Source organism: Aethalodelphis obliquidens, unplaced genomic scaffold (assembly GCF_003676395.1).
Source record: "Aethalodelphis obliquidens isolate GAN/ISIS:26980383/991018 unplaced genomic scaffold, ASM367639v1 scaffold122, whole genome shotgun sequence".
Lineage (NCBI taxonomy): Eukaryota > Metazoa > Chordata > Mammalia > Artiodactyla > Delphinidae > Aethalodelphis > Aethalodelphis obliquidens.
In genome coordinates, this window is record NW_020838066.1 from 1,777,289 (window position 1) to 1,921,467 (window position 144,179).

A 144,179-nucleotide genomic window follows, 5' to 3' on the forward strand; every position below is an offset into this window, starting at 1 on the left:
GAGATGCTGTGGAGCAAAGGGAAACCTCTTGCACTGTTGGTGGGAATGTAAACTAATACAGCCACTATGGAAAACAGTATGGAGATTCCTTAGAAAACTAAAAATAGAATTACCATATGATCCAGCAATCCCACTCCTGGGCATATACCTAGAGAAAACCACAATTCAAAAAGACACATGCACCCCAATGTTCATTCCAGCACTATTTACAATAGCCAAGTCATGGAAGCAACCTAAATGCCCATTGACAGATGAATGGATAAAGAAGATGTGGTACATATATACAATGGAATATTACTCAGTCATAAAAAGGAACAAAATTGGGTCATTTGTTGAGATGTGGATGGATCTAGAGACTGTCATACAGAGTGAGGTAAGTCAGAAAGAGAAAAACAAATATCATATATTAACGCATATATGTGGAACCTAGAAAAATGGTACAGATGAACCAGTTTTCAGGGCAGAAATTGAGACACATATATAGAGACCAAATGTATGGACAGCAAGGGGGGAAAGCTGCGGGGTGGTGGGGGTGGTGCTGCGATGAACTGGGCGATTGGGATTGACATGTATACACTGATGTGTATAAAATTGATGACTAATAAGAACATGCTGTATATATAAAAAAAAATACTCTAGAAGGAACCAATACCTGAATAACTGAGGCAGAAGAACTGATAAGTGTCCTGGAAGAGAAAATGGTGGAAATAACTGCCAGGGAGCAGAATAAAGAAAAAAGAATATAAAGAATTGAGGACAGGTTCAGAAACCTCTGGGAAAACATTAAATGCACCAACATTTGAATTATAGGGGTCCCAGAAGAAGAGGAGAAAAAGAAATGGTTTGAGAAAATATTTTAAGAGATTATAGACAAAAACTTCCCTAACATGGGAAAGGAAATAGTCAATCAAGTCCAGGAAGCACAGAGAGTACCATACAGGATAAACCCACAGAGAAACACACCAAGACACATATTAATATAACTATCAAAAATTAAATACAAAGAAAAAATGTTAAAAGCAGCAAGGGAAAAGCAAAAAATAATGTACAGGGACTCACCATAAGGTTAAGAGCTGATTTTTCAGCATAAACTCTGCAAACCAGAAGGGAGTGGCTGAACGTATTTAAAGTGATGAAAGGGAAAAAATTACAAAAAAGATTACTCTACCCAGCAAGGATCTCATTCAGATTCGATGGAGAAATTAAAAACTTTACAGATAACCAAAAGTTAAAATAATTCAGCACCACGAAAAAGCTTTACAGCAAATCCTACAGGAACTTCTCCAGGCAGGAAACACAAGAGAAGGAAAAGAATTACAAACTCAAAACAATTAAGAAAATGATAATAGCAACATACATATTGATAATTACTTAAATGTAAATGCATTAAATGCTCCAACCAAAAGACATAGACTGGCTGAATGGATAAAAAAACAAGACCTGTACATATACTGTCTAGAAGAGACCCACTTCAGACCTAGGAAAACATACAGACTGAAAGTGAGGGGATGGAAAAATATATTCCATGCAGGTGGAAATCAAAAGAAAGCTGGAGTAGCAATTCTCATATCAGACAAAATAGACTTTAAAATAAAGACTATTACAAGAGACAAACAAGGACACTGCATATGATCAAGGGATCAATCCAAGAAGAAGATATAACAATTGTAAATATTTATACACCCAACAGAGGAGCATATCATTACATAAGGCAAATGCTAACAGTCATAAAAGGGGAAATTGACAGTTAAACAATAATAGTAGGGGACTATAACAACCCACCTCAACAATGGACAGATCATCCAAAATGAAAATAAATAAGGAAACACAAGCTTTAAATGACAGAGTAAACAAGATGGACTTAATTTATATTTATAGGACATTCCATCCCAAAACAGCAGAATACACTTTCTCTCAAGTGCTCATGGAATATTCTCCAGGATAGACCATACCTTGGGTCACAAATCAAGCCTTGGTAAATTTAAGAAAATTGAAATCAGATCAAGTATCTTTTCTTACCAGAACGCTATAAGACTAGATATCAATTACAGGAAAAAAACTGTAAAAAATACAAACACATAGAGGCTAAACAGTATGATACTAAATAACCAAGAGTTCTCTGAAGAAAACAAAGGGGAAATAAAGAACACTTACTAACAAATCACAATGAAAACATGAAGACCCAAAACCTATGGGATGCAGCAAAAGAGTTCTAAGAGGGAAGTTTATAGCAATATAATCCTACCTGAAGAAACAAGAAAAATCTCAAATAAACAGCCTAACATTACACCTAAACAAATTAGAGAAAGAAGAACAACAGCATAAAAAACAAAAACCCAAAGTTAGCATAAGGAAAGAAATCATAAAGATCAGATCAGAAACAAATGAAAAAGAAGTGAAGGAAACAATAGCAAAGATCAATAAAACTAAAAGCTGGTTCTTTGAAAAGATAAACAAAACGGATAAACCATTAGCCAGACTCATCAAGAAAAATAGGGAAAAGACTCAAATCAACAGAATTAGAAATGAAGAAGTAGAAGAAACAACTGACACTGCAGAAATACAAAGGATCATGAGAGACTCCTACACACAACTAAATGCCAGTAAATGGACAACCTGGAAGAAATGAACAAATTCTCAGAAAAGTACAACCTTCAGAGACTGGACCAAGAAGAAATAGAGAATATAAACAGACCAGTCACAAGCACTGAAACTGAAACTGTGATTAAAAATCTTCCAACAAACAAAAACCCAGGACCAGATGGCTTCCCAGGTGAATTCTATCAAACATTTAGAGAAGAGCTAACACCCATCCTTCTCCAACTCTTGCAAAATATAGCAGAAGGAGGAACACTCCCAAACTCATTCTATGAGGCCACAATCATCCTGATACCAAAACCAGACAAAGATGTCAAAAAAAGAGAAAACTGCTGGCCAAGATCTCTGGTGAACATAGATGCAAAAATCCCCAACAAAATACTAGCAAACAGAATCCAAAAGCACATTAAAAGGATCATACACCATGATCAAGTGGGGTTTATCCCAGGAATGCAAGGATTCTTCAAAATACGCAAATCATTCAATGTGACACACCATATTAACAAATTGAAGGATAAAAACCATATGACAATCTCAATAGATGCAGAAAAAGCTTTTGACAAAATTCAACACCAATTTATGATAAAACACCCCTCAGAAAGTAAGCATAGAGGGAACTTACCTCAGCATAATAAAGGCTGTATATGGCAAACCTGCAGCCAATATCATTCTCAATGGTGAAAAACTGAAACCATTTCCTCTAGGATCAGGAAAAAGACAAGGTCGACCACTCTCACCACTATTATTCAATATAGTTTTGGAGGTTTTAGCCACAGCAATCAGAGAAGAAAAAGAATTAAAAGGAATCCAAATCAGAAAAGAAGAAGTAAAATTGTCACTGTTTGCAGATGACATGATAATATACATAGAGAATCCTAAAGATGCTACCAGAAAACTACTAGAACCAATCAATGAATTTGGTAGAGTAGCAGGATACAAAATTAATGTACAGAAATCTCTTGCATTCCTATACACTAATGATGAAAAATCTAAAGAAAAATTAAGGAAAGATTCCCCTTTACCATTGCAACAAAAAGAGTAAAATACCGAGGAATAAACCTACATAAGGAGATAAAAGACCTGTGCGCAGAAAACTATAAGACACTGATGAAAGAAATTAAAGATGATACAAATAGATGGAGAGATATATCATGTTCTTGGATTGGAAGAATCAACATTGTGAAAATGACTCTACTACCCAAAGCAAGCTACAGATTCAATGCAATCCCTATCAAACTACTAATGGCATTTCTCACAGTACTAGAACAAAAAATTTCACAATTTGTATGGAAACACAAAAGACCCCAAATAGCCAAAGCAATCCTGAGAAAGAAAAATGCAGCTAGAGGAATCAGGTTCCTGGACTTCAGACTATACTACAAAGCTACAGTAATCAAGACAGTATGGTACTGGCACAAAAACAGACATATAGATGAATGGAACAGGATAGAAAGCCCAGAGATTAATCCACGTGCATCTGGTCACCTTATCTTTGATAAAGGTGGCAAGAGAATGGAGAAAAGACAGCTTCTTCAATAAGTGATGCTGAGAAAACTGGACAGCTACATGTAAATGAATGAAATTAAATCACTTAACACCATACCCCAAAATAAACTCAAAATGGATTAAAGACCTAAATGTAAGGCCAGACAGTATAAAACTCTTAGAGGAAAACATAGGCAGAACACTCTATGACATAAATCACAGCAAGATCCTTTTTGACCTACCTCCTAGAAAAATGGAAATAAAAACAAAAATAAACAAATGGGACCTAATGAAACTTAAAAGGTCTTGCACGTCAAATGAAACCATAAACAAGACGGAAAGTCAACCATCAGAATGGGAGAAAATATTTGCAAACAACGTAACAGACAAAGGATTAATCTCCAAAATATACAAGCAGCTTATGCAGCTCAATATCAAAGAAAAGAATTACTGAATCCAAAAATGGGCAGAAGACATAAATAGACATTTCTCCAAAGAAGATATACAGATTGCCAACAAACACGTGAAAAGATGCTTAACATCACTAATCATTAGAGAAATGCAAATCAAAACCACAATGAGGTATCACCCTCACACTGGTCAGAATGGCCATCATCAAAAAATCTACAAACAATGAAAGCTGGAAAGGGTGTGGAGAAACGGAAACACTCTTGCATTGTTGGTGGGAATGTAACTTGATACAGCCACTGTGGAGGACAGTATGGAGGTTCCTTTAAACACTAAAAGTAGAAGTACCATATGAACCAGCATTCCCACTACTGGGCATATACCCTGAGAAAACCATAGTTCAAAAGGACACATGTACCCCAATATTCATTGCAGTACTATTTACAATAGCCAGGACATGGAATCAACCTACTTGTCCATCAACAGATGAATGGATAAAGAAGATATGGCACATATATATAATGGAATATTACTCAGCCATAAAAATAAATGAAATTAAGGAGCTTCCCTGGTGGTGCAGTGGTTAAGGATACGCCTGCCAATGCAGGGGACATGGGTTCGAGCCCTGATCTGGGAAGATCCTCTGAACAACTAAGCCTGTGCACCACAACTACTGAGCCTGCACTCTAGAGCCTGTGCTCCACAACAAGAGAAGCCATCATCGCAATGAGAGAAGACTGCACACCACAACAAAGAGTAACCCCCACTAGCCGTAACTAAAGAAAGCCCACACGCAGCAATGAAGACCCAACACAGCCAAAAGTAAATGGAAAGATAGATAAGTAGATAGATAGATAAAATCTATTAAAAAATAGAAATGAAATTGAGTTATATGTAGTGAGGTGGATGGACCTAGAGTCTGTCCTAGAGAATGAAGTAAGTCAGAAAGAGAAAAACAAATACCGTATGCTAACACATATATATGGAATCTAAAAAAAAAAAAAAAAAAGGTTCTGATGAACCTAGGGGCAGGACAGGAATAAAAACAGAGATGTTGAGAATGGACTTGAGGACACGGGGAGGGGGAAGGGTAAGCTGGGACGAAGTGAGAGAGTAACACTGGTGTATATACACTACCAAATGTAAAACAGATAGCTAGTGGAAAGCAGCTGCATAGCACAGGGAGATCAGCTCGGTGGTTTGCGACCACCTAGAGGGGTGAGATGAGGGTGGGAGGGAGACGCAAGAGGGAGAGGATATGGGGATATATGTGTGCATATAGCTGATTCACTTTGTTATAAAGCAGAAACTAACACAATATTGTAAAGCAATTATATTCCAATAAAGATGTTTTAAAAAATAAAGATAATGTAATACATTTTTGTTCATTAAGGTAATCTGTGTATATGACTAAACATGGATTCCCATCTTATACTAAGGGATAAAATGAAAAAACACAATCAGAGCTTTTGCATTGCTAAAAGCAGCTAACATTAAATTGAGACAATTGCATTATGGCTTACTCCAAGCACAACTGCAAGTGATTATAAGGAAACAAAATCACAACTTGAATAACTGCTATGCCAGAACATTCATTCTACCCAATAATGGAATATTTGAGCTAAACTAACAGGGCAAGTTCTTCTGTAAGAGCAACAACTTACTGTTCAAGAATGATTGTCCATTTATCTCCCTTACAGTAGGTGGATTCAGAGATGGTCAAGGAGTGGCTAAGGTATATTATTGAGGAGAACATAATAGGAGATGGTGTCATGGAATAAACTGTTTTGATATTAATTAGAGAATGCATTTGGTGGAAGTTTGGAAATATGGCTTACAGATTTATGTTTATATCAGGATTTTCTTTTTAATGCTCTAATTCATAAAGCAATCTACTTAGTTAGGTCTAATCAATCATTAATTTTCAGAGATTCAAATCTGGGAAGCAAAAAAGAAAGAGTAAGGATTAAAATACACAGAAATGCTTTAAAAACTATCATTTTAATGTACTGTAACTTGTAACCTTTTTTTTTTTTTTTTTTTTTGTGGTACGTGGGCCTCTCACTGTTGTGGCGTCTCCCGTTGTGGAGCACAGGGTCCAGATGCGCAGGCTCAGCGGCCATGGCTCACGGGCCCAGCCACTCCACAGCATGTAGCATCTTCCCGGACCGGGAAACGAACCCATATCCCCTGCATCAGCAGGCGGACTCTCAACTACTGCGCCACCAGGGAAGCCCATAACCTTTTTATTCCTTAAGAAAAAACATTATTTTGAAAGTGTCACCAGAAACTTCATCACTTATCAAAAATAAGTTAGAAAGAGTTTGCTTGCAAAGCTGAGAGAGTTCAGCACCTCCAAACCAGCTTTACAACAAATGCTAAAGGAACTTCTCTAGGCAAGAAACACAAGAGAAGGAAAAGACCTACAATAACAAACCCAAAACAATTAAGAAAATGGGAATAGGAACATATATATTGATAATTACCTTAAATGTAAATGGATTAAATGCTCCCACCAAAAGACACAGACTGGTTGAATGGATACAAAAACAAGACCCATATATATGCTGTCTACAAGAGACCCACTTCAGACCTAGGGACACATCCAGACTGAAAGTGAGGGGAGGGAAAAAGACGTTCCATGCAAATGGAAACCAAAAGAAATCTGCAGTAGCAATTCTCATATCAGAAAAAATAGACTTTAAAATAAAGACTATTACAAGAGACAAAGAAGGACACTACATAATGATCAAGGGATCAATCCAAGAAGAAGATATAACAATTGTAAATATTTATGCACGCAACATAGGAGCACCTCAATATACAAGACAAATACTAACAGCCATAAAAGGGGAAATTGACAGTAACACAATCATAGTAGGGAAATTTAACATCCCACTTTCACCAATGGACAGATCATCCAAAATGAAAATAAATAAGGACACACAAGCTTTAAATGATACATTAAACAAGATGGACTTAATTGATATTTATAGGATATTCCATCCAAAGACAACAGAATACGCATTTTTCTCATGTGCTCTGGAACATTCTCCAGGATAGATCATACCTTGGGTCACAAATCAAGCCTTGGTAAATTTAAGAAAATTGAAATAGTATCAAGTATCCTTTCTGACCACAATGCTATGAGACTAGATATCAATTACAGGAAAAGATCTGTAAAAAATGCAAACACATGGAGGCTAAACAATACACTACTTAATAATGAAGTGATCATTGAAAAAATCAAAGAGGAAATCAAAATATACCTAGAAACAAATGACAATGGAGACACGATGACCCAAAACCTATGGGATGGAGAAAAAGCAGTTCTAAGAGGGAACTATACAGCAATACAATCCTACCTTAAGAAACAGGAAACATCTCGAATAAACAACCTAACCTTGCACCTAAAGCAATTAGAGAAAGACCATAAAAAACCCCAAAGTTAGCAGAAGGAAACAAATCATAAAGATCAAATCAGAAATAAATGAAAAAGAAATGAAGGAAACGATAGCAAAGGTCAATGAAACTAAATGCTGGTTCTTTGAGAAGATAAACAAAATTGATAAACCATTAGCCAGACTCACCAAGAAAGAAAAGGGAGAAGACTCAAATCATTAGAATTAGAAATGAAAAAGGAGAAGTAACAACTGACACTGCAGAAATACCAAACATCTTGAGAGATTACTACAAGCAACTCTATGCCAATAAAATGGACAATCTGGATGAAATGGACAAATTCTTAGAAATGCACAACCTGCCAAGACTGAAACAGGAAGAAATAGAAAATATGAACAGACCAATCACAAGCACTGAATTTGAAACTGTGATTAAAATCTTCCAACAAACAAAAGCCCAGGCCCAATGGCTTCACAGGCGAATTCTATTAAACATTTAGAGAAGAGCTAACACCTATCCTTCTCAAATGCTTCCAAAATATAGCAGAGGGAGGAACACTCCCAAACTCATTCTACAAGGCCAACATCACCCTGATACCAAAACCAGACAAGGATGTCACAAAGAAAGAAAACTACAGGCCAATATCACTAATGAACATAGATGCAAAAATCCTCAACAGAATACTAGCAAACAGAATCCAACAGCACATTAAAAGAATCATACACCATGATCAAGTGGGGCTTATTCCAGGAATGCAAGGATTCTTCAATATATGCAAATCAATCAATGTGATACACCATATTAACAAATTGAAGGAGAATAACCATATGATCATCTCAATGCAGTGAAAGCTTTCGACAAAATTCAACACCCATTTATGTTAAAAACTCCGCAGAAAGTAGGCATAGAGGGAACTTTCCTCAACATAATAAAGGCCATATATGACAAACACACAGCCAACATCGTCCTCAATGGTGAAAAACTGAAAGCATTTCCACTAAGATCAGGAACAAGACAAGGTTGCCCACTCTCACCACTCTTATTCAACATAGTTTTGGAAGTTTTAGTCACAGCAATCAGAGAAGAAAAGGAAATAAAAGGAATCCAAATCGGAAAAGAAGTAAAGCTGTCACTGTTTGCAGATGACATGATAATATACATAGAGAATCCTAAAGATGCTACCAGAAAACTACTAGAGCTAATCAATGAATTTGGTAAAGTAGCAGGATACAAAATTAGTGCACAGAAATCTCTGGCATTCCTATACACTAATGATGAAAAATGTGAAAGTGAAATCAAGAAAACACTCCTATTTACCACTGCCACAAAAAGAATAAAATATCTAGGAATAAACCTACCTAAGGAGACAAAAGACCTGTATGCAGAAAATTATAAGACACAGATGAAAGAAATTAAAGATGATACAAACAGATGGAGAGATGTATCATGTTCTTGGATTGGAAGAATCAACATTGTGAAAATGACTCTACTACCCAAAGCAATCTACAGATTCAATGCAATCCCTATCAAACTACCACTGGCATTTTTCACAGAACTAGAACAAAAAATTTCACAATTTGTATGGAAACACAAAAGACCTCGAATAGCCAAAGCAATCTTGAGAACAAAAAGTGGAGCTGGAGGAATCAGGCTCCCTGACTTCAAACTATACTACAAAGATACAGTAATCAAGACAGTATGGTACTGGCACAAAAACAGAAAGATAGATAAATGGAACAAGGTAGAAAGCCCAGAGAAAACCCACGCACATATGGTCACCTTATCTTTGATAAAGGAGGCAGGAATGTACAGTGGAGAAAGGACAGCCTCTTCAATAAGTGGTGCTGGGAAAACTGGACAGGTACATTTAAAAATATGACATTAGAACACTCCCTAATACCATACAAAAAATAAGCTCAAAATGGATTAAAGACCTAAATGTAAGGCCAGAAATTATGAAACTCTTAGAGGAAAACATAGGCAGAGCACTCTATGACATAAGTCACAGCAGGATCCTTTTGACCCACCTCCTAGAGAAATGGAAATAAAAACAAAAATAAACAAAAGGGACCTAATGAAACTTCAAAGCTTTTGCACAGCAAAGGAAACCATAAACAAGACCGAAAGACAACCCTCAGAATGGGAGAAAGTATTTGCAAATGAAGCAACTGACAAAGGATTAATCTGAAAAATTTACAAGCAGCTCATGCAGCTCAATAACAAAAAAACAAACAACCCAATCCAAAACTGGGCAGAAGACCTAAATAGACATTTCTCCAAAGAAGATATACAGATTGCCAACAAACACATGAAAGAATGCTCAACATCATTAATCATTAGAGAATTGCAAATCAAAAGTACAATGAGATATGATCTCACACCAGTCAGAATGGCCATCATCAAAAAAATCTAGAAACAATAAATGCTGGAGAGGGTGTGGAGAAAAGGGAACACTCTTGCACTGCTGGTGGGAATGTGAATTGGTAGAGCCACTATGGAGAACAGTATGGAGGTTCCTTATAAAACTACAAATAGAACTACCATATGACCCAGCAATCCCACTACTGGGCTTATACCCTGAGAAAACCATAATTCAAAAAGAGTCATGTACCAAAATGTTCATTGCAGCTCTATTTACAATAGCCAGGAGATGGAATCAAACTAATTGTCCATCATCGGATGAATGGATAAAGAAGATGTGGCACATATATACAATGGAATATTACTCAGCCATAAAAAGAAATGAAATTGAGTTATTTTTAGTGAGGTGGATGGACCTAGAGTCTGTCATACAGAGTGAAGTAAGTCAGAAGGAGAAAACCAAATACCATACGCTAACACATATATATGGAATCCAAGAAAAAAAATGTCATGAAGAGCCTAGGGATAAGACGGGAATAAAGACACAGACCTACTAGAGAATGGACTTGAGGATATGGGGAGTGGGAAGAGTAAGCTGTGACAAAGTGAGAGAGTGGCATGGACATATATACACTACCAAACGTAAAATAGATAGCTAGTGGGAAGCAGCCGCATAGCACAGGGAGATCAGCTCGGTGCTTTGTGATCGCCTGGAGGGGTGGGATAGGGAGAGTGGGAGGGAGAGAGACGCAAGAAGGAAGACATATGGGAACATATGTATATGTATAACTGATTCACTTTGTTATAAAGCAGAAACTAACACACCATTATAAAGCAAATATACTCCAATAAAGATGTAAAAAAAAAAAAAAAAGAAAATAAGAGTTTGCTTGCAAGTAGCTCTAACTAGTGGGCCTCCAGGAACTTAAGAACAAAACTCTGGTTTTATTCCACACCTCCCACAAAGTTGTCTTTTCTCAACACTATTGTTCTTTATCATGAGAACGATGAAACTTTTACTCTAGGGTGGCAGTGAAAGGGGAGAAATTATATATTAGCATATGAGTTCTATTTGACTTTCACCATCAGAAAACCTTCTGCTTTAAAATTCACACCTTTATTCACTAAGATAAAATGACTCAGACTCACAGGAATGAATTTAATTCTAATTCTCCAATCATTCTTTCTTCCTTCATCAGTATTTTGATGAAAGCCAGTTCTATTTGGTGAGAGATGTAAAACTGCTTAAAATTAGCGTTTATATGTAATTACATTCTTTCATTTTTTTTAAAATCATGCACCTTTGATTTCAAGAGATCAAAAATGAAGTGCACCACTCCAGTCTAGTTTCCTCATACACATCAGAGTATCCCTGGGGAGGATGGAGGACAAAAGTAAGATCTGATTATCCGTCCTTGAACAGGCAATTTAATGACATCTCTACATGGTGGATAATGTGAATTGGTATTCACTATTTCCATTCCATATGCCTTTGGCTGGAGATGTGATAACTATACTTCCCACATTCTCTTGAAGCTATGTTCTTGTATAAATTAGGATTTTGAGATTTGGAGGTGGAAGTGAGACATAGGTTCTCTGCCTCCGCCTTCAGCTCTTTCTACTAGGAAACAAAGTCTTGGATATGTTAAGGTTTTCCTGTCCAGTTCACCAGTATCCCTTCTCCATCCTAGGGGACTAGAGGTTATTACAGCAGCTGCAACAGCAGCACCTACTATTAATTCTGGCTTCCTATCTCTGGATCACAGCTACTGGCTGTGTCTTGAAATCATAATACTGGTAGAGGTCTTGAAAGTAGAAGTTTTCCTAGGCAGTCAGTTCTGTCTCGTTTCGGGCAAGAGGATGCAATGGTTTTAAGCTCTTAGAAATTTCGAAACCTAAAGAATTCATGTGTAATGCCAGAGTAATCATTTTTCCACTGGGGAACCTTGTTATTATTGAGTTGAAACTCCAGGAAGGTTGTTAGGTGAACATGGAATGAGAGTAAAATTGGGTAGGGTTTTTGCACACATTACTGAAAAAAATTTTGTGTGGAACACCCCACACAAGTTGCCATAGTGAAATGATTTCCACATAGTCCAGATTTTCCATAACAGTGCTGATTAAATATGAAGTATTTAACTTTTGGTTAGAAAGTATGATCACTATATATATATATATATATATATATATATATATATATAAGTATATCTTTTCAGTAACTAAAATACAGTATTTTTTTTATTGGAGTATAACTGCTTTACATTGTTGTGTTGGATTCTGCTGTACAATGAAGTGAATCAGCTATATGTATACTTATATTCCCCTCCCTCTTGGACCTCCCTCCCATCAGCCCCCCATCCCACACATCTAGGTTGTCCCAGGGCACCGAGCTGAGCTTCCTGCCCTTTATAGCATGTTCCCGCTAGTTATCTATTTTACACGTGGTAGTGTATATATGTCAATCCTAATCTCGCAATTCCTCCCACCCTCCCCTTCCCCCCTGTGTCCACATGTCCATTCTCTATGTCTATGTCTGTATTCCTGCCCCGCAAATAGGTTCATCTGTACCATTTTTCTAGAGTCCACATATATGTGTTAATATACGATATTTGTTTTTCCCTTTCTGGCTTACTTCACTCTGTATGACAGACTCTAGGTCCATCCACATCTCTACAAATAACCCAATTTTGTCCCTTTTTATGGACGAGAAATATTCCATTGTATATATATGTACCTCAGCTTCTTTATCCATTCATCTGACGTTGGACGTTTAGGTTGTTTCCATGTCCTGGCTGTTGTAAATAGTGCTGCAATGAACATTGGGGTACATGCGTCCTTTTGAATTATGATTTTCTCAGGGTATATGCCCAGTAGTGGGATTGCTGGGTCATATGGTAGTTCTATTTTTAGTTTTTTAAGGAACCTTCATACTGTTCTCCATAGTGGCTGTATCAATTTACATTCCCACCAACAATGCAAGCGGTTTCCTTTTCCTCCACACCCTCTCCAGCTTTTATTGTTAGTAGATTTTCTGATGATGGCCATTCCGACCGGTGTGTGGTTATACCTCATTGTAGCTTTGATTTGCATTTCTCTAATAATTAGTATGTTGAGCCTCTTTTCATACGCCTCTTGCCCATCTGTATGTCTTCTTTGGTGAAATGTCTATTTAGGTCTTCTGCCCATTTTTTTTGTTTTAACATCTTTATTGGGGTATAATTGCTTTACAATGGTGTGTTAGTTTCTGCTTTATAACAAAGTGAATCAGTCATACATAAACATATGTTCCCATATGTCTTCCCTCTTGGGTCTCCCTCCCTCCCACCCTCCCTATCCCACCCCTCCAGGCTGTCACAAAGCACCGAGCCAATATCCCTGTGCCATGCGGCTGCTTCCCACTAGCTATCTACCTTACTACGTTTGTTAGTGTGTATATTCTGCCCATTTTTTAATTGCGTTATTTGTTTTTTTGATATTGAGCTCCATGAGCTGTTTGTATATTTTGGAGATTAATCTTCTGTCTGTTGATTCATTTGCAAATATAAAATACAGTATTTATATCCAGTTGTGAGATGTGAAAATGTAGTAATGGGACTCTAGGTTATTGGGTTTGCTAAAGAAAATACCATACATATAACCTCTATGATCAGTTGTGCTCTCCATCCAAACTTGGAATCTTTTCATGGATCCAAGAGCAACTCCCTCACCCTCTTTCTAGTGAGGATGTGTAAACACTCAACTCCCCATCCCACAACTTTCCCTCTCACTCTTGGTAGATGATCTGATTGGCTTTGCTTGAGTCAACTGCCCATCCATTGGCTGGGGAAGCAGAGGGTGTCTAAATTAAGAATGTAACTCCCCCCAAAGCAAGGAGGGAATGGATTCTAGTGGCCATAGTATACAAACTCCTTGGCATGCATACATGATCCATCATAATAAGGCACTGCCTAACTCTTCAGTATGCTCTCCTATCCCTCTCTCTTCATACCCAGTAGTCACATATAACTCACACTCTTTGCCATCTACATACTTTTGTACTACCATTCCCTACACTTAGCTGGTGGTCTCCTGTTCAATTTTCAAGACCCTGTTCAGTCATTAGCTCTTTATTTTGTATTTTTATTTTTTAAGTTATCAGCTCTTTAGAAATTCTTCTCTGACAACTCCCTTTTTCTCCCTCGCCTCCCCTCCAGGTTGGATGCCCTTCTCACGTGTTCCCATACCACCCACAGCATCATGATGTATTCAAACTGTCTGTTTTCTTGTCTTTTTCCCGTTTGCCTGATGCACAGTGAGGCCAAATAATACCAAAACGTCACAGTTTGGAACAGAGAAAGGTTTATTGGAAGGCCATGCAAGGAAATGGGTGGCTCACACCTTAAAAGCCCCAAACTCCCCGAAAGTTTTTAGCAAAGCCCTTTTACAGGAAAGGTGGGGGAGGGACATGATTAGTTGTTGCAGACTTCTTGGTGTCAGATCCTTTGTTCTTGAGGTCAGGTCATGGTCAGGTAACTACGTTTCTGTAAATCTCCACCAAACAAACGTTAGTCTCTGTTCTGACAAGAAAAGGGCAAGGTCCCTAAGCAAAACTTTCACCCTCCGAGGTCCAGGTCCTGGCTAAGAGGAGGGGGTGCCTGCAGGGGCCGGTTACCCTGCCCCAGAGCATTTGTCCAGCACCCAGTCTGGGTCCTCCCGCCAGCGCCCAGGCCTGGCTGAAGAGGCAGCTCCCTCAGGGCCAGGTCCCCAGACCCTACCCAGCTGTCATCACTGAGGGAGCCTGGCTCTTAGGCCGCTCAGATGGCGGGGGCCAGGTCCTGCAGACTGCGACCCAGACAGACTGAAGATGCAGAGGTTGCAGAAGGGGCCAAAGGGGCAGGGATGGGGGAGAGGTTCACCACTGCCTTAAGGCCTGGGTGCAGCCAGTGGGCGGCCTTGGAGAAGGCTCTAGAGTCCTGCAGGACACAGCCCCCAGCCTGTTTCCTGGGCCTCCCAGCTCACCCGAGGCTGCGCAATAACGGTGCCCAGTAACTGGCCAAGTGCTAATGGCTGTACGTTGCCCCGCTCTATTACAAGCTCACAACTCAAATGGTATTTGATTAGAACAAACGGCAATGTCATATCATATCATTCAACCTAATAGACCAAATGCCTTTCCAGACAATCATCATAGAATGTTAAAGATATGTAAATTTCAAGGGTCAAGTTTTAATATAGTTAATAATTGTTACTGTTTCATCTATGACTTTCTTAAATGAAACTGGCTTTTTATTTTCTTTTTCTGCAAAGAGTAGTGGTGAAGAATACAATGACTACAGTTTAATACAAAATAAAGTAAAATAAAATGAAAGACGTGATGTCTGGAGCTCCAACAAAAATTTTGGCCCAAATTTGGGGATAGAAGCCAAGCAGTAAGTATAGAGTAGAGTTTGGATCCCTGGGGTACCTACTTAACACTTTCTGAGAGAGAAGACAAAAGCCATATGTGTTTAAGATGTTGGAATTTGGGGATGCAGGCGAACCCATCAGTCCATCTGTTAACAGCTAGTGTGAGATTGACTGCTGGGCTTTGCTCTAATCCCAGTATTCCCATCCCTTGCAGTGTCCTTGGGAACATCCTGGGACTAGCTGGAGGCCAGGTGGCCAGTAAGAGTGGGGCTGGACCAGGATGACAATAGAGGGAGAAGAGGCGGGTAACAGACTCCAGGTCCAGGGCGGAGAGGCTGGCCAAGCCCCATACTCTGTCAGCCCTCGTCCGTACTCCTTTCCCTTCCTTCTCCCACCGAACTCCGGTGTCCTCCGGGGAGAGCAGAGGGAGTCAGAGCCGGACTTCGGCTACCCGCAGCCGTGCAGAACCGAGCCCGAGACCACCCACGTTATCAGGACCCCTCTCGCGGCCCTGTTGCCAGCTAGTGCCACGCCGCCCCCTCAGCCCGCCGCCCGCTTTGAAAGCGCCCGGAGCTTCCAGCTGCGTCATGGGCTGTGTCGAGCTGCCATTCGCCAGCGCGCGTCACGTGCGGCAGCGCGCGGCGGCGATTGGTGCGGTACGAGGAGGCGGGGGCGGGCCGGGGACCGCAGAGGCAGAGTTGACTCAGCCCCGAGCGCCCGGCGGCGGTGAGCGGTCTGCTAGGCGGGCGGCCTGGTAGAGCAAGGCCGTGAGGGGCGGTGGTGTTGCCTATTCTGCTGCGGGGGGCGGCGGGGCCTCTGGGACATCCCGGCGAAGCGCGGCCTGTGGGGTTCGGTTGAGGCTGCGGCCGGCGGGAGGGGAGCGAGTGGGGCGGGGCCGGCGGGGGAAGCTGCGAAGCTGACCCGCCAGCCGCTGCTAGGACTCTGGATGAGGAGTCGGGGAAGAGGTGCGCGACTTGCAGCTAACGTAGCTGCGCCTGCGACTCCAACACCGTCCTAAACGTCTGGATCAGCACGTGGTGAGTGCTGGAGGGCACCTCAGTGAGGGGGACTGGCCTGGGTCTCGGGGCTGCAGGGCCGGGGCGCGAGGGGCCGTCCTCAGCCCCCGCCCAGGACCCGACCTGGATCTCGAGAAGCTGAATGTCGCCATTCTCCTGTAGAAGCTCCTGATTTTTAAATGTTAGTAACTAATTAAAAGTAAATAAGTAAACACGGGGGGAACCAAACAAGTTGTTGACGGGCCGATTCCAGACCATCAGTTTGTGACCTATGTAGACCAGATTCTCTTCCTGATTTGTGGTGTGACCTTGACCAAGTCACGTCTCTCTGGGATGGGCATTCTCAACATGGGTAATAGTGCTCATATACCTGGGGGTCAGAAAGGTCTTAGAAAATACAATGGCTTGTGGCTTTGCAAAGGGCCACAGAATATAAGCAGATGTACATGTGGCGTTAAAATGTTAATAGGGGCTGGGGGAATTAGAAGAGAAAATGCCTAGAAAGGCTTCTGGGGGAGAGAGTGGGGAAATGAGAAAAAGGTGAGAAAAGGCTTCAACCTCACTGCTTTAAGGGAAGAGGTAAACAGACGTTCCTGTGATACTTGTATATATTAAAGGATTAAAACAAACTAGCATTTATAGACAGAGTTGGAAGAACCTGAGAGGTCATCTAACTATTAGAAAAGTTTTGTGACACCATACATGTACACACACATAATTTTACTTGGTCTCCAAAACAAACTGTCATTCCACTTTCTATAATGAGAAAATTGAGAGTCAAAGCATTTGGGTGATGTGCTGCAGTCAGAGCTATTAAATGGAAGAACTGGAATTTAAACCCAAGTCTCTATGGCTCCAAACCCGCCTGCACAACATGTTGCCTCTCAGCCTGTGGTCCAATTATGTCACAACCAAGAATTCTACTTTGTGACTTTTTAAAAATGAAGATTCCCAGTACCCTCCACTCCAGAAATGTGAATTCAGTATCTGGGACCGGGACCGGGAATCTGCATTTTAATAACTTTACTAGGTGATTCCATTTTGGTGATCCAGGGACCATTTGGAGAACAACTACTCTAGTCTAATTTCCCACCCAGTCCCCATGTCCTCATGGGATTGTACCCTAGGGATTCAAAATTCCCCTTCCAGAGCAGAGATTCCATCTCCTCTTCCAGATAGGTGACCAACCAAGCTTTGGGAGGAAGTCCTTTGTTGGGAGAAGCCAAAGTTTATGAGACAGCACGTTGCACAGCTCTGTTTGAGAAAGTGCTGACAATTTTGCTTTTTTTTTCTTTCTTTCTTTCCTCCTCCCTCCCTTCCTTCCTTACCTCCCTCCCTCCCTTCCTTCCTTCTTTCTTTCCCTTCCTTCCTTCCTCCCTCCCTTGCTTCCTTCCTTTTTTTGTAGAGCTTCCTTCAGTGCTATTCTGACCCTCCTGAAAAACCAGGCTCAAGGCATTTCTTTTAAAGTTAATATTAAACTTTAATACACCATGAAAAAAAGTTTGAAAGCCACAATTCACTCATAATGCTACCAGTCTAACAATGTTCATGTTCCGTTGTATTGTTCTACTGTTAATTAATGATCTCCCTCTTGTTAATCATTGAACAATCATAGATTGTTCAAGTTCACAAAATTTAGAAAATTCTTCCAAGAGATAGGCTTGAACTTCACAATTCCTATTGGAAATCAGAAAATTATGCTGAAGATAAACTTTAAATCACAGTTTTCTTGAAAGCATGTCTCATTCTTCTTCCAAATTCCTCAAAATCTGAAGGTTTTTCTTTAGTTCTAAAATAAATGGTATAGTGGGAATGAAAATGTATACACTGAAATATTTCTTCTCTAGTAACTTTATCTGTTCTTTCCCATATCACTTCAGCCTCACCAAAATATATGTTTAATTACTTAGTTTGCTTATAGATTTCCTGTTCTAAAAAATATAAGTTGAATAATCAAAACATTTCTTTGCAATTATTATCATTTAATGCACTTTGTTGCTGAAAAGGTTTTAGTTTTCTGGCTCTTGTGGAGGCAGTATGGGATAGAGAAAATAAAGTGGGTTTTGGTTTAAGGAAAACTTCATGTTCCAATCCCAATTCCAACACTTTAACCTTGGGCCATTGACTTCCTCTGTTTTTCTCACTTAGCTCATCTTTAAGATGGGGACAGTGCCACCAGGGTTTTATCTGAGACAGCATTTATAAAGCCACCAGAGTACTAAGCACAACTCTTTTTCTACTATTAGTTCTCTTTCTCCTTCACTCTTTTTAGAGCAAATTTGTGAGTTCCAATCCTGCTGTATAATATTTGAGGTTATTTTCATTTCCAAAAGAGATGCAGAGGGTTTTTTGGGGGATCTTCTATGTGTGGCGTAAACAAAATCCATAAAAATAATAGTGAACCACCTTTTAAATTTTTCTTTGAGAAATCTAAGGGCATAGACTATCTAGCTCTTTATCACATTTTGCTATGACCAAAATCATCCATTTGTTAATTCGGTAAACATTTATGAACACTTATTAGTGCCAGGCATCTAAATGTAGGGGATATACCAGTGAAGAAGACAAACAACGTCCCTTATCTTACAAAAATTATATAAGAAAAGGACAATAAATGAATAAAACAAGGTAATTACAGATTGTGATAAATGCCAGGACAATAAGACTATAAAGTGTCTCAGTGTTAACATGATAAGGAACTGTGTTCCTCACTGAGTTTAATTTGTAACAAATATTGGTTAGAAAATTCTCTAAAAAGTCTCAGTTAAGATTGTGAACGTAGATTGTGTGTCAGAAAATGGAGAACTTAAGGAAAATAAATGATCACAGTTAAAGATTACCGAGATCTGAAATACTGTAATTTTTACAATTGATGCAAGAGATGTGATTTACAGTGGTTCCATAGAACTGTCAATGTTGATAGTTCTTTACCTTGACTTTAAATAAGTTATAATATTTTTCTTGGAAATTATTCCCTTTAATAGAAATTAACATGGGTACCTAGCTTGGTAGAAAATTGTGTCCAAAAAACATCTTCCTCTATGGTTTCTGTAAAATTTATTGATTCTTAAGCCCATGGGAATTTTAACACACAGTGAGTATGGACTGACCATTATAAAACAGGTGTCTAAGAAACTTTAGATATAAGTCCAGTAATTTTAGATATAATTTAGAAGTTACATATCTTTATTTTTCTAGTTTATCAGTGATCAATCTGATCACAGTAAATTGAGCAAATTGGATTTTTAAAAAAACTGAATTTTGCAAGTGGCTAGTTACAATGATGAAAATTTGAAACTCCCTATCTACATACACTTGCCTGAAAAAAATAACTTAAGAATATTAATAGGGATTCAGCTTTAGCATTTTCTCAGTTTGTTATTGATCATGTTTTCTGGGCTATGTAGTTAAGTATTTGGACATGCTTTTTTTGTCTTGGTTTAAAACCTAACATTCGTTCTCTTGGGTAATAAACCTTTATGATTTTAATCCATAACTTTTTGAGTAGTAGGTTCTACCTCAAGATCATCACCCAGCCTCATTCTAACTGCTATGAAAGAATACTTCCTCTCTTTGCTCTTTCTCTTGGGTGTGAATAAGTATCAGTCTTTGGATCATACTTTCCTGTCTGGATGCTGCTGTGTTTATAACACAAGGAGTTGACCATTGCAGGTGGAGAATGGTTTGGAGAAAGCCCACAAATAGTACTTGAGGGAAACAAAGGCATGCCTTTTTGATCTCTGAGTCATTTCTATTCACTACAGTTCAAGCAGCACCATTTCTTCTGCACACTTGATGTAATAATTTGTGACACTCTCCCCTTCAAAAGCAAGGTTGTCTGGCTGCATAAATGAACTCAGGACTTTATTTCATCAAAAAAATTTGAATACTTACTATGTGCTAGACATTATAGTAGTTTAAATGGATCTGTTATTATGGATTCAGTGACAAATTTCTGTAAGTTTAAGAAGGGCCAAGTGATCTTAGCTACTCATGGAAACATTTTCTCATTTAGAAACATGCCTTTGCAAAGTCAATCTTGATTATGTTACTTTTATAGCTTTATAAAGACTAATTCAGCTCTAGGTGGAAAATGTTCTAGAGAATTTATATTTTCTCCGTTTTAAAATATCTTCTGTTCTAGGAATTAAATAGCCCAGTAGTTTAATTTAGTGTTGTGACTGTGGATTTTTTTTTTACATCTTTATTGAGTATAATTGCTTTACAATGTTGTTTTAAGTTTCTGCTGTACAACAGAGTCAATCAGCTATATGTATACATATATCCCCATATCCCCTGCCTCTTGAGCCTCCCTCCCACCCTCCCTATCTCACCCCTCAGGTGGTCACAGAGCATCAAGCTGATCTCCCTGTGCTATGCAGCAGCTTCCCACTAGTTATCTGTTTTACATTTGGTAGTGTATATATGTCAGTGCTACTCTCTGTGACTGTGTTTTTATTTTATTCTATTCACAATACTGTTTCCCAAGAAGTTTTCATATAATATATATTGACTTTTAAAAATAATGTTTTCTAGGAAGAAAATAAAGGTATAAAGGTAATATATATTTGGTATCAAACTTAGAAAATATTAATAATCAGAAAATAAAATAAAATACACCCTGTTAATATTTTGATATATATTCTTTTGGTCTTTCTCTGTGTACCTATTTTATTTATATATTTCTTTGATAAAAATGAGATCATACTCTGCATTCTATTTCACAGCTTGTATTTTTTAATCTAGTATTACATGGCAAATAAGTATGCTTTTTTATTCACATGATTCCCGTTCTTTGTAAGCAGATGTTTTATTGCTAGAATAGGGACTACAAGAATCTATTTATTAAATTATTCTGCAGGATAAATTCAGAAACCCAATCTACCAACAAAATCCACTTCTCTGCTCCTTTCCATCCTTAATTCTGTCCCCGTTACTCCCCACTGCCCATTCTCCCACCCCCAGGAGGGTTCTGTTGGGGGAATCTCTGAAGGAAGGTTTATCTAGTCAGTTACATACTAACGCTTAAGATCACATCTTTTCAAACCTTTTCAGCCAATCCTTCAGCATTTTTAGTTTTTACTTTATTTGCTAGAGAACCTGTTTTGTGAATGGATGGGCTTATTCCTATTCTAAGGTCGAAATCTTTTATCCACCCTTTTTATAAACCATAACAGATTTCAACTTCCCATCAAGAGTGGAGCTGGGAGGGTTTGGAGTAATGTGGGAAAATAAAAATCATATGCTGGAATTCTTGCTCAGAATTGTAGGGGCAGGGGAGATATCTGAATAAAAATATGTTTAGGGTTGAGTAATAGACATTCAAATTTAAGTTTTTTGTGTTCCAAAGAAAATGGCTCAGTTTTTAAATTCCATCTTGCCTTTTGTGTATTACTTCAAACTCTCTAGCAATTTTGTTTTATCTGTTGCTAATGTGCAAATATATTTGACTATTAAATATCCCTGTTTTGAAATATACAGTATTTTTTATTTTCATTCTCAATGTCTTTATACTCTATGAGAAATTATATATAAATGACTCAAGCCACAGATTAAGTTTATATTGGATTTTAAAAACAATGGTAGAATGGGTTTTAAATTGTAGTATGAAAGTAAATACCCAGAAGTGTACATAATTGTAACCAGTGCAACTATAGAATCTTTTGAAGACAAATTTATTTCTATAAAAGGAGAAAATTTTTAAAATTAAATGTTTAAAAATTTAGAAAATACCAATAGGCCAAACAGAAAAAAACACTTAGCATCCCACCACTGTTAATATTCCATTAGTTTACTAATCTAATTTGCCTTTCTCTTTCCTAATCTATAGTGAATTCTATTCATAATGGTCATATCAAATGATAGCTTTCCCGTGAGTGCTTTAACTCTATTTGAATTGAATATGTATACATTATCTTTTTTGAACCTGTTTTGTGAATGGATGGGCTTATTCCTATTCCAAGGTTGAAATCTTTTATCCACCCTTTTTATAAACCATAACAGATTTCAACTTCCCTTGCGCATCTATAGATATCTGGCCCATCATGTGTCTTTAGGGAAAAGCGTGAGCATACTAACTTTTTAAGTTTGTTTTAATAATCTGAGTGATAACAAAATAAAAAATAAGTAATAATGGAAAATATAGAAATGTGTAAAGGAAGAAAACAATCACACTCCCATTTTTGGTCAATTTCTTTCAAGTCCTTTTTCTCTGCCTATTTATTTTTACAAAGTATGTGTACAGTTTTTGTATTTGACTTCCTTAATAGAAGTGTTTTACCACTTTAAATCAATTTTTAATATTTTAATATGCACCTGATATAATGTACTGCAGCTAATGCTAGCCCCTGTCTTTCCCAGCTCCTCCATCTGAATCCTCCTGCAGGCTAGGTTCTTCCCAGATGTTGATCATCCTGACATGGATGCTTTATAATATTCATTGTCATCATTGCTGTCATTTCTTGAACACTTCTTATGTTTCTGTACTTTATATTGGTGGCTTATCTGAACAAGCTTACTTTATCATGTCCTGGTGAATGCTATTATTGGACTGCTATGTCTTCCTTTCTTCCCCATAGCTGAGTTCATTTTCTCAGCCCCTGTAATCTCCACATTTCCTCCATTCTATAAGTCTGTTTTGCACAGGTCCTACCATGCATCTAATTTAGCCTGCCTAATTTTGTCAGTAAAAGGCTGTAAAGAATCAACTGACTCTAGTTCACTGTTTTCTTTCCTTTGAGCAAAAGCTCATTGAAAACAAAGATGATAAGCAGGACCACAGGGGAGGTTTTCTTCTCTCTGTGACTATTTGTGTGTGGTTCCTGGTGCACATGGGAAAAGTATTCTCATTTAGATAATTTTCTTCTCTTCTGTCTTATGCAAATGATTAGATATTTCAAAACAGCGAAAACACAGTTCTGATTATTTGTGTATTTTTAAAGTGTGAATGCCATTAATGGTCTAAATTGCTATAAAAAGATTGTAGAATAATTGTGCTTTTAGCTTGTACCTTTCAAAGTCTTGTTGTCTAATTGATTATTACTTGGATCAGTGGTAGACCTCCTAGATAGACAAATCAAACTTCAAAATTCCTCACATTGGTGAAGATGGAAATAAAATTGAACTATTTTTCTTTATATTAAATTTTGGACTTAAATTTTATACTTTTTTAAAACTAACTTTTCTAGGTGACTATAACAATATAGACTAGAAGTAATATCCTTTTGTCACGTAAGCGGTGAAATTTATTGGTTTCAGCAGAGTGAATCTTGTCCTGTGGGCATTTGGGGAAGAGATTTTAACATATAGCAATCATTCACTTTGTGCTAGACATTGAGACCAAGGGAGCCTGGTACAATATCCACCCTTCTTTCCTAAGCCTATCCCTCAGGTCATAGTGAACAACTCTGACTCCTTTTCCACACTTCATTACTCCCTGAGTATATGTTTTCATCCTTTCTACCAGACAATTATGTTTTTAAAGGTCAGGGCCTATTTATTTATCCTTATATTCCCCATTACTCTCATAGTTCTTGGCATCTAGTAGCAGCTCAAATATTTATTATATTGAATTGGACTGTTGTTCATGTGAGTCCCTAACTATCCTGGCCTCTTCCCCTCTAAACATATTCCAGTTTATCTGTCTTTTTTCAGTTATGTTCCTTGTATGTTCTGTCTTCTGACTTTGAAAAAAATATATTTGCACAAAGACACAATTTTACATGATTGAAAGTTGGAAAAATATCAAAGATGACCTAATTTTATTATTATTGAGGATGTCAAAGTTTTCTCTTACCAGACAGTTATAACTGAAAACTGTATTATTTATTTTGTTGCTCAAATTATTCCAGCATTTGCCATTGGGAGTTCTTCCAGTTGGCTGAAAGAACGTTGGCATAGTCCCAGCAGTTTGTTTTTTGAGCACTTTCCTACTTTCTGGCACTGTAGGATGCTCCAGGATCATCTTGTATATTCCTTGCTCCACCCCTGAAATCAGCCATTTCTTTTTGTTTGGTTTTGTTGTTGTTTATTTTTTTTCTTTTCCATTATGATTTATTACAAGATACTGAATATAGTTCCCTGTGCTATATAGTAGGACCTTGCTGTTTATGCATTCTATATATAATAGATTGCATCTGCTAATCCCAAACTCCCAATCCATCCCTCCCGCAGTCCCCTTCCCCTTGGCAACCACAAGTCTGTTCACTATGTCTGTGAGTCTGTTTCTGTTTTGTAAATAAGTTCATTTGTGTCATATTTTAGATTGCACATGTAAGTGATATCATGTGGTATTTGTCTTTCTTTTTCTGACTTAACTTCACTTAATATGATAATCTCTAGGTCCATCGATGTTGCTGCAAAGGGCATTATTTCATTCTTTTTTATATAAAATCAGCCATTTCAACAAGGATCCCCAGATCCTTTTATTGTAGAATGGTATTAGAAACCAGGCATTGATCTAATCTGCTCATCATTGAAACTGGGGTGTCACTGCCTTTAGGCCCTGTCAGTGTTAGAAAGTAAATGTATGTATATTAACCTGTGTATGTATACACATCTGTATTATTTCTACTATTACTCATCAGTTCCTAACTTAAGCTAAACAGGAGTTCCCACTGATGTCTCAGACTCTAGTTCAGAATTACATGGTTCATTTTAGCCTCTTCCCCTTACTTATCTGTAAACTCCCATTCCAACAGTGAGAAATCTAGCTTCTACCATTCCCCATCTTTTTACTTATTTTATCAGTCGCAGTGTACAAGTACAGCAGTATCAGAATTGTTAACCAGTACCTCGAGAAACAACATTACCAACTACAGTATAGTGTTTATATACAGTTCCTTTTGTTTTGTCCTGCAGTCTCCCGTCATTTCCGAAGATACTTAGAGCCGTTTCTCCCCATCCCCTCCAGTGGGGTTATGACATACATTTGTAATACAATTAAGTTCTTTTGTCATAGTCTGCATTCCATGCTGGAATTCCCCCCCTCCGCCCTCTTAGTTGAGTTTTGTTTTAATTTTCATTTTAAAATATTACATTGATTCCTTGTGCTGTGAAGTTCCGTGGGTTTTGACAAGTGGATAACATCATGTATCCATCACTGTAGTGCAAGACAAAATAGTTTAATGGCTCTAAAAAATTGTGCTTTACCTGGCCACTCCTCTGCCCTTTCCAGACCACTTACAAAAACTGATCTGTTTTCTGTCTTTTCTAGAAAGTCATATAAATGAAATCATACAGGATGTAGGCTTCTCAGACTGGATTCTTTCACTTGGCATAATGCATTTAGGATTTATCCATGATTTATCCATGTTGTTGCATAGATTAATGGCTCTTTCTGTTTGATCACAGAATGGTGTTCGTAGCATTATTGTAACATTTTGGTTGTTCTCAGGTATTGGCAGTTGGTAACTACGAATAGATCTTTTGCCCATTTTTTTTTTTTATTTCAGTAGGAACTAAAAAATAGAATATCAAGGTTTAATTTTTAATTTCAAAGCAAAGTTCAGACAATACAGAAGTGTATAAAGGAAATAAAATAGGATAAATGCTCCCTTTTTGCTCCAAACCTAAATCTTTTAAAATAACTGGTGTTAACAAATTGACACATATGCTGCAGGTTTTTCCCCTATGCTTCTAGTAACAGAAATGCATTTTTTTCTATAATTTTGAAATGTTTTACATATAAACCTAACTAGACTAAAATTATTACTCTGCAACTTGCTTTTATTTTTTAACTTATCACTGTATTATAGTCAGTGTTCCAGGTCAGTACATTTAAATCTAACTTGTTCCAGCTGGTTTTCATTCCATAAGAAATATGTGCTATAATTTGCTCAACCATTTCTTACTCAAAAGTATTCAAATTAATACCAGTTTCTTGTCTACAAGAAAAATACTACAGTAACCACACTTTTATACACACTGATGGCCTTTTAGTTTTTTTCTTAAATAAAAATACACTATATGGATATCTATAATTTTATAATTTACCAATATATAAACAGAAAAAAAGCAGGCTTCTTGGGAATGGTAATCATATTCTATCCTGAAACCTATCCTTCCTGTCAGTCTTGCTCTCACTCTCACTCCTGCCCTCTCTCCTCACCATTTCCCTCTCTCATTTTGCTCATTAAAAAAAAATTAGGTTGTTTTCTTATTCAACCTTAAAAGTTTCTTTGTATATGCTGGAAACATGTCCTTTGTCAGTATGTGATTTGCAGATATTTTCTCCCAGTATGTCTTTTCATTCTTTTTCTTTCTTTCTTCCTTTCTTTCTTTCTTTCTTTTTCTCTTTCTTTCTTTCATTCTTTCATTCTTTCTCTTCCTTCCTTCCTTCCTTCCTTCCTTCCCTCCTTCCTTCCTTCCCTTTCTTCCCTTTCTTCTTTCTTTCTCTTTCTTTCTCTCTCTTTCTCTCTCTCTCTTTCTTTTCTTTCTTTCTTTCCTTATTTATTTATTATTTTTGGCTATGTTGGGTCTTTGTTGCTGCGCGCAGGCTTTCTCTAGTTGTGGTGAGCAGAGGCTACTCTTCGTTGTGGTGCGCAGGCTGCTTATTTTGGTGGCTTCTCTTGTTGCGGAGCACGGGCTCTAGGCATGTGGGCTTCAGTAGTTGTGGCTCATGGGCTCAGTAGTTGTGGCTCACAGGCTCAGTAGTTGTGGCTTGTGGGCTCTAGAGCACAGGCTCAGTAGTTGTGGCACACGGGCTTAGTTGCTCCATGGCACGTGGGATCTTCCCGGACAAGGGCTTGAACCCGTTTCCCCTGCATTGGCAGGTGGATTCTTAACCACTGTGCCACCAGGGAAGCCCCCAGTATGTCTTTTCATTCTCCTAACAGTGTCTTTCACAAAGCAAGGGGTTTTGATTTTAATTAAGTCCAACTTAAATTTTTTTCTTTTATGAATTTTGCTTTTGGTATTGTACTTAAAAACTCATCGCCAAACCCAAAGTCATACAGATGTTCCCCTACATTTTCTTCTAGAAATTTTATAGTTTCTGCATTTTACATTTAGGTCTGTGATCCGTTTCAAGTTAATTTTTGTGTAAGATGTGAGGTTCAATTTGTTGCATATGGACTTCCAATGTGTAGCATCATTTGTTGAAAAGACTGTTCTTTCTCCATTGGATTGCTTTTGTACCTTTGTCAAAAAATTGACAGTATTTTTGTAGGTCTGTTTCCATACTCTCTATTGTTTCCATACTCTCTATTCTATCCCATTGATTGATGTGTCTATCCTTACCCTGTGTTCATTATTGTAACAGTGAGTCTTGAAATTAGGTAATATAAATCCTTCAACTTTTGTTCTTCTTTCTCAGAATTGAATTAGTTATTCTAGTACCTTTACCTTTTCATAAAATTTTAGAATATGCTTATGTATGTCTATAAAAAACCTGGCTGGAATTTCAGTAGGGATTTCATTAGGCCACAGAGAATTGACATCTTTACTGTGTTGAGTCTTCCAGGGCAAGAACACAAAATATCTCCTCTATTTATTTAGATTTTCTTTCTTTCATCAGTGATTTCTAGTTTTCTATACTCAAATCCTGTACATATTTTGTTAGATTTACACCTAAGGACTTCATTTTGCGGGATGTTATTATAAATTTATTATTTTTAAAAATTCAAATTCTGAGTATTCGTTGCTGGTATATAGAAAAGCAGTTGACTTTTGTGTATTGACTATGTAACTTTTGACCTTGCTAAACTCATTTATTATGTACAGGAGTTATTTGGTAGATACTTTGGGGTTTTCTGCATAGCAGTTATGTTGTCTGTGATTAAAGCAGTTTTGCATATTTCTTCCTTTCTAGTCTGTATACCTTTCATTTCTTTATTTGAATACACTAGCTAGGACTTTTAGTATGAGGTTGAATTAGAAGTGGTGAGAAAGGACATCCTTGCCTTGTTCCTGATCTTAGGGGGAAACTTAACATCTTGCTATTGAGGATGATGCTAGCTGTGACTTTTAAAAAATAATCTTTATTAGGTTAGTGAAGTTCCCTTCTATTCTCAGTTTTTTGAGAGTTTTTATCATGAATGGATGTTGAACTGTTTCTGCTCATGTATTAATATGATTACATGATTTTTCTTGTTCAATGTATTAAAATGATGAATTACATTGATTAATTTACATATGTTAAACCAACCTTGCAATTTTGGTATGAACGCCCATGTGCTCATGATGTATTACCCTTTTTATATATTGCTGGATTCAGTTGACTAATATATTTACATCTAAATTCATGAAAGATACTCTTTTATAGTTTTCTTTTTTGTAATACCGTTGACCCTTGAACAACATGGGTTTGAACTGTGTGGATCCACTTATACACAGATTTTTTTCAATAAATACATACTACAGTACTGAACGAACCCTGTTTGGCTGACTCTGCAGATGTGGAACTGTGGATACCAAGGGCTGATTGTAAAGTTATACAAGTGGATTTTCAACTGCATGGAGGGTCAACATCCCTAACCCCAACACTGTTCATGGGTCAACTGTATATTTTAGTTTTGGAATAGGTTAATGCTGGCCTAATACAATGAGTAGGGAAGTGATCTCCCATGTTTTCTGGAAGAGACTGTAAATGTGGTATTATTTCTTCCTTAAATATGTAGTAAAATTCACCAGTGAAACCCAAGCCTTGTGTTCCTTTTGTGTGTGTGTGTGGGGGGGTGAAGGTTTTCTACTAATTTAATTTCTTTTTTAGATATAGGACTATTTATATTATCTATATTTCCTTAAGTAAGTTTCAGTAGTTTGTGCCCTTCAAGAACTGGTTCATTTTATCCAGATTATCAAATGTATGGGCACAGACTTGTTTGTAGTATTCCGTTATTATCTTTTCATGTCTTTGGTTTTAGTAGTGATGATACCTGTTTTATTCCTGATACTGTTAATTTGTAGTCTCCTCTTTTTTTTCTTGGTTACTTTGATTAGAGGTTTATCATCTCATTCCTTTAACTTTAGGTTTAATTCATTTTTCTTTATCTAGTTTCCTAAGTTGAAAGCTTAGGTTATTGATTTTAGAACTTTCTTCTTTTCTAAAATATATAATAACTAAACATTTCTCTCTAAGCACTACGTTAGCTGCATCCCATAAATTTTGATGTATTTTTAAAAGTTATTTTTAATTGTAGTAAAATATACCTAACATAAAATTTACCATCTTAACCATTTTAAGTGGTTAAATGGTATTAAGTATATTCATGCTGTGCAAGTTAAATTGTATTTTCATTTTTATTTTGTTCAAAATATTTTCAAATTTATCTTGAGACTTCTTAACTCATATATAATTTAGAACTATGTTGTTTAATTTCCAAATATTTGAGGCTTCCTTGGTGGTGCAGTGGGTAAGAATCCGCCTGCCAATGCGGGGGACATGGGTTCGAGCCCTGGTCCAGGAAGATCCCACATGCTGTGGAACAGCTAAGCCCATGTGCCCAACTACTGAGCCTGCACTCTAGAGCCCAGTGCTCTGAGCCAGTGCTCTGCAACAAGAGAAGCCACTGCAATGAGAAGCCCAGGCACCGCAATGAAGAGTAGCCCTTGCTCGCCTGTTACTAGAGAAAGCCCGTGTGCAGCAACGAAGACCCAACGCAGCCAAAAGTATATAAAAAATTGATTTCCAAATATTTTGAATTGTCTAGCTATCTTCTATTACTGATTTCTAGTTTTATTTTGGTATGCTTTGAGAATATACTTTGTAAGGTTTCTGTTCTATTTGTTAAATTGTGTTTTCTGTACCAGAATGTTGATGAATGTTCTGTGTGTGCTCCTGTTGTTAGATGGAATGTTCTATAAATATCAGTTGTATCAAGTTGATTGATAGTGCTGTTCAGGTCATCTATATTCTTACTGATTTTCTGCCTACCTGTTCTATCAATTACTTGGAAAAGGGTGTTGAAGCCTCCAATTGTAAATACAGTCATCCCACTTATCCACAGTGGATTGGTTCCAGTATCTGCCCCCAACCCCAGATTCCAAAATCCATCGATGCTCAAGTCCCTTATATAAAGTGGTGTTGTCTCTGTGTATAACCTATGCATATCCTCCCGTATACTTTAAAACATCTTTAGGTTACTTATAATACCTAATACAGTGTAAATGCTATGTAAATGGTTGTAAATACAAGCTGAAATCTATGTAACTAGTTACAGGTATGTAGCAAATTCAAGTTTTGCTTTTTGGAGCTTTCTGGAATTTTTTTTCCAAATATTTTCCATCCATGGTTGGTTGAATCCATGAGTAGGGAACCTGTGGGTAGAGGGCTAACTGTAGGCAATTTGTCTATTTCTCCTTTCAGTTTTATCAGTTTTTGCTTCATTTTTATAAAGTTTATGCTATCAATTTTCAAATTTGGGCATATTATCAATTTTGAGTCAATTTTTTTTTTTTTTTTTTTTTTTGCGGTACACGGGCCTCTCACTGCAGTGGCCTCTCCCGTTTCGGAGCACAGGCTCCGGACGCGCAGGCTCAGCGGCCATGGCTCACGGGCCCAGCCGCTCCACGGCATGTGGGATCTTCCCATACCGGGGCTCGAACCCGTGTCCCCTGCATCGGCAGGCGGACTCTCAACCACTGCGCCACCAGGGAAGCCCTTGAGTCAGTTTTTGTTTGTGGTATGAGAGGTCATTAGAGGTTCCTGCTTTTTGCATAGGGATATTCAGTTGTTTCAGCACACTTTGTTGAAAAGAGCATACTTTTTTCTACTTCACTGCCTTTATATCTTTGTCAAAAATCAGCTGTCCAGTAGGTGTGGGTATATTTCTGGACAGTGTTTTTTCTTGTTTCATTGCTCAATTTATCTGGCTTTATGCTACTACCTCACTGTTTTTATTGCTGTTGGAAGTATTAGACTGAAAACTTTTCTTGTTCAAGTTGTTTTGGCTACTGTATTTCCATATAAGTTGTGTAATTGGCTTGTCAATTTCTGCAAAAAAACCTCATGAAATTTTGGTTGAGATTGTGATGGATCTATAGGTCATTATGGAGAGAATTGATATCTTAGTCTTCTGAACTACTAACACAGTAGATCTTGCCCCTTTTTAAGGTCCTCTTTATTTTTTCTCAGTAGTGTTTTACAGTTTTCAGTATACAACCTTTTCACATCTTTTGTTAGATGTAGCCCTAAATATTTCATTATTTTTGATGCTATTGTAAATGTGCTTTCTAATTTTAATTTTATTATTTATGATTTATATAAAAATATGATTAATTTTTGTATGTTGATCATGTAACCTTGTTAAGTTGGCTTATTTCTAGTAGGTTTTTTGTGGATTACATCAGATTACATAGTTGATGTGTCATCTTTGAATAAACATAATTTTGCCTCCATACTGTATTGTGTAAAAGTGGTAAGAGTGGACATGCTTTTTTCAGTGGGGGGAAATATGTTAAACTGAATGAAATTTCGTCATATCAAAAACTTATGAGCTGCCTAAAACACTGCTGAAAGAGGATGCAAGCCTGCTTCAGTATTTGAAAATCAGTGTAACTGACCATATTAACAGGTTAAAGAGACAAAAGTCACACACTTATATCACTCGACGCAGAAAAAGCATTTGACACAATTCAACACTGACTCATTAAAAACTCTCAGAAAGTTAGGAATAGAGGGGAACTGCCTCAGCTTGATAAAGAGCATCTTTTTCTTACAGACCTTATAGAAGTAGAATTTATATTTAGTTTAAACTTACAGAAATACAGTTGTTTTTGTATATCAATCTTGTATCCTGACAACTTGCTGAACTTGTTTATTCTAATAGTTTTTTTTTTTTAGTGGATTCCTTAAACTCTTCTAATCATTACATCATCTGCAAATTGAAATTCTTTTATTTCTTCCTTTGCAATATGGAAGACTTTTATTTATTTTTCTTGCATTATTGCTCTGACTGGAACCCCCATTACAGTGTTGAACAGAAGTGATAAGAGTGTATGTCTGTCTGGTTCTGGATCTTAGGGGAAAGCTGTTTGTATGCCACCGTTACTTATGATGTTAGTTGTGGGTTTTTCATAGGTGTCCTTTGTCAGTATGAGGAAATTCCCTTGTAATGCTAGTTTATTGAGTGTTTTTATCTTGAGAGGATGTTGGTTTTTGTCAAATGCTTTTTTTTTTTTTTACATCTTGATTGGAGTATAATTGCTTTACAATGGTGTGTTAGTTTCTGCTTTATAACAAAGTGAATCAGTTATACATATACATATGTTCCCATATCTCTTCCCTCTTGCATCTCCCTCCCTCCCACCCTCCCTATCCCACCCCTCTAGGTGGTCACAAAGCACCGAGCTGATCTCCCTGTGCTATGCGGCTGCTTCCTACTAGCTATCTGTTTTACGTTTGGTAGTGTATATATGTCCATGCCACTCTCTCGCTTTGTCACAGCTTACCCTTCCCCGTCCACATATCCTCAAGTCCATTCTCTAGTAGGTCTGTGTCTTTATTCCTGTCTTATCCCTAGGTTCTTCATGACATTTTTTTCCCTTAAATTCCATATATATGTGTGAGCATACGGTATTTGTCTTTCTCTTTCTGACTTACTTCACTCTGTATGACAGACTCTAGGTCCATCCACCTCATTACATATAGCTCAATTTCGTTTCTTTTTATGGCTGAGTAATATTCCATGGTATATATGTGCCACATCTTCTTTATCCATTCATCCGATGATGGACATTTAGGTTGTTTCCATCTCCTGGCTATTATAAATAGAGCTGCAATGAACATTTTGGTACATGACCCTTTTTGAATTATGGTTTTCTCAGGGTATATGCCCAGTAGTGGGATTGCTAGGTCATATGGTAGTTGTATTTGTAGTTTTATAAAGAACCTCCATACTGTTCTCCATAGTGGCTGTACCAATTCACATTCCCACCAGCAGTGCAAGAGTGTTCCCTTTTCTCCATACCCTCTCCAGCATTTATTGTTTCTAGATTTTTTGATGATGGCCATTCTGACTGGTGTGAGATGATATGTCACTGTAGTTTTGATTTGCATTCCTCTAATGATTAATGATGTTGAGCATTCTTTCATGTGTTTTTTGGCAGTCTGTATATCTTCTTTGGAGAAATGTCTATTTAGGTCTTCTGCCCATTTTTGGATTCAGTAATTCTTTTCTTTGATATTGAGCTGCATGAGCTGCTTGTATATTTTGGAGATTAATCCTTTGTCTGTTGCGTTGTTTGCAAATATTTTCTCCCATTCTGAGGGTTGTCTTCCGGTCTTGTTTATGGTTTCCTTTGCTGTGCAAAAGCTTTGAAGTTTCATTAGGTCCCATTTGTTTATTTTTGTTTTTATTTCCATTTCTCTAGGAGCTGGGTGAAAAAGGATCTTGCTGTGATTTATGTCATAGAGTGCTCTGCCTATGTTGTCCTCTAAGAGTTTATTAGTTTCTGGCCTTACATTTAGGTCTTTAATCCATTTTGAGCTTATTTTTGTGTATGGTGTTAGGGAGGGATCTAATCTCATACTTTTACATGTACCTGTCCAGTTTTCCCAGCACCACTTATTGAAGAGGCTGTCCTTTTCCACTGTACATTCCTGCCTCCTTTATCAAAGATAAGGTGACCATATGTGTGTGGGTTTATCTCTGGGTTTTCTGTCCTGTTCCATTGATCTATCTTTCTGTTTTTGTGCCAGTACCATACTGTCTTGATTACTGTAGCTTTGTAGTATAGTCTGAAGTCAGGAAGCCTGATTCCTCCAGCTCCGTTTTTCGTTCTCAAGATTGCTTTGGCTATTCGGGGTCTTTTGTGTTTCCATACAAATTGTGAAATTTTTTGTTCCAGTTCTGTGAAAAATGCCAGTGGTAGTGATAGGGATTGCATTGAATCTGTAGATTGCTTTGGGTAGTAGAGTCATTTTCACAATGTTGTTTCTTCCAATCCAAGAACATGGTATATCTCTCCAATTATTTGTATCATCTTTAATTTCTTTCATGAGTGTCTTATAATTTTCTGCATACAGGTCTTTTGTCTCCTTAGGTAGGTTTATTCCTAGATATTTTATTCTTTTTGTGGCAGTGGTAAATGGGAGTGTTTTCTTGATTTCACTTTCACATTTTTCATCATTAGTGTATAGGAATGCCAGAGATTTCTGTGCATTAATTTTGTATCCTGCTACTTTACCAAATTCATTGATTAGCTCTAGTAGTTTTCTGGTAGCATCTTTATGATTCTCTGTGTATAGTATCATGTCATCTGCAAACAGTGACAGCTTTACTTCTTTTCTGATTTGGATTCCTCTTATTTCCTTTTCTTCTCTGATTGCTGTGGCTAAAACTTCCAAAACTATGTTGAATAAGAGTGGTGAGAGTGGGCAACCTTGTCTTGTTCCTGATCTTAGTGGAAATGCTTTCAGTTTTTCACTATTGAGGACAATGTTGGCTGTGGGTTTCTCATATATGGCCTGTCAAATGCTTTTTGTGTCTGTTGAGATGATCATGTGGTTTTTGTCATTTATTCCACTGATATGAGGTATTTCATTGATTTTGAGTGTTACACCAACCTCATGTTCCTGAGATAAATTTCATTTTATCATGGTGTATATACTTTTCTGTATGTTGTTGCATTTGGTTTGTTGCTAATATATTTTGAGGATTTTTTCCCTCCATATTCATAAGAGATACTGGTCTATAATTTTCTTGTGTTGTTTTTCTCATTTTAGTATCAGTGTAATTCTGTACTTGTAGAATGAATTGTGACATGTTCCTCTTCTGTTTTTTGAGGAGCTTGAAAAGGATTGGTGTTAATTCTTTAATGTTTGGTAGAACTCACCAGTAAAACCATCTAGGCTTGGTGCTTTTTTTGTGGCAAGTTTTTGGAATAATTAGTTTCTTTACTTGATATAGGTCTATTCAGATTTTCTATTTTTTCTTTGTTTTAATTATTTCTTTATTGAGGTAACATTGGTTTATAGCATTATATAAGCTTCATGTGTGCAATAATATACTTCTGCTTCTGTATACATTACAGCTCACCAAAAATTTAGTTTCTACCTGTCACCACATAGTTGACCCCCTTTACCCATTTCACCCCCCTGCCACAACACACCTTCCTCTCTGGTAACCACTACGCTCACTGTATCTATGTTTGGTTTAGTTTATTCAACTTTTTAAAATTTGTCTTTTATATTCCACATGAGTGAAATTATACGATATTTGTCTTTATTCATCTGACATATTTCACTTAGGATAATACTCTCAAAGTCCATCCATGTTGAAAGAAATGGCAAGATTTCTTTCTTTTTCTATGGCTGAGTAGTGCGTATTCTAGTATATACACATCTATCTATTTATCTATCTACACCTTCTTTCTCCACTCATCACAAGATCGGCAATTAGGTTATATTCATACCATGGCTATTGTACATAATGCCACAATTATCACAGGGGTCCGTGTATCTTTTGGAGCGAGTGTTTTTGTGTTCTTTGGATAAATAGCCAAAAGAGGGATAGCTGGACCTTATCGTAGTTCTATTAATTTTTTGAGGAATCTCCATACTGTTTTCCCTAGTGGCTACACCGATTTACATTCCCACCAATAGTGTATGAGCATTCCCTTTTCTTCACATACTTGCTAAAACTTGTTATTTCTTGCCTTTTTGTTAATAGCTTGTTAATTTTAACAAGCATGAGTTAGTATCTCATTGTGGTTTTGATTTGCATTTCTCTAATAAATAGTGTTGTTAACATCTTTTCATGTGCCTGTTGGCATTCTGTATGTCTTCTTTTGGAAGCTCCTTTGCCCACTTTTAAATAAGGTCATTTGGTTTTTCTGTTGTTAAGTTGTATGAATTCTTTATGTATTTTGGATATCAATCCCTTATTGGATATATGATTTACAGATATCTTCTCCCATTCAGTAGGTTGTCTTTTCGTTCTGTTGACATTTTCCTTTGCTGTGCAGAAGCTTTTAGTTTGATGGAGTCCTGTTTATTTTTGCTTTAGTTTCTCTTGCCTGAGGAGACATTATCTAGAAAAATAATAAGATCAGTGTCAAAGAGCATACAGCCTATGTTTTCTTCCAGGAGTTTTATGGTTTTAAATCTTACATTCAAGTCTTTAATCTACTTTGAGTTGATTTTTGTGTATGATGTGAGATAGTGGTCTAGTTTCATTTTTCTTTTTTTGCATGTGATTGTCCAGTTTTCCCATCACCATTTATTGAAAAGACTAGGCTTTCTCCATTGTATTTTCTTTGCTCCTTTGTCATAAATTAGTTATCCATATATGTGTGGGTTTATTTCTTGCTGTCAGTTCTGTTGCATAGATCTGTGTAACTTTTTCTGCCAATACCATGCTGTTTTGTTACTATGGCTTTGTAATATTTGAAATCGGGGTGTGTGATACCTCCAGCTTTGTTTGTTTTTTTTTCCATCAGGATTATTTTGGCTCTTCAGGGGTCTTTTGTGGTTCCATATAAGTCTTAGAAGTTTTTGTTCTGTTTCTGTGAAAAATGTCCTTGGAATTTTTGATAGGGATTACTTCAAACCTGAGATTGCTTTAGGACATTTGAGCAATGTTAATTCTTCCAGTCTGTGAGCACAGAGTATATTTCCATTTATTTATCTCTTCTTCAGTATTTTTCAACAGTGTGTTATAGTTTTCAATGTACAGATCTTTCACCTCCTTGGTTAACTTTATTCCTAGATATTTTATTCTTTTTGTTGTGATTGTAAGTGGGGTTATTTTCTTAATTTCTCTTTCTGTTAGCTCAATGTTAGTGTGTTAAAAACACCACAAATTTGTGTATGTTGATTTTGTATTCTGCAACTTTGCTGTGTTTGTTTATTACTTCTAATAATTTTGTGGTGGTGTCTTTAGGGTTTTTAACATATAATCATACCATCCACAAATAGTAACAGTGTTTTATTTCTTTTTCTTATCTAATTGCTCTACCTAGGATTTCCAATGCTATGTTGAACAGGAGTGGCAAGAGTGGGCATCTTTGTCTTATTCCTAATTTTATTTTAATTTTTAAAATTTTTTAAAGTTTTATTTGTTTTTTGGCTGCATTGGGTCTTCATTGCTGCGCACGGGCTTTCTCTATTTGTGGCGAGCAGAGGCTACTCTTCGTTGCAAGTGTGTAGGCTTCTCATTGTGGTGGCTTCTCTTGTTGCAGAGCACAGGCTCTAGGCATGCGGGCTTCAGTAGTTGCAGCACACAGGCTCAGTAGTTGTGGCACACCGTCTCTAGAGTGTGTGGGCTTCAGTAGTTGGTGGCGTGCAGGCTCAGTAGTTGTGGCACGTGGGCTCAGTAGTTGCAGTGCGCGGGCTCTAGCGTGCGCAGTCTCAGTAGTTGTGGCACGTGGGCTCAGTAGTTGTGGCTCACAGGCTCTAGAGCGCTGGCTCAGTAGTTGTGGCGCACGGGTGTAGTTGCTCTGTGACATGTGGGATCTTCCCGGACCAGGGATCGAACCCATGTCCCCTGCATCGGCAGGCAGATTCTTAACCACTGCACCACTGGAGAAGTCCTTATTCCTAATTTTAATGGGATAGTTTTCTGTTTTTCACCAATGAGGGTGATGTTAACTGTGCTTTTGTCATATATGGCCTTTATTATGTTGAGGTATGTTCTATACTCACTTTATTGAGTTTTTATCACAAATGGGTGTTAGAATCTTACCAAATGCTTTTTCTGCATGTATTCAGATGATCTTATGTTTTTATGCTTCATTTTATTAATGTGATGTATCATTGTGATTGGTTTCAGGATATTGAACCATCCTTGCCTCTCTGGAATAAATCCCACTTGATCATGGTGTGTGATCCTTTGAATATACTGTTGTATTTAGTTTGCCAATATTTTGTTGAGGATTTTTGCATGTGTGTTTATCAGAGATATTGGCTGTAATTTTCTCTTTTGTGTGTTGTCTTCATTTGGTTTTGGTATCAGAGTGACATTGGCTTCATGAAATGAGTTAGAAAGCATTCCTTCTTCTTTATTTTTCTGAAGACTTTGATAGGATAGATATTAAATCTTCTTTGAATGCTTGATAGAATTCACCTGTGAAGCTCTCTGGTCCTGGTCTTTTGTTTTGGGGGAGGTTTTTATATTACTGTTTCAATCTCTGTCTTTATGATTCAGTTTTGGAAGGTTATATTATTCTAAGAATTTGTTTCTTCTAGGTTGTCCAGTTTGTTGCTACATAGCTGTTCATAAGATTCTCTTATAATTCTTTGTATTTTTGTGGTATCTGGTTTGCTCTATTTCCAGTGCTTTCTAGTACATTCTTTATTTCATGTATTGAGTTCTTCAGCTCCAGAGTTTGTTGGGTTCTATTTTAGAGTTTCAGTCTCTTTGGTAAAGTGTTCTTTCTGTTCATTAATTTTATTCCTGAGCTAATTGAACTTGAGCCTTTCTGAGTTTTCTTGTAACTTGTGGAATTTCTTCATGACAGCTATTTTGAATTCTCTATTAGATCATAATGCTCCACAATTTTCTGTTGGTTTTTGGGGAATTGTCATGTTCTTTTTGTGATACAGTGTTACTGTGGTTCTTTAGGATGCCTGATGAGTTGTTCCTCTGCTGGTGCATTTGAAGAAGCAAATACTTCACGACTGGATTCTAATAACTCAACAAGTAAGAAATTAGAGGATTTTCTTTTGTTTTCCAGTATCAGAGGTATTGCCCCATACGCTCATTATCGCTTCTTGTGCCTTCAGGGTCAGTGGCATTGCCTCCTGGGGCACAGGGATGATGGGCTCTTCTGCCGCGTCCAGAATTCCCTGAATCACAGGCTTCACAACCAAGGGTGGGGATGGGGAGTTGGGGTCATGCAGGCACCTCTGCTTGTATCTGGTATTGTAAGGTTCACAGGCTCCACCACTGTGGGCACTGTAGCAGTTGGCCAGAGTTGTGGACACCTCAGTGACTTGGGGGATGGGATCCTGGGCCCTAGTACTGCTGCTGCCCAGTTACCAGTAGCCATGGGCGCCACTCCTGCTGGGAGGTCAGAGTCACGTATACCACCTCCTCTGTTGCTACCTGGTTTTCTAGGGCTGTGGGCTTAGCTGTTGTGGCTGGAGTGCTAGGATTGCAGGCACTGCCTCTATTGTTCCCTCAGTTCTGCCTCTATGTGTTACAGTCCACCCACCTTTTGGTGTACAGGTGTGTGGTATTCTTCAGCATTCTATTGTGTTGAGTAGAGGGGCCCTAGTTGAGTTATGGATGTTTTACTGGTTGTAGATTGAAAGGGAGTGTCTCATTTCACTGTGCTGCTGACATCACTCTCCCAGATTTTGTTTCTTCTCAAAGGTATTCTTGGTAGTTTGTGTCTTTCTAGGAACTTTTTAAATCTTTCTTACCTATTTGTTGGCATACTTTTCTTCATAGTATTCTCTTATAATCCTTTTTATTTCTGGTTATAATATTCCCTATTTATTATTATAATTTGAGTCTTCTCTTTTTTGCGGTGGGGGGGAAGTCTCGCTAAAAGTCTGTCTATTTTGTTGATTTTTTAAAGAACCAACTTTTGGGTTAGTTGATTTTTCTGCATGACTTTTCTCTATCTCTTTTTTTCCCATTCTAATCTTTTGCATTTCCTACTTTCTGCTTGCTTTGGGTTCATCTTGCTCTTCTTTTTTCCAGTTACTTAAGGTGGAAGGTTATTGAGTTGAATTCTTTCTCTTTCTAATATAGCATTTGCAGCTATAAATTTCTCTTTAGCACTGCTATGTATCAGCATAGCTGTGTATCATAAGGTTTGATTTTTTTGTTTGTTTTTTTCATTCATCCCAAAGTACTTTATGTTTTCCATTGTGTTTTCCTCTTTGACCCATTGGTTATTTAAGCATATGTTGCTTGACTTTTATATATTTGTCATTTTTCCACATTTTCTTTTGTTATTGATTTCAAATTTAATTTCATTGTGGTCAAAGAACATACTTTGCATGATTTAATTCTTTTTTAGTTTATTGAGGTTTGTTTTGTCACCTAGCACATGGTCTGTCATGGAGAATGTTTCATGTGCATTTGAGAAGGATGTGTATTCTGTTTTTTTGGATCTAGAGTATTCTGTAGATATCTGCTATGACAAGGTAGTTTATGGTATTCTTCAATAAATTAGCTCTTTTTTGTTGATCTGCCTTGCTTTCAACCCATTCTTACAAGAGAGGTATTGAAGTCTCCAACTATTTTTGTTGAATTGTCTATTTCTCCCTTCAGATTTTCAGTTTTACTTCATGTATTTTGGGGCTCTCTTTATAAGTGCAAGTATACTTATAGTCACTATATCTTCCTGATGAATCGATCCTCTTATCATTGTAAAATATCTTTCTTTTGTTTCTAGGAACAATTTTTGCCTTATAGAATTTTGTGTGATATTAGTATAGCCTTCTCAGTTCTATTTTGGTTATTGCTTGCATGGTCTATATTTTTCTATCTTTTATTTTTTAGCCTGTTTGTGTCATTGAATCTAACTTGTCTTTTGTAGATAGCATATAGTTGGATTTATTTTTTTGAATGGAATCCAATTTATGCCTTTTTGTTTTATGTTTTTTGGGTCCATGTTTTTAAGACTAATTTTTTTAGATCAGTTTTAAGTTCATAACAAAATTGTGAAGGTACAGAGAGAGGAAGGTACAGAGATTTCCCATATATCCCCTGCCCCTCAGGGAGAGATGCATTTCTCATTATCAGCATCACTCACCAGAATGGTACATTTGTTATAATCAATGAACCTACATTGATACATCATAGTCAGCCATAGTTTCCCTTAGGGTTCATTCTTGATGTACATTTTATGGATTTGGACAAATGTATAATGACATAGTCATCATTAGAACATCATACAGAGTATTTTCACTGCCCTAAAAATCCTCTTGCTCTGCCTATTCATCCCGTCTTATCTCTTTGCCTCCCCCATCCCCAGCAACAACTGATCTTTTTGTCTTCATAGTTTCGTTTTTTCCAGAATGTCATATAGTTGGAATCATATAGTGTGTAGCATTTTCAGATTGACTTCTTTTACTTAGTGATAATACATTTAAGATTCCTTCATGTCTTTTCATAGTTTGACAGCTCATTTCTTTTTAGTGCTGAATAATATTCTATTACCTGGATATACTGCAACTTGTTTATTCATTCACTTATTGAAGGGCATCTTGATGCTTCCAAGTATTATAAATCTGTTATAAACATTTGTGTGCAGGTTTTTGTGTGGACATAGTTTTCAACTCCTTTGGGAAAATACCAAGGAGCATAACTGCTGGATTATATACTAAGAGTATGTTTAGTTTTGTAAGAAACCACCAAACTCTTTCAAAGTGGCTGTACCATTTCACATTTCCACTAGTAATGTACAGAGTTGCTATTGCTCCACATTCTCACCAGCATTTGGTGTTATCAGTGTTCCAGGTTTTAGCCATTCTAATAGGTGTGTAATGGTATCTCATTGTTGTATTAATTTGCATTTCTCTGATGACATATGATGTGGAGCTCCTTTTCATATGATTATTTGCCATGTATTTTCTTTGGTGAGGTCTCTGTTAAGGTCTCTGGCTCAGTTTTTACTCAGGTGTTTGTTCTCTTATTGTTGAATTTTAAGAGTTGTTTGTATGTTTTGCATAACAGTCCATTACCAGATATCTCTTGTGCAAATGTTTTTTCCCAGTCCATGGTTTGTCTTCTCTTTCTTTTGACTTTGTCTTTCACAGAGCAGAAGTTTTTAATTTTAATTAAGTCCAGCTTATTAGTCATTTCTTTTATGGATTTTGTCTTTGGTGTTGTATCTCAAAAGGCATCACTGTTCCCAAGGTTTTCTCCTATATTATCTTATAGAAGTTTTATAGTTTTGTGTTTTACATTTTGGCCTATCATTGATTTTGAGTTAATTTTTGCGATGAGTCTAAGGTCTATGTCTAGATTAATGTTTTTTTCTTATGGACATCCTGTTGTTCCAGCACCATTTGTTGAAGAGACTGTATAGCTTTGCTCCTTTGTCAAAGATCAGTTGACTGTACTTATGTGGGTCTATTGCTGGGTTCTCTATTTGGTCCATTGATCTGTTATTTTGGCCAGTACCACATTGTCTTGATTACTGTAGCTTTATAGTAAGTCTTGGAGTCAGGTAGTGTAAGTACTCCAGCTTTGTTCTTCTCATTCAGTATTGTGTTGGCTATCCTACGTCTTTTGCCTTTCCATATAAACTTTAGAATCAGTTTGTTGATGTCCGTAAAATAACTTGCTGGGATTTTTCTGGCTGAGATTGCATTGAATCTATAGATCAAGTTGGGAAGAACTGACATCTTGACAATATTGAATCTTCCTGTCCATGAACATGGACTATTTTTCCATTTACTTAGTTCTTCTTTGATTTTGTTCATTAGTGTTTTGTAGTTTTCCTCATGTAGGTCTTATATATATATATTTTAGGTGGCTCATTTTCTAAATCCATTCTGCCAATCTCTGACTTTTGATTGGGGTATGTAATCCACTTACACTTAGTGTAATTACTGATAAATTTACACCTGCCCTTTTCTTGTTTTTATATGTCTTGCAGCTTTTGCATTCCTTTATTCCTTGATTCTTGCCTTCTGTTGTGTTAGATATTTTTGATTATGCCTTTCCAATTTCCTTTTTCTTTTCTGTTTATTTTCAGTTATTTTCTTAGCACTCACCTTAGGATTACAATTAGCTCTTAAAAGAGCCTCGTTCAGATTAATACTAGTTTAATTGAAGTATACAAAACCTTTCCTCCAGTATATCTGCATTGCCTTCTCCCTCTTTTGTACTATTACTGTCATCAAATTATACTTTTATATGCACTATATGCTTATCAACCTATTTTTATAATTATTGCTTTATGCAGGTGTCTTAAAACTGGTCAAGAAAAGTGTTATATTTAAAGAGTTATATTTATTCTCATAATACCCATTTAGTTAACTTTTTCTGGTGCTTTTTATTTCTTTGTGTGGATTCAAGTTACCCTATAATGTCATTCATTTCGGCCTGAAGGATTTCCTTTAGTATTTCTCATAGGGCAGGTCTGCTAGCAACAAATTCTCTCATACCTGTTTTATGGTTTTGGATTGTTTGTTTTTAAATCTGGAGGTGTCTTAATTTCGCTTTCATTTTTCAAGGAGAATTTGGCTGGTTATAGAATTCTTGGTTGACCATGTATTTCTTTCAGCACTTCGAAGGTGGTCATCTCACTGCCTTCCATCTTTTCTGATGAGACATAACCATCTGTTGTTACCCTCTTCATGGTCGTATTTTAGGCTACAACTTCCTCCACTCAGTTTTAGTTGCCTCTTTACTTTCATCTGCTTTCTTTCTTCCAAAATCCATTGAAGACTCTTGCTACTTGCTCTGTGAGCTTACTCTTTTTTTTTCAGTAGGCGGGCCTCTCACTGTTGTGGCCTCTCCCATTGTGGAGCACAGGCACCAGATGCGCAGGCTCAGCGGCCATGGCTCATGGGCCCAGCCGCTCTGCGGCATGTGGAATCCTCCCAGACCGGGGCACGAACCCGTGTCACCTGCATCGGCAGGCGGACTCTCAACCACTGCGCCACCAGGGAAGCCCCGAGCTTATTCTTTTTAAAATTTTTTCTCACCAGGGTCTTGGGAGGAAGGGGAAGCTAGTGTATGAGTTCAATCTACTACTTAAACCAGATATTCTCTATCTTGCTATAGAAGGTCTAATCTAAGCCTGTGGTGTCCCAGGAGCTACACACCTGCATATGTTTTAAGTCATCCAAGCTTGTCACCCAAGTATTTGAAATATGTTTCACAGGATGGCTTTTTCTTTGAGAAGTAGTTCAGGAATTTAAGAGGTGTAAAATCTTGTTATCCTTCCCAGTCTGTAAATAAATGGGGATAGTAAAGTGAATAGTAAATTCTGCTTCATCTAGTAGTTTAAGCTTTTCATGTTGAACTAGCTGCAATTTATTTAAAACATTCTAAACCGTGTCACAATATGTGTATTTAAAGGTGAATGTAATTATATGTCCGTAATACTTATATACCTACTAAAAGGAATATTCAGATAATAAACATCTGTTGGTTAGGAATCCTAATTATGGTCTCCAAAATGATGCGGTGTGTGGTGCTTGACTAAAAAGTGGCTGATGTGGAGAGTCTTTCTTCTTGCTGATACCACTTGCATAGCAATGCCCTGATTCCAGGTGATGTGTTTGGTTTAAAATAGAATTTTGGTAGGAACATTAGTGCCCAGGTCTCACCCAGGAACATGAGGCTTTTTCTAGGTCTGGTTGATGATGTAGGACTCCTTAATGTATTTCAAGACATTGCGAAGATTGGCTCAGAAAAAAGCAAGGTTTGCTTGTGTGACAGGTTTTAACAGAACCCAGGAGACACTCTTTGACAATAACCTATAGAATATGTGCTGTTAGGTAAATGCAGCTTGCTTACCTAATGCAGTAGTTCTCAAAGCATCAGCATCACTGGAAACTAGTTAAAAATGCAGATTCTCAGCCCCACTCAGACCTACTGAGTGGAAATTCTGGGGGTGGGGCCTAGCAGTCTGGGTTTTTAAGAAAGCCCTCCAAGTGATTCTGTTGAGTGTTGAATTAGGAATTGTTGACCTCCTTAGAAGTATCTGTGGTGGTGATGTTCACGTGAGGTTGGTTCAACCCTGTAGGAATAACCAGCCAGATGTGGTTGTTTGTGGGAAAAGGCTAGGGAGTATGGAAACCTTGCTTGTGAAAACCAGCTTCACCTATTGTTAATATCTTACCTATCTGCTTTATCATAATGTGTTTTCTGAAGAATCTGAAACAAACAGCATATTTCTTTAAATGATGAAATGGTGAGAATCCTACTGTAGTATTGTTTTTCCCTGATCTGTGATGAGTCTCCTGAGAGACAGGGACCCTGCCTAAGGTGTATTTAAGGTGTGAGATCACAGAAGCCAGTGAAGTTCATAGCAAACTGCTAGACATATCATATATTCAAAGCAGTCCTTAGTTCTTTCCCTGAGGACTTACATAGTTAGAAAGGCTGGAGGGATTTAAAAAAGAAAAGGTGTTTTTTAAGTGTTGCCTGCCTGCCCTCTGGAAGTGATTTGAGGAGAAAGGGGATTTTATATAGTTCTGGGGGTTTGGGGTTTTTTTTTGTTGTTTTTGGAGTTTTTTGTTTTGTTTTTTTGAGGTTGCAGATTCAGAGGTGAGGACTTACAGTTTAAAAGTAACCTGGTTTGGTTTTGTTTTACTACATAAAGAGTCATAAGGAGTGCTTTAATTCTTTTAAGAACAAAATACTACTGTGGTATTAGGAAGCTATGTTTTATAGCATCCGGGTCACTAGATAAATCTTCAGTCAGCCCTTCATGATAAGGGGATGTGAATAAACAGTGTAATTGGTATTACGAAGGCATCCTGAAGGAGAGAAAATTTGGCCTGAGGGTTGAATTTATTGTCATCATGTGTATTTGGCTGAAGAAAAACAGCTACACACCTCAGGGAATTAGAAGAAATACAAATTTGTCAGGTTGAAAATAGGTGAGCAGTTGGAGATATAACTGTGATCAGGAAAGCTAAGATAGTGAGAATGCCATTCCTTGCATTTGCATAGTGGTACTGTCATGTAATTAATAGGCTTTTAGCGATAATCTTGAGATAAGTAAAGCACTATTACTATGCCTCCTTTACAGATTAAAAAGCTGAGGTTCAAAGAGATTAAATGATGGTGATGTGGTGGCAGCTACTTTTTATTGAACGTATATTCATGTATTTGTTCAACAAATCTTTGAGCACCTACTAGTGACAGGCCCTTTTCTGGGCTTTTGAGGCATAACAGTTGACAAAGCAGACAAAAATCTGTGTCTTCATTGGGTAGAGAAAGGCAGATGATAAACAGGATAAATAAGTAAATTATGTAATGTGCTATTCATAAGTCCTGAAGAGAAAAGTGGAACACGGAAGGGGAGCTGGTTTAAATTGTAAATAGGGTGACTAGAAGGGTTTTGAAGAGAAGGGTGACATGAAGTTAACAAGATCACTCTGGCTGCTGTCTTGAGAACAGACTGAATTATGGATCAGACATGGAATTAGATCTGTGTACTGGCTCTCAGGTAATCTTTATAACTACTGCAGAGCAGATTGTGAGTCTCAGAGATGTTAGTAAGTGTGCTTAAGATCACAGAGCCAGTAAGTGCCAGCGACTCTATTGAAAATATGTTTAGATTTTATAACGTTATGTTCAGACCAGCTGCATTTCTTTTTCTGTTGGGAGGGAGGAACCTAAAATGTGTTAAACCTAAAAGGGGCTGTGTTGTTGATATTTGTCTTTGGTACAGCGGTGAATGGAGATTTGGAATGAAGAATCAGCAGGTTGCCTGCAAAGAGCAAAATAAATTTGAAAATTTTGCTGTGGAAAGGAGATCTGAAGAGTTTCTTGAAAGTGAAGAATTTATAAATGGTGCAGAATCCAGCGTAGCCAGGTTACAATGCATAGTGTAGCTGACTAACAGTGACGTTCCTTTTATTTAGTGTGAGGTCTTTATTAATAGTTGAGAAGCTGTATGTGTAGTGGTTAAGAGCACTAACTCTGGAGCTAAACTGTGTAAATTCAAATCCCAGCTCAAATCCCAATTCAAATAATAGATGTGACTTCAGGCAAATTATTTGGTTTCTCTTTGCCTTAGTTTCCTAATCTGTAAAATAGAAATAATGTACAAACTAAACACGTTCTTACCATATGATCCAGCAGTCATGCTCCATGGTGTTTACCCAAAGGAGCTGTAAAACCTATGCTCACACAAAAACCTGCGCACAGACGTTTATAGCCACTGTATTCATAATTACCAAAACTTGGAAGCAACCAAGTTCTTCAGTAGGTTAGTGAATAAACTGTGTTACATCTAGAGAATGGAATATTATTCAGCACTAAAAAGAAGTTAGCTATCAAGCCATGAAAAGACATGGAGAACCTTACTTGCATATTACTAAGTGAAAGTACCCAATATGAAAAGGCTGCATAATGTATGATTCCAACTGTATTATCAATACATTCTGGAAAAGCCAAAATACGGAGACAATAAAAAGATCAATGGTTGCTGGGGTGGGGTAGGGAGCATAACTAAGTGGAGCACAGAGGATTTTTAGGGTAGTGAAAATACTCTGTATGATACTATAATGGTGGATACATGCTATGCATTTGTCCAGTTCCACAGTGTCTAATACCAAGAGTGAACCCTAAGGTAAACTATGGACTCTGGGTGATTATGATGTGTCAATGTAGGTTCATCTGTTGCAACAGATGTACCACTTTGGTGGGGATTGTTGATAATGGGAAAAAGGCTGTGCATGTGCGAGGTAGGGTGGGGGTTTATGGGAAATCTCCATACCTTCTACTCAGTTTTGCTATGGACCTAAAACTGCTCTAAAAAATAAAGCTATTTTTTTGTTATAAAGCAGAAACTAAAACACCATTGTAAAGCAATTACACTCCAATAAAGATGTTAAAAAAATAAATAAAATTATTTTTTTTAAATGGGAATAATGGTAGTATTCACCTAATAGTGTTGTCATGGATATTGTATGAATTAGGATATATAAAGCATTTGGAACAGTGCCTGGCATCGAGTAAGCTTATGTGTTTTAGTTATTATTCATGAACATAAAAATATTTATATAGGTTTCATGGGTTCGCTTATAGACTTGGGCTTCCATCTCTGTTTTTCCCCCTACAAACTTAAGTTTTTCAGCCTCAAATTCTTCTGTCATGGTTGCTATGTAGAATCTAATCATATTGACTGTACTTCTTTAAGTGTGGGCAGAAGGCCTCTTACCAGAATGAGCTGGCGTGTAATAATAACAATAATAATAACAATAATAATAACAATTTGATAATACAAATTGTTACACCAAACTTACCAACTCAGACATTTTGAGGGTGGGCCAAGGAATTTGCATTTTCCAAAAGCACCCAAGGTGATTCTGATGCAAGTTAGAGTGGTAGTGCTTTAAGAATCTAGGAAGGATTATACCACACTTCTAACTTCCCAGGCACTTCTTAATATAATCCCCACAAATTTTCTCCCAAAAATACACATGTAGATTTTGGCAGATCACTGTGTATCTGGAAGATGGAAGGGAAAGTAGTGACCTAAGAACTCCTCAGTCCACCTCAGAACCCAGTCTCTGGTGTGAAATGACTTTTTTATGAAGTAGAACATACTTTGTATCGAACTCTTACTTTGTGATGATTCTTAACAGTATGAGTCATAGTCCATGCTGTTCTAACTTTTAAGTATTAGGTACTAAATAGCGTGTGATTAATCCTAACAATTGAGTCATTTTGAGGAACTTTTAGAATAAAAGCAAATTCTAGGATAGAGTGAGCAAAATATCTGTCATAAGGAGCAGAACATGAAGTTAAGTAATATATGATGGTGCAGTGAAATGATAGGATTACTATTCAAACCCTTTTTCTCCTGAATCTACAACCAGGCACATGAAATAAATTCAGTTGTGAATGGAGATAATGTTTTTATAAATCTTCTTGAAAAGCTCAACCATTACTAACTACTGGCAGGACTGTTTTACAGATAATGAAGGGAATCCTTTACAGATTCTTATAAAAAATCACAGGAAAATGAAGTGAGTATAGACAGAAGGGAGAGAAACAAAAAGATTACAGATACTGGCTTGCAAATGAAAATAAGCATTTATTGAATACCTATATACCGGACATTGTGCTAGAAACACACACTTACACAACCTCTCATCTTCACAGCATCCTAAGAAAGTAGATATAATAATCCTCATTTTACAGAAGATAAAATTGAAGCTCAAAATGGTTCATACAGAAGGCAATGAACTGAGTCAAGATTTAAACAGAGAACTTTTGACTATACCATATAGTTTAACTAACCTAGTTGAGCTGTATATAATTGGACAGTAAATTAATGTTTTTATGCAGAGTCAATGCACAATGAGCACTCTTGCAGAGTTCCCCTGAATTTGAGGTATTTGAAGAGGGCCAACGGAGATTTCTGCTTCCAACCAAGATGAAATAACAGAGACCAGAATCACCCTCCTGCCTGAAATAACTATAAAGCCAGGCAAAATATATAAAAAATGGGTTTTGGACATTGGAAAGCAGGCAGCTTGGAATTGTGATATCTGAGAGAAGAGAAATGTGATGAGCCTAAGGTTGCACCAGCTGCCTCTCTGGAAGCAATCTGTAGGCTGCAGTGCAGGGGTACCTAAACAGAGCCTTCTCAGAGATGTGTAGAGAGCCAGGGTGGCTAGAATTTGCAGCGTAGCGTACTGGAGAGAAGGGAGCAGTGTGAAGAGAGCCTTCAGAAACGTGCAGAGGGCCCTTAAGTCTTCGCTGGCCTAAAGTATTTGGCTGAGTACTGACCTGTGCAAATTACTCAAGACTAGGGAAAGATACAGGAAGGAGTAGACAGAACAGTTTTCAGGGCACTCAGGGGGCTGGAAATAGTTCGTGTTCCCACCAGCCAGAGAAGAAAGGCCTCATAATACCCAGAGAAGCAGGTGGAAGCCTTAGAAAGATATGGCCTTAAGCAATGGGCTAAATTAGCCTAAAATAAAGGCAGCTCTGGAGCTGCCATACTGATTTCAAATAACTAGTCTAATGAGAAAGGGAAAAAAAGTCAGCAATTGAGACCTATTGAATAAGTAATGAGGATTTCCTTGAGGAGAAAGAAGGATTAAGTAAAACAGGATGAAAGTTTGACTGGTTGTTCAGGAAAACAGGAAAGCTGTTTAATTTATAAAGCAGTGGAACTGAGGCTACTAGAGTTTAGATGAAGGCAAGTGATCAGCAACTGCGAGAAGAATGAAAAGGAATCTGCACTGGATGCTTTTGATGGCCTTACAGATACAAATAGAGCTGATTTTCTGTTTTAACTCTTAGATTTTGAATGGTCTTGAAATATTCTGTTTCTCAAACTAATGTTTATTATATATTTCAGATCTTTGAAAATTGGTAATTTAACTGTACACATGTATAGTAACTCTTGGGTTACTAACACCTTTAAAGAAAATTTTCCATTCTTCCACTGTTTTTCCTAGGTTAGAAGAATTACTTTTTCATATAAAGCATGTCGTGTTGTTTGGTAAAATATAGTATTTAAGCTTTACAATTGTAGATAATTTACAAATAAGAATATTTTATTTTACTACTTTTAAAGATGGCTTTTATAAAGTCATATTAGGATACATATGATATTCTTTAAAGATGGACTATCTTTAATTTTGTAGATTAACTTATGTTTTAGCAATAGTACTGTTAACCTGCAAAAAAGGGACAGCATTTATCACCCCCAAATGGGAGACATTAAATTGGGATTTACAGCTTATATTGGAGAAAGCTTTTTGTATTGTGTCACTGCAGCCAGAAAAGTCAATAGAAAAATCTTACAGTCTGGACTACAGGACAGAGTAAGACTGCTAGGCAAAACACACAACATATTTAAGACATGGTAAGCTATTTTTAAAAAGATGTACAGGGACTTCCCTGGTGGTCCAGTGGTTAAGACTTGACCTTCCAATGCAGGGGGTGCAGGTTCGTTCCCTGGTCAGGGAGCTAAGATACCATATGCCTTGAGGCCAAAAAACCAAAACATAAAGCAGAAGCTATATTGTAACAAGTTCAATAAAGACTTTAAAAATGGTCCACATCAAACATAAATAAATAAAAAGATGTGCAGCATATATGATGAAGAGTTGATATTAATATGGAAAGACATCTTGCAAGTCTGTAAGAAAGGGGCAAATGTCCCAGTAGGAAAAGGGCTAAATTCTGAAGCAGGCAGTTTATTTACAAGAAATTCACGTTTTTAAAAAAGCTTCTGAAAAACTACTTTGCCTCACTTAAGAAATGCAAAGTAAAACAATAATGAGATGATTCTGTTAAAAAGGTTTAAAATGGCTGGCATTGATGAGGACGAGAGAAAAGACTTGTCTTTTAATGAATTGTGTACATTGGTCAGATCTTTCTGTAGGGCACAGTGGATTGGTATTAGAAGCGTGCAGGCTGTATTCATGTCCCAGCTCTACCAGTGAAAATGTGTAATCTCAAGCAAGGTTTCCCACCTGAGAAAATGGAGCTAATAATAGTATATACTGCATAGAGTGATTCTGTAAGAATGATGTGGATTTTGTAAAGTAGAGCACTTAAAATATAGATCATGGTACTTGGTACACAGACAATTTTAGCTTCTGAAGGAGACTCAATCTACATATTGGAAGGAACTAATAATCAAGGTTAATGAAAAGGGCCTGTTTCTAATATACTGATTGACATCCAGACTTCTCATCAGCAATGTTGTTTGTTAAAACACAGTAGACATGACATAATATGGCTTTCAACGTAGAATTCTGTAAGTAGCCAAATTATCATCTAAGTATGAGGATAAAATAAATATTTTCAGAATGAGAGGACTTAGAAAGTTCGTCGTCCATTCACCTTTCATGAAAAAATTACTTGAGGATAGAGCAAAGCCAAAGCAGAATCTGAGGAACAGTGGCCTCAACTCAGGGGTGCAATTAAAAGAAATCCTACATTGGTAACTGTTTAGTGGGCCTAGGAAGCTTTTCATCCACATTAGAATTAGGAACCCAAAGGGCTTGGAAAAAATATTTTTAAAAAGCAAGTAGATAGTATGATTAAGAATTTGAGGGCTTCCCTGGTGGCGCAGTGGTTGAGAGTCCGCCTGCCGATGCAGGGGACGCTGGTTCGTGCTGGACCCTTGAGCCATGGCCGCTGAGCCTGCTCATCCAGAGCCTGTGCTCCGCAACGGGAGAGGCCACGGCAGGGAGAGGCACGTGTACCGCAAAACAAACAAACAAACGGGGAAGTCTGTATAAGAAATACATTGTCTAAATTTACAGCAGAACAAAATCTGCCCTTGTTTTAAGCAGCTAATGAAATAAAGGATAATCCACTTGACACTGATGCTTGGAATGTTTTACTTTGAGCAGCACAGGTTTTGTGATACACGATTGCACTTCTTTTTATATGAGTCCAAGCATAAGACTTGGTAAAAAATATTTTTAAGGTAAATATGTATGGATTATACATATGTGTATACAGATATATATATATATATAATATCTAATACACTCAATAATTATATTGTATTTCATCTTACATATTGGAATGAGCCTATAGACAAAGCATGGGAAACTTAATTACAGATATAGCTAAAGCTTAAAAATTAAAAATCTTTAAAAATAAGAAATGATATAGTTAGCAGAACGTGGAAGTGGAGGGGAAAGGTGAAATGGAATAATACAGATAAACTACTTTTCTTATTTTACAAGGTAAGGAGTCATGATACTGTTTAAAGTTGATAGAAGAAAAGATGGTTAAAGGATGTTATTTAAAATTACAAAGATAATCAGAAGAATTAAAAATATAATGATGTATTAAATGGGGAAAGGTTTGGCATGGTAGGAGGTTGGTAGAGTAAATGAGCCAATTTCCGCATCTTTTATACCAGGAATTCAATAGTCTGGTGAATCATTTTAAAGATGATAAAATAATAACCAGAGGTGTACATATAGTCACTACCCACCGGAAGAACTAAAGCCTATGTTTACATTGTTTACCTCTGGGGAGTAAAACTTGGGCTGGGAGATAGGAATGGAGACTTTACTTCTTCTTCTGTACCATTTATTTCACTTTAAACTTTTATATATGTTTAATTATCTGTACTGAATGTCCATTTTTTAACCTCAAAATGTACTATAGATCATTTTTTAGCCTTTTTTTTTTAACCATTGTATCCTGATGTGTCTTGAGACTGCTGAAAACTGCTTGAGACTGCTGAAATATGATGGTAAGCCCCATTCACTGCAGACAGAGGAGCTGATTGTTTTTGTTCTAATTTTTGATGATCACACCCCACCTGAGGGATACATCTCAGCTCTGAGTACTAGGATATGAATAACTATAGAGTGTAAATAGAAAACAGCATCCAGGTCTGTGAGGTCTAGAACCATTACATATGAAAAACGGTGAGGGGAGGAACTGCTGGTCCTTAGTCTGGGAAGATGTAATTTGGGATGATTGCCAGCCAGCTTTTGATATGAGGAAGAAAGGGTTTATTTATTGTTCTGTGTAGTCTCAAAGGGCAGAAATATTTCTCACCAATGGGCAGAAATTACAGAGTGGCCACGTTATAAAGAGCTTTCTAACTACCAGAGCTGTGTGATAATGTCAGTGTTACTGTTCAAAGACATTGTGGAGAGAATGCTCTTGTGGGTTAGGATTCTAATAGAGGACTTCTGAGGTTCCTTACAACTTTGAGTTTCTGAGGGGCTAGTTAAAAAGAAAGTTTTTAAAGACAGTCCACAATCATATTTGTACTTTTTGCTACCCAAAAGAGTAAAATTAATTCAACACTCTTTAAAGCCATGGAGTTTTTCTGTTTTTTTGTTTTTGTTTGTTATTTTGGCTGCGCGGCACGGTATGTGGGGTCTTAATTCCCCGACCAGGGATCGAACCCGCGCCCCCTGCATTGGAAGCGGGGAGTCTTAACCACAACATGAAAAGCCACGTTTTCAGTGAGCTCTAGGTCTTGGGGATACAGACATAAATAAGACATGAATAGATCCATGAAACTCAGTCTAGTATGCCCATTTCAGCTCAACAGATGTGCAGTGAATGTGTTCCTTACACCAGACTCTCCCCTTCTTTAGAGAGAGAGATGAGCAAATCATGGCTTCTCCTCTCGAGACCCCGTGGTGTGCAGGGGAGCCAGTCCAGTAGACGCATTTCATTACATTACAGCTGAAGAGCTTAGGGTGGCATCAGGGAAGCCTTCACAGAAAAAGTGACAACTGGTTCTACCTTGTTACCACATGCTGGATCACCTGGGATATGCTTTATAACTCCTCATCTACAAAACAGCCTGGGCTAGAACTCTGACTGCTCTAAAATTCCATGGTTCTAACATGGTGATAAATTGTTTTTTGGTCAAAACATGTTTTAAAAGTCCAAATTTTTGAAAAGTAATATGGTAAAAATGTTTACTGTAAATCTAATCATAATGTATATTCTTTCAAATTAAGTTTTTGCTAATGAGTTTCCTGGAACAACTTGTTCCATTAGTCCATTGACTTCTTGTCTTTATGTAACATTCATTTGAAATGTTATGCCCATTATAAAATTTTGTATTAATTAGTATGATACCAGATTTGTATATAAATATTGCAGGAATTTCTTTTTTCTTTCATGTTAGAGCACCTCTATGATTTTAATTCTTGTATTTCTTTTGAAGGGAGACAGTTTCATTGAGTAGGACTTTAGATTAAAAATTTTATACCTATTGAGCATATAAAACTTGATTTTAGAAATAAAATTTTAGTGAATTTGAAATTCTCGGAGGACCCCTGAAATTTGTGAAGTGATTTTTCTCACAAAAATAAATGCTCTAGGGAAAAATATTAAGGCTGTATTAATTGCCACTGTTAATTTATTGGTGCAAAAAATTTCAACAGATTTTTAGAGCATTTAAAAAAAATACATAACCATATAAAAATTATAGTTTGACCCCCCCAGTCATTGATGCCCGAACAATAAACGTGCTTTTTCAAAGAAAAATATTAAAATCATTATTTAGGAAAAAACGTTAATATTGTGTGTGACTTTCTGTTGTGTCACAGTCAACTCTCCCCTTCTAGAACATTCCAAGCTTCTAATCATGGCTTGGTCTTTCTGGTGACCAGTGCAATCCAGGAGCCATCCAGTAGCCCACCTAGAGTTAAAGTTGCCTCATTAGAATTGGAACAAAAGAGGCTCCTTGGGCTCCTATCACTTAGGAATTTACGATGGTCTAGTTGCTCTGTGTCAGGAACCAGGGAACAAAGATCAATGTGTTTTCCTTATTTCACAATCCAACACATAATAGGGGCTTCAGAAAGGTGGCAGTTTTTGCTTTTTGACACATAAAAAGATTTACTTCACTTTCCTCAGTGGAGAAACCATAGGAACACAGTGAACACTTAGCCATATAGCTTAGCATGAGCTAGATGAAGACTGTTAACTGTAAAGTCATAAACTCAGTAAACTCTTTTTTTTTTTTTTACATCTTTATTGGCGTATAATTGCTTTACAATGATGTGTTAGTTTCTGCTTTATAACAAAGTGAATCAGTTATACATATGTTCCCATATCTCCCTCCCACCCTCCATATCCCACCCCTCCAGGTGGTCACAAAACACCAAGCTGATCTCCCTGTGCTATGCGGCTGCTTCCCACTAGCTATCTACCTTACTTTTAGTAAAGAATGAGGGCTTCTGTTTAATTGCCTAGTGTACTGTCATGTCCACAATAAATGTTACTCCTTGAGCCCAGTTCAAGTACAAATTCCTTCTTCAAGCCTTGCACCTACCCTCAAATTGGACAGCCGTCTTGCTTGTCCAAGACTGCCTTGTGACACTTAGCACATATTAGCATTATTTGTGTCTACATCTTATCTTCCCAACAGACTATAAATGTATAGGAAGAGTATGTCTTATTTTTCTCTGTAATGTCCTTACTGTCTAGCACAGCACTGTCCAGTAGAATATCATGTGAGCCACATATTCAAATTTTGATTCGCCAGTAACAATAAAAAGAATCAGAAAAATAATTTTAAAAATGTATTTAACCCAATATATCAAAAATATTTCAATGCCAAATAAATGTAAAAAATTAGATATTTTACATTCTTTTTTTGTACAAGTCTCCAAAATCTTGTATTCTTTATCTACAACATATCTCAAATCTGTACTAGCCACATTTCAAGTGCTCAATAACCCCTTAGCTAATGACTGCTGTATAAGACAGTAGAAGTCTAGCACATTATACGTGATTAGCATATGAATATTCTATAGGCAAACCTTCAAAAAGTAATCTTTTCTCCCCCAACAGACTACCATGGCTGCGGGAGTCTTGCCTCAAAATGAACAACCATATTCTACTTTGGTGAATAACAGTGGGTATGCTGCAAACATGAAAGGTAATAGTTCTTTAATATGCTTTTTGTCTTTGTGTAAACTAGAGTTTAATAGTTATATGAATACACATGAAAGAAAAGGCTGATTCTTCATATTGGAATCTCAAGTTGCAGGTACTACTTACAGCCTTTTGTTTATTTCTGCCTTACTATTTTCACCTGTTAAAATTCCTTTTCAAAATCCTGATTAATGACCTTAGCCTTTTTTATTCCTTAATTTTTTATACAATTTTTGAAGGTTACTTTGCATTTACAGTTCTTACAAAATGTTGACTATATTCCCTGTGTTGTACAATATATCCTTGAGCTTATCTTACACCCAGTAGTTTGTACCTCCCAGTCCCCTACTCCTGTATTGCTCCCCCCACCACTGGTAACCATTAGTTTGTTCTCAATATCTGTGAGTCTTTTATGTTATATTCACTAGTTGTATTTTTTATGTTCCACATATAAGTGATATTGTACAGTACTTGTCTTTCTCTGACTTATTCACTTAGCATAGTGCCCTCCAAGTCCATCCATGTTACTGCAAATGGCAAGATTTTGTTCTTTTTTATGGCTGAATAAATTCCATTGTATATATATACGCCACATCTTCTTTAAACGTTCATTTGTTGATGGACACTTAGGTTGCATCCATATCTTGGCAATTGTAAATAACGCTGCTGTGAACATTGGGGTGCATGTATCTTTTCGAGTTAATGCTTTTCTTTCTTTTGGATATATACCCAAGAGTGGAAGTTCTATATGGTAGCTCTATTTTTAGTTTTTTGAGAAAACTCTATACTGTTTTCCACAGTGGCCACACCAATTTACATTCCCACGAACAGTGTACAAAGTTTCCCTTTTCTCCACATCCTCGCCAACATTTGTCATTTGTGTTCTTTTTAATGATAGCCATACTGACAGGTGTGAGGTGATATCTCATTGTGGTTCTAATTTGCAATTCCCTGTTGATTAGCTATATTGAGCATCTTTTCATGTGCCTGTTGGCCATCTGTATTTCCTCTTTGGAAAAATGTCTGTTCAGTTCTGTCCATTTTTTCATCAGGTGTATGACCTGTTTATATCAATATATGTTGGATATTAATCGCTTATTGGTCATATCATTTGCAGCTATCTTCTCCCATTCAGTAGGTTGTCTTTTCATTTTGTCGATGGTTTCCTTTGCTGTGCCAAAGCTTTTAGATTTAATTAGGTCTCATTTATTTATTTTTGCTTTTATTTCCTTTGCTTTAGGAGACAAATGCAAAAAACTGTTGCTACAATTTATGTCAAAGAGTGTTCTGCCTGTGTTTTCCTCTAGGAGTTGTACAGTACCAGTCTTAAATTTAGGTCTTTAATTCATTTTGAGTTCATTTTTGTATATTATGTTACAGAGTGTTCTAATTTCATTCTTTTACATGTAGCTGTCCAGTTTTCCCAGCACCACTTATTGAAGAGACTGTCTTTTCCCCATTGTATATTCTTGCCTCCTTTGTCATAGATTAAGTGACCATAAGTGCTTGAGTTTATACTAGGCTCTCTATCCCTATTGATCTATGTGTGTTTTTGTGCCACTATCATACTGTTTTGATCACTGTAGCTTTGTAGTGTAGTCTGAAGTCAGGGAGCATGATACCTCCAGCTCTGTTCTTCTTTCTCAAGATTGTTTTGGCTATTTGGGGTCTTTTGTTTCCATACAAATTTTTTAAATTATTTATTCTAGTTCTGTGAAAAATGGCATTGGTATTTTGATAGGGATTCCATTGAATCTGTAGATAGCCTTGGTCACTATGGTCATTTTAACAATATTGATTCTTCCAGTCCAAGAACATGGTATATCTTTCCATCTGTTTATGTCATCTTCAGTTTCTTTCATCAGTGTCTTACAGTTTTCTAAGTACAGGTCTTTTGTTTCCTTAGGTAGGTTTATTCCTAGGTATGTTATTCTTTTTGATGCAATGGTAAATGGGCTTGTTTCCTTATTTATCCTTCTGATAGTTCATTGTTAGTGTATGGAAATGAACAGATTTCTGTGTATCAAGTTTGTGTCCTTCAACTTTACCAAATTCATTAATCAGCTCTAGTAGTTTTCTGGTGACATCCTTAGGATTTTCTATGTGTAGCATCATGTCATCTGCAAACATTAACAGTTTTACTTCTTCCTTTCTAATTTAGATTCTTTTTATTTCTTTTTCTTGTCTGATTGCTGTGGCTAGGAATTCCAAAACTATGTTGAATTAAAGTGGCGAGAGTGGATATCCTTGTCTTATTCCTAATCTTAGAGGAAATGCTTTCAGCTTTTCACCATTGAGTATGATGTTAGCTGTGGGTTTGTCATATATGGCCTTTATTAAGATGAGGTATGTTACATCTACTCCCACTTTCTGGAGAGTTTTTATCATAACTCGATGTTTGATTTTATCAAAAGCTTTTTCTGCATCTATTGAGATGATGACATGGTTTTTATTCTTCAGTTTGTTAATGTGGTATATCATATTGATTGATTTGCAGATATTGCAAAATCCTTGCATTCTTGGAATAAATCCCATTTGATCATGGTATATGATCCTTTTAATATATTGTTGGATTTGGTTTGGATTTTGGTATTTTGTTGAGGATTTTTGCATCTATGTTCATCAGTGATATTGGCCTATAATTTTCTTTGATCTTGGTATCAGGGGATGCTGGCCTCATAGAATGAGTTGGAAGTACTCCTTCCTCTGCAAATTTTTGGAATAGTTTGAGGAGGATAGGTGTTAACTCTTCCCTAAATGTTTGATAGAATTCACCTGTGAAGCCATCTGGTCCTGGACTTTTACTTGTTGGGGAGTTTTTTTTTTTCATTACTGATTTAGTTTCATTACTGGTAATTGGGCTGTTCATAGTTTTTATTTCTTCCTGGTTCAGACTTGGGAGTTTGTACCTTTCTAAGAATTAGTCCATTTCTTCCAGGTTGTCCATTGTATCGGCATAGAGTTGCTTGTAGTAGTCTCTTATGATCCTTTATATTTCTGTGGTGTCAGTTATAACTTCTCCTTTTTCATTTCTACTTTTATTGGTTTTGAGTCCTGTCCCTCTTTTCCTTGATGATTCTGGCTAAAGGTTTATCAATTTTGTTTATCTTTTCAAAGAACCAGCTTTTAGTTTCACTGATCTTTGCTATTGTTTTTGTCATCCCTATTTTGTTTATTTCTGCTCTGATCTTTATGATTTCTTTCCTTCTACTAACGTCAGGTTTTGTTTGTTCTTCTTTCTCTAGTTCTTTGAGGTATAAGGTTAGGTTGTTTATTTGAGATTTTCTTGTTTCCACAGGTAAGCTTGTATTAGTGTAAACTTCCCTCTTAGAACTTTTTGCTGCATCCCATAGGTTTTGGATTGTCGTGTTTTGTTTTCATTTGTCTCTAGGTTTTCTTTTAATTTCCTCTTTGACTTCTTCTGTGATCCATTACTTGTTTAGTAGCATTTTGTTTAACCTCCATGTGTTTGTGTTTTTTGCAGTTTTTTTCTGGTTGATTTCGAGTCTCATAGTATTGTGGTCAAAAAAGATTCTTGAGGGCTTCCCTGGTGGTACAGTGGTTGGGAGTTTGCCTGGCAGTGCACGGGATGCAGGTTCGAGCCCTGGTCTCGGAGGATCTCATGTGGCACGGAGCGTCTGGGCCCATGTGCCACAGCTGCTAAGCCTGTGCTCTGCAGCCCTTGAGCCATAGCTGCTGACCCCATGTGCTGCAACTGCTGAGGCCTGTGTGCCTGGAGCCTGTGCTCAATGGTGGGAGAGGCTACCACAGTGAGAAGCCCGTGCACCGCAGCTAGGGGTGGCCTCCTCTCGCTGCAACTAGATGGAGCCCACGTGCAGCAATGAGGACCCAGTGCAGCCAGGAATGAATGAATTAATTAATAAATAAATAAATTTATTTTTTTTAAAAAAGATGCTTGATATGATTTCAATTTTCTTAAATTTACTGAGGCTTGTTTTGTGGCCTAGCATGTGATCTATCCTGGAGAAATATTCCATGTGCACTTAAAAAGAATGTGTATTCTGCTGCTTTCAAATGGAATGCTTTATATATATATATATATATATATATATATATATATATCTCAATACAATCCATCTGGTCTAATGTGTCATTTAAGGGCAGTGTTTCCTTATTAATTTTCTGTATGCATAATCTCTCCATTGATGCAAGTGAGGTTTTAAAGTCCCATACTGCTACTGTGGTACTGTAAATTTCTTCCTTTATGTCTGTTCATATTTGCTTTATGTATTTAGGTGCCTCCTATATTGGGTGCATATATATTTACAATCTGTATATCTTCTTCTTGGATTGATCCCTTGAACATTGTGTAGTGTTCTTCGTTGTCTGTTGTAACAGTCTTTATCTTAAAGTCTATTTTGTCTGGACTTCCCTGGTAGTCCAGTGGTTAAGACTCCATTCTTCCAGTGCAGGGGGTGTGGGTTCGATCCCTTTTGGGGAACTAAGATCCCACATGCCACATGGCTTGGCCAAGAAATATAAATCAATCAATAAATAAGAATGATAAAACAATTTTTTAAAAATAAAATAAAGTCTATTTTGTCTGATATAAGTATTGCTACTCTGGCTTTCTTTTGATTTCAATTTTTCTGGAATACCTTTTTCTATCCCCTGACTTTCAGTCTGTATGTGTCTCTAGATCTGAAGCAAGGCTCTTGTAGGCACCATATACACGGGTCTTGCTTTTGTATCCATTCAGCCACTCTGTGTCTTTTGGTTGGAGCATTTAGTCAGTTTACATTTAAGGTAATTGTCGATGTGTATGTTCTTATTGCCATTTTGTTGATTATTTTGGATTTGCTTTTATGGGTCTTTTATTCCCTTTCTTCCTTTGTTTTCTTCTCTTGTGATTTGATGAATGTCTTTAGTGTTATGTTGTATTCCTTTTTCTCTTTTAAGTGTATACTTATTATAGATTTTTGGTTTGTGGTTACCATGAGGTTTTTGTGTAGCAGTCTATGTATATACATGATTGTTTTAAGTTTTTGATCTCTTAATTTCAAATGCATTTAAAAAAACCTGCATTTGTACTCTTCTCATGATTACTGGTTTTTCCTTTTTTATTGAAGTATGGTTGCTTTACAATATTGTACAATTACTGTTTTTGAGGTCATATTTTACATCTAATCGTTTAGTGTATCATTTAACTGCTTATTGTGGATATAGATGATTTTACTACTTTTGTCTTTTAACCCCTCTACTAGCTTTGTGTGTGGATTATTTCCTACCTTTACTGTATGATTGCCTTTACCTATGAGCTTTTTCATTTTGTAATTTTCTTGTTTCTGGTTGTGGATTTTTCTTTTTTGCCTGGAGAAGTTCCTTTAACATTTGTTGTGAAGCTGGTTTGGTGGTGCTGAACTCCTTTTAGCTTTTGCTTGTCTGTAAAGCTTTTGATTTCTCCATCAAATCAGAACCAAGAGCTTTACTGGGTAGAGTATTCTTGGTTGTAAGTTATTGCCCTTCATCCCATTAAATATATCTTGCCACTCCCTTTTGTTTTTTATCTTAGTTTTTTTAACTTTTTATTTTACATTGGAGTATAGTTGTTTAACAATGTTCTGTTAGTTTCAGGTGTACAGCAAAGTGATTCATTTATACATATACGTGTATCTATTCTTTTTCAAATTCTTTTCCCATTTAGGTTATTACAGAATATTGAGCAGCATTCCCGTGCTACACAGTAGGTCCTTGTTGGTTATCCATTTTAAATACAGCATTGTGTGTACATGTCAGTCACAAACTGCCTAACTATCTCTTCACCCCACCATTCCCCCGGTAACCATAAGTTTGTTCTTTAAGTCTGTGAGTCTCTTTCTGTTTTGAAAATAAGTTCATTTGTATCTTTTTTTTTTAGATTCTGCATGTAAGTGGTATCATACAATATTTCACTTTCTCTGGTTTACTTCACTCATTATCTCTAGGACCTAGATAATCTCTAGGTCCATCCTTGTTGCTGCATATGGCATTATTTCGTTATTTTTAATGGCTGAGTAACATTCCATTGTATATATGTACCACGTCTTCTTTATCCATTCCTCTGTCGATGGACATTTAGGTTGCTGCCATGTCTTGGCTATTGTAAACAGTGCTGCAATGAACATTGGGGTGCATGTATCCTTTTGGACCACGTTTTTCTTTGGATATATGCCCAGGAATAGGATTGCAGGATCATATGATAGCTCTATTTTTAGTTTTTAAAGGAACTTTCATACTGTTATCCATAGTGACTGTACCAATTTACATTCCCACCAACAGTGTAGGAGGGTTCCCTTCTCTCCACACCCTCTCCAGCATTTATTGTTTGTGGATTTTCTGATAATAGCCATTCTGACTTGTGTGAGGTGATATCTCAGTGTAGTTTTGATTTGCATTTCTCTAATAATTAGCAATGTTGAACATCTTTTCATGTGCCTGTTGGCCATCTGTATGTCTTCTTTGGAAAAATGTGTATTTAGGTCTTCTGGGTTGTTCATTTTGATGATATTAAGCCACAGGAGCTGTTTGTAAATTTTGGAAACTGATCAGTCACATAATTTTCAAATATTTTCTGCCATTCTGTGGGTTGTCTTTTCGTTTTGTTTATGGTTTCCTTTGCTGTGCAAAAGCTTTTGAGTTTCATTAGGTCTCCTTTGTTTATTTTTGTTTTTATTTTCATTACTCTGGAAGACAGATGGAAAAAGATAATGCTGCAATTTATGTCCAAGAGTGTTCTGCCAGTGTTTTCCACTAAGAGTTTTATAGTGTCTGGTTTCACATTTAGGTCTTTAATCCATTTTGAGCCTATTTTTGTGTATGTTATGAAAGAATGTTCTAATTGCATTTTTTTTCCATGTAGCTGTCTAGTTTTCCCAGCACCACTTATTGAAGAGACTGTCTTTCTGTCATTGTATAGTCTTGCCTCCTTTTTCATAGATAAATTGACCATAGGTGCGTGGGTTTACTTCTGGGCTTTCTATCCTATTCCATTGATCTATATTTCTATTTTTGTGCCAGTACCATACTGTTTTGATGACTATCGCTTTGTAGTAGTCCGAAGTCAGGAAGCCTGATCCCTCCAGCTCTGTTTTTCTTTTTCAAGATTGCTTTGGCTATTCATTGTCTTTTGTGTCTCCATACAAATTTTAAGGTTTTTTTGTTCTAGTTCAGTGGAAAATGCCATTGGTAATTTTATAGGGATTGCATTGAATCTGTAGATTTCCTTGGGTAATGTAGTCATTTTGACAATACTCATTCTTCCAATCCAAGAACATGGTATATCTTTCCATCTGTTTGTGTTACCTTTGATTTCTTTCATCAGCATTTCATAGTTTTCGGAGTACAGGTTTTTTGTCTCCTTAAGTAAGTTTATTCCTAGGTATTTTGTTCTTTTTGATGAGATGGTAAATGGGATTGTTTCTTTTTTTGGGAGGGGATTGTTTCTTGAATTTCTCTTTCTGATTTTTCATTGCTAGTGTATAGAAATGCAACAGGTTTCTGTGTATTAATTTTGTATCCTGCAACTTTACCAAATTCATTAATCAGCTATAGTAGTTTTCTGGTAGCATCTTTAGGATTTTCTATGTGCAGTAACATGTAATCTGCAAAAGTGACAGTTTAATGTCTTCTTTTCCAGTTTAGATTCCTTTTATTTCTTTTTCTTCTCTGATTGCCACAGCTAGGACTTCCAAATCTATGTTGAATAAAAGTGGCGAGAGAGGACATCCTTGTCTTGTTCCTGATCTTAGATGAAATGCTTTCAGCTTTTCACCTTTGAGTAAGATGTTAACTGTAGGTTTGTCATATATGGCCTTTATTATGTTGAGGTATGCCCACTTTCTATGCCCACTCTCTATGCCCACTTTCTAGAGAGTTTTTATCATAAATGGGTGTTGAATTTTGTCAAAAGCTTTTTCTGCATCTATTGAGATGATCATATAGTTTTTATTCTTCAATTTGTAAGAAAAATGAAATCATATCAAACATATTTTCCATCTATAATGCTATAAGATTAGAAATAACCTACATGAAAAAAAACCTGTAAAAAACACAAACATGTGGAAGCTAAACAACATGCTACTAAACAACCAATGGATCACTGAAGAAATAAATCAAAGAGGAAATCAAAAAATACATACCGACGAACACAAAAGTACAACAATCCAAAACCTATGGGATGCAGCAAAAGAAGTTTTAAGAGGGAAGTTTAAAGCAATAGAGTCTTACCTCAGGAAACAAGAAAAATCTCAAGTAAACAACCTAACCTTACACCTAAAGCAACTAGGGAAAGAAGAACAAACAATTCCCAAAGTTAGTAGAAGGAAAGAAATCATAAAGATGAGAGCAGAAATAAATGAAATAGAGATGAAGAAAACAGTAACAAAGAACAGTGAAACTAAAAGCTTGTTCTTTGAAAAGATAAACAAAATTGATGAACCTTTAGTCAGAATCATCAAGAAATAAAGGGAGAGGACTCAAATCAATAAAAGTAGAAGTGAAAGTGGAGAAGTTACAACTGACACTGCAGAAATACAAAGGATCATAAGAGACTAGTATAAGCAACTATATGCCAATAAAATGGACAATCTGGAAGAAATGGACAAATTCTTATAGAGGTACAGTCTCCCAAGACTGAACCAGGAAGAAATAGAAAATATGAACAGACCAATCACAGCACTGAAATCAAAAAAAACTCCCAACAAGTAAAAGTCCAGGACCGGATGGCTTCACAGGTGAATTCTATCAAACATTTAGAGAAGAGCTAACACCTGTCCTTCTGAAACTGTTCCAAAAAATTGCAGAGGAAAGAAGACTCCCAAACTCTTTCTGTGAGGCCACCATCACCCTGATACCAAAACTAGGCAAAGATACCACAAAAAAAAGAAAATTATAGGCTAATATCACTAATCAACATAGACACAAAAGTCCTCAACAAAATACTAGCAATCCAAATCCAGCAGTACATTAAAAGGATAATACACCATGATCAAGTGGGATTTATCCCAGGGATGCAAGGATTTTTCAATATCCACAAATCAATCACTGTGATACACCACATCAACAAGTTGTCACTCCCTTTTGGCCTGCAGAATTTCTGCTAAGAAAAACAGCTGATAGCCTTATGAGAGTTCTCTTGTACGTAATTTGTTGCTTTTTCCTTGCTTCTTTTAATATTCTCTTTAACTTTTGTTATTTTGATTACCATGTGTCTTGGTGTGTTTCTCTTTGGGTTAATCCTACATGGGACTCTATGCTTCCTGGACTTGGGTGACTGTTTCCTTTCCCAGGTTAGGGAAGTTTTCAGCTGTTGTGTCTACGGATATCTTCTCAGGCCTTTTTTCTCTCTCTTCTACTTCAGGGACCTCTATAATGCCAAAATGAGTGCACTTGATATTATCCCAGCGGTCTCTTAAACTGTCCTCATTTCTTTTCTTTTTTCTGTTCAGAATCAGTGATTTCCACCACTCTGTCTTCTAGCTCGCTGATCCATTTCTCTTTATCTTTTAGTCTGCTATTGAGTCCTTCTGGTGTACTTTTCATTTCAATTATTGTATTCTTCATCTCTGATTGGTCATTCTTTATATTTTTTAAGACTTTGTTTAAAAACTTCTAACTTCTCGCTGTGTGCATCCATTCTCCCGAGTTCTTTCATCATCTTTAGGATTGTTACTCTGAACTCTTTCTTGGGTAAATTGCCTGTCTCCACTTTACTTAGTTTTTTTCTGGGGTTTTATCTTATTCCTGCTTCTGGAATATGTTCCTTTGCCACTTCACTTTGTCTAAGTTGTTATTTATTTTTTTATGTATGTGGTAGGTTAGTTACGTTTCTTGACCTTGGAGAAGTGGCCTTCTGTAGGAGATGTCCTGTGTTACAGCAGTGCACTCCTCTCTCATCATCCAAGCTATATGCTCTAGAGCTTCCCCCTAAAGGGAATATGTGGGTTCTTCTGTTATGGGGGCTATGTGGATGGTCATTTAAGCTTGGTTGACCCCTAGCCCATTTGGTTGCCAGGCCCTGCATTGTGCAGGTGCTGTTCGCTGCTGTTTAGCAGGGCCTGGTCACAAGGCGGCTGGCTACAGAATCCTAGGGAACCCCAGGGCTAGTGCTGGCTCACTGGTGGGCAGGGTCAGGGTCCTGAAGACTCCAGGGCTGTTGCCCGCCCACTGGTTGGTGAAGCCAGGTCCTGGGGTTAGTGCTGGCCTACTGGTAGGCAGAGCCAGTTGTTGGAGTCTCTCTGGGATCCCAGAGCTCCTTTCAGATAGTTGGTGGCAGGGGTGGGGAGTGGTTCCTGTCACAGTTGAGTATGGGGTCTGGGGTGTCCCGAAGATTGCGTTGGCCTGCTAGTGGACAGGGCCAGGACCCAGCTGGTCCCAGGGTAGGGTTTGGCCTGCTGTGAGCGGCCTGGATCCGCAGGCTGCAGGATTGTCATTTTCTTCCGTCTGGTGTCTGCCCCCTCTGGTGGGTGAGACTGTTCTAGAGGCTAGTGCAGGCTTCCTGGGGAGAAGGCCTGGTGCCCGCCCACTGGTGGGTGGAGCTGGGTCCTGGCCCTCTGGTGGGTAGGGCCATGTCTAGGGGCATGTCTTAGAGGTGGCTGTGGTCTCAGGAAGTCTTTGGGCAGCCTGTGTACTGATGGGTGGGGCTGTGTCCCTGCCTAGTTAGTTGTTTGGCTGGAGGCTGCCCAGCTCTAGTGCATATAGGCTGTTGGGTGAGACCAGGTCTTAGCGCTAGTCAGCCAAGATGGCAGCTGCCAGAAGCAGTATTCATCCAGCAGAATGTTCCCAAATGTGGCTACCACTAGTGTTTTTGTCCCCAGCTGCCCCCACCTCTCCGGGAGACTCGCCATGATAAGCAGGTAGGTCTGGCCCAGACTCCTGTCAAATTACTGCTTTTGCCCTGGGTCCTGGTGTGTGTGATTTTGTGTGTGTCCTTTAGGAGTAAAGTCTCTGTTTCCCCAGTTCTGTGGGGCTCCTGAAATTAAGCCCCACTGGAGTTCAAAACCAAATGCTCTGGAGGCTTGTCTTCCAGGGCTAGGGAGCCCGATGTGGGACTCAGAATTCTCACTCACTCTGCAATATAATTATTCTCCAGTTTGTGGAGAGTACGGGATTTGATTATATCGTTGAGTCCACCTGTTCTACCCATCTGTTGTTTCCTTCTTGGTCCTTAGTTGTAGGAGATCTTTTCTGGTAGGTTCCAGTCTTTTTCATCCATGGTTTTTCTGCATATAGTTGTGATTTTGGTGTGTTCATGAGAGGAGGTGGCCTCAGAGTCTTTCTACTCCACCATCTTGGCCACTCTCTCCTTAGCCTTTTAAGAAGGAATATTGAAAACAATGTTTGTCTCCTTCATTATCCTCTTAGACTTAAATTATCTGGTTGTTCCTCTCATCAAATGCCTACTTGCAATTCGACCTTTCAATTTTTTCTTCGTTATTCGCAAGTGTCACTTATAAAGCACATTCAGAAGCGTGCTAGCCCTCCTCCTCTTTTTTTTTCTCTCCTCTGTCATGGTCCTACAGTTCTGATTTTTACAAGGTGTCCCAGGAAAGGAAGGGTGCTGTGACTTGGACTCTTACTACCACACTCACCTTCACTGTTTCTTTCTGTTGAAAGTTCTAAGCTGGAAGTACACCCTGATTTCCTGCCACATTGGCACCACTAGTCTTGCTGCTACCACCAGCAGTTAGCCAAGAGACATGTTGAATAATTTTTCTTGGCAGTACCCTTTGCATGATTTTCTTATTGCCTACTCTGGATTTTGCCCAAGTTCACTTTAGTGGTCCTCTATAGGGTTTTTTCCCCTCTAAGTATGGATTAGATAATATAAGGAAAAGTAAAGGAGTAAAGGTCTAAAGGTACTGGAGTTAAATGCTTGCTGGGAATAATTGGTTCACAAAGTTGTTTATGCTTCTTATTGGAAACTAACCACTCCACCAGGGGGTGCTCTCTTTCATCAGGAAAACCAGTGTTTTATACTTGTGACCTTGTCTAAATTCCAGATCCTTGTGGATTCTCCTTCATCTGTCTGTGCTGTGTCTGACTCTAGAGGTACTCTAGAGGGACTAATACTTCTGATAATTACCATCTGTGGACAACTTCTATGTGCCAGATTTACAATACATTTTCATTTACCTGGTTTTAGAAAGCAGTGCTGTCTAAAACAAATGCAATAATGGTGTCTATTTGCTGCTTCTCTTGTAGAATAATGGGGTTTTTTTTCCCCTGAGTACTTTCCAGCCTAATGAATGTAAGAATCAGATGAGCCTTTTTCTCTATCCTTTCTTCTGTTGGAATGTTACCTCTTAGTTGGTGTTTCTCACCTGGGATTCTGTTGGCTTTTGAGGCAGAGCAACTGGTCACTGTACAGGAGAGCCCTGAGCATTGAAGACATTTAGTATCCCTGCCCCGCTCATCTAGTAATGTCCCTAGATTACAATGACAACCAAGAAAACCATATACATTTCCAAGTGCCCCCAGGAAGGTTGTAACCCCTATTGTAATCCACTAGGTAAGCTGATTTTCACCTTTCCAAAAACATTTTTTTAAATAAAATTTTCCTCATTTTATAAGTGTAGCTAATTTTTAATTAGGAAAAAAAATCTGGAAAAATAAAAAAACTTACTTTATATTTAACTTTCTTAAAGTGTATCTTCATTTAGTCAGTTATACTTTATTAGGTTAACATTGGGATGGGGTTAGTATATTTTTTAAACGTTGACTAATGGGTCATGGGAAATTTTAATTAGGGGATATATAAATAAAATACTAAGGAAAATAGAAAACTCAGGAAGAATTAGCTTTGGAATTAGACCCCAATTTAAATCTTGGTTCTACTACTTTTGAGGGAAAAAAACTTATTTTGGGAAATTTCAAACATTCACAGAAGTATACAAAATACAGTAAAGATTCCCATGTGGGTACCACCCCCCTGCCATGGAAGTACCATCCCCTATATAGGTACCATCACCCAACTTCAACAATTTCAGCTCACTCACTTCCTCCACTCATTTTCTCTACTTCCATATTACTTCATTTCATTCGTTAATCATATATCATCATTGCAATAACTTAAAAAAATTAACAATAATTGCTTAGATATCTAAACATTGCTCAGATTTCTAATTGTCTCATAGATGGATGTATCTTTGTTTGAATTGAGATCCGACAATATATATGGTTTCATATATCATACATGGTTGATATGTATCTTACATCTCTTTTAAATTTGGGTTTCCCCCTCTTTTTCCTTACACTTTATTTGTTGAAGAAACCAGAAATTTTACCTTGTAGATTTTGTCACAATCCGTATTTGCTGATTATACCCTCGTAGTGTTCCTATAAATTGGATTCATAGACTGTTGTAGAGTCTAGTCAGGTTTTTTTTATTGGCACAATATTTCATTGACTGTGCTATATTCTTCCATCAGGATTCCCATGTTGTCTGACTGTCTCTCTTTTTGTAATATTAGTTCTTTTATTTTTGAAATAATTTCCTAACTTACAGAAAAGCACACAAAAAATTTCTATGTATTTTCAACCGGAGACCCCCATTCAAGTTTTATCAACTGTGTCAATAATATCTTTTAATAACAAAAGGATACTTGTCATGTTTATTCAGTTTCTTTCAATGATCACAGTTAGTACTTTCTTGACCTTTGTGAACATTACAGCCCAGTTATTTTACAGTATGTTTCTCAATATGAGTTTATCTACTGTTTCATCATAAGACTGAGGTTACGCATTTTTGGCAGAAACATCACAGAAGTGACTCTACACTTCTTATACATCCTGTCAAGTGATGCAAGATATCATTTTGCCATAAAACTGGAAATGGTAAGTTTGATCACGTTAGTAAAGTGGTATCTGCCAAGATTTACCTATTATACATTATTTTTTCTCCCTTCATAATTAATATTTTATGGAGAGATGCTTTGAGACCTTATATATATATCCTGATCCTCGTCCAGCTTTTACCCAGTAGTTTCAGCTTTTAATTATTACTATGATAGATAACTAAATGGAGGTTTTCTAATTCCATCATTCCGTAGGCATTTCTTAGTTGGCATTCTTCTGTGAGGAAGAACTTTCCCTTTCCATTTATTTGCTCAGTTATTTATTTCGGTGTAGATTCCTCTTTTGTTCAGTGGAATATCATCTTTTACCATCATTTGTTTGATGCTCAAGTATGATACTTTAATCTTTGGCCCTTAGCTGTATCATTTTGACAAGTCCCCACCACTCCAGCATTCCTTGCTTTCTAGCACAGCAAGATCTTCCAGTCTCATGTTGCACTTTCCCTATCCTAGCCCTGAAATCAACCTTTTCTCCAAGGAGCCCTTTTAGTGGGGAATGGTATTTAGAAACCAAGATGTACTCACTACTGGATGTGCTAACTACCACTGAAATGTCACAGTTCCCAAGCTCCCTAGGGGACAAAGCTAGAAAATATATGTTAATATATATACATATATATATATGTCTACTTTTACATATATATTTATTTTTGTTTCTGTCTATACATATTGAAAACCATGACTTCATATTGGTACTTTCTATTCTAATCCAACACTTTACCATCATTCTAGGTTTTCCCATTTTTTGTTTATAATTCTGTTCTCTAAGAATGAGAAACCTGGCTCTTATTATCCCCAATATATTTCCTTATTTATTCAGCCCTCCTTTTCAGCCCTGCCCTCCCAGCCCTGCCCTCCCAGCCCTGCCCAGCCATCATCCATCTTAGCTCTTTTTTCCACACGGAGCCCACGCCCTGCCAGGTCACATACCATACACTGTTAGTTGTCTTCCCTGTGTTGGCCCTGACCTCTGCTAAATGACCCTCACTTAGGCCTGCCTTGTGACTGTTTTTTCTTTGATTATATATACATTTTTAATTAAAATATTGAAATAATTGTATACTAGTGTGCAATTGTAAGAAATAGTACAAAAAGATCTCATTTACCTTTTACTCAGTTTCCACCAATAGTTACATATTTGAAAACTAAAAAACTGCTGAAAGAAATTAAAGATCTAAATAAATGGAAAGACATCTTGTGTTCATGGATTGGAAGAATTGTTAAGATGTCAGTACAACCCAACAGGATCTACAGATTCAATGCGATCCCTGTCAAAATCCCAATGATGTTTTTTGCAGAAATAGAAAAACTCACCCTAAAATTCACATGGAATCTCAAAGGACCCCCAAATAGCCAAAATAATCTTGAAAAAGAAGAACAAAGTTTGAGGACTTGCTTCCTGATTTCAAAACTTACTACAAAGATACAGTAATCAAAACAGTGTGGTACTGGCATAAACAAAGACATATAAATGAATGGAACAGAAAAGAGATCCCAGGAGGAAAAAACCTTGCAAATGTGGTCAATGATTTTTGACAAGGGTGCCAAGACTATTCAGTGGGGAAAAGATAATCTTTTCATCAGTTGTTGTAGGGAAAACTGTATGCACATGGAAAAGAATGGTGTTGAACCCTTACCTTATGCCATATACCAAAATTAACTCAAAATCAAGAATCTGAGAGAGATCAAGATGGCAGAGTAGAAGGACGTGGAGCTTACCTCTTCCCACAAATATATAAAAAATACATCCGTATTTGGAATAATTCTCACTGAATACCTACTGAGTGCTGGCAGAAGATCTCATACAACCAAAACTGCAGGAAAGGTCACCATGTAACCTAGGAATAAACCTGACTAAGGAGGTGAAAGACTTGTATGCTGAGAACTATAAAACATTGATAAAGGAGATTGAAGATGATTCAACAAAATGGAAAGATATCCTATGCTCTTGGATTGGAAGAATTAATATTGTTAAAATGTCCGTACTACCCAAAGCATCTACTGATTTACTGCAATCCCTATCAGATTACCCATGACATTTTTTCAGAACTAAAACAAATAAACCTAAAATTTATATGGAATCATAAAAGGCTTAGAGTTGCCAAAGCAATCCTGAGGAAAAGGAACAAAGCTGGAGGCATAACCCTCCCAAACTTCAGACAATATTACAAAGCTACAGTAATCAAAACAGCAGAGTATTGGCACAAAATCAGACATATGAATCAATGGAACAGAAGAGACAGCCCAGAAATAAACCCATGCACCTACAGTCAATTAATCTTTGACAAAGGAGGCAAAAATATACAACGGAGAAAAGACAGTCTGTTCAGCAAGTGGTGTTGGGACAGCTGGGCAGCCATATGTAAATCAATGAAATGAGAACACTCCTTCACACCATGCACAAAAATAAATTCGAATGGTTTAAGGACTTAAATACAGCTCAGTATGAAATAAACAACCCAATCAAAAAAAAAAAAAAATGAGCAGAAGACCTAAATAGACATTTCTGCAAAGAAGATATACAGATGGTCAACAGGCACATGAAAAGATGCTCAACATCGCCAATTATTAGAGAGATGCAAATGAAAACTACAATGAGGTGCCACCTCATAAGCCCACAAAAAGTCCACAAATAATAAATTGCTGGAGAGGGTGTGGAGAAAAGGGAACCCTCCTGCACTGTTGGTGGGATTGTAAATTGGTGCAGCCACTGTGGAAAACAGTATGGAGATTCCTTAAAAAACTAAAAATAGAGTTCCCACATGATCCAGCAATCCCACTCCTGGGCATATATCAGGAAAAGATGAAACTCTAATTCAAAAAGATACATGCACCCCAATGTTCATTACAGCACTCTTTACAATAGCCAAAACATGGAAGCAACCTAAGTATCCATTCACAGATGAATAGGTAAAGAAGATGCAGTATATGTGTATACACACACACACACACACACACACACACACACACACACACACAGTGGAATATTACTCAACCATACAAACGAATGAAATATTGCCACTTGCAGCAATGAATGGACCTAGAGATTATCATGTAAGTGAAGTCAGACAATGAAAGACAAATATCACATGATACCACTTATATGTGGAATCTAAAGAAATGATACAAATAAACAATTACAATTTACAAAACAGAAACAGACTCACAGAAACAGACTCACATAGAAAATTAACTTGTTTGTGTACCAAAGGAGAAAGTGGGAAGTTATAAATTAGGAGTTTGGGCTTAACAAATACATACTACTATATATAAAATAGATAAACAACAAGGACCTGCTGTATAGCACAGGGAACTGTAATATCTTGTAATAACCTATTACAAATATCTTGTAATAACCTAATCTGAAAAAGAAAAAAATATATATATGTTAACATATAAATTTGAATAGTTATATATTAACATATATAAGTTTATATAAAATTGAATCAATTTGCTGTACATCTGAAATTAACACAAAATTGTAAATCAGCTGTACTTCAATTTTTAAAAAAGACCTAAACATAAGAGCTCAAGGTATAAACTCTTAGAATAAAATAAGGGGAAAATCTTCATAACATTGGATTTCGTAATGATTTCTTGATTATGACACCAAAGCACAGGTGACAGAAGAAAAACATAGATAAATTGGACTTCATCAAAACTTAAAACTTTTGTTCCTCAAAAGACACTATCAACAGAATGAAGAGTCATCCTACAGAATGGGTGAAACTATTTGCAAATCATGTATCTAACAAGGGACTAATCTCCAGAATTATACAGAACTCCTAAAACTCAACCACAAACAAACAACCCTATTCAGAAACAGACAAAGGACTTGAATAGACTGTTCTCATGAAAAGATACACAGATGTCCAATAACCATGAAAAGATGCTCAACATTATTAACTATTAGAAAATGCAAATCAAAACCACAGTGAGATACAACTACATATCCATTAGGATGGTTATTATCAAAAGCACAGAAATGATTGTGGTCAAGGATGTTGAGAAATTGGAACTCTAGTATATTACTGTATTACTGGTAGTGTAAGTGGTACAGCCACTATTGAAAACAGTATGGTAGTTCCTCAAAAAATTAAAAATAGAATTACCATATGATCCAGCAATTTCACTTCTGGGTATACACCAAAAGAATTGAAATCAGGGACTTGAGCAGATATTTGTACACCCATATTTATAGCAGCACTCACACTAACCAAAAGTTGGAAACAACCTGAACGTCCATGAATAGATTAATGGATAAAATATGGCATGTACATACAAAGGGATATTATTCAGCCTTAGAAAGGAAGGAAATTCTGCACATGCTACAATATGGATGAACTTTGAAGACATTAAGCTGTGTGAAATAAGCCAGTCACAAAAAGACAAAAGTAATTATTTGGTTCCACTTACATGAGGTACCTAGAATGTCAAGTTCTTAGAGACAGAAAGCGCAATGGTGGTTGCGAGGAACTAGGGCAAGAGAGAAATGGGGACTTAGTGTTTAGGGGGTATACAGTTTCAGTTTGGGAAAATGAAAAAATTCTGGAGGTGGTTGGTGGTGATGGTTGCACAACAATCTGAATGTATGTAATGCTACTGCACTGTACACTTAAAAATGGTTAAAATAGTAAATTTTATGTTACGTGTATTTTGCCACCATTAACAAGGGAAAAAAAGGAAGGAGCTTTCTCTTCCTCATCTTTTTCCTTCCCTTCCTGAATTGAACAGTCCAAAAGCCACTGGGCGGGACCATAAAAAGTAGGCATCCACACCAGAGGGTGAGTAAGGCTGCAACACTGGAAGCCAAACAGGGTGAGGCAGATCCATATAGGGGGGCAGCCTGGCAGTCATGATTCCTGAGCAGGATGATATCATGTGGGAGGCTGACCTGATTCCTGGGTGTTAGAATAGGTGTCAGAGCTCAAATGAGGTTAGGAGAGCTCCTCATGGCAGAGTGACCCCTCATAGTGTATCAGAACACAAGCAGAGTGAGGAGACATCCACACATGTGGGTGGCAACAGCAGGCTAGCTCAGGATCTTAGAGTTCAGTTGGAGGAAGGGAGGCATCCACTTAGGTAAGGGGGGCCATCAGCAGTGAGGGGAGATTGGTCACATAGAGGGGGACTAGTCAGAGAAGTAAAGGATAATAGCAGGGTTCTCACCATCAGAGAAGGGAGTTATAATTATGGAAAGGGGGATATTAGGAGGAAACCTGTGCTCTTGGATTGGAACTGGTAATGTCAGGGTGAACTCGAATAAGTTTTCAACATATATGCATGCATATGTAAATATTAATTTAAATGTGTGATGTGTGTGTGTATGCATGTATATAGTGCACATATTCTTTAGTTGTGTCCACTGAGAGGGCCTGCTAGCAACAACACTGTTAACAGTAATGAGCACACCTAGCATCTGGACTTGGTTTCTAAATATTATTCTTTACCAATAAACACCAGGACTTATTGGATCTAATTATGAGGAAGCGGACACACCCAAATTGAGAGATGTTGTACAAAATAACTGGCCTATACTCTTCAAAAGTCAAAGGCATCAACATCAAGGAAAGACTGAGGAACTTGTTCTAAAGTGAAATAAATGAGGGGACAACTAAAATTCAGTGTGTGATTCTGAACATTGTGTAGTATGATTTTACCATAAGGAACATTGAGATAATCAGTGAAGCTTGAGTGAGGTCTGAGGAATAGTGGGCAACTAATAATGTATCAATCAATTTTCTGATTTCGGGGAATTTTAGAGAATGTCTTTGTTTATGGGAAATATATACTAAGTTATTTAGAGTAATGGGGCAGTATGTCTGCAGGTTATTCTCAAATGGTTCAAGAAACAATAGTCTTGGTCTTATAACTTTTCTGTAAGTTTGATATTGCTCCAAAAAAAAAATCCTCTCCAAAATTTTTTAAAAATTAAAACTAAATCGTTGGCGGAGGGAGCTTCAAGATGGCAGAAGAGTAAGACATGGAGATCACCTTCCCTCCCACAAATACATCAGAAATACATCTACACGTGGAACAACCCCTACAGAACACCTACTGAATGCCGGCAAAATACCTCAGACCTCCCAAAAGGCAAGAAACTCCCCACGTACCTGGGTAGGGCAAAAGAAAAAACAGAGACAAAAGAATAGGGACGGGACCTACACCGGTGGGAGGGAGCTGTGAAGGAGGAAAGATTTCCACATACTAGAAAGCCCCTCCGTGGGCGGAGACTGCGGGTGGTGGAGGAGGGAAGCATCGGAGCTAGGGAGGACAGTGCAGCAACAGGGATGCGGAGGGCAAAGCGGAGAGATTCCCACACACAGGATCTGTGCCAGCCAGTACTCACCAGCCCGAGAGGCTTGTCTGCTCACCCGCCAAGACAGTTGGGGGCTGGGAGCTGAGGCTCGTTCTTCGGAGGTTAGATCCCAGAGAGAGGACTGCGGTTGGCTGCGTGAACACAGCCTGCAGGGGTTAGTGCACCACAGCTAGCTGGGAGGGAGTCCGGGAAAAGTCTGGAGCTACCGAAGAGGCAAGAAACTTTTTCTTCCCTCTTTGTTTCCTGGTGTGTGAGGAGAGGGGATTAAGAGCACCACTTCAAGGAGCTCCAGAGGCAGGCAACTATCAGCACAGACCCCAGAGATGGGCATGAGACGCTAAGGCTGCTGCTGCAGCCACCAAGAAGCCTGTGTACAAGCACAGGTCACTGTCCACACCTGCCTTCCTGGGAGCCTGTGCAGCCCACCACTGCCAGGGTCCCGTGATCCAGGGACAACTTCCCCAGGAGAACACACGGCGCGCCTCACGCTGTTGCAACGTCACATTGACCTCTGCTGCTGCAGGCTCGCCCCGAACTCCGTACACCTCCCTCCCGCCAGCCTGAGTGAGCCAAAGCCCCCGAATCAGCTGCTCCTTTAACCCTGTCCTGTCTGAGTGAAGAACAGATGCACTCAGGCAACCTACACGCAGAGGCGGGGCCTAGTCCAAAGCTGAACCCCAGGAGCTGTGGGAACAAAGAAGAGAAAGGGAAATCTCTCCCAGCAGCCTCAGGAGCAGCGGATTAAATCTCCGTGATCAACTTGATGTACCCTGTATCTGTGGAATACCTGAATAGGCAACGAATAATCCCAAATTGAGGAGGTGGACTTTGGGAGCAACGAGATATATATATATATATATATATATATATATATTCCCCTTTTCCTCTTTTTGTGAGTATGTGTATGCTTCTCTGTGTGATTTTGTCTGTATAGCTTTGCTTTTACCATTTGTTGTAGGGTTCTGTCTGTCCTTTTTTTTGTTTTTTTGTATAGTTTTTAGGGCTTGTTATTGGTGGATTTGTTTTTTGGTTTCGTTGCTCTCTTCTTTGTTTTTTATTTATTACTTTAAAATTTTTTTTTAAATATTTTTTTATTTTAATAACTTTTTTATTTTATTTTATTTTATTTTCTTCCTTCTTTCTCTTGTTTTTATCCCTCTTATTCTGAGCCATGTGGATGACAGGCTCTTGGTGCTCCAGACAGGTGTCAGGGCTGTGCCTCAGAGGTGGGAGAGCCATATTCAGGACATTGCTCCACAGGAGACCTCCCAGCTCCACGTAATTTCAAACGGTGAAAATCTCCCAGAGATCTCCATCTTAACACCAAGACCCAGCTCCACTTAATGACCAGGAAGCTCCAGTGATGGACACCCTATGCCAAACAACTAGCAAGACAGGAACACAACCACACCCATTAGCAGAGAGGCTGCCTAAAATCATAAGGCCACAGACACCCCAAAACACACCACCAGGCGTGAACCTGCCCACCAGAAAGAAAATATCCAGCCGCATCCAACAGAACACAGGCCCTAGTCCCCTCCACCAGGAAGCCTACACAACCCACTGAACCAACCTTAGCCAATGGAGACAGACACCAAAAACAACGGGAACTACGAACCTGCAGCCTGCAAAAAGGAGACCCCAAACACAGTAAGATAAGCAAAATGAGAAGACAGAAAAACACACAGCAGATGAAGGAGCAAGATAAAAACCCACCAGACCGAACAAATGAAGAGGAAATAGGCATCCTACCTGAAAAAGAATTCAGAATAATGATAGTAAACATGATCCGAAATCTTGGAAACAGAATGGACAAAATGCAAGAAACAGCTGACAAGGACCTAGAAGAAATAAAGATGAAACAAGCAACGATGAACAACACAATAAATGAAATTAAAAGTACTCTAGATGGGATCAATAGCAGAATAACTGAGGCAGAAGAACAGATAAGTGACCTGGAAGATAAAATAGAAACAACTATAAAGTAGAAACAACTACTGCAGAGCAGAATAAAGAAAGAAAATGAAAAGAATTGAGGACAGTCTCAGAGGCCTCTGGGACAACATTAAATGCAACAACATGTGAATTATAGGGGTCCCAGAAGAAGAAGAGAAAAAGAAAGGGACTGAGAAAATATTTGAAGAGATTATAGTTGGAAACTTCCCTATTATGGGAAGGGAAATAGTTAATCAAGTCCAGGCAGCACAGAGAGTCCCATACAGGATAAATCCAAAGACAAACACTCCAAGGCACATATTAATCAAACTATCCAAAGTTAAATACAAAGAAAAAATATTAAAAGCAGCAAGGAAAAAACAACAAATAACATAGAGGGGCATCCCCATGAGGTTAACAGCTGATCTTTCAGCAGAAATTCTGCAAGCCATAAGGGAGTGGCAGGACATATTTAAAGAGATGAAGGGGAAGAGCCTACAACCAAGATTCCTCTACCCAGCAAGGATCTCATTCAGATTTGATGGAGAAATTAAAACCTTTACAGACAAGCAAAAGCTGAGAGAGCTCAGCACCACCAAACCAGCTCTACAACTGCTAAAGGAACTTCTGTAGGCAAGAAACACAAGAAAATGAAAAGACCTACAATAACAAACCCAATACAATTAAGAAAATGGGAATAGGAACATACATATCGATAATTACCTTAAATGTAAATGGACTAAATGCTCCCACCAAAGGACACACACTGACTGAGTGGATACAAAAACAAGACCCATATATATGCTGTCTACAAGAGACCCACTTCAGACCTAGGGACACATACAGACTGAAAGTGAGGGGATAGAAAAAGATATTCCATGCAAATGGAAATCAAAAGAAAGCTGGAGTAGTAATTCTCATATCAGACAAAATACACTTTAGAACAAAGACTATTACAAGGCACAAAGAAGGAAACTACATAATGATCAAGGGATCAATTTAACAAGGAAGATATAGCAATTGTAAATATTTATGCACCCAACATAGGAGCACCTCAATACATAAGGCAAATACTGCCAGCCATAAAAGGGGAAATCGACAGAAACATCATAGTAGGGGACTTTAACACCCCACTTTCACCAGTGGACAGATCATCCAAAATGAAAATATAAATAAGGAAACACAAGCTTCAAATGATACATTAAACAAGATGGACTTAATTGATATTTATAGACATAATCAAAGACAACAGAATACACTTTCTTCTCAAGTGCTCATGGAACATTCTCCAGAATAGACCATATCTTGGGTCACAAATCAAGCCTTGGTAAATTTTAGAAAATTGAAATCATATCAAGTATGTTTTCTGACCACAATGCTATGAGACTAGATATCAGTTACAGGAAAAGATCTGTAAAAAATACAGACATATGGAGGCTAAACAATACACTACTTAATAACCAAGAGATCACTGAAGAAATCAAAGGGGAAATCAAAAAATACCCAGAAACAAATCACAATGAAAACACGATGACCCAAAACCTATGGGATGCAGCAAAAGCAGTTCTAAGAGGGAAGTTTATAGCAATACAAGCCTACCTTAAGAAACAAGAAACATCTCAAATAAACAACCTAACCTTACACCTAAAGCAATTAGAGAAAGAACAAAAATCTGCAAAGTTAGCAGAAGGAAAGAAATCATAAAGATCAGACCAGAAGTAAATGAAAAGTAAATGAAGGAAACGATACAAAGGTCAATAAAACTAAAAGCTGGTTCTTTGAGAAGATAAACAAAATTGATAAACCATTAGCCAGACTCATCAGGAAAACAAAGGAGAAGACTCAAGTCAATAGAATTAGAAATGAAAAAGGAGAAGTAACAACTGACACTGCAGAAATACAAAGGATCATGAGAGATTACTACAAGCAACTCTATGCCAATAAAATGGACAACCTGGAAGAAATGGACAAATTCTTAGAAATGCACAACCTTCCAGTACTGAACCAGGAAGAAATAGAAAATATGAACAGACCAGTCACAAGCAGTGAAATTGAAACTGTGATTAAAAATCTTCCAACAAACAAAAGCCCAGGACCAGATGGCTCACAGGCGAATTCTGTCAAACATTTAGAGAAGAGCTAACACCTATCCTTCTCATACGCTTCCAAAATATAGCAGAGGGAGATACACTGCCAAACTCATTCTATGAGGCCACCATCACCTTGATACCAAAACCAGACAAAGATGTCACAAGGAATGAAAACTACAGGCCAATATCACTGGTGAGCATAGATGCAAAAATCCTCAACAACATACTAGCAAACAGAATCCAACAGCACATTAAAAGGATCATCCACCATGATCAAGTGGGGTTTAATCCCAGGAATGCAAGGATTCTTCAATATACGCAAATCAATCAATGTGATACACCATATTAACAAATTGAAGGAGAAAAATCATATGATCATCTCAATAGATGCAGAGAAAGCTTTCAACAAAATTCAACACCCATTTATGATAAAAACCCTGCAGAAAGTAGGCATAGAGGGAACTTTCCTCAACATAATAAAGGCCATATATGACAAACCCACAGCCAACATCATCCTCAATGGTGAAAAACTGAAACCATTTCCACTAACGTCAAGAACAAGACAAGGTTGCCCACTCTCACCACTCTTATTCAACATAGTTTTGGAAGTTTTAGCCACAGCAATCAGAGAAGAATAAGAAATAAAAGGAATTCAAATCAGAAAAGAAGAAGTAAAGCTGTCACTGTTTACAGATGACATGATACTATACAAAATGAATCCTAAAGATGCTACCAGAAAGCTACTAGCGCTAATCAATGAATTTGGTAAAGTAGCAGGATACAAAATTAATGCACAGAAATCTCTGGCATTCCTATACACTAAGGATGAAAAATCTGAAAGTGAAATCAAGAAAACACCCCCATTTACCATTGCAACAAAAAGAAAAAAATATCTAGTAATAAACCTACCTAAGGAGACAAAAGACCTGTATGCAGAAAATTATAAAACACTGATGAAAGAAATTAAAGATGATACAAATAGATGAAGAGATATACCATGTTCTTGGATTGAAAGAATCAACATTGTGAAAATGACTGTACTACCCAAAGCAATCTACAGATTCAGTGCAATCCCTATCAAACTACCACTGGCATTTTTCAGGGAACTAGAACAAAAAATTTCACAATGTGTATGGAAACACAAAAGACCCTGAATAGCCAAAACCATCTTGAGAAAGAAAAACGGAGTTGGAGGAATCAGGCTCCCTGACTTCAGACTTTACTACAAAGCTACAGTAATCAAGACAGCATGGTACTGGCACAAAAACAGAAATATAGATGAATGGAGCAGGATAGAAAGCCCAGAGATAAGCCCATGCACATATGGTCACCTTTTCTTTGATAAAGGAGGCAAGACTATACAGTGGAGAAAAGACAGCCTCTTCAATAAGTGGTGCTGGGAAAACTGGACAGCTACATGTAAAAGAATGAAATTAGAACACTCCCTAGTACCATACACAAAAATAAACTCAAAATGGATTAAAGACCTAAATGTAAGGCTAGACACTATTAAACTCTTAGAGGACAACTTAGGCAGAACACTCCATGTCGTAAATCACAGCAAGATCCCTTTTGATCCACCTCCTAGAGAAATGGAAATAAAAATAAACAAATGGGACCTAATGAAAGTTAAAAGCTTTTGCACAGCAAATGAAACCATAAAGAAGACAAAAAGACAACCCTTAGAATGGGAGAAAATATTTGCAAGTGAAGCAACTGACAAAGGATTAATCTCCAAAATTTACAAGGAGCTCATGCAGCTCAATATCAAAAAAACAAACAACCCAATCCAAAAATGGCCAGAAGAGCTAAATAGACATTTCTCCAAAGAAGATATACAGATTGCCAACAAACACATGAAAGAAAGCTCAACATCATTAATTAGAGAAATGCAAATCAAAACTACAATGAGATATCATCTCACACCAGTCAGAATGGCCATCATCAAAAAATCTACAATAAATGCTGAAGAGGCTGTGGAGAAAACAATAAATGCTGAAGAGGCTGTGGAGAAAAGGGAACCCTCTTGCACTGTTGGTGGGAGTGTAAATTGATACAGCCACTATGGAGAACAGTATGGAGGTTCCCTAAACAACTATAAATAGAACTACCATACGACCCAGCAATCTCACTACTGGGCATATACCCTGAGAAAACCATAATTCAAAAAATACATGTACCACAATGTTCATTGCAGCTCTATTTACAATAGCCAGGACATGGAAGCAATCTAAGTGTCCATCAACAGATGAATGGATAAAGAAGATGTGGCACATATATACAATGGAATTTTACTCAGCCATAAAAAGAAACAAAACTGAGGTATTTACAGTGAGGTGGATAGACCTAGAGTGTGTCATACAGAGTGAAGTAAGTCAGTAAGAGAAAAACAAATACCTTATGCTAACACATATATATGGAATCTAAAAAAAATTGTCATGAAGAACCTAGGGGCCAGACTGGAATATGGACACAGACGTACTAGAGAATGGACCTGAGGATATGGGGAGGGGGAAGGGTAAGCTGTGACAAAGTGAGAGAGTGGCATGGACATATATACACTACCAAACGTAAAATAGATAGCTAGTGGGAAGCAGCCGCATAGCACAGGGAGATCAGCTCAGTGCTTTGTGACCACCTAGAGGAGCGGGATAGGCAGGGTGTGAGGGAGGGAGACGCAAGAGGGAAGAGACATGGGGATATATGTATATGTATAACTGATTCACTTTGTTATAAAGCAGGAGCTAACACACCATCGTAAAGCAATTATACTCCAATAAAGTTGTTAATAAAAAAAAAACTAAATTGTTGAACTGTGTTAAATGTGCTAAGCAGTCAAAATAAGACAGAAACTATAAAAAGGCGTCAGAGACCTTAGCAAGATCAATTTTCAGTGGATGCTGAAGACAGAGACCAGAGTTGAATAGATTGAGGACGAGAAGGTGACAAATGGAAATGGCAAATGAAGTCAACTTTTTTAGAAATTTAGCTGTAAAGGGGAGAGGGAGGGCTCTCTGAAGAAGGGGAATTATAGTGAAGGATCTGGAGACAATGACATATACTAGGAATGTTTGAAAAATTAAGATTTGACCTGAATAGGGGAAGACTTAGAGGAGTTCTGTCTTCAGATATTTGAAAACCTTGCAAGTCAAGGAGATGCTTTATTTTTAATTTTTAGAGGGAAGAACCAGGACCAATGTTTACAGAGAAATGGATTTTGACTCAACATTAGAAAACATCTTGAGCTGTCGAACAGTTTAGAATAGTTAGTTGCCTTGTGAGAAGTGAGCCTCCTGTCACAAAAAGTGGAAAACAAGAAGCTGTAAAGTCAGCATTCTAGTCCATTTCCAGTTCCTGGAAATGACTCCTGTATTGACTTAGGACTGAGCCCAGATGGACCTCCATCTCCCACTGCATTCTTGGGCCTATTGTTGCATGAGTTTGTTTAAATAGGAAGTTATTAGTCCTTTCTTGAGTATAAAAGGGAATTACCAGTTCTCAAGGCTCCACATCTCTTTAGACTCTTTAGTGCTCTAACCACCCACATGTAGAAATTAAAGAGGAAAAGACCAAGGGCTCATAAGTAACTTTAGGTAGGTTTCTTTGTTGTTTACTGTGCTTAATTTCACATTTGCAGTGACCAGTATCTCATTTGGTTCCTTAAATATTATTCTGAATTTGGGAAGGTCTGATTGCCTACCTACAAACAGGCCATTGGCCACAAAGGTATTGTTGTGTTTAGAGTGCAGCACCCATATTCTTTATGCTTTGAGAGGGGTCTTTTATGCATTGATGATGACAGCATCTTAGGGGGGAGTATAGGATTGGTCATGGGGATTATCTTTTGTTTTCCTACTTTTTCTTGGAGACTGATTTTTTTTTAGAGATAGCATATTTGGAAGAAAAAGGGTAAAAATAGTAATGAGGCAGGGTCCCCTATGATTTTATATTCATGGAATATAGAAAACTGATATTTTTTTTCTTATGTATTTAGAAAAACACTTTGTCGGAGAAGGAAAATATAGATCCTGTTAGCAGGTAAGTGGAGAAACAACAGTAGTGTTGTTTCTTGTGGCCTCAAGTTATAACTATGGAGGAAGGAGGGAAGGAGAGCAGAGAGGTGAATGTAGCTTATAATAACGAGGTTCTACAGACTTTCTCTGTGGTTGCCAGAAAAAAAGTTTCTTTACCTTTTTTTTTGTAACATCTTTATTGGAGTATAATTGCTTTACAATGTTGTGTTAGTTTCTGCTAGTTTCTGCTTTATAACAAAGTGAATCAGCTATACGTATCACATATCCCCATATCTCCTCCCTCTTGCGTCTCCCTCCCACTCTCCCTATCCCACACCCCTCTAGGTGGTCACAAAGCACCGAGCTGTCCCCATGCTATGCGGCTGCTTCCCACTAGCTATCTATTTTACATTTGGTAGTATTTATAAGTCCATGCACTCTTTCACTTTGTTCTAGCTTACCCTTCCCCCTCCCCGTGTCCTCAAGTCCATTCTCTATGTCTGTGTCTTTACTCATGTCCTGGCCCTAGGTTCATCTAACATTTTTTTTTTTTTTAGATTCCATATATATGTGTTAGCATTCGGTACTTGTTTTTCTCATTCTGACTTACTTCACTCTGTATGACAGACTCTAGGTCCATCCACCTCACTACAAATAACTCAGTTCTTTACCTTTTAGTTTCTGTTGAAAGTATGGCCCTTCATAGAATTACTCTTACTCTAAAATACTTCCATCTTATATAATACATGAAATAGAAAATAAAATAGTCTTGTTCCTCCTTCTATCTAAAGATAAGGCTTCTCTTTTTTCCCTATTGGTAATTTAAATAAATATTAAAACGTTATTTCTAAAAGTCTGAACAATTCATCATTAGAAATCTATAATTCACCCCAATTTAAATTTTTAAATTGATTTTTAGGCTATTGTGCCAAACTCCTTGACCTCAGAAATCCACATCTCCACATAACCACATTTTTGTTCACAGAATGTTGCCGAAAAAGAATCATGCCATGACTTTATAGGGATTATCTTCTAATTCATGGAATAAAAGATATTAGAACTTGTACCAAATTGGTCTCTTTTTGTATTCTTTTTGAAAATAGTTATTTTATTCATTTTTTGGGTCAGTTTAGTTACATATACTCACACTTATTGTTTCACACATCTGTAAGACATTGTATTTTAATACATAAACCTTTCGTTCCTTAGCTTGGTCCAGACAAGTCCTATCCTCATCAAATTCATTCTCATTTTCAGAACTGTTGAGAACAGAGTCACTTGGACTCTCCTCTGTGGATGTCCTTAGAGCTGCACAGATCATGCATTTCCTACTCACTGGTTGAGACCTCCTAGTTGCTGCCTCACATGCCTTTCATCTCAGATGGAACTTGCCTGCCGGATTTTCTCTCGCACCTTCTTCTCATGGACTTCCATATTTACCTGCTTCAGTATCTTGCTGCTGCTCACTTAGGCTTGAAGTCTCAGCACCCAGTGCAGTGTCTGCCCCTGTACTGTCTTGTTTCCATGCTTAGCTCCGTTCACACAGTCATAGTCCCAACAGGCCCCCAGTCCTTGGCTCCCGGCCCTATCTTTGCAGGGAATGTTAACACTAAGAAACTTGAGTCAGACTCCCTGTTCCCCAGATAGCAGACTCAGACCCCTTAGTTTGAGCATTTAGGGTCTCTTGCCATCAGGTTCCAACTTGCCTTCCATACCGCATCCTCTACTCTTTCCTTTCCTGTAAAACTGTGTGGAAGCTGTGCCTTCTGGGTTAGGTATGTTAAAAGGAATTCTTTTCCATTGCTGTATGCAAAATAACAGGGGCAGGATGCTATACTCGTAGGAATTTGGGCACCAAATTGAGCAACTCTGTCTTATTTGACAAAGCACATCCAGTTGGGGAGATGGGGGCTGTGTTTTAAAAGGAGCATGCTTTAAAGCATTATTAATTGTTAAAATAAAACAGAACAAAACAAAGAAGAACCCTATCTATGACAGTAGACTGTTTCCACCTGCACATGGCTGAAATACCATTTGGAGAGACAGAGGGAGAGAGACACGGGGGTGGGGTTAGGGTGTGCAGCTTGACATTAACAAGAGAGGAGGCAGACAGTTGGTGGTTGTTATAGTTTCTGTGTTCTTTATATCCTTGATCATCAAGTTGCAACCTCCCCCTCATCCAGTTCCTTTAAAAAATGTGATACTTAGTGAATTTTCTTCCTATGCCTCTGCCAAGACATTACTGAAGCTTTTCTTTTCTCCATAGTCAGCAACAAAAGGCACAGAATCGTGTCTTTGAGTTTTTGAGGGCTATAGTTATGACTACTATTACTATCCAATAACCAAGAATTGGGTTTTCACATTCTGAAAATAAGAATATGAATATAAATGTCTTTTGATTAATATATCAGCCCTACAGATGTCTTTATTTGTTCTATCCAAGCATTTCTTTAATAGTTCTATTAAAAAAATAGGATTTTCTTTTTATTTTGAAAAATTAAATGGTGTTTTAATAGTGTTAGAGGTATCTAGTATATCCCACTTTACTACAATTAACTTTTTTTTTAACATCTTTATTGGAATATAATTGCTTTACAACGTTGTGTTAGTTTCTGCTGTTTAACAAAGTGAATCAGCTATACATATACATATACCCCATATCCCCTCCCTCTTGCATCTCCCTCCCACCATCCTTATCCCACCCCTCTAGGTGGTCACAAAGCACCGAGCTGATCTCCCTGTGCTGCGTCCCACTAGCTATCTGTTTTACATTTGGTAGTGTATATATGTCCATGCCACTCTCTCACTTTGTTACAATTAACTTTTTATCAGCCCTCTTCCAGAGAGCAGTAGAAAGAGAATATTTTTCAAACTGTTCAAAGAATAGATATGAAAGGAATAACAAAATTGAAATATTTTTATATGTGTGTGTTTACATCAGAAAGACATTTTTCTAAATTCATTACAGTATTTTAGATGTAATTCTTTGAGCAGTCAGATCTTTTAAAATGTGTTTGAGAAACAATAGAAAAGTCACATTTTAAGTATAATCTATTTAAAATACATGTTATTCTTCCTTATATTTGAACAGTCTGTTCAAAACAATCCATTCATATGGGATTTTGCTTGTACAGATCTGAGTGGGAATCAGTAGTTTCTTTGTTTGTCACTATGGAAACAAGTCAGCCTATCCTGAATGGCGGTTAGATCACGCAGAGTGATGCTCATGTTTCAGTGTAACTTCATCATGGAGCAGGCTGGCGCTGACATCTTGCCTCCAGCTCTTCCCTCCTGGAAGCCCAGCGCCATGCAGGATCCACCCCGGAGGCTTTCTGCTGTGCCATTCCTCAGCTCCTTTTTCCAGGGCCGACGACACTCTGCCTCCGACCCCATCGTGCGACTGCAGCAGGGGCGGCGCAGCTCCACTGCCAAGATGCTCTCGTCATCCTCTCTCCAGGTGATGGTGGCCATGTCCTCCGTCAGCTGTGCTGAGAGAAACCCAACTTGCCCCGAGAGAAAAAGTAAAGCTCCTTTTCTTCTTAAAGATTGCCACAGCTTTGAGTTTAAATATAAGAACTGTGAAGAGGTTATACTATGTTGATACTTTTTAAATTTTTGACAATTAATCCTGCATTATACTTTTTATTGTCTGTTATGCTAAGAGATTCAGTAGACATGTAATAGGAGATAAAAATGATTGAATGTTTTATGTTTTTTCATTAAAAATGTAGTTTTTGCACAAAACTCATTCCCTTGTAGAAGATCTGCTTTTACAGTTTCTTCCTTTTCATTACCAATGTGACATGTGGAGATTATTGTGTGCAAAAGCCTTTTCTGTAGTAAAGGATAGTGTACTTACACGAAAGAGAAACAGTTTTATTCCTGACAAAGTGAAGGGGACTTAGCACCAGCTTGTCATCTACAATCCTGAGAGAAAATGGAAGCTGTTTCCCATGTTACTATTCTGTTCGGAGAGTAGGATTTTGAATCGTCCCTTTGAATGTTCTAGGAAATTCAGGACGTCCAACACCAAAGTATACAAAAGTTGGAGAGCGTTTACGGCATGTCATTCCTGGACATATGGCCTGTTCCATGGCATGTGGTGGCAAAGCTTGCAAGTATGAAAATGCAGCTCGCTGGAGTGAACAGGAGCAAGCTATTAAGGGGGTCTACTCATCCTGGTAAGTGATTCTGTCTGTCTTTGGTAGCTCCCACCTACTGCTAAGTGGGAAAACAGAATGGACGTGTAGGAGATGACCAGGAGGCAGTGGGCTGTAGAAGAAGGAATGTGGGGTTCTGAAATCGGAAGACCTCACCTCCATCCCTGGCTTTGCCACTTGACAAGCTGTGTGATCTTGGTCTACTCACACAGGCAGTCGGAGCCACAGTTTCCTGATCTGTAAAATGGAAATAATGAAACCAACCCTATAAGGTTTTTTTTTAATTGAATGGAATGCTGTATGTAAAGTATCTTAAAGAAATGGTAACTAGATAGCTCTTAAATTTCAGAAATTGCTAAAAATAATTTAAATGTTCAACTATAAATTTGAGAAATTATGAGGTACATAGGTAGTTTTTCAGTTTCATACAGGTAAGCTTTAGCCTCGTTTTTATTTTGTTCCTGTATTCTGTATAAAAGGATACATTTTCATACAAATACATACACTTCCAGTCTGCCTCAGTAGAAGGTGGTACGAGTTGTCAGTTCAGTAGATGATATAAGATGCTTACTTTGTTTATGGTATGTAAGTGTAATTCATTCATTATTGAATCATACTGCTTTTATTATTAATAGTAAACTGTCGAGTATACCTTTTTTGATGTAGTGATATCTCTAAAAAATTCTGATATTCAAAACCAAATCACATTTGGAATGCACTAAGAGGAATTCACTATTCAAAGAACTCTGCTTGTGAATCATTTTATAGAGCAAGAATTCATTTACAAATTAGATATTTGTCAACCAGCTTACTAACTTGCAACCCTGTACCTTGTCATATTGGATTTTCTGGATACATGTGTAGTACTATAGTCTGGGGTCCACTGTCACTGTTGTTCTCCACAGATCATGTTCTAGTTTATCACTATCTTTCTTGAAGAATGTTGTGAAAAAGCAAACACTATTCCTGAGGTGTGGTCACACAATAATGTCTTCTAATAATGAAGCTTAAGGTCACATTCATATTTTTGGTTTATTGTTGACTAAACTATCTGAACTTTTTTCGCCTCTACTGCTTTCATGTTACATCTCTCTCAATCCTACACTAAATGCTATTAAATTTGGGGGGTCCCAAACCTTTGGGGGTCCCTGTTAAACAGTTTTAGACATTGCCCCAGGCATGAGGGATAGTATCTTTCTGAATCCTGACCTGTTCATCTAATGTCTCTGTTACTCCTCTCAGGTTCTTGTGACCCACAACTTGCAATAGTCTACCTTATGTATCTTTCACTAGACCACTGGTGAGAAATGTAATCAGAACAGAAGCCAGAGCCCTAGTGAGAGTGATAGCCATTTACTGGGTCTCTATCCATTTGTACACTCAGTAAACATCCATTTGGTTAAAAGCCAGGCACGGTGCTGAACACTCTCAAATTATTATCTTCATAAAACTCTTTAAGTAGGCATCATTAATGTCATTTTATTGGTGAAGGAATTGAAGTCCAGAGGGACTAAGTAATTTGCTACACAGCTAGAAAGTAGAAAAGCCAGCATTTGAAACCAGGTCCGACTGACTCCAAAGCCATATTTTTTGCAAAATTACAATAACTCAGCATTTATTCATAACCACATGCTAGGATTTGTGCTAAAGTCTTTACATTCACATCATATTGAATTCTCACACCAACCTTGTGAGGCAGGCATTATCCCCACTCAATACATTAGGTAACTGAGGTACGGATAGCTATGTAACTAAAAATGCCTCCCAGCTGGCCCTCCTCATTTAGCCAGTAACCTTTGGATAACTAATCCAGGATGTCCTTTGCTGCCAGCTGAGGTTTCTCCATCATTCCATCATGTCCACTATAATCTCATGAAAGTCCTTGAAAGTACTTTGCTGGAGTCCATAAATACTTAATGTCCTGGAACTTTTTCCAGGGATTTAAGAAGCTAGGGTTTCTTAGAGCCCTAATCATAATACAGAATTGAAGTCGGATTTGTATAAGGAGATTCTTACCTTATAGCATTGTTGAAATCATAGAAAAAGTAAGGGCTTGAAATCTTGCTTTCTCAGTTTTGTGCATATCACCAGTCCCTCCTCCCATCTGTAGGGTCACTGATAATATCCTGGCCATGGCACGCCCATCCACTGAGCTCCTCGAGAAGTACTGCATCATCGAGCAGTTCCGAAGGTAAACGTTGCGTGTTTACACACTTTAACAAGCCAGCTTGTGTTTTCTCTTCTATTGCTTTTGACTTCAAATGGAAAGTTGCTTTCATTTTACCAACAGGAGTGTGAAGAACTTATTTCAAATAAGACAATTAAGGTTTTGAAAGTAGTTAATAATGTTTATTAATGCCAAAAATGGTTAATTTTTTTAACACTACCTCCCAATATGACTAATTTTTTTTTCTTTTTCCTTTAAGCCATGGCATAAAAAGTATCATCAACCTGCAGCGTCCTGGTGAGCATGCCAGCTGTGGGAACCCTCTGGAACAAGAAAGTGGCTTCACATACCTTCCTGAAGCCTTCATGGAGGCTGGCAGTAAGTCCTTCCATCCTCTTCTCCATGAGTTACCAAGGACAGAACTCAGAGACTTTCTGTTTATTCAGCTCTTAGGTTAAAAAGGTGATGGAAATAAACAGTTACTGCATAATAGTGTAGTAGGGCTTCTAAAAAGTGAAGATGAGCTAACTTTGACTTTAAATAATGCTATCATTCTTCTGTGGTATTGGTGTTGAAAGTATAAGATTTCTTTTTCCCTGTGGGAGGGGACTTGAGAGGAGACCTTGTAGAAATAATGCCTGTATAATTAATATAAACAGTATCCAGACCTGTCATCTCATTTAATCCTTAAAGCAGTCACATAATATAGTTGTTCTGCTTCACACATGAGGTCACACAGGCTGAGGAAGTTCTGACTTGCCCAAGATCACACAGCTTAAACATGGCAGCAGGATTGGAACCCAGGACTCATTCATGCTTTTACCTACTGCATAGCTCTGCCCCTGGGTAGGATGCAGGGATTCTGTATGTGACAATCTACAACTTGTTTTTAAGAAGTGTATGTTAGGTTTTTATCCCACTAGTTAGAAAATCTATATGTACTACCTTATGCCATTTATCAGTCAGTTAGACATGTTTCCGTGCTAAACAAGGTTGCATGCTTTCCCTCCATGGTTGAGTAATTTTGGCATAGATCATTGACTTTAATTTGCAATCCTGCTTTTCCTTAATTCTTTCTGACTGAGTTTCAGCAGGAAATGTATTAAGTAATATAGAATGTTCTTTTTAAGAAATGTTAACAGTAAATTTACTGGAAATGTAAAAAGCCTATTATTTTAGGTCTACTCATCCAGTGAGATCTGCATGCCTTACAGCTTTATACTTTTCATGAATTCACTCACTTTTTTCAAATGTCTTTACAAGTATTTTTCCTGTATGTTGATTTTCTTCTTGTTCTCTTTCTCATTGTCCAGTTTACTTCTACAATTTTGGATGGAAGGATTATGGTGTAGCATCCCTTACCACCATCTTAGATATGGTGAAGGTGATGACATTTGCCTTACAAGAAGGAAAAGTAGCTATCCATTGTCATGCAGGGCTTGGTCGAACAGGTAAATTCTAGGAGGTGGTTTTATTGTCCTTCTACATGTTTAAACATATAAGGAATATTTCCTAATTCTAGAGGATAGTTTTCAGATTCCTATCAAAGTTTTAAGTCAAATGGAACAAGTCAGTAAAAGATACTTGAAATATCTTAGATAGCTTCAGTGACCATATATTCATAAGAGTATTTTTGAATGATTTAGTGCTAAAACCTCATCATATTGAGTAATAAATAGGTGGATTTCCAAAGCTAGCTAAATGATCTTTCTGATTTTCTTTTTTAAAGGAAAAAATCAACATTTTATTTTTAATATGCAGTGTCTTTTTAAAATGTAATTTTCCTGAACCAAAATAATAATGAAAATAGCAAGCATTGTTTCACCTACTATCTTTTTAAGTCTTTAGCAACAATGTAAGTTTTGAAGGAGGTTAATTTGCTACATCAAGTAAGTGGCAGGGCCATGATTTAAAACCCATGGCTGTAAGGATTTTGTTTATAAAGGAGAGTCTTACCTGTACCTAGAATTCTATATAAAAATAAATGATTTTACTTAAAAATGCTGCAGAATATCAGTGCAATACTGATATTGAGGCACAAAAAGGGTTGGAATTGGGCTTCCCTGGTGGTGCAGTGGTTGAGAGTCCGCCTGCCGATGCAGGGGACACGGGTTCGTGCCCCGGTCCGGGAAGATCCCACATGCCGCGGAGCGGCTAGGCCCGTGAGCCATGGCTGCTGAGCCTGCGCGTCCGGAGCCTGTGCTCCGCAACGGGAGAGGCCACAGCAGTGAGAGGCCCGCGTACCACAAAAAAAAAAAAAGAGTTGGAATCTTCATTGTCATGTAATCTAGCCAGACACCTGAGCTCGACTCTGTCCACAGTGTACCCATATACCTACCACTGGGTCTTCCACCTTCTGGGGAGCATCTTTAGGGTAGAGACTCAGTTCTGTCCCAGACTGTCAGCTCTCATGGTTGAGCCAAAATCTCACTGTTCTAGGGATTCCACATGATAGCTCTGCAGATATTTCATACTTACCCTGAAGAACTGCCATGTCCTAGTGAGAAAGATAGGTTGGACCTTGCCGTGTACTAGGAAAACATGCATTTTTCAGAGGCTCTGATTTTCACGTGTAACGAGATTCACAAACTTGGTGATTTACACAGATGTCTTTTGAATTGCCTTTTACTTGATGTTAATTAACTTTTATATTTGAGTTAATTGATTATTGCCTTTTTATTATTCATTTTAATTTAGTATTAATTAACAAGAATACATAATGTTTATACTGTTAAGGCTGTTTTCCTTAATATTAAGGGCTTATAGAAAAATAGTTATGGTCTAGAGGAAAATACATATTAGTTTAGGCATTAGTTTAGTCTTAAATAAGAATCATCAGGAGAAAAAAATAGATTGTGAATGTGAATAATTGCCAAAGATAAAAATACCCAAGTAGGAAAAATGCCAGTCTGGAATGTGCCACCAGTTGATGTCAAAGATGGCAGGGGTGGGAAGTTCCAGGTAGAGTGTACAGACTGATTGGATAGAAATTTTTAAGAACTGTTCAACGTGGAAAGCAGGATTGGCTTTCTTCCATGTTGGAGCTGGGCATTAATGACGGTCAATGGGCCAGGTCATCAGTTTATTCAGTCATCACCCTCCACACTCAGTCATCCGCCCTCACTCCACACCTACTCAGCTTCACTGTGACAGTTCTTGGTGCTTGCCCTGGAGTACAGAGGTGACCAAGCGTTCTCAGTCAAGGGGAGGGTTGCCACATAGACTTAGTAAATAGATGAACACCTGTACAAAAAGTTATCGTTGTCCTTAAAATGTTTCTGTATTTATATGGTTTCCTAACAGATATTCAAATTTTAAATCACCAAAGAGTATAAATAAAAATATAAGCTTTTCTCATATCAGTATTCTCTTCTTCACTGTTCAGGTGTTTTAATAGCATGTTACTTAGTTTTTGCAACAAGAATGACTGCTGACCAAGCAATTATATTTGTTCGGGCAAAGCGACCTAATTCCATACAAACCCGAGGACAGCTACTATGTGTAAGGGAATTTACTCAGTTTCTGATTCCTCTTCGCAATATATTCTCTTGCTGTGACCCCAAGGCACATGCTGTCACCTTAGCACAGTATCTCATTCGTCAGCGGCATCTGCTTCATGGCTATGAGGCACGACTTCTGAAACATGTACCCAAAATTATCCATCTCGTGTGCAAATTGTTGCTGGACTTAGCTGAGAACAGGCCAGTAGTGACGGAAGAAGTGGCAGAAGTACCTGGCCTCTCTGCTGAAATTGAAAAGACTGTTTCTGAGATGGTCACAATGCAGCTGGATAAAGAGTTACTGAGACATGACAGTGATGCATCGGACTCTTTCACCCCCAGTGCAGTGGTGGCAGATTTTGAGAATCAGGATGTGATTCTTTCCAGTGAGCAAGAGTTTGACCCTCTTTGGAAGAGGCGGAATGTTGAGTGCCTTCAGCCCCTGACTCGTCTGAAAAGGCAGCTCAGCTACAGTGACTCGGACTTAAAGAGAGCCGAGTCATTTCTGGAGCAAGGGAGGACTCCGTGGACAGCGCCTGCCCAGGCCTTGCTTTGCCATAACCCCAGGCAGCAGAAGCACATAAGCCATTGTTACTCCCCACAGTCTCCACAGCTAGATTTAAATAAGGAAACGCTGGTCCGCAGTACATTTTCTTTCTGGAATCATGCTAAATTGGGAGGCCTGGAAGGACTCAAAGATGACAGGTCATCAATTTTCCATAGGACGAACATTCCAAAGGAAGTACAGCGAAGTAGAACCTTCTCTTCCGGTATTTCAGGTTCATACAACCCTGGGGAACAAGTTACACCAAATTTTGCAAATATCCCTAAGGAACTAAACTGTTCTCACCAGCAAATGTCCCACTGTGAGTGTGAAACTCGTGGTGGTTGTAGCCCAAGCTCTGTTACGGAGGACAGTGAGACTTGCCACCACCCCGTGGACTGTGCGTCCAGTCCCAAAGCACAGTTCTTGGTTGGACCTGAAACCCAGGATAGCAAATACCTGTCTGAAGTTGCTCCATACACGGCTTTACATTCTGACTTGAGTGTTGAAGCAAGGAGAATACTGGCAGCCAAAGCCCTGGCAAATTTAAATGAGATTGCAGAAAAGGAGGAAGTGAAAAAGAAGGTAGAAATGTGGCAGGTACTTGTATTTCATTTAATTATATATGAGTGGGAAATATTTGTGTAAGAGCAAAAACAGTACATTTTCCCAAATTCATTTGTTACAGGAATTTGAAGACATGTTTGTATAATACGTAACTTTTGAACTTCAAGTTACTCAGCTATAATACCAGCTTGCTGTCATAGAAACAGCAGACACAGGGCTGTTTTGTAGGTTCATTTCAGTCTCTGTGAAGGAAAGCCCTTAGTGCTTAGCACTCAGCAGGGTGCTTGACTGAGCAAGGCAATGATATTGATTGATGTCCATAGTTTCCTTCTTTCTCACTGGGCTTGCAGGACTGATGGACAGATGAACAGACCACAGCAGACAGCTGTAGGAACTGACCCGAAGTATCTCTAACCTGAGACTTAGCAGGGAACTACTCTCTGAGAACCAGTGACAGAGATATAAATGAAATAGAGACAATTCTTTTCCAAAGCTCATTAACCCAACTATCAAGTAAAGCCAGAAGGACAAGTGATGGATGCTGTCTGCTCAGCATTCCCTCCTGCAGACTTCCCAGTCCACCCCAATAAGTCAGGTGTTGGATTCTGGAAGGCAAATGGAAGTGGCCTCAGCGTACCTTTGTGCCACTGGTTTTATCTGAGATTGGGTTCTTGGGGTCTATTTCTTAGCCTTTACTTAAATTAGAATGTGAAATTTTAAATTTTAACGCCTTCTTGTGTTGTACTTTCACTAGGAAGACAGTCTTAAATTAGCCTTGCTCTCTGCCCAAAATAAGCAGCTGGTCTAGAGAAAAGGCAGGCCTTATAAACCTAGTTATCAGAAACAAGTAAACTGCCCAAATGCGGGGCTGACCTGGGGAGGCCTGGCTCAGTGAAATTTTGGCTTGTTAGCCCATAACCTACCATGAATTATTTGTGTAGCTACTTTTCCATATCCTACCATTAATCAAACAAGGTGTGTACACTTTTCAGGAGGCCAGACCTTCCAGATGCAGAGGCGGGAAGGGTAGGCGTGAAGCCTCACCCTCACTTGCAACTGTGTGACAGGAGGAGAGCGCTTCCACACACGATTTCTCCATCAGAATTGTAGTGTTTTGTTTAATGAACAGTTAAATGTATTGCTTTCTTCCAACATGAAGTATTTTCTTTATTTCCTACTCCAAACTGAACAAGCCTTCCACTCAGTGGGCAGGTCTCCTCTGTGTCGCTGTGAGCCACAGTAGCTAGTGGCAGGACCTCCGGGTTCAGGCTTGAGAGCTCACCACCCCCTCATGGGTCAGCCCCACATGGGCCAGACTGTTTGAACACATAATATAAACGAAAGCATTTCCTAGAGGTAGATACTACCCTATCATTTGGATAGGTTTGCCTTTTTTTTCCTTTCTAGATTTTATTGTGGGTCTTTCAGTAATAAAACAAATCAGTTGAATTCTGGAAAAAGTAAAATGAACATGATTTGAGTAGGATAATGCTGCCTGTGCCCTTATTAGGCCCTTTCACATCTATTATTTCATGTGATTTTCACAGAAATCCTGTGAGACAGATGATGTTTTTTACAGATTCTTTGTTAATCTTTCAGTCCTTATGAATTAAGTATCACAGGTCAGGAAACTAAGGGTCACAGAGGTCAAGTGATGTGCTTGAGGCGATGTGGTCCAAAGGCAGCAGGGCCAGGATACAGTTCATGTGTTTAATACTTTCCATCATCCCTGATGTTTTTCCTAACCCAGCGGGAAGATTTCAGAAAACAACAATGATGTAATGGTTGTTCTACTAAGAGGGTCTTTGAGTCATGTTGTTTCTGCCCAACATAAAAATTGAGTAAAAGCTACTCTGCTATGTACATGATCTATGGGATATGAAGGACTATCCACAACTAAAAGTTTTGGCTTATTTATGACATAATAAAGAGAAACCCAGTTGCTGGAGGACCCTGGTGGCATGAGAAAAACATCACAGACTGGGATAGAGCAGATCTGGGTTGGGAATGCGCTCTCACACTTTGGGCTCCTGGGCAAGTTACTTCATCTTTCCTGAGCCCCCCAGTACATTTATCTGTAAAGGAGACCTCCTTGCTGGGTTGCTGTAAGAATCAGAGATAAGTCTTGTATCATCGTTCTTGTCATACTATAAGTATTCTATGAATATTGGATGGGTGAATGAATGGATGGTGGCAGTTATTCTGCTTATTACTATTGCAAACACATATTTTATTTATTAAAAACAAATCTGAACCCTGTCAGAAATTAAAATTCTTATCTCACTTTTCCCCTGATCTCTGTGAGGTAAAGTTTTAAAATCTTAAATTATCTCCAGACATTTGGAGTATTGGCAAGACTTCCTAGTTATTTTACCCTATCAAATTTCAGAATACAGGGCTTGTTTGTTAAATTCTACATAGGATTCTAAAAAGGAATTTGAAAGAAATACATATACCACATTTACTGACTTTTTGGCACTTTTACACTTTTTCATCTACCATTCTACTTCCTTGCAGTAAATATTTGTTTTGTTCCAAGGAGCCTGAAAAGGAAGGTTCCCTCTTCTTGAACTGTTTCTGTGGTCTCTAAACAAAGTGGAGAACTCAGGTTAGCTAAGCCTTTCTTTGTACCAAGAGCTTTAACAGCCTTCTCAGTTAGTCAGTCTACCTGTGGGGTGGAGATGAACTTTACAAAGGGAAACTGAGGCTTAGAGAAATTGCATGTCTTAGCCCAAGGTACTGGCTGGAAGTGGGGTCACTGGGAGGGGTCCCATTCCACACCCCAGAGCCTAAGAGTTTACTCTCCTGGACAGCCTAAGGATCATCAGATGTCAAACCGTGCCTGCCTCCCTCTCCTCTTCTCTCCCTCACTTTGTCTCTCTCTTTCTCTTCCTCTCCCTCCTTTCCTGTCTGTCCTCTCCTCTCCTCTCTCCTTTCTTTTTCTCTTTCTTCCTTCCTTTTTAGAAAGAACTAAATTCCCGAGATGGAGCTTGGGAAAGAATATGTGGCGAAAGGGATCCTTTCATCCTGTGCAGTTTGATGTGGTCTTGGGTGGAGCAGCTGAAGGAGCCTGTGATTACCAAAGAGGACGTGGACATGTTGGTTGACAGATCTGCGGATGCCGCAGAAGCACTGTTTTTATTAGAGAAGGTAAAGTAGCTGTTGAACAGTTGATGAAGTTAACTAAGGCCCTCAATACAAGTTTTACAGACTGAAAAAAAACATTATAAAAAAGAGAAGGGCTTCCCTGGTGGCGCAGTGGTTGAGAGTCCGCCTGCCGATGCAGGGGACACGGGTTCGTGCCCTGGTCCGGGAAGATCCCACATGCCGCGGAGCGGCTGGGCCCATGAGCCATGGCCGCTGAGCCTGCGCGTCCGGGGCCTGTGCTCCGCAATGGGAGAGGCCACAACAGTGAGGGGCCCGCGTAGCACAAAAAAAAAAAAAAAGAATTCACACAGAATCCCTTATCGGGGTCTAATTTAAATTTTTCCAAGGTAAGAGAAGAAATGCATCCCCAGTATAAACATTTAGAAGATACAAAAAATAAAAAGGGAAAATACCCATAACCCCAGGAGAACTACTTTAAACTTTTTCAAGTCTTTTCTTTCAATCTTACTGATGCATATGTTAACTTGGTAAAAATTATTTCACATACAACTTTATACTTCCTTTTTGCTCAAAATTGTAACATAGGTATTTTTCCATGTTTAAGTTTTTCATTAATGTTAACTTTAATGGGTAGATAATGCTCTAACATGGGGATATGTTATAACTAACCACTTTTTCATTTTCAAGTATTTGTTTCTACTTATTTACTCTGAACATATAATGTGAATAACTGAGGTAGGTTGGAATATGCATTCATTTGTATTTCTTTAAAAAGGGTGTGTGTCACATATATACATTTATGTATATAATTTGTGTATGTATAAAATATAGAGGGAAAAATAAGAAACTGATAATGGTGGTTGCCTTTAAAACAGCAGTCCCCAACCTTATTGGCACTAGGGAGAGGTTTCATGGAAGACAGTTTTTCCATGGAGTGGGTTGGGGGGAGGATGGTTTCAGGATAATGCAAGCACGTTACATTTATTGTGCACTTTATTTCTATTATTTTTATATTGTAATATATAATGAAATAATTATACAACTCACCATAATGCTGACAGGAGGCAGAGCTCAGGCAGTAATGCGAGTGATGGTGAGCAGCTGTAAATACAGATGAAGCTTTGCTCACTCGTCCGCTGCTCACCTCCTGCCGTACGGCCTGGTTCCTAACAGGCCATGGACTGTTACCAGTCCGTGGCCCGGGGGTTGGGGACCCCTGCTTTAGAGAATAGTAGTAGGAGACAGTGGATCTAAGAAGCAAGAGAGACTTTTCATTGTAGATTCTTTTATACAATTTAATATTTTTAACCCTGAAGAGATATTAAATTTTCATTTATAAATCGGCTTTGTTTTGTTTTAGGAAACAATGTTATAATCAGCCTTGAGTAACCTACTACGCTGTGGTGTAAACACCTCATTCCTTCCAAATCTTCTACTACTACTATTACTACTTCATATAGACACACAGAGATACAGACAGGCACTTGCTCACAGTTGTGTGATGCATGTCTTTAAAGATAAGGTTTTTCCTGTATCTGCAGTCCCTTTCTTAGGCTATTTTCTGAGCATTTAAATTTTAGAGATGAAACAGGAGGGTGGATAAGGAAGGCAGTTAACTTTCATTGGGTGGCAGTGGGCCAGGCCCTCGCTAGGTCATAATTTATATTTTCACCTTTGTTCATCTCCATAACTCAGAGAGGTAGAGGCCCCACTTTTCATAAAAGGGAATGTGAAGCAGTCTGCCCACAGTGTGCAGCATGTGTCAGAGCAGGATACAAACTCCGGCACAAAGGTCATGTACTTTCTGTCACATTGTGCTGTTTCCTCATCATTCACTCCAACCCTCACATGCAGGGCATTTACCTTATTTAGAGTTTTTTACTTTTATAGGCATCACTGTAATGATAATTTGTGCTTGCAGGTTTTTCTGCATTTCAGATCATGTCCTTAGAGTAGATTTCCAGAAGTGAAATTAGTGGCTCTCAGGGAGCAACGTGTATTGAATGCGAATTGCTCCAGTGATGGAGTTTCTCCTTTGTTTCTCCAAAGTAAGCAACCCGCAGGAGTCAAGTTGGGGACACATTCTTCAGGGACCTTCCCCCTTATGGCATGCTCCTGGACGGCTGTGGCTGTCTTTCTTCTTCTGCCCCTCCCCACTCAGTATTGTCTGCCACTGGCAAGACATGATGAAGGTACTGAGCACTGAGTACCCAGCCATCTAGTCCACGTATTACTGTGACGTGTCAGCATCTACTAGCCATACTGAAACAATTATGTCTAGAAACAACAAGAATGGATCGTCCTCAGTTCACTGAATGGAAGGCATTTGATTTTAAATTGCACTTATCTTCAGATTCAATTCTACTTTGTGTAATAACTAACTAGCTTTGATATTATCTACTGAAAGCTTTTCAAGTTAACACATAACCCTAAACACTGGTAGAGCCCTTGGTACATAGTTTAGTATTTGAGGTAATGATTACTTGGTCACAAACCAGTTCTTGGCTTAGCAGTTGTTTTAAGTTTATTTCTTGACGCATTTTTTTTCTAACATCTTTATTGGAGTATAATTGCTTTACAATGTTGTGTTAGTTTCTGCTATATAACAAAGTGAATCAGCTATATGTATACATATATCCCCTCCCTCTTGCGTCTCCCTCCCACCCTCCCCATCCCACCCCTAACTTGTTTGATTTTGATTTCTGCAAAAACAGGGGCAGCAACAGACTATTCTTTGCGTGTTGCATTGCATAGTGAGCCTGCAGATGATTCCTGCCCACGTGGAGGAAGCCGTTCTTGCACGTGCCATTAAAGCCTTCACTAAGGTGGGTGGCACTTCTCTTTCCCCCTACAGACCACACTCAGTATCATCTTTGTAAATCAGAATCCGAGGGTCACCAGCCTTCTCTAAAATAAACCTTTTGGCCATGTTTCCCTTTAATGGAAATGTGTTTGACATTTCTCGAAAATAGTTGCAAACTTTTGGCTAAAAAATATCAGTTTCCTAACAATGATATAAAAGGCTGAACTGTGGGTTTTTTGAAGGAAAACTTTGGAACAAAGAAGTTTTGTGTAGAGAGAAACAATTGAGTGTTGAGAAAATATTTTTAAATCATGTTCCTAGTAGAACTCAGAGAATCTTTTCTTGTTGAGCCAGTTCTACCTTGGGTCTGAACAAGAAACTGTCTGCTGAGAATTTAACATCCAACGTTAGCAGTTCGGTACCGTGTCTGGTTGGCAAATCCTAAGCAAAAAGTAAAATAATGTTTCCTTTCCATGCACATCCTTTTGGCCTGCAGCAGTCTTTCCTGGCTGAAAAAACATGCCAGATTTCATACCAAGAGAAAAGGTTCCCTTGGGACTTCCCTGGTGGTCCAGTGGTTAAGAATCTACCTTCCAATTCAGGGGACGCAGGTTCGATCCCTGGTCGGGGAACTAAGATCCCACATGCCACGGGGGCAACTAAGCCCACGCGCCGCAACTACTGACCCCTCACACTCTGGAGCCTGTTCACCACAACTAGAGAGAAGCCCGCTTGCCACAACAAAAGACCCCGCATGCCACAACTAAGACCTGGTGCAGCCAAATGAATATTGAAAGAAAGAAAATGTTCCCCATACCTCTTAAACCAATTTGTTTGGTATCTCTCATATGTGATACAAAAATGTCATTAAACAAAGAACCCAGTTTTTCGATGACAGCATCTGTGGCAAACATTAATGATAATAGCACTTATTATTTGTACTCATTCACCAATCTCTTTCCCCATCCACTCTTTCAAAAGTGATGTCCTTCTGGCAGGTTTCTTTGTTCCTCATCTGATGCTTTACAGCAGTAACCACTTTGCATCCTCTCAGTCTCTTCATGACTGTTTCCAGAGTCAGTGCCTCAAAACCAAAGTCATGTGATCCTTTACGTCTCTGTTTATGTTTTCATAGACCCAGAGGCCACTGCTGTGTGGGGATGATTGTGATTTGGTGTTTAACAAAGTATACAGTTCAAACTGTTGTTACTAAGTTTTTGCAGATAGGACAGACAAAATAATGATTAAGATAAAGTTAAATTTCTGAATTTAACTGGAAAAAAATCCTGAATACTGATCTCTCTGAAAGTGGTAGGAATTCTTTACAACTTCTGTTGACCTTTTAGGGGGATACTAATGAAAAGTTAAATATACCAGTTGTTCCAAATCTGTCTGTAAAAATATTAGAATACCATTCTTGGGTCTCTCCCCTTGTGCACAATCTTAGGAGCAAAGGCCCTGATAGCTTCTATTCCAGGCTAGCTCTTCAAGGAAATCTGTGTAGCATCTGCTTCCTATGTAACAAAGATCATGTTTCCTTCAGGCCAAAGCTTAGTAGTCTTGCCACAGCTCCCTCATCAAACATGGGGGATTGCCTAAGCATGGAGTTCCTCAGCTGTGATGCAGACTCCACCTGTGCCCCTCTGCATCATCCCCAGGGGGGTTGGAGGGCAAGGGAACCCATGTGATTATGGAGCATGTGCTGCCTTCAGTCATAAAGTTGTTTGTCTCTGACCCAGCAATCTCATGTCTTCTGCTAGCATCTATAAGGTGTGTTATCAGGGTGAAATCTCAGACTCTTCCCAGCCCTTCATAAGGAACAGCCTTCACTCTCTCTCTCCAGGAGGGAAGGGATCACTGGCCAAGTGATCCTCATCCTTTCCTAAGGAGTCACACATTGCTTTGGCAATGGGAGTGGGGTGGAGGTGTGGTGACTGCTCTGGTTCTCTGTCCTAACATTACTCCTAACCCTGCAATACGGTGAACTTGGGTAAACAATCCAAATATGTATATGTGGTGCCTTCCCACCAATGGGAAAGGAAATTAACTTTATGGAGGTATTTCCATGTGCCAAGCTTGTGTTAGAGCCTCATATTTAGTACTCAGAGAAATCCTAAGGAGATGGATCTTGTGGTCTTCATTTTACAGAAAGATTAGGTATGACCTGAGGCTATAATTGCTGACAGGTGGAAAGCTAGGCTTCCCACTCAGGTCACCTCAGTCCAACAGTTAAGCTGGTGTGCATTGTTTTAATAAGGAGACCTTTCCCTTATACCATCCATGATTAGTCTCTGCATTCAAAACCCCCATCACACTCACTGTTGACTTGCTTCATGAGTACTGTACATATCCAGGCACTAGATTTAATTTTTTTAGTTTTCATTCATAAATTTGGTATTGACATGATTGGCAGTTCTAATATAGTATTTTAATTAAAACTAGTGTGTGAAATGCATTGTGTGTGCATTTTAATTGTATATAATTTGGTTTATAAGTCTTTGTTTTTTTCTCCACCCCCTTTTCTCCCAAAATAAAGACTGGTTAAAATCCTTGTTATAGTATCCTGAATATAAATTTTCTTTGTTACCAGGTTAATTTTGATTCTGAAAATGGACCAATAGTTTACAACACCCTGAAGAAAATATTTAAGCACACACTGGAAGAAAAAAGAAAAATGGCAAAAGACGGCCCTAAGCCTGCTATTTAGTGAAGCTGACTTTCCCCTCGTGAATATTTCAGACCTGAAGATCTAGATGGCATTTCTGCTCATAGCTGAACAAGCTGAAATGTGGAACTGCTTCGTCTCATAGCACTTTATTTCAGATGCTCTTGGTTTGTGCTAAGAATGCTTGTTCCTGTTTGGAGCAATTATTTATTTTAAAATATCTTTGAGTTACATTTTTGTGTTGAAAAATTGCCATAAAGTTGGTGCCACTTCTTTTATTTATTTAACTGGATTAATATTGTTGTACTAATATTTTAAGAATGTGGTGTTTACATCCTTATTCTTTTTGACATTTTGGAAAAAGTTTTAACTCTTCTTTCCAAAACAATTATCTTATTGATGGAACTCTTCCTAGAGTTTTTACCAAATAGATAATTTTAGTAGTAAAACTTCACTGTGTGTCTATTCCCCAATACACGACCTAAGGAAGTCACCAAGTGTCTTAAATGGTTTTATATTTGTTAATAAGAAGGCAATTGACTCAGCATTTTTAAAGGATTTTTTAATATTTGTTTGAATCTGTTTTTTCTTTTTATAAGTGTGGCAAAGGATCTCAAATGTATTATTTTTCAGAGTGATTTAGTTTTACGTTAAAGGATTGACAGTGCAGTGTTTGGGACTTATTACTGTAGGAAATAGACTTGCTCTTGGTCAGGCTTCCAGACAACCTCACTGACCTCTGCTGTCACAGGCGGAAGGAGCAGTTCTCAACACATCAAACCTTATTCCCACTTCCCTGGGCTGTTGCTAAGCTGAGCAGCATCTTTACAGAGAAAGTGAGATCAGTGACAGGCAGTATGGGAAGCTGCAGGACTCCAGCAGAAAGAACTGTCTTACAGGGGCGGGCACCCCAGCCATAGCCTCTCCCCAGAGGCAGTTCTGTTCATGCCGATGTTGTGATAGCTCGAGCACCAGCCCACACCTCCTGAGTCTATCGTTCCATAAACCCAGATGCCTCAGGGCCCTATCTTTGGCTGCTTTACTTCTATGAGAATTAAGACTTTTAAACTGAATTTGACTCAACGTAGGTTGCATTCATTTGGATAAGAGGAAGTAATTGCTCAAAATATTTTAGTTCCTTATAAACAAAACTATCAGCAATTGAAGCCATTAAATATTATTTAAATGAACATGTGGGGCACAAGAGGCCAAGCCACAGAACAGATAGTAGTTCTTCCCAATAAAAGTGATATTAAACCAGTTTCTAACTAAAGCTACTACTTAATCTTAAAGACAGAATTTCAGGGGAAATAAGGCTAATTTACAACAAGTGAAATTTCTCCAACTTGTGCATTTCTGAATCAAGCTCTAGCACATCAAAAATATTTTAGTCATTATCGGTCTTACTAACTCTAGTGGCAAATGCCAAATGCCACGCTGTTTGAATTTTTTAGGAAATCAAATCCAGTGAATTTTAATGAACTGGATTGCCCATTCCTGAAATTTCTTATTTTCAAGTGCCTAATCTGGGAAAGAAGGGGAGAAAACAGTTAACGTTTATCCAAAGGTACATTATAAAAATATGTTTTTTACCTAAAAAGGTGTTTATCCTCATCTCAGTCAGTCTCACGTGGGCAGGCACCACCCATGGCTTATTTGACAAGTGGCTTTTGGCTTGTGTGTCTGAAATGGTCGTTTCAAATTAGAGGATAGATCCTGCACAGCCATGATGTGACCACAGCAGTGCATGTCTAAAATCTAAGTGCACCAGCCTGAAAAAAAGAGATGGTGGGAGAAATTAATTAGACTGTATACAGTTTTTGTATTAATTTGAATAAAAGTGGGGAAAAAAAAAACCCATAACCTTCGTCTTGTAGTTCTTTAGCTTGGTGCTTCTGAGGTCCCGATGATAAAGATGTGGCTTTGTGATTAGAGTATCCTGATGGGCAGCCTGAGTTGCAGGCTGAATAGTCAGCTAGCCAGGCTCTAGTCAGTCCCCACCCTGTCGGTTCAGAATGACAAAGGGGTGGAGGGCGGCAGATACGAGGGTTCTAAGAGGAATGTGTGAGGAAAATCTCAAGGTCAGCAAGATTCCTGCCTTCCTGTCTTTGAAATGGTGGGGAGTTCTTTGTAGCCCGGAGGATAGAAATCTACCTACTGGAAGAAGTTACAGGGCTGCAAAATTTAGGTCAGCAGAGTGGAAAGGGCCAAAAGCGCACACATTCAGAACTTAACTACCATGGCTGAGCACATGCTTGTCTTGCTTACTTCTCTTACAAGACCAAGAGAGAAGTATTTTTCACACTTGGCTGATGAAAGAATTCCCCTCTGACTGACTTTGAACCATGCTCACCTCCCTCTTGAGGCCCTTTCAGCACTTGACTCCACGATGGCATTATAGAACATCGCATTATCCATAACTGCAGCAAAAATATCCCACATTTTTTGTCCTCTGAAAAAGAGTGAGCTCACTCTGTTACTGTTTTATATATATATGCACACACACACGTGTATATATATATATATATATATATATGTATATATATATATAAAATCTCTAGCATATCACACTTTTTAGTTTTTTCCTATTTCAGAGATTTGCTGATGCTCTTTGAGATGAAGTGCTGCTGTTTTAGAGATTGCTTCATCTATTTGCATAACTCAGAAATGCTACGCTGATCTACTTTCTCATAGCTTCAGCCAGCTTCCCATTTCCAACTGAGAAAGAGTATGTGCTTTCATCACTCTGGATTCCATGAAAATAGCCATATATCATACTTCAATAGAGAGAAAGTATCTCTATTTTCTCTTAAGTGGAGGACACTTACTCATATGCTTGAGTGCTATTTCTGGCTGTTCTCTAGAAGTCTAAAAAAATTTCCAGAGATGCTATGTTGTAAACAGTGCATGCCCCAAGTTCTTGATATCTGAAGGCCCCCAAATAATTTGGGTGATTGTTTAAAAGTGATAGCTTACTCATAGGATCTTTGTTGTTCAAAATTAATAAGCATTGATATATTTTCAGTGCAAGTGAACCAAGAACCACATTCCCTTTGGTGCTTTTTATTTTTATGAATGTGGCCCAAGATTAGCACCTTACCAAAGGAGCCCTTTTCATTGTTAGGTGTTGAAAATTATTTACAGATAAAATGGCAGGAGAAAAATACAACAAATCCTGTTACACAGTGGTGCATTATTTTTTAGTTATGCTTTTAAGCATGAGCTGATCTCTGATTAGCCCAACGCTGACAATAAAACTGATTTATAAGTAATCACAATGGAGCCATTCAATAGTGGAGCTGTGGCAAATCTTCGTTCTAAGCCATCAATTAAAATATCCAGTCACTAAAAATAATGTCCCAGTAAGACTTTAATATCATAAAACCTTTTGCACTCAAAATAAGTTTCATACATCCACTGCAATTTATATCACAATGGAAGGCTGTTACGCTCTTGCCTCCTGGTTTTTTTGATGAAAAGATGTTTTAAGAATGAAAAGTTTTAAGATTGCCTCTGGGAGGCAAATGAAAACATGTTTTAAAATTGCCTTTTTGGGAGAGAAGTTATGTTTTTAGAATACTTTCCTACTTACATGACCATTTGATTACAGTCTTCAAATATTCCTTGGTTTTGATTTAGTGAATTGCTTTATCATTTTTTTTCTCCTCTTAAAAATAAAACAAGACTACTCAGACGTTGAATCAGGTTGAACCATATTGAATGGCCATTTCTGCAAGTCAAGAATTATCAAATATGGGCCATTTCATATGGTTCAACCAAATACTAAATTTAGTGTACCTGGGACTGGTAGGTGACATTTTCTGAATTATTTTAGCAAAGTTTAGATGATCAATTATTTTCTAAGAATATCTTGTATGCTCACATTAGAGTTCCAATACAATTGGAAGAGACTAATACGAAACTCCTATTCTTTCAGCAGTTGATTTGTGCTACTCTGTGCTTGCACTCTGCTGATGCTGGGGACACCCAGGAATCATTCCATCATTCATCCCGCCATCAGGAGCCAAGTCTATATCTGCCACGTCACTTGTCCATGCTATCTTCTCCTTCCATCAGCACCCTGAGTTCTGCATTGTATGCCACCTCGCTACCCCCTTCAGTCCACACTTGCACTCTTTCTATACAATGCTGGAAGACTAATTCTCAACACTTGTTATTCAGTTAATTCTGGATGTCCTTCAAAACTCAGCTCTGATCCCTTCAAACAGAATATGTTCTAATTAACTCTTTGTTAAGTGTAAAATTCAACTACCTGACGACCAAAGAGGTGGGGAGGTGTTATAGGCTGAATTATGTCCTAAAATTCATATGTTGAAGTCCTAATCCCCAGTACCTCAGAATGTGACTGTGTTTGGAGATAGGGCCTTTTAAGGGGTGATTAAGTTAAAAGGATGCCCATATGTGTGGGCCCTAATCCAATCTGACTGCTGTCCTTAGAAGAAAAGATCAGGACACAGACATGCACAAAAAGAAGATATGAGGACACAGAGTATATGGCCATCTTCAAGCCAAGGAGAGGTCACTGGGGAACCCACGCTGCTGATACTTTCATCTTGGACTCCCAGCCTCCAGAATTGTGGGAAAATAAATGTCTGTTGTTTAATCCACCCATCTGTAGTATTTTGTTACAGCAGCCTGAGCTGACTGACACAGGAGAAAGCAAAATCTCTGCTCCTCCTCAGTGCTTACAGTGTACCTTGTGTGTGTTTATAGTTTTACTTCAAATAGCACATTGCTTGGTTAAAAACTTCATGTAAACTGAAGAACGCAGTATGCATTTTCCTGTGACTTGCTTTTTTTTGCTCAACATGCTCATATTTCTGCGTGTTGATGTGTGATCTGTGTGTTATCTGCTGAGTGGTATTTCATTGTGTGGATATACCACCATTTATCCCTTTGACTTGTGATAGACACTTGGTGGTTTATATTTGTACATTAATATAAACACATGAGTGCACACACGCAAGTTTCTCTAGCCTGTGTAGCTCAGAGTGGAATTTATGGGCTTTAAGGTATGCACATGTCCAGTTTCCTATGCAATAACAAAGCATTTCTAAAAATGTTTGTACCTGTTTACACTCCCAGCGGCCATGAATGAGAGCTCCCATTGCTCTGCATCCTTGTCAACACTTAGTACTGTGTGATGAATGCTTGATTTTTGCCAGATCTAGTTGATGGAGATAGTGTTCCAATGTGTTATTACATGTTTGGGGACATTTGTGTTTCCTCTTCTCTCACGTGTGTGTTCACATGCATCTCTGTCTCTCACAGGACTTAAACATAGGATGCTGGATTTGTTGATATTCTTTTCATCCATAGAACTACTCCTAGTGTAACACTGGGCACGTAAAAGGGATTCAATAAATGAGGGTAAAAGAAAGGGAAGGGGGAAGAGGAAAGGAGGGGAGATCCCTGATGTCTGTGTATATAGAAAAAATAGCTAGGGCAATTATATTTAAAAACAAGAGAGTGGAGTGTATAGGGGCATAATGGAAGTAATATTTCTCCACTTCATTCAAAGTAGTAAAATATCCGTGCCAGTAGACTGTGCCAAGTTACATATGTCATACCTACAGTAAGCACTAGGAAAACTATGCAAAGTGATACTCTCACAAACTATAATCAGGATGGACTTTTTTTTAATGTTCAAATAACTACAACAGGAAAGAAAAGAAACAAGAGTGAGGAATGCAAAGCAAGCAAACAAATAATAAAATGACTGACTTAAGTTCTAACAATTACCTAAATTCAGATAGTCTAAATGCACCAATTAAAAGACAGATTGGCCAAGTGGATAAAAAATGATTAATAAATCCTGTCTGCCAGAAACATTAAAATACAATGTTATAGATAGGTTATAGCATACACTATTTTTTTAAAACAGAATTGTTATATTAGTATCTGATAAAGTAGACTTTGGAGCAAAGAAAATTACAGAAACATTACACAGTGATAAAAGGATCAACCCACCAGGGACACACAATCCTGAATACGTACACACCAACCATCAGAGCGTCCAGTTACATGAAGCAAAACCTGATAGAGCTGAAAGGAGAAATAGACAAAGCCACAATTAGGGTTGGGACTTCAGCATTCCATTCTCAGCAACTGAGACACTATGTGACAAAGCAAAGCTGTAGAGTCACTGATACACACATACATGCATGTGACAGTGGATTCTGCATACACAAATGCACACAACAAACACTGGCTCCTCTGCAGCAATTCTGACTGGTTTATCTCAGGACCCCTTTGCTCTCCTAAGAATCATTAAGTTCCTCAAAGAGGTTTTGCTTAGTTATATTGTATTTATTGATATTTATATATATCAGTAATTGAAAAATTTCTAAAATAGTTCATTTAGAAGAACAAAAACCTGTTCTGTACTTCTTAACATAAATATCTTTGTGACTCCTACTAAGGAGATGCTGCTGGAAGTAGAATTCAATTTGACAAGGAGGGAGAAATTGAGGACAAAGGAAAGAGAAGATCTTTTTAAAAGTTGGGAGAGGAACAGAAAGTATGAGTTGTTGTTTTGGTTTTTTTTTTCATCACTTTTCAAAAACCACAGAGAAAGAAGCCCTGAAACCATGAAGGTAGGGAAGCAGTTCTGCCCCATCTCACATAGAATGAGCAACAATCCCATATAAAATTATTAAAAGAATAAAAAAGATTAATGGATTAGGTGCAGAATAACACCTCTATGAATAAAGAAAGGATGGCAGAAAAATACGCTTGCAAATACTTAATATTTAAATGAGCTTTAAAAATTAGGATTATAGAAGCTATGATAGAATAACAAAAAATCAGAATATGAAAAACTCAGAAATGACATGATTGGATAAAAAGAAGTTCTGAAAGGAAAGCAGATGAACTCAAGAAAATTAGAAATAAGAAAAGCTTTGAGAAAATGAAAATTAAACTAGATGGAGCACAAGAGCAAATAAATCCAAGAGAGACAAAGGTGGGAAGGAGGAAAACAAATTTACAAAGATTAAAAAGATTTGAGAAAAGTGATAGATACAGAAGATAGTCAAAGAAAATTCAACACAAGTATAATAGGAATATCCAAAAAAGAAAGCCAAAATAATGGAAAAAACAAATTATAAACTGTAATACCAAAAAAATGGTTCAGTAAAAGAAGACTTAAAAGTATATACTAAAAGTTCACTCCATTTATCAATACATGGGAAAATCGACCCAGACTGGCCAACAATGACACATATTCTAGTAAAATGATTGGACTTTAAAGGAAAAAGAAAAACCTCTTTGGAGAATCAGACAAAGAGACCAAGTCATTTAAAAGGGAAGTAAAATCAGACTGACATCAGACTTTTCAAAAGCAACACCATGCCAGAAGATAAATGATACATGAGTAGTTTGTTAAAATGTCAAGCTATTTTCTAAGCTATTTAAAGATTCAATGCAATTCCAACAGCCCCCCCTTTGTGTTTTTGAAGAAATGGAAAAAAGGATTTTGTTTCCAAGCAATGCAACCGTTATATATAAAGGCCACACATTTGTATGAACATAAAATAACTCAGAGAATATTATTCACATGAGTCCTTCCTGAGGAGTCTCCTAGACTTGGGTTCAGGCCAAATCCAGCCCACCATTTGTTTTTCTACAATGCATGAGCCATACAAAAAGTATAAAATATCTGTGAGGCCATAATTATATAAATAAGTGAGCAATAGATAAGTGGAGGAGATGAGACCAATCTTCTATGAAGAATTCCAGATTAATTTAGGTAGATACTCTTCTCTTCCCCACTAAAATGTGAGATGCACTTAGTAAGTTGCTTACAGAAAGTATAATATGGAAGGGGGCAGGAAGGTGTATCAGGTTACAGTGGAGAAAACTGGCAAACAGGTCCTGGCCAGGGAATCAAGGTCAATATCATCACTGGTAAGTCAAGTTTTTTCTGTTTTTTTGGTTTTCTTTTTTACAACTTTATTGGAGTATAATTGCTTTACAATGGTGTGTTAGTTTCTGCTTTATAACAACGTGAATCAGTTATACATATACATATGTTCCCATATCTCTTCCCTCTTGCATCTCCCTCCCTCCCACCCTCCCTATCCCACTCCTCTAGGTGGTCACAAAGCACCGAGCTGATCTCCCTCTGCTATGCGGCTGCTTCCCACTAGCTATCTATTTTACATTTGGAAGTGTATATGTGTCCATGCCACTCTCTCACTTTGTCACAGCTTACCCTTCCCCCTCCCCATATCCTCAAGTCCATTCTCTAGTAGGTCTGTGTCTTTATTCCTGTCTTACCCCTAGGTTCTTCATGACATTTTTTTCCCTTAAATTCCATATATATGTGTTAGCATATGGTATTTGTCTTTCTCTTTCTGACTTACTTCACTCTGTATGACAGACTCTTGGTCCATCCACCTCATTACAAATAGCTCAATTTCATTTCTTTTTATGGCTGAGTAATATTCCATTGTATATATGTGCCACATCTTTATCCATTCATCCGATGATGGACACTTAGGTTGATTCCATCTCCTGGCTATTGTAAATAGAGCTGCCATGAACATTATGGTACATGACTCTTTTTGAATTATGGTTTTCTCAGGGTATATACCCAGTAGTGGGATTGCTGGGTCATATGGTAGTTCTATTTGTAGTTTTGTTGTTGTTGTTGTTTTTGTGGTACGCAGGCCTCTCAATGTTGTGGCCTCTCCCATCGCAGAGCACAGACTCCGGACATGCAGGCTCAGCAGCCATAGCTCACGGGCACAGCAGCTCCGCAGCATGTTGGATCTTCCCGGACCGGGGCACGAACCCGTGTCCCCTGCATCAGCAGGCAGACTCTCAACCACTGTGCCACCAGGGAAGGCCCTATTTGTAGTTTTCTAAGGAACCTCCATACTGTTCTCCATAGTGGCTGTACCAATTCACATTCCCACCAGCAGTGCAACAGTGTTCCCTTTGCTCCACACCCTCTCCAGCATTTATTGTTTCTAGATTTTTTGATGATGGCCATTCTGATTGGTGTGAGATGAAATCTCATTGTAGTTTTGATTTGCATTTCTCTAATGATTAATGATGTTGAGCATTCTTTCATGTGTTTGTTGGCAGTCTGTATATCTACTTTGGAGAAATGTCTATTTAGATCATCTGCCCATTTTTGGATTGGTTTGTTTGTTTTTTTGTTATTGAGCTGCATAAGCTGCTTGTAAATTTTGGAGATAAATCCTTTGTCAGTTGCTTCATTTGCAAATATTTTCTCCCATTCTGAGTGTTGTCCTTTGCTCTTGTTTATGATTTCCTTTGCTGTGCAAAAGCTTTGAAGTTTCATTAGGTCCCATTTGTTTATTTTTGTCTTTATTTCCATTTCTCTAGGAGCTGGGTGAAAAAGGATCTTGCTGTGATTTATGTCATAGAGTGTTCTGCCTATGTTTTCCTCTAAGAGTTTTATAGATTCTGGCCTTACATTTAGGTCTTTAATCCATTTTGAGCTTATTTTTGTGAATAGTGTTAGGGAGTGATCTACTCTCATACTTTTACATTTACCTGTCCAGTTTTCCAGCACCACTTACTGAAGAGGCTGTCCTTTCTACACTGTACATTCCTGCCTCCTTTATCAAAGATAAGGTGACCATATGTGAATGGGTTTATCTCTGAGCTTTCTATCCTGTTCCATTGATCTATCTTTCTGTTTTTGTGCCAGTACCATACTGTCTTGTTTACTGTAGCTTTGTAGTATAGCCTGAAGTCAGGGAGCCTGATTCCGCCATCTCCGTTTTTCGTTCTCAAGATTGCTTTGGCTATTCGGGGTCTTTTGTGTTTCCATGCAAATTGTGAAATTTTTTGTTCAAGTTCTGTGAAAAATGCCATTGGTAGTTTGATAGGGATTGCATTGAATCTGTAGATTGCTTTGGGTAGTAGAGTCATTTTCACAATGTTGATTCTTCCAATCCAACATGGTATATCTCTCCATCTATTTCTATCATCGTTAATTTCTTTCATCAGTGTCTTATAATTTTCTGCATACAGTTCTTTTGTCTCCTTCAGAAGGTTTATTCCTAGATATTTTATTCTTTTTGTTGCAATGGTAAATGGGAGTCTTTTCTTGATTTCACTTATAGATTTTTCATCATTAGTGTATAGGAATGCGAGAGATTTCTGTGCATTAATTTTGTATCATGCTACTTTACCAAATTCATTGATTAGCTGTCGTAGGTTTCTGGTAGCATCTTTAGGATTCTCTATGTATAGTATCATGTCATCTGCAAACAGTGAGAACTTTACTTCTTCTTTTCCGATTTGTATTCCTTTTATTTCCTTTTCTTCTCTGATTGCTGTGGCTAAACTTCCAAAACTATGTTGAATAAGAGTGGTGAGAGTGGGCAACCTTGTCTTTTTCCTGATCTTAGTGGAAATGCTTTCAGTTTTTCACCATTGAGGATGATGTTGGCTGTGGGTTTGACATATATGGCCTTTATTATGTTTAGGAAAGTTCCCTCTATACCTACTTTCTGCCGAGTTTTTCACATAAATGGGTGTTGAATTTTGTCAAAAGCTTTCTCTGCAACTATTGAGATGATCATATGGTTTTTCTCCTTCAATTTGTTAATATTGTGTATCACATTCATTGATTTGAGCATATTGAAGAATCCTTGCATTCCTGGAATAAACCCCACTTGATCATGGTGTATGATCCTTTTAATGTGCTGTTGGATTCTGTTTGCTAGTAGTTTGTTGAGGATTTTTGCATCTATGTTCATCAGTGATATTGGCCTGTAGTTTTCTTTCTTTGTGACATCCTTGTCTGGTTTTTGGTATCAGAGTGATGGTGGCCTCATAGAATGAGTTTGGGAGTTTTCCTCCCTCTGCTATAATTTGGAAGACTTTGAGAAGGATAGGCGTTAGCTCTTCTCTAAATGTTTGATAGAATTTGCTTGCGGAGCCATCTGGACTTTTGTTTGTTGGAAGATTTTTAATCACAGTTTCAATTTCAGTGCCTGTGATTGGTCTGTTCACATTTTCTATTTCTTCCTGATTCAGTCTTGGGAGGTTGTGCATTTCTAAGAATTTGTCCATTTCTTCCAGGCAGTCCACTTTATTGGCATAGAGTTGCTTGTAGTAATCTCTCATGATCTTTTGTATTTCTACAGTGTCAGTTGTTACTTCTTCTTTTTCATTTCTAATTCTATTGATTTGAGTCTTCTCCCTTTGTTTCTTGATGAGTCTGGCTAATGGTTTATCAATTTTGTTTATCTTCTCAAAGAACCAGCTTTTAGTTTTATTGATCTTTGTCATCATTTCCTTCATTTCTTTTTCATTTATTTCTGATCTGATCCTTATGATTTCTTTCCTTCTGCTAACTTTGGGTTTTTTTGTTCTTCTTTCTGTAATTGCTTTAGGTGCAAGGTTACGTTATTTGAGATGTTTCCTGTTTCTTAAGGTAGGCTTGTATTGCTATAAACTTCCCTCTTACTACTGCTTTTGCTGCATCCCATAGGTTTTGGGTCGTCGTGTCTCCATTGTCATTTGTTTCTAGGTAGTTTTTGATTTCCTCTTTGATTTTTTCAGTGATCACTTCGCTATGAAGTAGTGTATTGTTTAGCCTTCATGTGTTTTTATTTTTTACCGATCTTTTCCTGTAATTGATATCAAGTCTAATAGCATTGTGGTCGGAAAAGATACTTGATACAATTTCAATTTTCTTAAATTTACCAAGGCTTGATTTGTGACCCAAGATATGATGTATCCTGGAGAATGTTCCATGAGCACTTGAGAAAAATGTGTATTCTGTTGTTTTGGGATGGAATGTCCTATAATATCAATTAACTCCATCTTGTTTATGTATCATTTAAAGCTTGTGTTTCCTTATTTATTTTCATTTTTCATGATCTGTCTATTGGTGAAAGTGGGGTGTTAAAGTCCCCTACTATGAATGTGTTACTGTCAATTTCCCCTTTTATGGATGTTAGTATTTGCCTTATGTATTCAGTGCTCCTATGTTGGGTGCATAAATATTTATAATTGTTATATCTTCTTGGATTGATCCCTTGATCATTAGGTAGTGTCCTTCTTTGTCTCTTCTAATAGTCTGTATTTTAAAGTATTTTGACTGATATGAGAATTGCTACTCCAGCTTTCTTTTGGTGTCTATTTGCATGGAATATCTTTTTCCATCCCCTCACTTTCAGTCTGTATGTGTCTCTAGGTCTGAAATGGGTCTCTCGTAGACAGCATATATATGGGTCTTGTTTTTGTATCAATTCAGCCAATCTGTGTCTTTTGGTGGGAGCATTTATTCCATTTACATTTAAGGTTATTATCTATATGTATGTTCCTATTCCCATTTTCTTAATTGTTTTGGTTTCGTTATTATAGGTCTTTTCCTTCTCTTGTGTTTCTTGCCTATAGTAGATCCTTTAGCATTTGTTGTAAAGCTGGTTTGGTGGTGCTGAAGTCTCTCAGCTTTTGCTTGTCTGTAAAGGTTTTAATTTCTCCATCAAATCTGAATGACATCCTTGCTGGATAGAGGAATCTTGATGTAGGTTTTTCTCCTTCATCACTTTAAATATGTCCTGCCATTCCCTTTTGGCTTGAAGACTTTCTGCTGAGAGGTCAGCTGTTAACCTTATGGGGATTCCCTTGTGTGTTATTTGTTGTTTTTCCCTTGCTGCTTTTAATATGTTTTCTTTGTATTTAATTTTTGACAGTTTGATTAATATGTATCTTGGCGTGTCTCTCCTTGTATTTATCCTGTATGGGACTCTCTGTGCTTCCTGCACTTGATTAACTATTTCCTTTCCCATATTAGGGAAGTTTCAAGTATAATCTCTTCAAATATTTTCTTAGTCTCTTTCTTTTTCTCTTCTTCTTTTGGAACCCCTATAATTCGAGTGTTAGTGCATTTAATGTTGTCCCAGAGGCCTCTGAGACTGTCCTCAGGTCTTTTCCTTCTTTTTTCTTTATTATGCTCTGCAGTAGTTATTTCCAGTATTTTATCTTCCAGGTCACTTATCCGTTCTTCTGCCTCAGTGATTCTGCTATTGATCCCTTCTAGATTATTGTTAATTGCATTAATTGTGTTGTTCATCGTTGCTTGTTTCATCTTTAGTTCTTCTAGGTCCTTGTTAAATGTTTCTTGCATTTTGTCTATTCTATTTCCAAGATTTTGGATCATCTTTACTATCATTATTCTGAATTCTTTTTCAGGTAGACTGCCTATTTCCTCTTCATTTGTTAGGTCTGGTGGGGTTTTATCTTGCTCCTTCACCTTCTGTGTGTTTTTCTGTCTTCTCATTTTGGTTATCTTACTGTGTTTGGGGTCTCCTTATTGCAGGCTGCAGGATCGTAGTTCCCGTTGTTTTTGGTGTCTGTCCCCAGTGGCTAAAGTTGTTTCAGTGGGTTGTGTAGGCTTCCTGGTGGAGGGGACTAGTGCCTGTGTTCTGGTGGGTAAGGCTGGATCTTATCTTTCTGGTGGGCAGGTCCATGTCTGGTGGTGTGTTTTGGGGTGTCTGTGGACTTATTATGATTTTAGGCAGCCTCTCTGCTAATAGGTGGGGTTGTGTTCCTGTCTTGATAGTTGTTTGGCATAGAGTGTCCAGCACTGTAGCTTGCTGGTCGGTGAGTGAAGGTGGGTGTTGGTGTTGAGTTGGAGATCTCTGGGAGATTTTCTCCATTCGATATTACATGGAGCTGGGATGTCTCTTGTGGACCAGTGTCCTGAAGTTGGCTCTCCCACCTCAGAGGCACAGCAATGACTCCTGGCTGCAGCACCAAGAGCCTTTCATCCACATGGCTCAGAATCAAAGGGAGAAAAAGTAGAAAGAAAGAGGTTAAAGGAAAATAAAATAAGGTAGGGTAAAATAAAATAAAGTTATTAAAATAAAACAATTATTAAGAAAAATCAAATTTTTTTTTAAGTAAAAGCAACAACAACAGCAAAATACGGACGGGTAGAACCCTAGGACAAATGGTGAAAGCAAAGCTATGCAGACAAAATCTCACACAAAAGCATACACATACATACTCACAAAAAGAGGAAAAGGGAAAAAATAATAAATCTTGCTCTCAAAGTCCCCCTCTCAATTTGGGATGATTCGTTGTCTTTTCAGGTATTCCACAGATGCAGGGTACATCAAGTTGAATGTGGAGATTTAATCCGCTGCTCCTGAGGCTTCTGGGAGAGATTTCCCTTTCTCTTCTTTGTTGGCACAGCTCCTGGGGTTCAGCTTTGGATTTGGCCCTGCCTCTGAGTGTAGGTCGCCGGAGCGCGTTTGTTCTTCGCTCAGACAGGACGGGGTTAAAGGAGCCACTGATTCGGGGGCTCTGGCTTACACAGGCTGGGGAGAGGGAGGGGCACGATGCGGGGCGAGCCTGCAGCGACAGAGGCTGGCATGATGTTGCACCAGCCTGAGGTGCACTGTGCGTTCTCCCGGGGAAGTTGTCCCTGGATCCCAGGACCCTGGCTGTGGCAGGCTCCACAGGCTACCCGGAAGGGAGGTGTGGATAGTGACCTGTGCTCGCACACAGGGTTCTTGGTGGCTGCAGCAGCAGCCTTAGCATCTCATGCCCGTCTCTGGGGTCCGCGCTTATAGCCGCAACTCGCGCCCATCTCTGGAGCTCTTTAAGCAGCGCTCTTAATCCCCTCTCCTTGCACACCAGGAAACAAAGAGGGAAGAAAAAGTCTCTTGCCTCTTCGGCAGGTCCAGACTTTTTCCCGGACTCCCTCCCGGCTAGCCATGGTGCACTAACCCCTTCAGGCTGTGTTCACACCTCCAGTCCTCTCCCTGTGCTCCAAACCGAAGCCGGAGCCTCAGCTCCCAGCCCCGCCCGCCTCGGCGGGTGAGCAGATAAGCCTCTCGGCTGGTGAGGTGAGTGCTGGTCGGCACCACCAATCCTCTGTGCGGAAATCTCTCCGCTTTGCCCTCTGCACCCCTGTAGCTGCGGTCTCCTCCATGGCTCCGAGTCTCCCCCCCTCCGTCACCCGCAGTTTCTGCCTGCGAAGGGGCTTCTAGTGTGTGGAAACCTTTCCTCCTTCACGGCTCCCTCCCACTGGTGCAGGCCCCATCCGTATTCTTTTGTCTGTGTTTATTCTTTTTTCTTTGGCCCTACCCAGGTACATGGGGAGTTTCTTGCCTTTTGGGAGGTCTGAGGTCTTCTGCCAGCGTTCAGTAGGTGTTCTGTAGGATTGTTCCACGTGTAGATGTATTTCTGATGTATCTGTGGGGAGGAAGGTGATCTCCGCGTCTTACTCTTCCGCCATCTTCCCCCTCTCCTCCGTAAGTCATGTTGATAGCATTTTTCCATGGCATGACATGGGGAGAAAGGCACTTTACCTCTGTGGTCATCCTCCCCAAAACCCATAAGTCCAGTCTAACCACAAGGAAAACATCAGGCAAACCCAAACTGTGGGACATTCATCAAAAAACCTGGGAAGTCCTCCTCAAAACTATCAAGTTAATCAAGGACCAGGAAAATCTGAGAAACTCTCACAGCCCAGGGGAGGCTAAGGAGACATGATGACTGTGATATCCAAGATTGAATTCTGGAACAGAAAAAGGACACGGAGAAAATTGGTGAAATCCAAGTAAAGTGTCGAGTTTAGTTAAGAGCAATGTACCAATGTTGGTTTCTTACTTGTGACAAACATACCATGGTGATATAGAATGTTAACAGTAGGGAAATTGAGTCAGGAATATACAAGAATTCTACTCTTTCTTTGAAATTTTTGTGTTAAACTAAAACTATTCTTTAAAAGTTTATTGTTTTAGGGGCTTCCCTGGTGGTGCAGTGGTTAAGAATCCACCTGCCAATGCAAGAGACACGGGTTCGAGCCCTGGTCTGGGGAGATCCCACATGCCGTGGAGCAACTAAGCCCGTGCATCACAACTACTGAGCCTGCACTCTAGAGCCCGTGAGCCACAACTGCTGAGGCCGGGTGCCACAACTACTGAAGCCTGTGTGCCTAGAGCCCATGCTCCGCAACAAGAGAAGCCACCGCAATGAGAAGCCCATGCACCACAATGAAGAGTAGCCCCTGCTCGCTGCAACTAGAGAAAGCCCGCGTGCAGCAACAAAGACCCAATGCAGCCAAAAATAAATAAATTTATGGGAAAAAAAATTTATTGTTTTAAAAAGACAATCTTAAAGTGTATTATGGACTAAATATTTGTGTCTCCCCAAAACTCATATATTGAAACCCTAATTCCCAATGTGTCTATTTGGACATAGGGCCTGTGAGGAGATGATAAAGGTTAAATGAGGCCATAAAGGTGGGGCCCTAATATGACATGGCTGGTGCCCTTATAAGAAAAGGAAGAGATACCAGAGTTTTCTCTCTGCCATGTGGGGACACAGGGAGAAGTTGGCTGTCTACAAACCAGGAAGTGAGTCCTCACCAGGAATCAACCTGCCAGAACTTAACCTCAGATTTACAGCCTCTAGAACTGTGAGAAAATAAATTTCTGTTGTTTAACTCACCCAGTCTATGGAATTTTGTTGTGGCAGCCTCAGCAGACTAATATGAGGTGTATGATTATACTATGGTAGGGGTATGCACAGGAGGCTAGTAGAACACTACAAAGAGGGACAATCAGATTATGAATTCATGATGCTACTATACATAACAACCTGTTAAATATTTGCCAAAATCTAGAAATGGAATCACATCTAAGCTCATCAGTTGTTAAAGACAACTTGGGGATGCAACCAGAATCTCCATTCTCTGGGAAACTATATAGGACAAATGACCAGATTTCTTCAGTAAATAAATCACAAGGGAGGGAATCTATAGATTTAAAAAGACCTATCTGCTAAATGCACCGTATAGACCTGGGCAGGATCCTGATATGAACAAACTATTATAAAACAGCAATGACAACAACATCTATATAGTTGATGATATAATGGAATTGTCATTTACTTTTTTAAAAAGTCATATTTTAAAGATATAAGCTGGGAGCTTACCTGGTGGCACAGTGGTTGAGAGTCCGCCTGCCGATGCAGGGGACACGGGTTCGTTTCCAGGTCCGGGAAGATCCCACGTGCCACAGAGCGGCTGAGCCCGTGAGCCATGGCCGCTGAGCCTGCGCGTCTGGAGCCTGTGCTCCGCAATGGGAGAGGCCACAACAGTGAGAGGCCTGAGTACCGCAAAAAAAAAAAAAAAAAAAAAAAAAAAAAGATATAAGCTGAAGTACTTACAAATAAAATGATGCAATGTCTGTAATTTGTTTCAAAATTACCTAATGGGAGAAAGGGTCTCCTAAGATGAGGGCAGAGTTATAGATGAAACAAGATTGGTCATAAATTAATCATTGTTAAAGCTGGTTGTTGGGTATATAGGGATTCATTTTCTCTGTTTTTGTATATCTTTGAAATTTTCCATGATGCAAAGTTTAAAAAAGAAAAGCAATATGTACAATGTATTATTTTTCAACTTACATAACTTTCTGTATATGACCTCCCCTGCTAGCCAAGACGGAAAAGAGACCATATTTACCTCACTCCTGAAACAAGAAAACACACACACACACACACACACACACACACCCCAGCACCACCACCAACAACAACAATGACAATATTTAAGAAACTGGACCTCAGACAACAAAAGACAGTGACCTTTGGGAGATGGGAAACAAATGTTGTGAGCCGCAATATTGCCACAACTTACTGCCCTGAGAAAGTTTCCAGACTGTGGCAGAGAAAAGGAGACTGAGAACAGCCTGGCAGTTTCCCACTGGAGGATGGAGCTGACAGTCAGGAGAGACCAGGTGGCTAGAGCTGCTGGACAGAGTGCCACCCAGGAGAGAGCTGCACAGGCAGGAGCCCAGAGATCTGCAGAGGGCCCCCTTGGGTGCTCAGATGAGTACTGATCATTTCATGCATGAGGGAATTACCATATAAACAAACAGAAAAGAAAAAAACAGGTCATCATCTTCAAGAGACACAGAAAAAGCATTTGACAAAATCCAACATCCATTTCCAATAAAAAATTCTCATCAAATAATAGAAAGGAACTTCCTCAACCTGCTGAAGGACATCTACAAAAAGCCTACAGCAGATGTCATGTATAAGGATGAAAGTCTCAGTGCTGTCCCCATAAGATTAGGAACAAATCAGGGAGGGCTGCTCCTACCAGTCCTTTTCAACATTGTACTGGAGGTTCTAGTTAGTACAGTCAGACAACAAAAAGAAATAAGAGGCATCGAGAGTAAAAAGTAAAAAAAATTTTTTTAATTAATTTTTATTGGAGTATAGTTGCTTTACAATGTTGTGATAGTTTCTGCTGTACAGCAAAGTGAGTCATCTATACATATACATATATCCCCTCTTTTTTGGATTTCCTTCCCATTTAGTTCACCACAGAGCACTGAGTAGAGCTCCCTGTGCTATACAGTAGGTTCCCCTTAGTTATCTATTTTATACATGGTAGTGTATATATGTCAATCCCAATCTCCCAATTCATCCCACTCTCCCTTCCTTCCCTGGTATCCATATGTCAGTTCTCTACGTCTGTGTCTCTATTTCTGCTTTGCAAATAAGTTCATCTGTATCATTTTTCTACATTCCACGTGTAAGTGATATTATACAATATTTGTTTTTCTCTTTCTGACTTACTTCACTCTGTATGACAGTCTCTAGGTCCATCCAAATCTCTGCAAATTGCACAATTTTGTCCCTTGTGGCTGGGTAATATTCCATCGTATATATGTACCATATCCTCTGGGTTTTTCTTGAATTGTATTTTATTTTTTTATACAGAAGTTTCTTATTAGTTATCCATTTTATACATATTAGCATACATATGGCAATCCCAATCTCCCAATTCATCACAACACCACCACCACCCCCGGCCACTTTCCCCCCTTGGTGTCCATACATTTGTTCTCTACATCTGTGTCTCTATTTCTGCCTTGCAAACCAGTTCATCTGTACCATTTTTCTAGGTCCCACATATATGCATTAATATACGATATTTGTTTTTCTCTTTCTGGCTTACTTCACTTTGTATGACAGTCTCTAGATCCATCCACGTCTCTACAAATGACCCAATTTCGTTCCTTTTTATGGCTGAGTAATACTTCACCGTATATATGTACCATATCTTCTTTATCCATTCATCTGTCGATGGACATTTAGATTGCTTCCATGACCTGGTTATTGTAAATACTGCTTCAATGAACATTGGGGTGCATGTGTCTTTTTGAATTATGGTTTCTCTGGGTATATGCCCAGTAGTGGGATTGCTGGGTCATATGGTAATTCTATTTTTAGTTTCTTAAGGAACCTCCATACTGTTCTCCATAGTGGTTGTATCAATTTACAATCCCACCAACACTGAAAAAAGGTTCCCTTTTCTCCACACCCTCTCCAGCATTTGTTGTTTGTAGGTTTTCTGATGATGCCCATTCTAACTGGTGTGAGGTGATATCTCATTGTAGTTTTCATTTGCATTTCTCTAATAATTAGTGATGTTGAGCAGCTTTTCATGTGCCTCTTGGCCATTTGTATGTCTTCTTTGGAGAAATGTCTATTTAGGTTTTCTGCCCATTTTTGGATTGGGTTGTTTGTTTCTTTAAAATTGAGCTGCATGAGCTGTTTATATATTTTGGAGATTAATGCTTTATCCGTTGATTCGTTTGCAAATATGTTCTCCCATTCTGAGGTTTGTCTTTTCGTCTTGTTTGTAGTTTCCTTTGCTTGGCAAAAGCTTTTAAGTTTCATTAGGTCCCATTTGTTTATTTTTGTTTTTATTTCCATTACTCTAGGAGGTGGATCAAAAAAGATCTTTCTGTGACTTATGTCAAAGTGTTCTTCCTATGTTTTCCTCTAAGATTTTTATAGTGTCTGGTCTGAGGTTTAGGTCTCTAATCCATTTTGAGTTTATTTTTGTGTATGGTGTTAGGGAGTGTTCTCATTTCATTCTTTTGCATGTGGCTGTCCAGTTATCCCAGCACCTCTTATTGAAAAGACTGTCTTTTCTCCATTGTATATCCTTGCCTCCTTTGTCATAGATTAGTTGACCATAGGTGCGTGGGTTTATCTCTGGACCTTCTATCCTGTTCCATTGATCTCTATTTCTGTTTTTGTGCCAGTATGATATTGTCTTGATTACTGTAGATTTGTAGTAAAGTCTGAAGTCAGGGAGTCTGATTCCTCCTGCTCCGTTTTTTTTCCTCAAAACTGCTTTGGCTATTCAGCGTCTTTTGTGTTGCCATAAAATTGTGCAATTTTTTGTTCTAGTTCTGTAAAAAATACCACTGGTAATTTGATAGGGATTGCATTGAATCTGTAGATTGCTTTGGGTAGTATAGTCATTTTCATAATATTGATTCTTCCAATGCAAGAACATGATATATCTCTCCATCTCTTTGTATCATCTTTAACTTATTTCATCAGCCACTTATAGTTTTCTGCATACAGGTCTTTTGTCTCCCTAGTAGTTTTATTCCTAGGTATTTTATTCTTTTTGCTGCAATGGTAAATGGGAGCAATTCCTTAATTTCCCTTTCAGATTTTTCATCATTAGTGTATAGGAATGCAAGAGATTTCTGTGCATTAATTTTGTATCCTGAAACTTCACCCAATTCATTGATCAGCTCTAGTTGTTTTCTGGTAGCATCTTTAGGATTCTCTATGTATAGTATCATGTCATCTGCAAACAGTGATAGTTTTACTTCTTCTTTTCCAATTTGTATTCCTTTTATTTCTTTTTCTTCTCTGATTGCTGCGGCTAGGACTTCCAAACCTATGTTGAATAATAGTGGTGAGAGTGGACATTCTTGTCTTGTTCCTGATCTTAGAGGAAATGCTTTCAATTTTTCACAATTGAGAATGATGTTTGCTGTGGGTTTGTTGTATTTGGCCTTTATTATGTTGAGGTAGGTTCCCTCCCTGCCCACTTTCTGGAGACTTTTTATCATAAATGGGTGTTGAATTTTGTCAAAAGCTTTCTCTGCATCTATTGAGATGATCACATGGTTTTTATTCTTCAATTTATTAATATGGTGTATCACATTGATGGATTTATGTATATTGAAGAATCCTTGCATCCCTGGGATAAACCCCACTTGATCATGGTGTATGATCTTTTTAATATGCTGTTGGATTCTGTTTGCTAGTATTTTGTAGGGGACTTTTGCATCGATATTCATCAGTGATATTGGTCTGTAATTTTCTTTTTTTGTAGTACCTTTGTCTGGTTTTGGTATCAGGGTGATGGCGGCCTCATAGAATGAATTTGGGAGTGTTCTTTTCTCAGCAAATTTTTGGAAGAGTTTGAGAAGGATGGGTGTTAGCTATTCTCTAATTGTTTGATAGAATTCACCTGTGAAGTCATCTGGTCCTTGGCTTTTGTTTGTTGGAAGATTTTTTTTTTTTTTCTTTTTTTTTTTGCGGTACGCGGGCCTCTCACTGTTGTGGCCTCTCGCATTGCTGCTGAGCACAGGCTCCGGACGCACAGGCTCAGCGGCCATGGCCCACAGGCCCAGCCGCTCCGCGGCATGTGGGATCCTCCCAGACCAGGGCACGAACCCGTGTCCCGTGCATCAGCAGGTGGACTCCCAACCACTGCACCACCAGGGAAGCCCTTGTTGGAAGATTTTTAATCACAGTTTCAATTTCATTACTTGTGACTGGTCTGTTCATATTTTCTATTTCTTCCTGGTTCAGTCTTGGAAGGTTATACCTTTCTAAGAATTTGTCCATTTTTCCAGGTTGTCCTTTTTATTGGCATAGAGTTTCTTGTAGTAGTCTCTTAGGATGCTTTGTATTTCTGCCGTGTCTGTTGTAACTTCTCCTTTTTCATTTCTGATTATATTGATTTGAGTCCTCTCCCTCTTTTTCTTGATGAATCTGGCTAATGGTTTATCAATTTTGTTTATCTTCTCAAAGAACCAGCTTTTAGTTTTACTGATCTTTGCTATTGTTTCCTTTGTTTCTTTTTCATTTATTTCTGCTCTGATCTTTATGATTTCTTTCCTTCTACTAACTTTGGGTTTTGTCTGTTCTTCTTTCTCTAGTTCCTTTAGGTGTAAGTTTAGGTTGTTTATTTAAGATTTTTCTTGTTTCTTGAGGTAGGCTTGTATAGCTATAAACTTCCCTCTTAGAACTGCTTTTGCTGCATCCCATAAGTTTTGTATCATCGTGGTTTCGTTGTCATTTGTCTCTAGGTATTTTTTGATTTCCTCTTTGATTTCTTCAGTGATCTCTTGGTTATTTAGTAACGTCTTGTTTAGCCTCCATGTGTTTGTGTTTTTTACATTTTTTTTCCCTGTAATTCATTTCTAATTTCATAGTGTTGTGGTCAGAAAGGACGCTTGATATCATTTCAATTTTCTTAAATTTACTGAGGCTTGGTTTGTGACCCAAGATGTGATCTATCCTGGAGAATGTTCTGTAAGCATTTGAGAAGAATGTGTATTCTGCTGTTTTTGGATGGAATGTCTGATAAATATCAGTTAAATCTATCTGGTCTATTGTGTCATTTAAAGTTTGTGTTTCCGTATTAATTTTCTTTTTGGATGATCTGTCCATTGGTGTAAGTGAGGTGTTAAAGTCCCCCACAATTATTGTGTTACTGCCGATTTCCCCTTTTATAGCTGTTAGTAGTTGCCTTATGTGTTGAAGTGCTCCTATGTTGAGTGCATATATCTTTATAATTGTTATATCTTCTCTTGGATTGACCCCTTGATCATTATGTAGAGTCCTTCCTTGTCTCTTGTAACATGCTTTATTTTAAAGTCTATTTTATCTGATATTAGTATTGCTACTCCAGCTTTCTTTTGATTTCCATTTGCATGAAATATCTTTTTCCATCCCCTCACTTTTAGTCTGTATGTGTCCCTAGGTCTGTAGTGGGTGTCTTGTAGACAGCATATATATGGGTCTTGTTTTTGTAACCATTCAGCGAGCCTGTGTCTTTTGGTTGGAGCGTTTAATCCATTCATGTTTAAGGTAATTATCGATATGTATGTTCCTATTACCATTTTCTTAATTGTTTTTGTTTGTTTCTGTAGGTCTTTTTCTTCTCCTGTTTCCCACTTAGAGAAGTTCCTTTAACATTTGTTGTAGAGCTGGTTTGGTGGTGCTGTATTCTCTTAGCTTTTGGTTGTCTGTAAAGCTTTTGCTATCTCCATCAAATCCGAATGAGATCCTTGACTGCTAGAGTAATCTTGGTTGTAGGTCCTTCCCTTTCATCCCTTTAAATATGTCATGCCAGTCCCTTCTGGCTTGTAGAGTTTCTGCTGAGAAATCAGCTGTTAACCTTATGGGAGTTCCCTTGTATATTATTTGTCATTTTTCCCTTGCTGCTTTCAATAGTTTTTCTTTGACTTTAATTTTTGCCAATTTGATTACTATGTGTCTCGACATGTTTTTCCTTGTGTTTATCCTGTATGGGACTCTCTGCACTTCCTGGACTTGGGTGGCTATTCCTTTCCCATGTTAGGGAAGTTTTCGACTATAATCTCTTCAAATATTTTCTCAGGTCCTTTCTCTTTTTCTTCTCCTTCTGGGACCCCTATAATGTGAATTTTATTGCATTTAATGTTGTCCCAGAGGTCTCCTAGGCTGTCTTCATTTCCTTTCATTCTTTATTCTTTAGTCTGTTCCGCAGCAGTGTATTCCACCATTCTGTCTTCCAGGTCACTTATTCGTTCTTCTGCCTCAGTTATTCTGTTATTGATTCCTTCTAGTGTATTTTTCATTTCAGTTATTGTACTGTTCATCTCTGTTTGTTTGTTCTTCAATTCTTCTATGTCTTTGTTAAACATTTCTTGCATCTTCTTGATCTTTGCCTGCATTCTTTATCCGAGGTCCTGGATCATCTTCACTATCGTTATTCTGAATTCTTTTTCTGGAAGGTTGCCTATCTCCACTTCATTTAGTTGTTTTTCTGGGGTTTTATCTTGTTCCTTCATCTGGTACATAGCCCTCTGTCTTTTCATCTTGCCTGTCTTTCTGTGAATGTGGTTTTTGTTCCACAGGCTGCAGGATTGTAGTTCTTGCTTCTGCTATCTGCCCTCTGGTGGATGAGGCTATCTAAGAGGCTTGTGCACATTTCCTGATGGGAGGGACTTGTGGTTGGTAGAGCTGACTCTTGTTCTGGTGGGCAGAGCTCAGTAAAACTTTAATCTGCTTGTCTGCTGAGGTGTGGGGCTTGGTTCCCTCCCTGTTGCTTGTTTGGCCTGAGGTGATCCAATACTGGAGCCTACCTGGGCTCTTTGGTGGAGCCAATGGCAGACTCTGGGAGAATTCTCGCCAAGGAGTAATTCCCAAAACTTCTGCTGCCAGTGTCCTTGTCCTCATGGTGAGACACAGCCACCCCCTGCCTCTGCAGGAGACCCTCCACCACCAGGAAGTAGGTCTGGTTCAGTCTCCTATGTGGTCACTGCTCCTTCCCCTGGGTCCTGATGCTCACACTATTTTGTGTGTGCCCTCCAGGAGTGGAGTCTCTGTTTCCCCCAGTCCTGTCGAAGTCCTGCAATCAAATCCCACTAGGCTTCAAAGTCTGATTCTCTAGGAATTCCTCCTCCCATTGCCAGGCCCCAGGTTGGGAAGTCTGACGTGGGGCTCAGAACCTTCACTTCAGTGGGTGGACTTCTGTGGTATAAGTGTTCTCCAGTTTGTGAGTCACCCACTCAGCAGTTATGGGATTTGATATTATTGTGATTGCGCCCCTCCTACCATTTCACTGTGGCTTCTCCTTTGTCTTTGGATTTGGGGTATCTTTTTTGGTGAGTTCCAGTGTTTTCCTGTCGGTGATTGTTTAGCAGTTAGTTGTGATTCCGGTGCTCTCGCAAGAGGGAGTGAGAGCACGTCCTTCTATTCCAACATGTTGAACCAATGTGTAACACATCTTCTTTATCCATTCTTCTGTTGATGGATATTTAGGTTGCTTCCATGTCCTGGCTATTGTAAATAGTGCTACAATGAACATTGAGGTGCATGAATAAACGTAAAATGGTTTTTATCCTTAGACATGATCATCTATATAGAAAATCTGATGGAATCTGCAGAAAAAAGTTGTGAGAACTAATAAGTGAGAGGATACAATATCAATATATAAAAATCAATTCCATTTCTATGTATTAGCAATGAACAACCTGCAACTGAAATTGGAAAACAATGCCATAGCAGCAAAAAAGAAGAAATACTAAGGTATAAATCTGACAGAAGATGTGAACAACCTGCTGTATTAGTTTCTTAAGGCTGCCAAAACAAATTATCACAAATTTGGTGGCTTACAACAACAGAAGTTTGCTCTCTCCCACTTCTGGAGGCCAGAAGTCTGAAATCAAGGTGTCAGCAGGGCTGTGCTCCTTCCAAAAGCACTAGGGGAGGATCCTTCCTGCCTCTTTCAGCTTCTGCTGGCTTCAGGCATCCCTTGGTGTGTCTTGGCTTGTAGCCGTATCACTCCATCTTCACGTTGCCCTCTCCTCCTCTCTCTCTCTCTTCTACATGTCTCTTATAAGGACACTTGTCATTAAACTTAGGGCCCATCTAGATAGTCCAGGATGACCTCCTTATCTCAAGACCCTTAACTACATCTACAAAGAACTTTTTTCTAAATAAAGTCACACTCTCAGGTTCTGGAGATTAGAATGTGGACATATCTTGGGGGATGGGATGGAAGGGCAATGATTCAGCTCACTACACCTATACACTGAAAACTACAAAATATTGCCAAGAGAAACTTACACCCAATTAAGACAAGTTATACCTGTCCATGAGTCAAAGGACTCAATATTGTTAAAATGTCATTTCCCTCCAGATTCTACACAATCCTACCCAAAATCCAAGCAGGCTTTTCTTGTAGAAATTGGCAAATGATTCTAAAATTTAGGGGAACTCCCTGGCACTCCAGTGGTTAGGACTAGGTGCTTCTGCTGCAGGGGGCATGGGTTCAATGCCTGGTCAGGGAATTAAGATCCCGCATGCCAGGACTGCCAAAACCAAAATTTATATGGAAAGGCAAAGGACCTCAAACAGCCAAAACAACTTTGAAAAAGAACTAAATTGACAGGCTAATGCTATCTGATTTCAAGATTATTATAAAGCTACACTAATCAAAACAGTGGAATTTTGTACAAATAGATCAATGGAGGAGAAAAAGTGTACAGTAATAGACCCACCCATACATGAACACCTGCTTTTTTACAGAGGTGAAAAGGCAATGCAATGGAGAAAGGATAGTCTGCCCACAAATTGTGCTGGGACAATTTGGATATTTGCATGAAAAAAAAAAGTACTTGGATCCATACCTTGCATCGTCTACAAAAATCAACTTTTAAATGTAAACTCTAAAACTATAAAATTTCTAGGAGAAAGTACATGTGACTTTAGGTTAGCCAGAGATTTGTTAGATATGACACAAAAAGTGTTACCGAGCAAGGGCTGGCTACCCGACCTGCATAAAAACCAGTACAATGGTACAGGGTTTTGAGAAAAGAAAGAGATTTATTGCAAAGTCAGCAGGTAAGGAGACAGGAGGCAGGGCTCAAATCTGTCTCCCCCTCTAGAGTTCCAGGTGAAATTTAAGGGGTGAGGGGAATAAGCTAATTGGCGAGTCTTAGATCAGTCCACATATGGTAATCAGCTGCTGGAAGCTGGATTTTCCTTACTGAAGGACTTCTCACTTCATAAAGGGCTCCAGTGGCAACATTTCTATTATTTGAGTTTCGTAGACTGGAGATTCTTGGTCCTGGGGTCGTTCAGGAGACGTGGGTTCCCGTCTTGCATATGTGCAGTGCTGTCTCTGTAAAATAGCTCCAGGTTTGATTAGTCAACTTGTTTTAAGGAAACAAAACCAGTTTAAACTGGCCAGTGTTTCACATGCTGTTTCCAAAGTACAATCCACAAAAGAACATGTTGATAAAAAAAAAAGGATTACATCAAAATTTAAAACTTCTGCTCTTGGACTTCTCTGGTGGCGCTGTGGTTAAGAATCCACCTGCCGGGGCTTCCCTGGTGGCGCAGGGGTTGAGAGTCCGCCTGCCAGTGCAGGGGACACGGGTTCATGCCCCGGTCTGGGAGGATCCCACATGCGGCGGAGCGGCTGGGCCCGTGAGCCATGGCCGCTGAGCCTGCGCATCTGGAGCCTGTGCTCCGCAACGGGTGAGGCCACTGCAGTGAGAGGCCCGTGTACCGCAAAAAAAAAAAAAAAAAAGAATCCACCTGCCAATGCAGGGGACATGGGTTCGAGCCTTGGTAGGGGAAGATCCTACATGCTGCGGAAGCAACTAAGCCCGTGTGCCACAACTACTGAAACTGCACTCTAGAGCCTGCATGGCACAACTACTGAGCCTGCATGCTGCAACTACTGAAGCCTGCGTGCCTAGAGCCCGTGCTCCGCAACAACAGAAGCCACCACAATGAGAAGCCCACGCACCGCAACAAAGAGTAGCCCCCGCTCACTGAAACTAGAGAACACCCGTGCAGCAACGAAGGCCCAATGCAGCCAAAAATAAATAAAATAAATTTTTTAAAAAACCGAAAAACTTTTGCTCTTCAAAAGACACTGTTAAGAAAATGAGAAGACAAGCCATAGACTAGGAGGGAATTTTGCAAAGCATATAACTGATAAAGGGCTTGAATCCAGACTATACAAAACCTCTCAAAACTCAACAATATGACAAAAGAAAAATCAGCTCAAACTTTTAAAAGTGCAAAAGATTTGAATACACCACCAAAGATATAGAGTTGGCAAATAAGCACAGGAAAAGATGCTAAGCATTATTAGTCAGAGAAATGCAAATGAAAACTACAATGAGATATCACTTCACACCTTTCAGAATGGTTAAAATGAAAAAGACCCACCATACCAAGTGTTGGTGAGGATGCAAAGTACGGGAACTCTCGTGCACTGCTGGTGGGGTTATAAAATGGTACACACTTTCAAAAACACAGGTAGGGCTTCCCTGGTGGCGCAGTGGTTGAGAGTCCACCTGCCGATGCAGGGGACATGGGTTCGTGCCCCAGTCCGGGAAGATCCCACATGCCGCGGAGCGGCTGGGCCCGTGAGCCATGGCCGCTGAGCCTGCGCGTCCGGAGCCTATGCTCCGCAACGGGAGAAGCCACAACAGTGAGAGGCCCGCATACCGCAAAAAAATAAAAAATAAATAAAAAAAATAACAACACAGGTAAACATGCACCTAGTATGTGATCCACCCATTCCACTTCCAGGCAGTTACCCAAGAGTAAATCCCCGTACATGTGCATGTCCCTACAAAAACTTGTACACAAGCACTCATATCAGCTATATTTGGAATAGCCCAAAACTGAAAAACTGGAAAGAGCACAAATGTCCATGAGTGGATAAATGGATAACTACATTGTGGTATATCCATACATGGAATGCCATGCAGCAATAAAAAGGAATGAACTATTGATACATACAGCAACAGGAATGACTCTCAGCCTAACTGTGCTGAGTGGAAGAAGTCAGCCCCCCACCCCACCAAAGTACACATTGTACGATTCCCTTTGTATAAAACTGCAAAAATGCAAAATAATCTGTAGTGACAGGAAGCAAATCTGTGGTTGCCTTGCGGTGGGGGATGGAGAGAAGGGAGGAATCACAAAGGAGCACAAGGCAACTTTGGGGGAGATGGTTACGGTCACTGTATTGATTGTGGTATTGGTTTCATGTCAAAACATATCAAATTGTACCCTTTAAATATTGTATGACAATTGTACCTCAATAAACTTGTCAAAATAAAATAAAAAATAGGGCTTCCCTGGTGGCACAGTGGTTGGGAGTCCGCCTGCCAATGCAGGGGACACGGGTTCGTGCCCCGGTCCGGGAAGATCCCACGTGCCGCGGAGCGGCTGGGCCCGTGAGCCATGGCCGCTGGGCCTGCGCGTCCGGAGCCTGTGCTCCGCGGCGGGAGAGGCCACAGCAGTGAGAGACCCACGTACCGCAAAAGTAAATAAATAAAATAAATAAAAATTTGTAAATGAGGAAAGAAAACATTTTGGAAGGAGGAATGTTAAATGGTCACAGTGGTTTTCTCAGGGAGGGGATTGAAATGGGTGGTTACTTTCAAGGGGGACTGGAGCTTTAACTGCATTATTTGAATTTTTATAACACAAACAGACCCACATATTAACTGTGTTATGTTTTAGAGTTAAAAAGAAATGGCTGGCACCAAGTGGGTCTGATGTTTGTTGACTCTGAATCTTCAGAGAACCTCTATGGGGTGTAATATTTTTACAGTGGGAACTTTGTTTTTACAATCTAAAATATCTTTAAATGAATTGAAATTTATTTCTTATTTTAAATGTTTTTTCCTGAGAATTTCTGAAGAACTGAGTTTGGAAAAATCTGCTTTTTAACAGATGTCTTACGTTCCTTCCTCAATATTTTTCTAGACTCTGACTAATGCATGAATTTTTTTGGCCACCACCCTCGGAACACAACCTCTGTTACCAGATGTTTGTCTTCCTGCTTTTTGTATTTAAAGGATTCGGAGGAGATTTCGCCGTTATAGCCACATAATTATTTTTTTCAACAATTAAAAATTTTGACCACCACAGTGTCCACAGACTAATTAAATTGAGGCATAGAAAGCTCAATTTAATTAAAGAGCTTCAGAAAAGGTTCAGCCTGTTGCCTCCCATGATGGTGCTGATGGTGTGCCCAGAAATCATTACCCCAGGAATTCTGATAGACACAGCCTCCTGGCTGCCGCCCAGGGACTGTGAGCCATGAAGAAACCCCATGTGTAAAATAAACCTTCAGGCAAATGAGAAATGGTCCTTCAGAAAGTACTGTATCTGAGCCATGGAGTAGAAAGTTGAATTAAATATGGGACCATCTAAGTTCTTTGTCTCTGGCGTCATTCATTCAGTCCTCACTCAAGCACCTTCAGGTCCCCCATCCCCCCTTAGGAACACGGGATGCACAGCTGGCTCCTCTCTAAGGAGGCAGGTGGCCCTGGGAGCACAGGGAGCCCAGGCAGGACAGGCCCTGGAGCCCAGTTCCTTTGGGAAGAGGGAGAGGCTCCCAGGCCCGGGGGACACTCGGACGTGGCCTACGGAAAATATGGGGATGAGAATTCTGGACAAAGACACAGTACATGGAAGTGCTTCTTGTCTTTTGTTCTGAGACCAAATCATTCTGTCCCTGGACTGTAGGAGAGGGTTGGGGGAGAAATAAAGCTGGGGATTGTTTTGGTGATAAATTTCAAAGAGCTCCCTCCTCTTCCAGTCTTTTAAATCCACATTTCTTTACTTTCTTTAGATGAACTCAGTGTTGACTACAAACCCCCATTTCCCCCCAGGGCTGGTGAGATATCTGATCTAGGTCTTTCTGGTCCCCAAGATTATGCCGAGGTTCAGGGGTCATTTGCAGCTGAGATGTTGAATATTGCCCTCAGGCCTGGGTCCTCTACTCCCCTTCCCAGCTGCTGCACTGGGCTTGCAGCCTAGGTGCCTTCAGCAAGGCTGGAACACATACATATCTTGTCCTTAAAATATAGAACTGTGTCCTGGAGGCTGGCCCCTCTCAGGCAGCCAGAGGGTGAGCTCCCACCCCAAGGTGAGTGGGTAGAGGGCTGTGTATGCTCTCTGCTCCCATAGACATCCTGATAAACAGGGCTCCAGGAGCTCAGAGACCTGTCTTCTAATTTGGGATCCACTCTCGACCCAAGGAAATCACTTTTCTCTGTCCCTTTGTCTGAGTCTGGCTGAGGAGATGGCTTGTGTAGGAGCTCTCGTAACTCTTAGGAGAAAGTGAAAACAGAACTATGATCCTCTCCAGTGCACCCATGGGGGGGCTGTCTGATAGGGGGAGTTATTCATCTTTGCTGAGGCTGTCTCTGGCACAGAACACGGATGGGATGACCGGGAAGAAACAGGGACCTCCAGGATCTGTCCTTCCCCCAACTCCAAGGACCAGGCTTGTCTGGAGAAGCCCCTTCCCAAATCCTCCCCCAGTGACTGACCCCACGTTCCAGCCCCTCCTCAGCCCTTCACAGCAGCGTCAGCCACCCCGTCTCAGCCACCTCCCTCAAGAGGGCTGTCACCCTAGTGGCTGCTTATTTTAAATTCAGGTACATTAGATATAATTAATATACAGTCAAATCCTCTGTTTTTCATGTTGTAAGTTTTGACAAACACACAGTTACCTAATCACCACTGCAGTCAAGATATAGCACTGCTCCTTCCACGCAGAAAGCCCCCTGGTATCCCTTGGCAGCCCTCATCCCGAGCCCCGCACCCACTCATCTGCTTTCTGTCCCTCTGGTTTTACATTTCCAGAATGTCATACAATGTGCAGCCTTTGGGGTCTGGCTTTTCTCACTTCACAAAATGCATTTGCCATTTGCCGATGCTGGCTCTATCTGTCGTTTGCTCATTTCTGAGCTGAGGAAGTTTCCATTGTATGGATGGACCATGGCACGTTTAGCCGTTCACCCAAGGACGCTTGGGCTGGTTCTAGCTTTTGCCAACTGTGAGTAAAGGATGGGACGATACATACGTGTGGGTGAGTTCTCCCCCCAAAACTCGGTTTTGATTTCTCTTGGTGAAAAGCCTAGGAGAGGGATGGCTGGGCCAGGTGGTGAACAACTTTATAAGAAGCAGCTCTTTTTTATTGTTTCCTCCAGAGAACCCGGCTCCCCTCTCTCCTCGACTCTGCCTCTGCCTCTGCCTGGTCCGTCCTACATGCCCGAGCTTTCACTTTGTCCACAGATTCATGGGTAATTGTCTTTCAGCTCCATTCCCTGGTTTCCAACCCCCCTCCAGTCTCTGGGTCTCCCTCCACACTTCCCATGCCTTTCTAAAGACGCATCTCATCACGTCTGTCCCCCTCAGTCTCTCTGGGGTCTGCCTGATGGGCACCAAACTGGCATCTGCAGCACGCAGGTCTCAGGACTCCAACGTCCCTGAGCCCTCCTGCTCTGTTTTTACCCCTTCCCCAATGACATCCGTCCTCCTGGGCCCACTGGAGGAGACCCTTTCTCTGCGCAGTTTCCCAGGGCCCAGGCCAGGTGAGAGTGCTCTCTTCTGCCCGACTGCCGGGTCCTGGAAGGTAGGGGTGGCTTCTCATTAAAGTATGGCCCCCCCAACCCAGCAGACACATGGCACAGAGTTGGTGTCCGAGGGGGACACAGGCAGGGAAGACTCTGCCCCAGAAAGGGGGCAAGTAGAAAAAACAAAAAAGTGGGAAAACCCCACTCTCAGCAGGAACATGGTGGGGACAGGGAGGGAAGACAAAGAGGCAGAAAGGTGTCCACCCTCATTCAGTCTGGCGTTCGCGGGGAGGAGCTCAGGGTGTCCGGCAGACGCGCAGAATGTGCGTGGGCTTGATGCTCCCACGCCTCTCTCCCGGGTTCCCAGCTCCTGAATCCAACCATCTGGCCTCCACGCTGGTTCCACTCCCTGCTCTCCTGAAGCCACAGGTGATGACTGAGGCTCCGGGTCCTCCTCCACCTGCTCAGAGGCAGCATGGACTCACCCTCTGTCCTTGGTGCTCTGTCTCCCCTGGCCCCTCTGGCCGCTCCAAACCCTTTCTGGGTTCTTCCCACCCCAGTCCTGCCTGGGTGGGAGGAGGGTTTACTCCGCTATGCCCACCCCCTCCAGATCCTTTGGCACTACCAGAGAGAACTTGACCCTGGAGGCTGTCCTGCCTGGGTCCAGCCACCCTCCTGTGACCTCCACACCTCCTATCTGTCAGTTTGAGTGGCGAAGGAGGGTGCCAAGGGCTTGGGGAAGAGAGAAGGGGGTAGCCATTGAACAGGGACAGTTTTCATTTTGCAAGATGAAAAAGTTCTGGAGATGGAGGGTAGTGATGGTCGCTCAACAATTCTTTTTTTTTTTTTTTTTTAATGGTGGCTCAACAATTTGAATGTACTTAATGCCACTGAATTGTGCACTTAAAAATGGTTTAAAAAGTAAATTTTATGTTACGTATATTTTAACACAATAAAAAAAAAAAAGCAATGGCTTAATGAACAAAAGCCTGCCTGGTGTTGGAAGTCCCCAAAACAGGGAGGGGCTGGGGGAGTGGACAGAGGCCAGTGCTTACCTGCCCAGCCTGCAGCTCGCAGTCTTGACTGACCGTGTGCCCTTAGGGAGGCTTGGACATGCAGAACCAAATGCCCAGTCCTCCGGAAAGCCTGTACACAAGCCAAGAAAGATCTATAGCATGCTCAGCTGATAGGGCTTAAGCAACAAGGATGTCTACTCTTTACTTACAAGAAGCCTGGAGCCAGGTGGTCCCAGGGTTCTTTCAGCAGCTCACTGATGTCGGTATCAATAGTCTGGGTCAGCGTCTCTGCCGATCTTCAGGGATTTACCTCTTGATCATAGATGGCTGCTGTAGCCATCATGTCTTCACACAACTGTACTCAAGGCCAGAAAAAAAGGAGTGGGAGATTTCCCCTTTTATTATGGTAGAAAAATTTCCCAGTAACCTTCTAGCAAAATCCCCCTAATTTCTCATTGGAGAGAAGTGGGCCATGTAGCCAAGCTAGCTCTAAATGTCTGGGTGACTGGCCAGGGGGGATGACATTGCTGTTACGGTCTCGTTTCAGTCAGGGCACATCTCAGGATGAAGCACTTTGGAGTCTTGAGTGTAGCTGGGAGCTGTTAGGAAGACAGAAGGCAATGGCTCTACAGAGTAAGCAGCAGCACTGCTCCATTGTCTCCAATCCTTTCTGCTGCGAATAATTCTCAAAATGCTTCCAGCTTCTTATCTCCATGTCTCGTAACACTTCCTGCCTTGTTTTATCAGTTAGGATTGCAAACCCAGTTCATGGTGGCTTTGTTTACTCACATACAGTGAACCGGAGGAAGGTGAGTACTGGCATCATTGCAGCTGTTCACTGACGTTGGGCTCCATATCTGTGATCCTCATGGTTGCAAAGTAGCTGCTGCAACTCCAAGTTTTACATCGTCATACAAGGCAGGAAGATGAAGGGAAGTGTGCTGAAATCCCCATCAATCTCTTTCATCAGGGAAGCAAGAAATTTTTCCCCAAATGCTCTCGGCAGACTTCAACACAAGTCTCATTGGCCAAAAGCCTCTGACATGACCACCGCCCAAGGTCAGACCTTTTGATGAGACAGAGTTGGTATTTCTGGCCACTGTCCTGAAGACAGCCAGAGAAGGAATGGCTGGTGGGCCAGCCAGGGCATCCACACCTCTCCTTCTGTACCTTCCATCTCCTTTGGACTGACAGCTCTCTGAGAGCAAGGATTTGCCTTGTCTGTGTTCATGAATTAGAGTCAATTACACAGGAGTGATGTGGTAAGTAAACAGGGTGGTATGTGCCGAGCACCAGTCCTAATGAGCCTGCAGAGTGGCTGTCACTGTCATGAATAATGAGCATCTTAAGCCCCCACATGACCCATCACGTGTCTCAAACATGTTCAATGCTCAATCTGTGTTTGTCTAATGGAGGCTGAGAGCACATGAGGTGGGTTTTCACTCCTTTCTCCCTGCTCTCCAAGGTCTCATAAGCACATCTAGGAGTGTAAGGAAACTGTACATTTCACCGGGAACATTCACATCTGCAGGAGGACCTCATTTGTGAGGCAACAGCCCATCAGAAGCAAAGGAAGAGTACGGGTGCATTACCAGCTCTGCCACCCTCATGAACTGAAGGCTTGGGCAGGTTATTCTACTTCTCCGGGCTTCAGATTCCCTGATGCAGGTGAGAGCTAATGACTTGAGCCTCTTCCAGTTGTGGAGATTAAATGACAGATAATGTGACAACTGCCCGGCCCAGCCTGGTGCCCAATCAATGCTTCTTTTTAAGACTAGTTCATCTTCTGAAGAACCCATGGGCCAGGTAAGACCTGTACAATTGTCCCCTTTGTGAGAGGGGGTGGAGGTTAGGAAAGCCAGAGACTACATGCGCAGAGTTACAGAGCTGGTAAGGATTAGAGATGACCCAGTTCAACATGTTGTAGAAGAAGAAATAGGAGAGTGGATAGCAGCCACTGGCCTATGACCACCCAGCTTGTAGACTGTGGGCTGGAGGCAGGCCTCCCACTCCTCACTCAGTCCCACCGACTCCTGAGGTTGAGTGTGCATTTGAGCTGGACTGGATTCCAGTTATATTTATCCTCTAAATTAGACAGGGTCAGCCAACCCTTTCAGTAAGGAAAGAAAGTAAATGTTTTAGACGTTGTAGGCCTAATGTGGCCCCTATTATATATTCTTGCTTTTTTTTTGATTCGTTTGTTCTTTGTTTTTTACAACACCTTAAAATGTGTAAAAACATTTGTGGCTTGTAAGTTGTACAAAAAAAAGCTGAGGGCTGGATTTGGCTGGCAGGCATGGTTTGCCGCCTCCACACAAACACGTCCTGGTGCCCCAGGTGTCTGTGGAGCTTCCCTTGCTTCTTCCATCCTCTGAGGAAAGCCTGACAGTGTCTATTGTGATTTGTCTCACATGGCTGTATTCCGCACCTGTTCTAGAAGCCTGGTGGGGGCGGGCGGCCTGGGAGAGGCAGGCGGCTGCAGACGCCATGGAGGCGCTGGGCGCAGTGCTGTCCTGTCCCGTGTGCATGGAGCTGTTTACACCCGCGGTGCTGCTCCTCTCCTGCTCCCACAACTTCTGCAAACAGTGCCTGGAGCTGATCTTGATGTGCCAGAACTGCACCCACGGCAACGGACAGTTCTGCTGCCCAGTGTGTAGGAAAGTAAGAGAGGTTTGGGGCCCTTCTGCGACAGAGATAGCAGATTTCTTTCTGGTCATCACTTCTTGGATCTATTCCATAACAGAACTAGGGATATTTGGCCTGCAAAGTGAAGACTGGCTGGCCAGAACTCACATCTCTGGTGGGTTATCAGGGAGTGGGTGGGGAGCAGGCTTAGAAGACATGGTGGGACCCAGGGCAGGAGCTACAGGAAGACATGCCTTGTGGTTTAATGTTAGAGAGAAGGTTCTAACAGAACCACCAAGAGATAAAATATGCCAGTTTTCACTTATTCAGTATGTGCTGGGGTAGGGGGACATTTATCAGCACCTGCCAGGGGCCTTGTCACTGTGCCAGGACCCCAGGGATGCACAGATGAGTGAGGAGCATCCTTGCAGGAGCCAGTGGCCCTGTGTACGGTGAGAGGTCCCACAGTGGAGACACAAAAGGCTGCAGAGGAGGTGACAGCTGGGGAGAGTCTACAGGGCAGGGCAGACAAAGAGAGGATAGCAGATGCCAAGGGCCAAGAAAGGGGCCTGCAGCCGAGATGCTTAGAGCTGCTTAGTAGATAAGAAGGCTTCAGTGTGAGATTGTGGGAGATATCAGGGCATTTAGGGCATCCACCAGGAGGGCAGGTTAGGACATATTGAAGTAGGTCTTACAAGTCATGCAAAAGGCTTGGCATTCTGTCCTGTAAGCAATGGGGGCCAGGAGAAATGTCTAACCTGGAAAGGGTCATATAGCATTGGCGTTGAAAGTGCACCATTGTCTACATTACGTACTCTCATGGAAACTTTTTGTACAATGACTTGTGTAGAGTCTCTCTCCCCACCTGGGACATAAGAACTGTGACTGGTGTTTCTCCAGGTCCTTTGGGTATTTGTGGAAGGAAGGAAGGAAGAAAGGAAGAAAGGAAGGAAGGAAGGAAGGAAGAGAGGAAAGAGGGAAGAAGGGAGGGAGGGAGGAAGGGAGGAAGAAAATATAAAACAAATAGATTTCAGAAAGAGGGAACTTACGTAGGAATCTCTGTCAGTAGGAACAGAGGGTGGGCCGATTGGAGAGACAGGTGCTGGCTCTCCAATGGTAACCAACTGAATATGGAGGCGGGGGTGCCAATGAGGAGGCTGTGTGTGTGTGTGTGTGTGTGTGTGTGTGTGTGTGTGTGTGTGTGTGTAGGGTTGGGGGACAGCAGTTCAAAAGCAGCAGATGCTTAGATTTATTTATGCTTTTCATTTTGCAACCTGGAATTTTCACTTATTTGTGCATTTATTTTAAAATCATATCAAAATAACACACAGACAAGGTTAAGAGGGCAAACCCTGGAAAAGAGTTTATAATGAAAAGCCACACTCTCTGCCCACCCCAGTCCCACTCCCCAGAAGCAGCCTCTCCTAACTTTTTCTGGATAGTTCTTCCCATGGTTACCTTCATACCTGAAAATACTGTGCTAATTCAGCTTGTTTCTTTACCATCAGTTGTGGCCACTACTGGCGTTCATTTCCTCTGATGGCTGAGTATTTAGACCACAGCTCCTCCCCCACCCCCAGGGGGCTTCATCATTACCTTTAGTGTCTAGAGTGTGATTTTTAAGTAACACACTTAAACCTCTGCTTCTTGTCCCAACGACTAGAGACAGCAGAACCGTCTGACCACCCACTCTGTGGGTGAGGCTGCTCTCCAGCTTCCCCCCTTCCAGGTGCAGACACGAGACCCTCACACTCTGAGAGAATTGCAAAGAGCACAGGAAGTGTGCTGGCGGCTTTTGTTGAGCTTCGATTTTGCAGAAAAGACAACTGGGTCCAAGAAGGATTTAAGTTGCCTGGCTGGGAATCAGCGGACGGAGCTAGCATATTGGTTGTTTGGCATTTATTCCCCTCTCTAGCAAATCAGCCCCTGAGGGCAGGGCCAGGTGTGTCTGTCCTGTTCACTATCACATTCCCAGCATGGTAGGTGCTTAATAAAAGTTTATTAAACAAATGGAATTTAAGGTTGTTGCCAGATGGGTGGACTGCTATGTTTACTCAGGGTGGCATATGGCCTTGTCTTTTTTCCTTGTGTTTTTAAATGTAGGTTTTATAATTATTCAGGTATGATGAGACCAAGAGATCAGGGGACGACTGCCATTGAAAAATAGTTTGTAGCTCATAGATCCCAAGAGGGGCCATGCCACATCACAGGTGGCCACCTGTGGAAATCAGGGTGGGTCAGGAAACAGGGAGATGGGGGAAATGTGGACAAGAAAGACCTTTGTTGTGGTTTCTGCAGGAAGGAACGGGTGAAGTAGGGTGAGAAGACTTAGGATTGGCCAGTTTGAATAATTTCAGTGGCCTCTGGGACAGGTAGGGCTGCCCCTAGATGTCTAGTACCCAGCCCTGGATGATTAGGGCAGGGGGGTAGGGGAATAGCAAATATAAAGGAGGTGGTTGGGTGTGGACCCCAGATGTATTGGTTTGCATGTGAAAGGCATGACCCCAGGTGAATCCTTTACTGTCTCTAAGAATTGGCTAGCCAATGGGAGGGGCCATCCCAGGCCCCAGGTGCCTGGATGTAAATAAAATACATTAAATAAAAAATACACAGTAAATAAAATACATGTTTAATACACTTCGGTCTTCAATGCCTAATTTAGGCATCTTCTTGAGACCCCAGTCCTGCTCTCCTCCATCACCCCAGGGAGACTTAGTCCTTCCTTCTTTGTGCTCCCCTGCACATCCAACAACACAGTCCTCTGTGAGGGTCTGTCTTCTCACCGGGCTGGGCTTCTCCAGGAGACAGAGCAGGTACTAACCAAGACTCACAGGGTGAAAGAAGGCAGGTTCCTGTTTCATCTGATGGAGTTTGTGGCGACTGTCTCTGCAGAGGGTGCACATACTAGCCCAGGTGAGAGGGCTTTGGAGCGGGAAGAGTTATTCTGCAGGGGCGAGGAGTCTTCACAGTCATTTCCTTCTGAAAGACCAGTCAGCGCTCACTCAGGCCAGTGGCCTGTTCTCTCTTGCCGCTCGCTGCTGTTTATGTGCAGGAAGGGAGGTGTCTCATCCTTCCCCGTGATGATGTCACAGTTGATGATGGGAATTTGCCACAAGCTCATGCCAGCTGTGCGTTTTAGGTCATTTATCTGAGGGGAAGGGGAACAAATGGATTGCAGAGGAACATCCTGGCTGAAAACATACTGGAGAAGTTTAAGGAAGAACTTGAGATGCTTCACACCAAGGAACACAATCAGCTTGCTCAGACATGTGAAAAGCATGGAGAAAGCGTGAATCTGGTATTCAGTTACACTTTTAGTTTTATTTTATTCTTGCTTAGCTACCCAATCTGCCAGATTACTCGGCAACGTTATGGTTGAAATTGGATATTTGCTCAAGAGTATAGTAGAGGATTACTTTCCAAATAAATGCACATACCAACGCTGACTTCATTCTTAGTGCTGGAGTCCAGGTTTGGGAGTGTGTGTGGTGTTCAGCCATGCAACCCATGGCAAGATGTAAGGGACCACAGATAGGCTCAAATAGTTACAACGAAGTTGCATTATCTTCAGATTTATGAGAATTTAGCTACCTTTGATTACCCCAGACAGAGAGGGTGGGGTAAGATGGGACCAATGATTCTGCCATTCCTCCCGTTGGTTACACATGCCTATTTGGAGAGCTGAGTATGATTCCGATGTTTAATCTTCAGCATGAGTTTTTCACACAATACGTCATATGAACTCTTTATTGTACTCTGTATTATGCTGTACACATTGTACATTTTTACACACGTCTACAGTGTGATTTATACAAAACTATGTGGACTGTACTCTAATTCCATATTCCCTAGCTAAGGGATTTTCACGGGTAATTTGACACATGTAATCTTCCCCTTTGGTACTGACTTTAGGATGATCCCCATGTCAGATATAACTCAGATATGAATCAGATAGAACACCACTTCAGCTTTCGTGCTTCACTGTCGACAAAGCCCTTTCACAACCTTGAGCCCATTTGATTCTCCCAACAAACCTAGAGGGGCAGGATGAGGCAGAGCTTCCATGTTTCACAGACTGTGTAGCACCAACCACCAGGTTTAGGTTGCTTTGGTAATGGTCAGGGATGAACTAAATCGGTGATATCCTTGGAGAAGGTCAAAAGTATCGCCGAGTCTTCATAAACTGGCTCTAGCTTGAAGCTCTACGGCCAAATCCTAAAGCATAGACGTGGCTCCAAAAGAGGGCTT

At 39.2% G+C, this 144,179-nt stretch overlaps 1 protein-coding gene across 3 annotated transcripts; it reads left to right on the top strand.

Moving 5' to 3' along the window:
* Window positions 1-16,355: 16,355 nt before the first annotated feature.
* On the top strand, window positions 16,356-108,942 carry PTPDC1 (protein tyrosine phosphatase domain containing 1). 3 transcript variants are annotated; one of them, XM_027098350.1, is made up of 10 exons: window positions 16,356-16,676; window positions 56,507-56,594; window positions 88,810-88,981; window positions 91,071-91,151; window positions 91,387-91,505; window positions 92,441-92,578; window positions 94,513-95,771; window positions 98,703-98,888; window positions 101,561-101,671; window positions 108,255-108,942. In XM_027098350.1, exons 2-10 carry the CDS (start codon window positions 56,513-56,515, stop codon window positions 108,498-108,500), a joined length of 2,394 nt encoding a protein of 797 aa, XP_026954151.1. In that variant the 5' UTR covers window positions 16,356-16,676; window positions 56,507-56,512; the 3' UTR covers window positions 108,501-108,942. The 3 variants fall into 3 exon arrangements, with proteins under 3 accessions (XP_026954151.1, XP_026954152.1, XP_026954153.1); XM_027098351.1 differs by lacking the exon at window positions 108,255-108,942 and adding an exon at window positions 104,240-106,170; XM_027098352.1 differs by lacking the exons at window positions 16,356-16,676; window positions 56,507-56,594; window positions 108,255-108,942 and adding exons at window positions 87,925-88,321; window positions 104,240-106,170.
* The last annotated feature ends 35,237 nt before the right edge of the window (window positions 108,943-144,179 follow it).

Coding starts and splice junctions, on each gene's coding strand:
- PTPDC1 (XM_027098352.1), top strand. CDS start 87,997: ATGGCGGTTAGATCACGCAGAGTGATGCTCATGTTTCAGTGTAACTTC. Junction 91,152..91,386: donor ATCATCGAGCAGTTCCGAAG/GTAAACGTTGCG, acceptor TTTTCCTTTAAG/CCATGGCATAAAAAGTATCA. Junction 91,506..92,440: donor AGCCTTCATGGAGGCTGGCA/GTAAGTCCTTCC, acceptor CTCATTGTCCAG/TTTACTTCTACAATTTTGGA.